Here is a 144,179-nt window from a genome sequence, read left to right on the forward strand (position 1 = left end):
GAGGAGACTAAGGCACAGAGAGAAGTTCACAAACTGGCCTCAGGTCCCAAAGACTATAAGTGGGAGACCTGGGCTTTGAACCCAGGAACCTGGCACCAGGGTCTGTGCTCTTGCCCACTACAGCATATATTGTACAAAGAACTTGACACAGAGCGACATCATGCTGCCTCTACCCTCTCACTTGTCCACGACACCATTCCAGAACTAGTTTTTCTAATAGGAGAGAAGAGGGTGAGGACTATGTCACCTGCCTGCTGCTGGGCAGGGTTTCATTCGTCTGTTTTTGAAGCTTGGAGGGAGAATCCATCACCCCTGTCTCCCTGGGGCCCAGACGCACCCCAGTAGGAACCACTCAGACGAGAAGTCTGAGGGCAGGCATGAGACGCTGAGAATGGCAGCTTCCTTGTAAAATTTCAGGTGTTCGCAAATGATTAAGTAGGGTTTTTTTTTTTTCCAACATGTGTTTATTTGCTTAAATTAACAAAATATAGGTTACATGCTATTTTCAGGTAAACTGCTTTTTCACTGAAGCAGAAAGCAATATTCACAACTTGGGTTGTTAATACTTCAAGTTTTAGTTTTAAATAGCAAGCCAGAATTCTGTACAAAATCAACATTTGGTGTAATATTGTCCAAATATGTGAAGGATTTTAAATGTTAGTTCTGTTACATTTTGTTCCAGCAAAGCAGACAAAGATCATAATTCAAAACACGATGTTAATATTTTATTAAATGCCTTCAGGGCTTAATAAATACAGTGTGCACATTGGGCTGCCTCACGCAACTACTCATATACAAATATACCGGATACCCTTGTGAGATCATGGAAGGTCAGCCTTAGTCTCACGGCCAGTGGGAAGGCAAATTTTTAAAAACAGAGAATGAATTGAAAGGCAACAAAAGGGGGCAATCATAGGCTAGAATAAAAAGATCAACAGAAAATATGCCACTTGGATGGGTCAGTTGGTTGGTTCAAAGACAGCAGTCAAAAGCCTGGAAAGCATCGGCAGTGGCCTACTTTCATAGCGTCACAATGTGATCGATGTCATGCTACCCTGGCCCGGGAAGTGCTGATGACCTTGGTTTCATCCCTTAGTTCTCTGAGAAAGGCCTTATGGCTTCTCTTCCAGGCTTGCGTTCTGGCTCATTATTAACAGCTCTAGGCAAGGCTGGCCATCCCTTCCCTTAGCTCTGTACTCTGTACTTATGCATAGGGTGCCCATATAATTCATCACCCAAACTGGAACATTTTTGAGAGTTAAGGTGACACTCTTAGTGACTATGTGGGAACAAGAGGTATAAACCTGGGTTGTTCCAGGCAAATCAGGATGTTGGTCACACACAAAACCAAGGTTTTAGACTTGGTTCTTGGAAGGTCAGGGCGTATTAATCAGCAGGTAATATCTAATTATATCTAAGTCTCTTATAGTCTCTCAGAGTCAAGAATGAAAAACAGGCTTGAGAATACATTCCATAACAATTTTTTTTTATTACTTTTCCTAGAGCCTTTTTTCTTCCTCCAAATGAAATTTTACTTGGAAGTCTAACAAATAAAACAGATGGAATTGGAGCTGCTCTGAGTGAAGTGGGGATGAAGGCTGAGAATTTCTCCTCCTCTAGCAGCTCTAGAAGGCCTAAGAGGACCTCTTGCTTCTCAACACACAATGTGGAAACCACCATTCTGGACCATGCTCTTTCCATCTCAACATTAACTTGTTCCTCAAACACTCCCACCTGACTCTTTTTGGGTGGAAAAGTCTATAACTTGCTATTCAAGATCTCCTAGTTCCTATTCTAGTTTGGCACACTCAGAACAAACTGAAATCTGCAGGCTTTATGGCAGGCGCTCAACACCTGGCTGCTGAAAGAATGAATATGTAACAGGCCCCTGAGAGCTGGAGGCTTCAGAGACCACTTTGCCAGCCTCCCAGTGATGTCACTGGAGGCACTGATGAGCTATATTAAAAATGATGAATGGAAAGCAAATAGCCCCTTGGAAGGATAGGTTTGGATCCTCTGGATGGGTTCTTGACTCGCAGTTGCTCTGGTGACGGCAGAAACCCACGCTCCTCCCTTTACCACCCCCTTGCAGGTGTCCTGACCCTGAGACGAGGACGGCTGCAGGGAACTCAAGCAGCTTGGGCAAGTTGTGGTGGTAATGCTGGAGGAAGGAGCCCTAAGCAAAGTGGCAGGAGGAACTGCCTCGGGGACTGACAAAGTGCATGCGTGACTGATGAGAACTAGATGAGGCTGATGGGGAAGCACCTTGACCAAGAGAAAAAAATGGCATCCCACAGTCAGAGATGGGTCAGACTGTCTAATGAAATGTACTGGGAATTTTGGGAGGAGAAGCAAATAATAAACAGTACCTAGCTCTACAAATAAGAGTTGAAACTACCAAGAAGCAGTTTTTACATAAACACAGACACAGTACCAGAGGGTCACTGCTTATGGGCAGTCACATGTATGTGACATCTTGTCAGCACTGCTTTATTTGTCAGAATCCAGTGCCTAAGGAAAGCCCACCTGCTGGGCGCAAACCACACTTCACAGTCACCACCACTCACTGGAATCATGATTCACGAATCTAGGAAGAAATAATTAGTCACTGTAGCCTGACTATGTATTTTTAAACATATTAAGTGATCATAAACATCACAGGCATCATCTCCTAGTAAAAAAAAAAAAAAGTGTGTTTATACAGCATGTGTGTGTGTCTCCTCTCGTGAGGCTCTGACAGAACAGGTAAGAAGGCCTAAGTCAGCAGAATGATTGCAAGGTCTCCTGCTTTCTATCTTAATGAGTAAAGCCAGAAGCAGAAATATTTATGGAATCCTTGCAAGGGGGTCTTGGAAGCCACTATTTTATCCTAGTTGATCTTTCTCAACTCTCGCTACACATAAGAGTCATCTGGGGCAATTTGGAAAATAACCAATGCCAGAGCTCCACTCTAGACCAATTAAATCAGGGTCTCAGAGGCTCAGGGCCCCAGCATTAGTATTTTTTAAAAAGTCTCCCTGAGATGATTCTGGGACTTCCCTATAGCTCAGATGGTAAAGAATATGCCTGCAATGCAGGAGACCTGGGTTTGATTCCTGGGTGGGGAAGATCCTCTGGAGAAGAAAATGGCAACCCACAACAGTATTCTTGCCTGGAGAATCCCAGGGACAGGGGAGCCTGGCTGGCTACAGTCTGTGGGGTCACAAAGAGTTGGACACGACTGAGCAGCTAACACTACTATACTGAGCTGGCTCTAATGGGCAGGCAGCACTGGGAACACAGCTCCGCAGCTGCTTTCCTAGTGATGGTTATTCCAATACTCTAGATAAGTTAGAGCTTCAATCTCAGGGAGAATTCCCCACCCCCCACCACCCTGCAGCTCCAGCACTAATGAGAAATCCACTGCTCACAGGGTGCCAACTCTTCCTGCAGCTGCTTTACAGGGCATGAGGACCTTGGAGCAAGGTCTCCAGGAGGGAGCCCTGCTCAGGACTCCGAGTTAGCCTGCAGACACTCAGCACTGCTGGACCATCTGCAAGCATGCTCCAATGCCACATCTGATGAAGGGAGCCGAAGCTGAACAAGGCAGACCCAGGCAGGAATCTAAGTCCTGCTGGATTTTCCTTAATCAAAATTAATCACTTTCTCTTGAAATTTTATATCTGCAGCAACTACTCAAGACCATCCTCTTTAAAAACTCACCCTCAAATAAATGGGGGAAAAAAAAGAAATGTAAAAAAAATAAAAATAAAAACTCACCCTCCTCTGTCATTTCGGCTATTTTTTGATTATTTAATAAAGTGATTTTAAAAATATATACCACTACTACTATTTTCATCTATCTGGAAAAACATAACTTTCACAAATTCAACTAAAGAGTCATTAATAAAGTAACATGTCAAGCACCATATTTTTGCAACTAGAAAGAAATCAACCATGTTAGTCAATGGAAAGTAGAATTTCTAAAAGCACCTCAGCATCAGCTTACAGTTAGATGTCCAGAAGAGTGAGTATGTACAGTTAATTGTACTGGAGATCCATGAAACAACATTGAAGAAGGCCCTCCATGTGTGTTAAACATCAAGGGCCCAAATGCGAGACCCGAGAAGCATTTGCTTCCCTGCTCATTTAGTCTGCGCCCTTTGTCAAGATTCGTGCCCTTCTCGTCTCCAGCAAATGAGAGTTCATGCGGAAAGCTGTATTTGCACTGCCTAGTTCTCATTTTCCAAGTGTCATTCCTAAACCTGTCCACTTAGATCCCCAAAAGCACTGCTTGTTTTTCCATTTTCCTCTCCAGTAATTCTTTTAAACTCTCATCTCTGTGCTTGAAGTACAAGTAATCAGAAAAGGCTGGGCCCCGCCGGGTGCTCGGCAGGACCCTGAGGCCGGGCCGCTCGTCTCTGCGGGAGAACTCTCGCTCGGGGCTGCCCTCGGGCCCCAGGCTGTCGCGGCTCTTCAGCGGGCGGGCCCCCGGAGGCGCGGCCTCCTCGGCGGGCGCCTCCTCCCCGGGGCCCGGCTCGGGCTTGGCAGGCAGGTCCTGGGGCGCGCAGAGCGCTGGGCCGCGGGGCCCGATGCCCGGGCTGTCCGGCTCCACCTCGTAGCAGTTGTCCTCGTCCTCCTCCTCGTGGCAGGAGCTGCCCCGGGCGCTCTCCCCGTCCGACTGGAAGGCTGGCCCCTTGGCCCGGCGCTTCTGGGACAGGTCGAAGGGCTCCTCCTGCTCCAGGCTCCGCAGGCCCCCCGCCGTCGGCGCCAGCGCAATTCTCCCCCTTCCAAAACCTGTCAGGAGCAAAGGCACGTTCAGGCCACCGAAGGGGTCGCTGGGTGGAACCCAGGGCTGGTTAGCATAGCTTGATTTTGCATTTTAAAACTAGATAAATCCCCAGAAGGCTGTAGAGAGCCCCGGGCTTTGTCACAGCTGGAATCAATATCCGTGTGACTCCTTTCAGGGGATTTTGGCAACATGCACGAAAAACTTTAAAAATAAGCACACCTTTGACTTAGCCAATCACATGACTGAGAACTATGAAAATAGCCTGGCAGATGCACAAACTGTATACGGATGGGGTGAAAACAACTTGTCAATTTAAGGACAGAGGTTTGTTTAAGTAAATAGTAGTACCTCCATGGGGCTTCCCTGGTGGGTCAGACCATAAAGAACATGCAAGGTATTATGTGTGTAGAAGGTATTTCTACGTGTATAATATGTCGATACCTCTTTGTGCTCATAAAAGGTATTCTCTATATACTTTAAGTAAAAATATATATATTTCTAGTGTAGACTCTATTTTATCTATCAAAAAATGTCTGGAAGGATATGTCAAAATCTTAAAAATAGGGTAACTATGAGGTGACTTTTACATTTTTCTTTTCACTTTGAATATATTTCTTTTTACTTTTAACAGTGAACACATATTTTACCATAACAAAAAAATAACAAAGATATTTTCATTGTGAAAAAAACCAAACATTGCATTTGGGCCCAAAGAGGCCACCCCATATCCAGACTCCCTAAGCACAGACAGAGCTGGAAGGGCAGAGGAAGGTCCGGTGAGGAGTTCGAAAGCCCCACATCCAACCACAAGTGTCCTTGCTGCTGGACACGGTAAGGGGAGCAGGCCTCACTTCCAGGGATGGACTTTCCAGCAGCTGACAGACACGTGGGAGGCTCGACCTGATCTGGTCTTGGAGGTGTCTGTCCACGGTGGGCCAGCGGCCAGGCCAGGAGGAGCAGGCGGGGATGACTGCGGAGGAGGAGAGCAGGGAGGGCCGGGGGGTGGCCAGACCCTGGTGCCCAGGGAGAAGCAGGCTGCTGGGGTGGGGACACGCCAAGGAAGCTGATGTCCAGTCTGCCTACTTTACGGTGTTGTCAGGCGATGAAGCCATCTGTAGCTTTAATCTTGTCAGGGACACAAGGAGGATCTTTTTAATCTGGGTCATGATTCTTGAGCTATTTCAAAAACTAGAGTGAAGAAATGCCAAAACCTTTTGTAGATGAAAGCATTAACATTGTCAGAAGTCTGTTACAAACTTTCAAAGCAACTCTCTGATATATAGTGATGCTCTTGATTTTTCCAGAAGAATGACAGTCTCTAGGTGCCTGTTAGGATGTGAGCATCCACATGGGGTAAGTTCTGGTGACCAAGTCAGACTGTCAGATGCAGCCCTGTCTCCTCATTGCCTTCTACGTCTCCAGCCATGGTGGCTGAGCAAACTTCACCTAATTCTGAAAAAATCCAGAATAGCTGGATGCAAAGGATAATTCAGGAAAAGAACATTCTCAAGGGGAAAAAATGCTTTTGTTTTTAACCAGCATTTTTCAGGGCTTTTATACAAACTCCAGGCCTTGTTTTAGGATGATCAATTTCCTGTCACCCAGGAGTCATCACAATCTCAGTGGGCATTTCAGAAATCTGAAAGCTACAATCATTTTGCTTCATGCTCGGTGTGCATGCATGTATCCTACTTATGAATATGGGTGCCTAGTTGACCACATCGTTTGTAAAGGGGTGGAAGAAGCAGCAAATATGAACAAACCACCATGTTTTTACCCAGTGCAGTGAGCACTGGCTCGAGCCAGAAATTCCTGAGTTAGAATCTCAATTCTGCGTTCACCTTGCTGCTTGACCTTGAGCAGCTCTGTAACACCTCCTGGCCACAGTTTTCTCGTACATAAAATGAGAGGAACACCGCCTACTTTGTGGAATATTGGGGACAAGCAGTAACATCTAAGTGCATTGCCCTGTGCTTGGATCATACAAGAATCGGCAAACATCAGCCAGTTAACATGGTACTGCAAGTTACATATATGTGTGTCTTCTCTCCCCACACACAGACCTCCCAGAGGGCAAACAAAGATGGTTTAGTTCCCCTTGTATCTGCCAGGGCATAGAGCACGCCACACTGGACAAAGAGCATTTACTGCCCATTTACTGAAGGACAACCTACTGAAGTCAGTACTTCTGGAAGTGACTCTTTCCTGCAAAGAAAGGGACTGAGAAGATACAGGAGGCAGGAACTTCCCATCAGTTCAGTTAGGACTCAGTGGGGGAGACAGAAGCCCCTGCTTGGCCTGTGGCCAACCAGCCCTCCCAGGCAGGAAAACTGTCCTCATGTTTCTGACTGTGAGCATGTGGATGAGACCTAGCCTGCTACAGACACACTTCAGCTATCAGCAGAACTTGCAGACCTGCCCCTTAACAGCAGTGCGATAAAGAGGATACAGCATGGCTTTAGAGTCAGAAAGGTCTGCATTCAAATTCTCAGTCAGCCACTTTTCAGTTGAGTCGGGTAATATTTCAAAGCCTCAGCGTCCCCATCTGTAATGTGGGGATAATAGGAGTTCCTGCAGCCTGGAGTTACTATACATATTCACAGAGACAGAGCACTTGCTGCAGGGTCTGGAACACAGAAGGGAGAGTGGAACCGACTGGCACCATTATGATACTCTAATCTACGTCACTTTTACCTACAATGTTTAGGTATTAACTCTGAATACAGTTTGTTAGAGCTTGTTGCCAACCTGTTCCTGCTACTCTGCTGTGGTCTTGAAGATGATGCTCCCTTTTCTGAATGTAAGAACCACCCCCCAGAGCAGAGCTCCCTGAAGACAAGCTCAGCTCCCCGTGTGTTCCTCGCTGGGCCCAGCCACCGTGGGCCTCCTGGAGGGCGATTACCTTGAGAGTGGAGGCCCCGCTCCATGACCCCATGCTTCACTTTCATGTGGCGCGTCAGGTTCCCCTTCAGGGTGAACTTGCTGGGGCAGTACAGGCACTTGAAGGGTTTGCTGTCAGAGTGCAGGTGCATGTGGCCCATGAGGTTGTGCATCCGGTTGAATTCCTTCCCACAAAGCTGTCGAGACAGTGACGAGGAGAACACAGCTTACTCGCGGTGGGACCCTTGCCCAGATAACCACACTCAGGCCTGGGCGACGATGGACGAGCTGCTACTTTGTTTGAATCTCGGCATTTTTTAAACTGCCTCCAAATAAAGTGTCCCCGAGGAAGTCAGGGAGTGGCTGCCTTGAGCCCAGGCTCAGAGGTGGAGCAGGGAGGGATGGATTCATGAGATTTTATTCCTGTTGTACAGGGAATTTTAAACTCAAGGTAAAAACTGCAAAGCTATCGAAGCTTCTTTGAACACAACCTTTTGAAAAGGAGAAAAACTTCTCTGAAAAGCAATTGCTCAAAGTATGCTTCACTGTAATGATAAAGATATGACTTGGTTACTATTTATGGAGTATTTACAATATGGAAAGCACTATCCCAAGTCTGCCACGGACTATTTCATTTAACTCACATGAGGCCTACAAGATAGGTGCTGTTCTCATCCCCATTTTACGGATGGACAAACTGAGGGGTTAAGACGAAAGGTTGGCCAAGGCACACACAGCTTATGGGTGCTGGAGCTGGGATAATGAACTCAGGTCCTTGTACACCAGAGACCACATCATCAGTCACCATGTATCACACAGTCTCCCCCAACATAACTCTTCTGTTGGACTGTATCAACAATGCTTCTCTAATTTTTTTAATTTGCCAACTATGGGGAGTTCAAAGGAACAGTGTATAAAGGAAGGACTGTGTCCTTTCTCTGGGTAGAGATTTGAAGTACTGAAAATATCACCCTAGGTATACAAAAGCGAACCTATTTTAGTCACTTCTTTTCTTCTCATTCCTACTTCCATCAAATTGCACATACATGATGGCACACACCAGCGGTCCTCGAGCTCCATGGAAACAGCAGAGCTGCCTGTTTGAAGGCAGGACGTGCAGATGCTGAGGGTGGGAGACAGGAGCAGCCGCTGTGTGTGCTCTCCTTGTCCCCAAGGCTTCACCAGAGTGGGGTTTGGAAGCTCCAGCCCCTGCTCGGCTGTGCTGGGAGGAATGCCGAGGACTCTGTGTCTGTGCTGGGACTCCAGGTCCACGGGAGGAACGCTCTCCTTCCCTCCTTCCTTCCCGCCCTCCGAGGCCCACGTCAGGAGGGCAGAGAAAGGAGCGAGTGGTGCCTGCAGAGAGGGCATGGGGTGCGGGGTCCTGTGAAGCAGGCGCCAGCTTTCCTTTCTCACTGAGACATGGTGTCAGCCCAGAGGAGACTCTGGGTGGGACTTTTATTAATACAGACCATACTGTCTTCAGGGGGCTATGGCAGGGAGAGCTGAGCTGGCCAACAGCTGTGACCTCGGGCACTTAGACTAACAGAACGCTGGGCAGTAAGAGGAAGCCATCCTGGCACTGCAGATTTTTCGCAGATAATCTATGCTTGGGTAATGAATGGCTGGCTCTATATTTTTAAATGATTCACATTTGGGGGTTTTAAGTGCTTTCCCCCTTTTCACTTCCTTACTAGCAAGAATGAATGCAGCATGCTGGTTGGTGCCCCACACCCAGTATTCACAGCATCCTCACCACATTCCTCTGGAAAAGGTGACCCAAGAGGGGAGATGCTGAGAGCAGGTCTAATTGAAGAAAAAGTATGGATACTTGCTTTCTTTTTATTCTCAACAGAGACAGTTCATAAAGATATATCCGTCTGTGGCTCAAGTTCGCTCACATGTGAAAGTTCTGATAGAGTTCTCCTTAAAAGCTTAGTTTATTCAGTTCTCTGCCCTGGCTAAGAATAAAAATGTATCTAGAGACTCTACACTAGGTATTTCCAGTCATGGGTCATTTTAGAGAAGATGCATCGCATTTGGTTCACGGGATAGCTCCTGACTATTTGGAACAACGCTGCTGTTGAAGTTGCTGAGCTGAACAGCCCTTCATTAGACAGAGGCATCTCTAAAGGCTCTGCCCGCCTTTTGTTATAATCCCTGCCTAGCACCAGGCTTGAGACACGGTAGGTCCTTAGCCTCTGCTGAGTGAAGGGGTGAGGCACATTAAGCAGATCTGAAAAGAGCAAAAGCCGTGGGGAGCGTAAGCACGACAGACGCAGGGAGAGAGGAGCAAGGGTCCGGAAGGTCAATGAGCTCCCGCACTTGTCCAAGCCTGGACGGGCCTGGGGGCATTACAGGCAAGGCAGAGAGAGAACTGAAGGAATAAACGGGCGCCTTCTTCCTTCAAGCAACTTCATGGAGGGTGATATTCCACTTTCAGTTATCATCTCTGGTTGCTGAGGTATTAGAAGCTGGATTGGTCTGAAAAGGCTTTATCAAGGAGACGAAATTTGAACCTAACCTTGAAGAAAATGTGGAAAGACTTTCGTGTTTGTTGTGACACAAGAAAAAAGTCTCTTCATTATCTTCAGACGCTTCATCAACCTTAAAACTATAGACAAGGGAACTATTACTATTGTGATAATGACCCACAGCTTATTGCTACTGCAACTGCTGTGACTTTGGGGTTAGAGCAATTCACCTGCTGGTGGCCACAGCCCCTTTCCCCCTCATATAATAGCCCACCTCCACCCAACACACACAGGTGTGCACACATCATGAGGGCTACTGCCAGGTATTTTCCAGAGTCCTCCTCAGTTTTGGACAAGCAGCCTTTTTGATCATCATAGCTGAGGGTGTATTTTCTATTCTAATGCTTTTCTGGATCAATTCATTCAGTTCTGAACTTTCTGGGTCATTTTAGTGGTACATGGGGACAACAGGACGTTTTATCATTTTAATAAATGACAGTGTCTCCTGGATCATCAAAAAGCAAGAGAATTACAGAGAAACATCTATTTCTGCTTTATTGACTATGCCAAAGCCTTTGACTGTGTGGATTACAATAAACTGTGGAAAATTCTGAAAGAGATGGGAATACCAGACCACCTGACCTGCCTCTTGAAAAACCTGTATGCAGGTCAGGAAGCAACAGTTAGAATTGGACACGGAACAACAGACTGGTTCCATAGAGGGAAAGGAGTACGTCGATGCTGTATACTGTCACCCTGCTTATTTAACTTACATGCAGAGTACATCATGAGAAATGCTGGGCTGGAAGAAGCACAAGCTGGAATCACGATTTCTGGGAGAAATATCAACAACCTCAGATATGCAGATGGCACCACCCTTATGGCAGAAAGTGGAGAAGAACTAAAGAGCCTCTTGATGAAAGTGAAAGAGGAGAGTGAAAAAGTTGGCTTAAAGCTCAACATTCAGAGCTCAACATTCAGAAAACTAAGATCATGGTATCTGGTCCCATCACTTCATGGGAAATAGACGGGGAAACAGTGGAAACAGTGGCTGACTTTATTTTTGGGGGCTCCAAAATCACTGCAGATGGTGATTGCAGCCATGAAATTAAAAGACGCTTACTCCTTGGAAGGAAAGTTATGACAAACCTAGACAGCATATTAAAAAGCAGAGACATTACTTTGCCAACAAAGGTCCATCTAGTCAAGGCTATGGTATTTCCAGTAGTCATGTATGGATGTGAGAGTTGAACTATAAAGAAAGCTGAGTGCCGAAGAATTGATGCTTTTGAACTGTGGTGTTGGAGAAGACTCTTGAGAATCCCTTGAACTGCAAGCAGATCCAACCAGTCTATCCTAATGGAGATCAGTCCTGGGTGTTCATTGGAAGGACTGATGTTGAAGCTCAAACTCCAATACTTTGGCCATTTGATGCAAAGAGCTGACTCATTTGAAAAGACGCTGATGCTGGGAGGGATTGGGGGCAGGAGGAGAAGGGGACGACAGAGGATGAGATGGTTGGATGGCATCACCGACTCAGTGGACATGAGTTTGGGTGAACTCCAGAAGTTGGTGATGGACAGGGAGGCCTGGCGTGCTGCGGTTCATGGGGTTGCAGAATGAACGACTAAGTGATTGAACTGAAATGATTTTCTCCTGAGGTCAAGGTTTATAGCCTCCTGAGGTCAAGGTTTATAGCCTCAGGGAAGAAGATCCACTGTGGGACATGACTGATCAGCTATATTATCTTACGGGTGATTGGTAAAGGGGACTAATTTTGTTGTTGTTGATAAAATTTAATTTTTATACACCATGGTTTATAAAAGTTTTATATTTTTAATATACCATGGTTTTATATACCATTTTTCATGGTTTATGATAGCCGAATGGTAACCAATGGAGAGCTTTCCCAGGGATAAGAAATAATGCATTAGCCCTGAAAATTCTGAGGACACTAAAAGTATCCCAGGCAGTATTCAGAAATGTAGCCACCTTCCTTCTCTGTGTGGGTTGCCCAGTATACAGCACAAGGCTACATATATAATAACATTTAATGAATGTCTAAGTATATGGTTAGGAAATACACAACCAAGTCAGGAAAAATATCACTTCCTCATGCAAAAGTTTCACAAAGCAACCATCACCAACTCTCTCTCTTGTTCCCACTAAAGCTATTCACACTAGTTTGCAAACCAAAGTCCTCAGTGGCAGAAAGAAACAATTAACTCAGGACCTGAAGTACTTGGACACCATTCACATCTCAGTGGTAGGTACTCTTAGCTTCTTCCTCTCAGCCTCTGGCTCTTCCACAGAGCCCTTGGGTTCTTATCCAGAACACCTGGCCTTGTTATCCTTCTTAGAGGATCATCCTCACATGACAACACGCAAATGTATGGCGATTTTCTGTGTCTGTGAAAGTTGGAGGGGCCTTTCAGTCACCATTAGTGAAGAGAGGCCAGAGAAAGAGGATTGGGTCAATTAAAGATGGTGCCTTCAGGTGGGGCTTGGTGTGAGCTCTAAGCAGAATCACTGCAGTGGAGGAGAGGAGCTAGGTGGAAAGGGAGAAGGGCTGCGAGGGAGCATCAAGACTAGCTTCTCCTGGGAAAGCAGTCATCGACACGGCCCCCTGAAATCATGAGCCGTGAGGTGCAGAGCCTGCCCAGGTCAAGAGTTGCTGAATCGCCTCCTGCCAAGGTCTGTGGAAATTGAAGCCAGGATAGGTGTTGATGCAGGAAGCTGCTGGAGTGATGAGGAGTCAGATTTCATCTTGCAAGTGGTCTTCTCAACCAGTCCAGCCCTCCTTAACTCTCAGTTTCTCTAATAAGCAGTATTAGTGTGCTTCTGACATTAAATATCAGCTTGTCCACCTATACCCACCTTTAAACCTACTTTTAAAAAGGGAAGTGGATCTCAAAGTGTAATAGACAGTTGGGACAAATGTTTTGAACTGTCCTTTAAAAATGGGTTGCATGGATCATTAGACTTTGAGATGGCAGAGCAGAAAGACAATGGTGAAACCCCAGAGCGATACAGAACTTGCTCCATCTTCTCTTCTGTAAAATGTCCACGATAATCACAGTTTCCCATGGAAATTTGTGACAGGTATAGGGCTTAGCAAATTGTAAGTGCTCAATAAATATTAGCTCATTACTACCATTATCATGTACATCTGACATTCCAGAAATAAAAGGTTAAGTTCTTTGAGGATGAGGGTGCTGTCTTTTTAAACCAAATTGTGTGGAAGGCACACTAAGGAAGAACAAGTGAAGAATCCTTTGAGTAAACACCCGCCAGGTTACTTGAGGTATCACAGAAATGGAAGCAGGTATGGCTCCCGCAGCCCTGGGAAGTGTGGATGGAGAGAGAAGGCTCACCCTAGATTGCAGGCTCTGGGGAGCCCATCATCTGGCTCTCTGACCCTCCATCAGCCCTTTAAACAGCGGGCAGGTGACCTGTCCCCTTCTCTTCATAGACGCTCCTGACTCTGCCTCCTGGCGCCCAGTCCCTCCTTGGTCCCGGCACCTTCCCGCGAGCCCCAGTGACAGCGCGGACAGCGGAGTCACAGAGAAGTCACTGTGCGCAGAGGCAGGGCGACGGCAGTGGGCAGCCGCTGGGCCGGTCCCAGAGGCCCACCAGACAAGAGGAGGCACGCAACTGGGACATGCACCAGGAAGCCTGTTTCCCTGTTCTGAGGGGAAAGGTCAAAGAGCTGCAGCCTGCAGCCCCAGAGAATGGCCTCTGTCAAGCTGCCCTTCCCTTACATCCTTCTCTCTCTTTCTCTTTTAATAAGAAGGGTGTTCCTTTCCTCAAAGGGAGAGAGAGGGAGGGAGGGAGAGAGAGACTGTAAACTGTCCAAAAGGACCGTGAGAAAACAGGAAGCTTTGAAAAGTACAAGAGAAAGCAAGATGAAATCTATTTGCAGGCGGGCCCCTGGGGACATGCGAGGCATTGTTAAGCAGGCAGTTCATACAGCTATATCCTTCCTTCTGCTGAGGAGGGCTTTGCTGCCAAAAGGCTGCTATCTGGTCACTGCCTTAACCCCCTCAATGCCAGCCTGAGAGCCCTGATCCAAGCACTGGGTGCCTACAAGTCCCCACTGGGTTGGAGCATCCGAGAGCTTGAGGGGGAGATGGAGCCAAGTTGGCAGAGGCAGTGGGGACCCTTTTCAGGGAGACCTCAACCTTTTCTATCTCTTCTTCCCTCGGCCTTCAGCCCTCTGCTTCAGGCAGGCTGCAGATGACCTGGTGATTCATAACATAGGCAGCTCCCGGCTTCACCCATCTCAAAGGAGAATTTGTCCCGGAAATTCTGGTTGACTGCTTTTCCTGGACAGGTTTCCCAAAGACGGCAGCTGGTTCTTTGCTATTATGGAGCGTGGCCGCTACAAGGAGAGCACCCAAATCAAGCCCTTCATGCTTACGCAGAATCTGGGAAGCATATTTCTGAAACATGGCTTAAGTCTACAGGCGCAGGTCTCTGGAGAAGCTCCAGCTGGCTCCAAGAAGCAAGGAGTCCAGAAGTCGAGCCAACAGCAAAAGAACCCAGAAGGGCAGTCACTTTTCATAAGAAAAAAAAAAGAAACTAAATGGAAACCTTTCCTCTCCTCCAATTTTCCATCCTATTGTTAATGCTTAATCCTGCACTAAATGAATGTTTCTGCTTGCTGCGGACAGCTGTTTCCACTGAGCCAGGGCCAGGGAGAATCAGTTCATGTGACCACAGTAGGAGGGATTGATGTTAGGAAGCATTTTTAGTGCAGAGAATCCCAGGAAATTAGAGTCTGTTACTTAAAGACTCTTCCCCCCACCTTTTTTTTTTTTGCAAGTTTTGAGGTAAAGGAGATGGAGTCGGGGCTTCCCCAGGTGGCTCAATGGTAAAGAATCCGCCTTCCAAAGCAGGAGATGTGAGCTCGATCCCTGGGTCGGGAAGATTCCCTGGAGGAGGGCATGGCAACCTACTGCAGTATTCTCGCCTGGGGAATCCCATGGACAGAGGAGCCTGGTGGGCTACAGTCTATGGGGTCACAAAGAGTCAGACATGACCGAACGACTGGACAACAACAGATAGGAGCCGATTCTTGGAGTGTGGCTGGGGCAAGGTCTGCCTGTTTTCTTGCAGCCATGTCAATCACGTAGAGGGGAAAACCCTCCCCATGATGAAGGTCAGGCTTAGTTGTCCAGGCCTGTTCTCCACCATCACCACGCAGCCAGCCAGCCAGCCAGCCACTCCTCCCTGCGGGGGTGACTTGCACGGCAATGAGCAAATGGCCTTCTGTTCCTCTCCCAACTCCCAGACCTGAACAAACCCCACCCAGGACCAGATTTCCAAGAATCCAGCGTGACATCCATAAGAAGCAAAGTCACAGGACACCATCTGGGGATGGCCCATCCCACAGTGGTGTCTGGAACCAGTTTATAAACACACAGACAGGCCCTCATTACATAACCTGTACATTCAGACATGCTCTGAAACTCCTTTGAAATGAAAAGAGGGAACGTGTGAAGAGGACACCGAGCAGGCGGCACTCAGCAGGCAGATGGGGCAAAGCGAGGGAGAGCCTGGCAGTGCATCTGGCGCTTGTCAGGAGATGCGTGCTCCTGATGAGGTGACTGACACCCGATCTTGTGTCAGAAACGTCTAAGAAAGGAGTGGGGCCACCTCAGTCGGACAAACGTACACTCTGACATCCAGGGCTTTCTGTTTAAATGACCAACACTCCCTTCCAGGCAGCCTCCGACCTCCTGTGGTCTCCTCGGTGGACCTGCTCACCAGGAAGAAGTGACCTTTGCAGATGGCCAGGCCCACCTCCCACTGGAAAGCTCTACTGCCTCATTTCGGAGCTGGCACTTCACGCTTCAAACCCTTCTCTTATGGGATTTTATCAGGTAGATATCTGGAGCCTTATCCACCCTCAAGGAGAGGTCCGATCAAGTTTCTGCAGTTGACCAGCTGATACCCTGTGAAGCATGTGTGGCGCTCTATTGTCAGGGTGAGTGGAGGCCTGGCTCACTGCATCACTGACCCCATCGAGTCCAGTCTTCTGTGCCCTGATACCAGGGAGAACCCTATGAATTCTCAGGCACCCTTGGTCCAAGATCCTCTGCGCCCCTCTGGGCCCTTGAGGTACAGAAACAGAACTGCCTCTGTGCCCTCAAATCACACACAGCCTGCAAGCCCTTTTCCTGAATTGGCTCTGCTTTATCAAATCCCTCCATTCCAGAGACGTTTGCTGCCTGGTTTAACCGCTGCAGCTGGCCCTGACTGGTGAAGTGGGAGGGGGCTGGGCTGGATGAATATGGATTTTTAGGGGACTGCAAACCATGCAACAGCACCCGCATATTTTAACAACTTCGTGTGCTCCGCCACCAGTAGATAAAAATACAGTTCGTCCTTGAAGCTCAAGAGTAAACCAAACACAAGGAATAAAGAGGGGCAATGAGCCCCCGGTGGTACCTCTACTGTAGCAGACAGTAAACCCCTGGAGGGTGGGAACAGCTCTGTGAAAAGTGAAGGGTTTGGGAGTTGCCTGGTGGGACAGTGGTTAAGACTTCACACGTCCAGTGCAGGGAGTAGGGGTTCTATCCCAGATCAGGGAACTAAGATCCCACACGCTGCATGGCATGACCAGAGAAAAAAAAATTTTTAATCTAAAAAAAAAAGTGAAGGGGTCAAGAGACTCAGTGAGGCGGGAAGGAAACCCAAGGCGTGTCTAAAGGGAGACAGGAGAGCTGGTCCGTGGCACCCGCAGGCTCTTGCAGCTGGGCCTGACTCCATGAGTGTGCGCCGTGTGATCACACGGGGCCCCAAATTCAGAGGGGTCCTGGGTCTGGTGGAATGCTCTGCTTTCATCATCTTGAAATTGTGAATAGCGTCTGAACGAGGGCCCCATCTTCACTTTGCACCAGGCCCTGCAAATTATGTACATCATCCTGCATACAGCTTCCTCCCTCTTTAGCTCAGATCACTCCAGATGGACATAAACTGACTTTCAAACCACTGGGAACTTGAAGGAGAGCAGGGGAAACACAAGTGGGTGGCAGGAAAAGGGCTGGAGGGAGAACCCTCCCTCCCCTATCTCCGGAGAATGCCCACCAGGTCTAGGGAAGCTCTGGCTCCTGACCCCTCTCACCCCATCCAGGAGGGGCCAGCACAGGAAAGAAGTCAGCTTCACAGGGGGTTCCTTCAAGTGGGGGGACATAGTGCGGAGGGATGAAGGCAGCGACAGCCCCTGGAAGCAGGGAACCCTACTCCAGAAACAGGGATCGACAGAGAATGTCACTGGGACTCTGTCAGACACGCAGCACAGACAGAAGGAACATCCACGTCAAACAGAAAAACACTAATGATATCTGAGCTCGATGATTTCCCTCTGCTCCCCTCTCAGCCCTCTCTTCGGGGCTGTGGGGTCACTTGGCGGTACCTTCCTTGAAGTAAACTATCCAACCCTAAGCGAGACTTCTCCTCACCTGAGGAGTGGAAACCACATGGGGAGAGGGGACAGCCAGGGCACCCTGAGCCCTTCTGAGCAGCGCCCGTCAGTGCCTTGGGCTTGACAAGTCTCCAGCCCAAGCTTTACCTCAGTGCATGAAAGAAAAACCCCACCAAGTTAATGAGACCCAGAGACTGGGACACAGATGCTCCACGGTACTCAGGAAGAAACAAGAAGCACTTCACGGCTGTTCCTCTGCCCCAGCAAGCATTTCTGAGGTCACAGCGGCGTTAGCCTTTAAATCTCTTTCATCCCCTCCAGAAGACCTGCCCTCAAATTACACTGCTCAGTCCACGTGTCAGGAGGTGGGAGCCGGGGTGGCGTGGGGGAAGGGAAGCAGATGGGCTGGAAGCTTCTCTGAGTCCTCTGTGTTCCCTCTGGCTTGTCAGGGGAAGAGGGCTGCACCTGGCTGCTGCCTTCTAGAACAGGAGCCCTCCACATCGCCTGCATCCTGTAAAGACCTCAGTCTCCAAATGGACCTGCCACCCTCAGCTCTCCTGGGACTGGCTGCTTCCAGGCCCTGCACACTGACCGACTCCACAGGCAGACAAGCAGGGCAGCTCCTGGGGCACAGCTGAGCACAGCAGATGCCCTGGGTCTGGCCGCAGGCGTTCGTTGCAGAAGCCCTTCTGAGGAGACTGAGGACAAGGTTCCCCGCAGACTGCTCCCCCCCCCCCCCCGCCCCCCGCATTTGCAGAGCCCTCTGAGCTCTCCTGGGATTTCCAGGTGGCTCAGGGGTAAAGAATCCGCCTGCCAATGCAGGAGACTCAGGAGATGTGGGTGTGATCCCTGGGCCAGGAAGATACCCTGGAGTAGGAAATGGCAACCGGCTCCAGTATTCTTGCCTGAAAAACTCCCCGGACAGAGAAGCCTGACAGGCTACAAGGCACAGGGTCGCAAAGAGTGGACCACCACCAACCACGCACATGTGCTGAGCCCTTCCTCTCCACACTCCCTCAGGCCCACTACTCACCTTGCACTTGAAGGGCTTCACGTCCGAGTGGACGATCATGTGCGCCTTGAGGGTCTGCTTCTGCACAAAGCTCTTGTAGCAGAGGTGACACTGGTAGGCGCGGATGTTGGTGTGGATCAGCACGTGTCTCTTCATGTTGGCCAGCAGCGTGAACTCCCGCCCGCAGATCCCACATTTGTGCTCCTTCACGCCCTGGAAGGAGGCAAGATTCAAAAGAACCATGGTGAGCAGGTACAGACGTTCATCAGGACAGTAGTCTTTGCTTTTCTCTCTGACACATAAATCCACCAAGAATTTGGTGACAGATGTTGAGTTCCAAACGGTATGGCTGTAGCCTTGTCAAATGACTATTTTCTTAAAAAGTGTTGATTACATAATCTTCTATTTTCTTCTAAAAACCATAAACTAGACAGATGTTTAGAGGAAAAGACAGCTATTGCTTCTGTTGTTCCTGCAGGTTGCTTGGGGTTAATTCTGCAGTAACAGTTCTTGGGGATTAATAGGATTCGGGTAAGAGCACTGCAGAATGTTATGTAAAATCAGTCTCTAATCCAGCTTTCACGATAATGAAAAAACAAAACCTCCTAAACTTATAATATCATTTCCCGTATGAAAACCAACATTCTCTTGAGTTCTCATTAATGGCTTTGAAAATTCAAAAACAATCAGATCCACACTTCAAAAACATTACAGCTTGATAATCACCTCTTGAGATGGTCCCCTGGGTTCCCACAGGCCATGGTGGCCTCAGTGTGACTTGACTATGAAGCTCCTCCAAGCCAGCTTCTGTCTGACAGAGAAATTTGGCAGAGGATAGCTATCTCAATTAGAAAACAGGAAAGAAGATTTTCTAGTTTCCCTGCTGTTTGTGGAGAAGTGTTTGAATACTTAAGCGTCGACGCCCTCAACTGAAAGCGTGTCTAAGGACTCACGGCGTGAGTAGAATATTACCTAATCCTGACCAGCCAGTGCTTCCCTGAAATGGCTGCTGCAAGAAATTTTGACCCAGAATGACTTTTGGGGAGGAAAACGTGGAGATCCATGGTAATAAAACTAGGGTTATTACAGGTTTAGACAAATCTTTAGCTAACAACTGTACCTTATAAAATCCATACGGCCTGGTATTCATTCACAGGGACTAGGGCGGGGGTTGTTCCAAGGTTCTTTCTGCCTGTATTTCCATTCCTTTAATTTGGGACATGGTACAAGAAAGTACCACTCCTCAATTTTGGTGAGCCCATGGCACTAAATGGTGGGAGTTCGGGTCCCGGCCTAGCCGTTTACTGACTGCATAATCTTAGTTGGGTCCCTCAGCCTTTCTAGGTGAAGCACTCAAATGGAGAGCCGGGCTCTTTCTAACTGGAATACTGTCTAGTCTAAGTGACTGCAGATGATTTATGCTAATGGAGAGATCTAAATTTTAATGTCCTCCTAAGAAGATGAATTTTTTAAATGTGTTGTATACTCAGTTTAATATTATTAACAAAACTATTTTCTTAATGAGTTTTCAAATTTACTTCAGTATCTTTATTCTCAAGATTGTTCCTATACTTGGTTGTGATCGAGATAACTAGATCATGTACCCAAGTATAGGAACAATCTTACAGAAGTTTCATACCTTCTACAATGTATTCCTTTTCCACACATACAGGAATCCCTGAAATCAGCACGCGGTCCCTCTGGCGGCTGCCTCTCAGTTCAGGCTCTTTGTTGACGGCTCCCGCACTAGGCAGGCACCTCCACTCTGGGTGTTTCTAAGGAGTCTTTTGCAGGGCAGCTGTTTGTGCAGAGCCAAGGCAGCTACACATTTTGTCTGTGTTTGGTCTTAACCTATCAGATGAAACCCACAAAGCCAGAGCAGAAATATTATCTTGGCTGGGCAAAGGCCTCCACTGACCTTTCAGAATGAAAAAATGTTTTAGCAACTCTGGCTCGCTAGAAGTCTCTCCTGCCAAGAAAACCACTTGAAGTCAAGGGTGATAGAGCAGAGGTCAGTGGGGCAAACTTCCCCTCTTGGAAGCTCAATTTAGACCTAAGTTAGCTTAGCTGGGTAATATCTCAGGGACACACCAGGGACTTGTTTTAGTTCATCCTGAGTGACTCTAGGGCTGTGGTCGCACACTAGGCTGAAGGTAGACATGTGGGCCTATATTTCTCCTTGAAGAACTGAGTCTTGGGGAAGAGAAAACCAAACCCAGAAGAGAAGAATACACTCATGCCTCCTGTAACACAAACCACAGAGCACTGCAACCAAGCGGCAGAAGCTCAGTGGGGGAAGCACGGACCCTGCTGCCCCAGGCCAAGGCTCTGCTCCCCTCAGAGCCACCTGCAAATGAAGCAGTTGAGAGGAGAAACTAAACCAAAAGGTAGCCACAGATTCAGCAGAAAAAGACCAAGAGAACTTTCCAGAGTTTTCTAGAAGGCTCTGACTAGTGTATCCCAGGTGCAAAGCTGGTCTTGGGTAGTTGGGACTGATGACACACTCACGCTAGTGCCCTGGATGAAGTTTCCAGAAATGAAACCTCAGGAAATCTGGGAGGCTAAGAAGCAACAGCACAAGGACCCGCTGTGATGCGTCCTTCATCTTTCCTCACCCTCCTCTCCAAACTGCATTATTTCTTTTGAGGCCCACCTGAGACTCGAGAAGTCTAGATTGGAAAGGGCCTGATGGTTGGGCTCCTCATTCTCTCCCATTTCAAGGTGAGGAAGAACACTGGGGGTCTACACGTGTAGGGGTGGGGAGCCACGCAGGGCTCCTGGGTCCTCTCCTCCAAGGACGGGCCAGCCCCGCCCCTGGCCGGGAGCCCTGCCCTGGGCCGGGAGCGCTGCCCTGGGCCGGGAGCGCCTCAGTACCTTGTGGGTGAGGGAGTGCTGCTTGAGGTGGTGGGGCTGCACGAACTCCATGCCACACTCGGAGCAGATGTAGGGCCGGATGTCCTTGTGCTTCATCATGTGGTTCTGCAGCTGGCTGGGGTACTGGAAGGTCTTGTCGCACTCGGAGCAGTTGTACTGGATGGGGCCCCGGTGCGTGGTGAGGTGCCGCTTCAGCTGGGCCAGGGTGGGGAAGTCGAGGCCGCACTCCACGCAGATGTTTTCCCGCCCGCTGGCGTGCTTGGCCTCGTGGGCCTTGAGCTCGCTGGGATAGGCGAAGCCGCGGCCGCACACGCGGCAGTTGTGCGGCTTCACCTCGCTGTGCTGCATCATGTGGCGCTTCAGGTGGCTGGTCTGCGTGAAGGCCTTGTGGCACACCTGGCACTTGTGGGGTCGGGTGCCCTGGTGCGTCAGCATGTGGGTATGCAGGTGGCTCAGCTGCTTGAAGAGCTTCCCGCAGCGGCTGCAGGCGTGCGGCTTGATGCCGCTGTGGCCCAGGATGTGGGTCACCAGGTTGTACTTGGAGGTGTAGGACTTCTCGCACGTGGGGCACTGCCAGCGCTTCTGCGCGCCGCCCACGTCCACGTAGTAGCTGTCGTCGATCTGCACGTTCACGTCCACCCGCTCCACCTTCTGCTTGGTCTCCTCGCTCTCCGGCGGCTCGGCTTTGCGGGGCAGCGGCGGCTCCGGCGGCCGCTTGGGCAGGAAAGTGTGCCGGCTGAAGGGGAAGGGCGAGGCCGAGGGCACGAAGAAGGGGAACACGAGGCCCGGGGCCACCTTGGGGTAGTAGGGGTAGGGCGCGGGCAGGAACGGCGGGGCCGCGGGCGCGGGCCACACGGCGCTGGGCTTCACGGGCTCCTGCTTGACGGCCTTGCCGCCCAGGTGCTCCAGGCTGCGGTAGAACTGGAAGCCCACGTTGCACAGGTCGATCATCCGCGACTCGTACTTGGGCCGCGGCGGCGGCGGCGGCGGGAAGAGTAGGGGGAGGTCCGGGGCCCCCGGGTTCTTGCTCTCCTCGGGGTGCAGGGCGAGAGCCGCTTCTTCCGCGGGGTGGTTATAGGGCATCTTGGTGGGCATGCTCTTGCGTTTGCGAGACCCTCCTCCTTCAAAGACCCCTGGGAAGCCGTCTAGCTCTCCTGGAGGAGGCTCGTACCGGAACTGGGAAAACGGCCCCCGGAGCGCTTCCGGGAAGGGGTGTCCTGGGGGAGCCTTCCCTCGGGAAACCATGGGCTGCAGGCCGTGGGGAAAGGAGGGGGCTCTCTTCACACCCAAACTGAAGTGCACATCTTCGTCTTTGACCATCTTCAGTTCCTTCTGCATCCTTGGCAATTTTCCTTTAAAGAGAAAGAAATTTATTGTTTGAAAAAAAAAATCCCTTTTATCCATTAAAATTTTTGGCTAGATGTCAGTACCAATTTATAGAGAGTAATGTTTGTTTAATACCCATCCCCATTTATCCTAAGGCTGTTTAAAATATCATTTTTTTCCCCCTTGCAAACTCGGTTACTCATGTAGAAAGCACTGGCCTCTTGGAGTGGGACCCTAGGGCTCCAGTGAAAATCCACAGTCACAAAACCATAGCTGGGGCTGGGGTGGGGGCAGGGTATGAGAACGGGCTGGACTGAGAAGAAACCTGAGAATTCATCCGGCATTTTCCCCATCTAAGATGGGAGTATCAAGGCCCAGAGAGATGAAGTGAAGTGCTGAATCCCACAGCTACTCAGTTCAGGAGTAAGAACTAGGGCACATTCTTCCAGCTTGAGATGCAATTGCATCTGCCAAATGGTGATTTAAATGTCTTTTAGGGTCATTTCTTCTCTAAGTGAATTGATCTCCCCTGCCTCTCCCTGTCTAAGGGCCTTTGCCGCTGTGTGGTAGGGATACTGAAGGCCACACAGGAGAGGAGACTTCACTGTTTATCTCAGATCTCAGACTATCTGAGTATACACCCCCAGCAAGGCCTGGTGCTGGGGTATATCAAGCAGACAAGATCAATGTGATTAAGAAAAGCATATACTTCAGTGTTAACAGAGTCATTCTGGCAGTCTGTGCATTCTACCCTTCCACCTGAAGCAACTTCAGGGGAAAAAATTCCAAGATCGTGAGTCTCTCAGCCTGCTCTTGTGTCTCTTTCTTCACACCAACTTGGTCTTTGGTGTTGGTGACTCCTGTGGTATCTGTGATTTCCCTGGCATGTCTGGGAGAGCCTCTGGGTCCAGAATCTCAGCCAGGGGCCATGCTTCATCACACATGTCTCCTTGCCAGTCTTGTAGCCTCCTTGCTTGGGTACAGGTGGAAAGAACCAGATGGCTGACTTCACATTTCCAGCAAAGACCCTTTTCTACCTAGATCTTCTGGGCCTGAATGGGATTGGCCCTCTTTGCTCAGCAGATGCTCTCACAGAACCAGTCAGCCTGGTCAGGAGTCAGGTCTGGCCTCGAGTCACTGAAGACAGGGCTGGGGTTCTGGATTCACACAGGGCTCTGGCCCCTGGGAATGACCACTTGCTGAGCAGTGCAGTGTGAGGGTTCCAGGGGTGGGAGGACCAATGATTTTCTGTAGTCCCTGGTGAGGCAAATGTAATTTTATTTTGTCACCACTGACCTACTAAAGTGAAGAAACATTATTGAACAGAGATGATGTGATTTTTAACATGAACGCAGAATTATGTCTCCAAATTCAGAGATTTTACATATGCACATTTTAATTTCCTCCCTATTTTAATATGGCAAACATTTTCCCCCAGTTTCTGACTTGTGCATATATATACCCCACCTCTAAAATAGTAGTCTGCCCTCTCTAGAATAAAATTGTAACTCAGGAGGTTTCAAAAAGCATTGAGATCCATCTATGGACATTTCCCCAGACTTGTAAAGCAGCAGCCCCTTCCTGCATAAACATCTTAAGGAGCACTGCCGATCCCTACAGAGGTCAAGGAGAACTAGAGCTGCTTCCTCCTGACCTTCTTGAGACAGAAGTCAGATGTAGCTGCTGCTAGTTATTATTATCCCCGTCTTTTTGATCTAAGGTGACAAAGAGGGCCCTGGGGGGGTAAAAGAATTACACCCCCAAACCAAGTCCATGTCGGGGATGGGGAGTATTGAAGGGGAGAGCAGAGAACAGATGTCTCCTCAGGAGGCCTTTTGTCAGTCGGTTTAAAACCCTGAATGGCCTCTGCAAAAATATTAACAGACTCCAAAGACCTGAATGTGTGCGACCTACACGTTCCCCTCTATCTCTGAAAATAGGTCCACTGGCATCCATGAAAGATGCGGCATTCCCATGCAGGAGGCAAGAGAGGCATGGGTCAGCACAGGGGGTGGGGAACTACAGGCCCTCCTCTGGCTGATAGTCTGTGGCTGCTCCCAGAAAAACAGCAGGTTAGAAGCCAGTTCTCTACCAGGATGTGCTGAAATAATGTGCAAAAATAAAGAACTGAAATTGTCAAAGTAGACAGCTATGGGAGAATGCAAAGAGCATTGGTTTGAAGCCTGAAGATCTGGGTTTGAATGCTGGCTTTGTGTTAGCAGCTGTGGGAAAATGAGGAAGTTAATTTGGAGGTTTGATTTTCTCATCCGTGAAATAGGGGTAGGAATATCCCCATGGGGTTGTTGGATACTTAAAATAGGGTATGTTTGTGAAAGCTGATTAACACTGGACAGTTTAGTACTCTACCCTCGCATGGTAAGAAAGGATAGACAGGAAAGGAGGCCTGAGATGGTAATCAGGGATTGAAGCCAACTGACCTCATCTCTGTTTTCCAAGCTGATGCTCTTGGTCAATAGTGATTGGCATTTGGGCCTCCTCAAACCAAGGCTATACCTAAGTTGGTCTTGTCCCAGAAGGCACTGTGAACCACACTCAAAAAAGCCAATGGGAAAGACCAGGATGAGTTTATTTACTTAGTATGGAGATCAACCTTCTACTGTAAGGATACTCTCTCATCCCTTCTCTATGGCTCTTTACTATTATGGACATATCTCAAGTCTTACATTCATAACAGATGACTTTGGTTACAAAAGGGTCTTGGGATTGGGTTGGGACAAAGGGGACGGTGTGGTCTCATGAGCTATTTTAGCCAGTCTATGGGAAGCTGAGGAATTCTCCCTGCCTTATATAAGAAGTCACTTTCCCAGAGACAGAGGACCTGTATATCAAACTCCAAGTCTCAGACATGGGGACAGTGCTGGGTCAACACTGGCAAACCAGCTCTTGCAGTTCCTGCTGGACTGTGAGGGCAGAGGCTGGGTCTGTTGGATTCACTGCTGGTTTCTAGCCCCCAAAATGGTGCCTGGGACAAGGCAGGTGCTCAATAAACTGCTGTGGATGGCAGAAGAAATGAATGGTTCTTACTTTTATTTTTAAAGTCTCCATATGGAAATTTTTATGTTGAATTTTATTATATCTTACATTTATATAGACTGCAGTTGACTTTGGGGGACATCCCTAATCAGATCATGAGGACACATAAATTCTCAGGCAGTCACTATGGGGAGAACCCAATGTATACACCTTGCGTGTGCTTTTGTTTGGCTCAGTTCCCAAGGATATCATTCTCTGAATTGACCCTCAGATTCAGGGTAAGCCCTAAATCCTGGCTGTACTAATGCTAGAGTACAAGGTTCTGCAACTTGGTCAGAAAAGAGGTGCCTGAAAAGTCCAAAAGGCAACAGTTAGAAAGACCCCTGGATTGAAACTGTGAAGCATAAGCCAGGAGTGGGTGATTACCCTCACTCGTCCACCCCAAGGAAATGTCTGGGAAGTTAGTAGCAGTCTATCCTTTGTACTAACGTGAGGGTGGAGAGGGAGCGGCCTTAGAATAATCATGTATTTTCATTGATGTAGTCAGAGAATGTTCTAAGGTCCCTGGCTTTCTTCCATGTATACTCAGCCACCAAACCCAATAGGCTGTAAATCACAAAGCAAATGGTTTGAGGAGGAGAATATTGGGTTGATCTATTTTAGAGGAAAATGGGGTTCAGGATGTCTTCCCTAACAGGTGTCACCTATTAGAGTTAGTTAATGAGGAAATGGGGAATGAGTGGATTTTAAAAACAAAAACAAAATCTCTTCTTTGAACCATAAAGACCAATTAGAAATACAAGGCTTAACTGAGAAGAAACTACATTTAGTTTTGGGGAAAAAAATTCTTCTAATAATGCCCTTTAATTGGGAATTCACCTACTGCACCAAAATATAAACATCCCCCAGATAAAATTACTGGTATTTTGTGGTTCTCATTGGAATGGAAGTTCAGTCCAGTAAATGCTATTAGAAGAGTCACTCTGAGTCAGCATCCCAGGGGCAGATCTGTTTATCCTCATTCCACAACACTGATTTCTATTCATTCTGAAATTGGTGAAAGAATATATTCTCTGATATTCTTTATTCCTTGAAGTTTTCCAGTGTTTCCTTGGAAAACATTACGTTTTACTATTGGAGACGCTGGCTTCCCTTTTAGTTTGAGAGAGTGGCACTGTATTTACATGGTCAGCCCTACAACTCTGACCTCAGCAAAGATGGAAGCAGGGAGGAGGTGCAAGTGGAGAAGCTGAAGCATAAGAAGCAGCAGTGAGAGCAGCGCAGGCTGGAGAGGCGTGGGAGGATAGCAGGAAGGCAGGAGGGGAAATACGTGGATTGACTGCCAACCTCTCTCTGTTCATACAGAAGGATATTATTATAAGGCTCCTCCAAAATGGGATTTTATTGGATCATCTGGTTCTTTCTGAATTTGTGATAACATAAAAATACTTTGAATCTTAGAATTAAACATTCTGATGATTCAGCATAACTGTCTTCCTATGTATGTGGTTGTACTGCTGAGTTCCTCATCTGCAGGTGTTTGGCAAGTAATGATTCAGTCTTGAGTTCCCGATATTGGCAGGAACAGAAGGATCTCTGTATGCATCTGGCAGGTAGAGCATTGTGTTCTAAAGAAATAAATGGTCTGCCTTGTCACTCCCTGGGTTAGACGTAGACTCCAGAAGAGGGAACCAGATGCCTGGTAGCCAGACCCCGGGGCCCTTCTGGATGCTCCTGTGTCCCCTGTTTAGTTTGTAAACCTGAATTCCTTTCATTTTATTATAAAAAGTAATCTATCAGCCCATAGCATGAGTTGAGTTTCCTAGGTTGGCGGGAAAATATTAATTGGTGATGAGACATATTCACATGTGCAATAGTTAATTGAACTCACATAATGTTTTTTTTTTAAGTTCCTAAATACCACCAAGACATGACATAAAGTCAAATTTAGTTTTCCATTGTTTAAATTGTCTGTAATGAGCATGCATACATACTATTTACATATAGATATAGATATGCTTTTAAAGAGTCCTTAAAACAACAAGAAATTCAGCTACTAACTTGCATAGGTTAAATGAATGTGGGTTTCATTTAGGAAAGTGCTTAATGCCTAGGTCTAGTTTCTGAAAAGCACTAGTTACTTGAACACTGGAACAGCTGCTAGCATGTAGGGTTATCACTGCCCTCGTGACCCATTTAAAGGAAGGAAATGAATTGGAGATAATGACTTAGCAGTTCTCTCTCCCAACTCTCAGAGCTAATATATCACTCAGGGATGGAGCTCCAACTGGAATGTTAGAATTTTTCTCCTAATTTCTTTGGAGTATCCTTAGAATACATCTCAATTTTATTGTTATTTCATGTTCATAAATTAAATAAACTTGATATACCCACTCCTAGCTAAGCCAATAAACACATGCATGTTTAAAAGCTGAATTTAGTCTGTCTCTGAAAATGACAGCATATTTGGTCTGTTGGACCTTAGAATTGGTAGATAATACCAGAAAATGTGACCCTCTGGCAAGCAAAAGTAGTAAGAATCAACACATAATAGATGAAGTTAGCCATGTGTGGAAGGAACCTATTTTAAAAGTGTCACTCAAGGCAATAGTTTTGTGGAAAGGGGAGCAAAAATCTGTTTTGTATCATAATTGTTGTATTTGTCAAAACTCAGGGTACTAAAGAAATGAATTTTACTGTGCATAAATTCAAAATAAGTTTAAAAATATAAAAGAAATGTACAAAATGCCCCTCTGTATATTATAAAAGACATAATTGAGGATATTTGAGAAATACACAGCAGTAGTTAAGATGACCAGACTCTATACTCTAATCAGTTCATATCTTTGGAAAGTATCCAATAACACGCATATGGTATATAAAGAGGGGTACTTGTGTTTAAGAATTTGATGATCTAAATTCCTGCTCTATCCAAAGGGGAGATGTTATATATGGCCAATACCAGGTTTTTTTGTTTTTGTATGTGTTCTATTCAGCAAGAACTTTGTGAGGCAGGGATTGTACATTAAACTGTCCTTCCAGGTCTTCTAATCTTTGGCCCCGCTTGCATGTTCAGCAAATAGTCTTCTCTAATTGCTCCAACATTCTTTGAAATATAAATTACTCTGCTATTAATGGGTAAGATCATTCTGGTGACTAGAAAATATGCTCCTACCCCTTGTCAAATAATAGGTTGATATTGACATTTAGGTCCATAGATCACTCTTGTGAATGAATCATTTCCCCCAAGACTGATTAATGGAGTCTCTTACAAAATGGAACTGGTGAATCTGCAGGCCTGCTGACCAAATCCTGTGTCATAGCAGTCCCACCAGAAGCCGATACTCTGTGAAGTTTACCTGTGTAGCCAGCTATCTTCTTTCTCTGATACCTTTCATTGAAGAAATTAACCAGAGTGTCCCAAGTTTCTACAGGGCAGGAGGTAGAAAGAACCTAAACTATTGGAGGCTTTATGGAGACTCAGAGGTGAAACTTGCCTTTCCACCAGAGTTGGAAGAACATACCTCACTTTTCTGAAGTCTATCATGTTTGTTCCACTCATTAACTGGGTCCTGTGCTGCTAGTCACCTTTCTGTGTGGGTGGGTAGCTTATATTTCTAACAGAATCTGGTAGAAAGTCAGAAACATGCCTGTTGCCTTATATATTGTTGGGATTCAATAATTGCTTCGGAATTTACTTGGCAGATGCCATGTTCTAGCTTGCTCTTGCTCTATGATCCGAAGCAGAATTTTGCCATTACATGAAAGAAGAAATAACTGGTATACTTGGCCTGTTCCAATTCATCCTGAGCCAACTTCACATCAATGAACTGCCAAGAACATCTCCAGTGAGGAAGGGGCTTTAGGGAAGGTGTGGCAATGACTAGGATTGTGCTTTTCAGAAAACATAGTCCCCTCTGCTTAATCCTGGCTCAGAATCTTTGGCCAATATGTGCCCTCTTCCTTTGATCTGGAAGATGGAATGTCCTGTTACACTGAAATGAATGAATGTGGGAGGGCTCTGGAAATGCCCAAGGCGACAGCGACCACATGACACTGAGCCTCTGAGGGAGTGTGTCACCATTCTAGCAAACAATATCCCAGTAGGGCAGCCCACCACCATTTCTCTTGCTTACTCAACAACGCCAAGTGCCCCGTGATCTCCAGGCAAATACTCATTAGCTTTGTGGAAATGCCCATCCTAGTGGGCACATGGATCTGTAACATCATCCTTTCTTTTTATTTCTACATGGGTAGGGTTCCTGCTCTTTTTCTGCCTTCTGATGAATAATCATTCCTTTTTCCCTTATGCTTTTTAGTTCAAGATTTTCTCATTGACCTGCTTCATTGCTGATTCTTGTATTCATTCTACTCACTAAAACCATTCTTGGAAAATATATATAGTTATAAAATATATAGACTCATCTCCTCATGTACTTGTACACATAGCCTATTTTTGGAAAGAAATACAGGAATCTTGTAGTATTAGTTGCCTCGCCAGAGAAAGACTGTATGGCTGGAGGAAGAAGGCTTGAAAGTTTAGCTGCTAGTCTGAGGGAACAGTTCCATTAGAGTCTGTAGGAAGATGCTGCTCAGTTGTACAACTCCCTGCACGGAGAGGCAACTTTTAATTACACACCCTTTCAACTTATACAATTGTATACTGTGAGTAACTTAGTTATTCAAATACTTGCATTTAAAATATAAAAATGCATATTGTCTTTCAAACAGTAAATATTCAGACAAAATTAGTATTGAAATCCCCTTCCTTTTGAAAGCTGAACAATTCTCTTTATACGTTTCTCTGGACTCTGTTTTTCTGCCCAACATCTTTTGATGCCCGGGCAGCAGAATAATTAGAGTTCTGGTGCCCAGATTTCTACCTCTGACCTTGGACACGTCACTGAACCTCTGAACCTTCCTCTGCTTACCTGTCGGCAGAGTTTACCCTGGTTTATACTTTGGGCATGCAGCTTTATGACCCAGGCTTACATCATCAAGGAAGTAAGTATAAGCAACCACAAAGACCGCATCAAGAAAGTCACAAATAAACTACATTCAATCACAGGTAAACTACGTTCAACCTTGAAAGTTCAGGTTTGGAAGAAAAGCTATGACTAACCTAGACAGCATATTGAAAAGCAGAGACATTACTTTGCCAACAAAGGTCCGTCTAGGCAAAGCTATGGTTTTTCCAGTGGTCGTGTATGGATGTGAGAGTTGGACCATAAAGAAGGCTGAGTGTCAAAGAATTGATACTTTTGAACTGTGGTGGAGAAGACTCTTGAGAGTCCCTTGGACTGCAAGAAGGTCCAACCAATCAATCCTAAAGGAAATCAGTCCTGAATATTCATTGGAAGGACTGATGCTGAAGCTGAAGATCCAATACTTTGGCCACCTGATTCAAAGAGCCGACTCAATGGAGAAGACTCTGATGCTGGGAAAGATTGAAGGTGGGAGGAGAAGAGGATGACAGAGAATGAGATGGTTGGATGGCATCACCGTCTTGATGGACATGTGTTTGAGCAAGCTCTGGGAGTTGATGATGGACAGGGAAGCCGGTTGTGCTACAGTCCATGGGGTCACAAAAAGTTGGACATGACTGAGCAACTGAACTGACTGTCTCATTTCCCCAAAAAGATAAGTCTGACTGCAGGATTCACAGTAATTACAGAATCACACTCAAATATGACTAATCCAGTTTCTCCATTCTACCCACTCCTGAGTTTTTCCTTGGCTCTTTCCCCAGGGCTGAGAAGGAACTCCGAGATGCTAAGGATGAGATTGTTGGATTTGGGGCAATGTCAAGTCCTCCCCCCTACCCCAGAACCTCGAGGTAGTTAACTTAAAAGTTTCTTTCAGACTAAAAGTATGATTCTATTTATGCCACTGCAAAATCATAAAATGTCAAAGCACAAAGTGTGCTCCAGCCCTCAGAGTTAGTCCCTCTTTCCTCTCAGTCCCCAAATCTGTACCCACACCCTTGATGTAGCTTCCTCCCAGAGTATTGCAACAATCTGCCTCCCCACCACACTGTGACCCCCTGAGGTCAGGACTAGTTCCCAAACTTTTCTGTGCCTTCTCTGACTTGTACAATAACTGGTACTTACTAACATTTTTAAGTGATTCAGATTCAAATTGCAATAATTTTCTAGTCTTAAAATGATTTTATTCTGTTTTTATATGTAATGTAATATAGTTTAGGATTTGTTATTGCTTCAGCATGTCTCTGATTCTGGGGTTTTTCTCTATCAATTTCTCCTTTCTAATAAGTTCTCTCTCATCCACCCCAAATGTTAACTTTCTGCATAGAAAAAAGGACCGAGAAGTCAATTTGCCAACACCTAACCACCTTGACCATTCATTCATTCTTGGGTGGTTTCTACAACATTTTGTTCACTGTTCCTTTGACATGACTATTAGCACCTCATTTTCTTTCCATTCCCATACCTAGGACTCTAGTTCAAGTGCCCACCACATTACTCCAGGATTACTTTCAACAATTTCCATCCACTTTTCCAGATCTTACTTCTTTCTTCCAAATCCCTTTAATACCAATGCCAATTCCATCTTCTGAAAATTCATCACCCTAGTTCTGCTTGTGGTGATAATGTGCCTGGCAGGAACACTAACCTTCCTAGACATCCTTTCAGTTAGAAGTTGCCTTGTGCCACAGTCCTGGCCAATGAGATGTAAGCAAAGGCTGCTAGGACTTCTGAGAAAGCTTTTGCACTCCTAATGCAGAAACCACCCGCTTTATCCTTCCCTGTCTCTTTTTTCTGCCTGAAACACGAATACGAGGCTGGAGATGGAGCAGTCATATTGGAACAGTGAAGTGATAAGGTTAATGACAATGCCTTCCACAAAGTATGGCTGAAGGCAAGAGGAAAAGTGTCTTGTGGAACTCCTGCACCCACTTGGTGCTGCATTTCTTGCTATTTGAGAAAAAAAAACCTTTACTTGCTTAAGAAAATATATTCAGAGTTCTTGGCTTGTAGCTAAATATATTCCCCATCTGATACACAGAGCAAATCAAGTGTAAATATCTCTCTGACCTTCAAAGCCCTTTATAAGCAGGTCCAATTCAATTCCCTTTGTCTAAAATCCCCTCAACCCAGTGGAGACCACTCTTTCACTATTTTCTACACGGGGCAAAGAAACTCTTACCTCTTTGCCCTTGCGTAGACTGGTTGGTCATCCAGGAATATTCTTTCTATTGATCCATCTCATCTTCCAGACTGAACTTATATTCAGCTTCTTCCTGTAACGTCTTCTGCTACACTTATACCCAATTATCTCTCCCAAGAAGATAAATTCTATTGCATGATCTTAAGGAGGCGTGAATTAAATACAGTGTTTTTACTTGTATTAAACTAATTATTTCATGGTTAGGTTTTGTTTTTCCAATCCATATGTAAGCTGCCTTCAGCCTGGGATTCATCCCCTTCGCTCTCCCATCGTGCCCTGCATGATTGCCACGGAGGTACCCAAGACAGAGTTGCAGCTGGGCTCGGATTCGCCTACTATCCACTGCTATATTTGCTTTTTAAAACAGATTTGTCTGTGGCTTTAAGAGCACGTGTGAATTTAGGTTGTGTTTTCTTCTGATAAAATTAATATTACCACTAGTTGCCAGTTCATAATCAGTATGAGTTAATTTGCCGTGTGGAAATATTTTGCAGCAGCAAACATCCCTGATTCTTTATTGTTGTGAGCATTACATTGGATTCATATGTTGTTGGTAGCACATCTATTGGTACTGGAGATCAACCTCCAATTTCTTAAATCTGAGTTTTTGGCATGAAGAGGATGTGAGATTAAACAAGGAGAAATGGCTCCCCTTTCTCCTTGTCTCAGAAGCAGCTACAGTGGCCAGTTAAAAGGCTTGGTTTGGGGGAGAAACACACATCTGCTCTCAGTCTCCTGCTCTCAGGCTCCTGTTCTGAGCTGGAGCCGAGTGGCTGCAGGGGACAGAATGGCCCAAAGGCCTCCTTGGAGGGCAGAGTTCCCCTGCTGAAGGCAAAGGAGGAAAAGAGAGAAGAGGGGAAAATGCCATGGTGGATTAGACCTCGAAGGGTTTAATTACTCGTCTAGGAAATTGAAATAATAACAAGACTCATATCATGGACAGTTTTGTGTCCTTCCTTAGGCATTTCAACTGTGAAAATCTAAAAGGAATTAGTGTAGGGAGGAGTTGTTCAAATTCAGAAATGAAGGTTATTGGAACTTCTCAGTTTTTCTCATTTTTTCTTCAATGAGATATTACCACATTTATATCCTCACTTTCTTCCTCTCTGTCTCAAAAACACACACATACATGTACACATACTCACAGGCATTGCTATCTTCTGTGTGTGTCTTGTATTAACAAAATAAAAGTACAGCCAGTATGGAGATTCCATAAGAAATTAAAAATAGAACTACTATACAATTCAGCGACTTCACTGCTGGGTACATATCCAAAGAAAACAAAGCTGTTATCTCAAAGAGATATCTGCACTCCCATGTTCATTGCAGCATTACTCACAATAGCCAAGGTATGAAAACAACTTAAGTCAATCTAAAGTTACACAATCTAAAGTTTGTAAATGTAAAGGCTTCCCTGGTGGCTCAGATGGTAAAGAATCCTCCTACAATGCAGGAGACCTGGGTATCAAACCTTGGGTCAGGAAGATCCTCTGGAGAAGGGAACACCAACCCATTCCAGCATTCTTGCTGGAGAATTCCATGGACAGAGAAACCTGAAGAGCTACAGTCCATGGGGCCACAAATAATCGGACACAACTGAGCAACTAAGCACACACAATCTAAAGTTAACAACCCCCCATCTGCCAGGTCTCTCTCTCTCAGCCCCAGCTTTATTTTGCTGGTAAGTACTACCTGGAAAATAGTGCATTAGAAAATATCTTGGCCATTCATCTATTTATTCTCCACCTTTCCCACTGGACCGTAAACTTCATGAGACCAGGTACCTTGCCTATGCTCGTCACTGTTCAACCCACCTAGAAGAGTGCCTGACACGTAGTAGGTCAACACATTTGGATTATTTGGGAGGTTTTGAATATGTAGCACTCCCCCCACACACACCTAAAAAATGGAATGCCTAGCACCCTCCCTAGACCTATATTATATCAAGATCTCTGGGGGTGGGGCCCCAGGTCAAGCATTGACGCTTTTGAAGAGCTCTGTAGGTGATTGTCATGTTCATTCAAGCTTAAGAACTACTTTAAGGAGTTGCCTGAATACCGAGCCTATACAGTGAGGGTAGCATGAATGGGCATGGGAGTGGGGTGGAGGAGGGATTCTGATGAAGGGACCCCTGTGACTCGCAGTCATCCCTGCCTCTCCACCACCCACTCAGGCTCCTAGATTTGGGCTGTGGGGGTGAGGAGAAGAATTCTTCTCCTTGCCAAGGCTGGGTTGATGAAATACAGCCCATAGCAGCGGCCATCCTGGGGTGCAGGTAATTCACAAAAGAAAGCATCCTGGATAGGTCATGCTGTACCTGGTGAGAGAGTGGGCAGAACCCTCCTAATCCCTCTTCCTCCCAGGCCTAGCCACCTTGCAAGAAGCTGGGCAGGAGAATTGCACCCATCTCCAACCCCCGCCCCCCCCCCCATAGGGATGGGTTCTCTTGGCTCTTTTAACCTGCAAAGGTTGACAATGAGGAAGAGGGTACGAGATTTTCTCCCTGCATGACTATGATACTTCTGAAAGGTTGAGCTGCGGGATTTTTTTTTTTTTTTTTCACTTCTCTCTTGGAAATCACCTCCATATGCTGATTAGACTGAGGACAAGACTTCTTCTTTACACTGAGAAAGCATTTTCCACTATATTTAGGAGACAAGTGGGACTACTATTTTCTCAGCTTCCTTAATGGATTTCAATGCCGTTTGTCAAGGTTGGTTTTCTTTAAAAATCTTTTTTTAATTTTCTAACAACAAACAACTAGATGGAAAATCTTCCAATGTACTTTGATTGATGGTTCACACCTTTTGGAATATCTAGCTCATAATTTTAGAAGGAAGCAGCTGGTACTCTTGACATTTAATTCCAACAAAATGCCTCACTCAATTCCCCCTCTCCCAGATAGGGTACACAGACTATTGGAAAATATTCAGTAATACTGATCCAAATGTCCACATTAAGTGCGGAGGAAAGGTAGCGTAAGCTTTTAACATCCTGGCAGCTGAGCTAATGGCATTGAAATGGCTGTTCTTAAGAAAACATGACTGCGGCAAGAAAAGGGGGCTATTTTAGTTGCTGTTGATATCTGCATGGGGGACCTTTGAAACAAGGGTAAACACATAGGATTTGTTCCTGGGGCAGGTGACAGTTTTACCCAAGGGACTTTGCTGTAAATCAATGGCATAAATATTAATAACAACAGCTATTGTTAACTGAGGACTCGTTATATGCAAGGCTTTTACATGGATTCTCTTGTTCATTCACTACTATTATTATCCCTATTTTATAGATAAGGTACTTGAGGTATAATGAGTATAAATAATTTGTCTAAGGTCACATCTTGAAAGTGGTAGTTCACAAACCACTTGTTGGCACACCTTTACTATAAAGGGTCAAAAAGTAAATGTTTTTGGCTCTGTGAAGCCTACAGAGTCCATTGCAACTAGTCAACCCTGCTGTTGGAGCAAAAGCAGCTATAGTTGCCATGTGAACAAATGGGAGTGTCTGTGTTCCAATAAAATTTTATTGGTGATATGTGCATAAATGGAAGAGAGAGAGAGAAAGGACTATATCTTAATAAAATTGGACAAAAATATTAATTAATTAAACATCACTAAATTACATTAACTTTTAAAGGCTACCATATGTATAGTTGAAAAAACCCTTTATTTACAAGAGCGGTGGGGGGCCGTACTTGGCCCTGGGGCAGTAATTTGCTAACTCTTGCTCTTCGCCATGATGCTAAGCTCTCTCCTGAGGCCTTTTGCTGGACTCTTACTTCAATAATCCTCTTTCAGGATCATTCACATTTTTGTATGAGCCATTGCGCCTACTTATACAATGACCTACTGGGCAAATAATTGTTTTTTTTTTTTTAGTGAGTCATATTCTCTTTAATGCCAGCAACATTCTAAATGTTATGATAGGAAAGGGCTTCTGGAGGGGTGGGATTATAAGCCAACAAGGACCCCTCAGAGGAAAGCCTCTGGGAGCATCTTAGCTCTCAGGAGCTTGTAAGCTGGCATAGCTGCTGCTGCTGCTAAGTCACTTCAGTCGTGTCCTACTCTGCTCCCCCGTCCCTGGGATTCTCCAGGCAAGAATACTGGAGTGGGTTGCCATTTTCTTCTCCGATGCATGCATGCATGCTAAGTCACCTCAGTCGTCTCCGACTCTGTGCAACCCCATGGACAGCAGCCCACCAGGCTCCCCTGTCCTGGGATTCACCAGGCAAGAACAATGGAGTGGGTTGCCATTTCCTTCTCCACATGATGGAAGAGGAGCTGGGTTTTCCAGCATCTGCTCTGTGCCAAGCCCTGTGCAGAGGCTGTTCGTGCTCTTTCTGTCTCCAGAATGTCTACAGACAGCTCCTTCCATATATCTTCAAGGAGGCCCTCAAAAACATACAAACCAGTAAGATAAAAGACCTGAAGAAGATGGAATCCTATATCACCTAAGCCCCACATCAATCCTGCAAGACAGTCACCATTACTCCATTTTATAGATAAGAAATAGAAGCTCAGAAGGTAAGTTACTTGCCTGAGGTCAGACAGTAAGTAAGTGGCTGGGCTGGCGTTTCATCGCAGACGTGCCCAATTTCTTTGCCTGTATACCTTCTAGTCGGCCACACTGCCCTTTGTAGTGGCCTGCACACCTCCCCTTACTTCATAACTCAATCACGGAGTGAGTTTGGAAAGTCAGTTCAATTTGAAATTCTATTTGCTTCTACTCTGTAAAAATGTGGGTAGGAAAACTTGGTGTATCCTACTCATTTGGTATAGTTGCTAAGATAGTCAAGCAAGATAGAACTTGTGAAAGATTCTAGCAAAGTGTGAAACTCTGCAAAGGTACCCTGGTGGCATGTGTCAGAGGACCAGTCAGAGCTGCGGGAAGGCGGCAACTTTCACCTCTTGCCACACTGCTAGCCACTGAAAGGGTTTCCTTGCTCCCAGGAAGCCCCGGGCCACATGAATCATTCAGGTTGCCCAAGTCTGGGCAGGAATTAGCCCCCCAAAATCCCCTGAAATCAGCCCAAAGCTCAGGAACTTTGAAAAAGTTATAGAATAGTCATCCAATTTCTGTTCACATAAATTACTCTTATAAAGGCACTTGTGTCATCACCACCCCTCCCCACATTGCTTTCCTCCTACTTCCATTCCTCTAGTTTCAAAAGGGGTTCTTTTTGAAAGAATACATGTAAATCCAACCCTTTCTCCCAGACCTAACCCCTACTCTGTTATTTCAATAATGTGATAGGGAATGTGGTATAAAATGACTTTCATGAGTCTTTGCCTCAAACTTGTGACCTTTCCAAACTCTTAGCTAAAAGTTAGACAGGATAAGATGGTTGGATGGCATCATTGACTCAATGGACATGAGTTTGAGCAAGCTCCAGGAGATGGTAAAGGACATGGAAGCCTGCTGTGCTGCAGTCCATGGGGTTGCAAAGAGTTGGGCATGACTGAATGTCTGAACAATAACAACAAAAAGTTAGGAACTAGAAAAGTGGAATAGCTTGATTATATTAGGAAAAAATTTCCATATGTCAAAAGTCACATAACATTCAAAAGGAAATGGCAAACTGGAAAAATATTTGCAACACGGGACACAGAACTAGTATTAGTATCTAAGATCTTCTACAACTCAATTACAAAAATGACTACTGAAAGTGGAAAACTGGGCAAAAACCATCAAAAAGCAATGCACAATTCAAAGACCAATTCAAGAGACAAATAAAAAAAGATTTTGGCAAGTAACTCTAGATATGCAATTCTCATGGAATCATCAAAGTGGAAATGTTTAGATAAAACATACAGGAATATATCTGTTATATCTGGCATATTTAAATTGTGTGTGTACATGTGCACACGCTCACATGGGTGTATGTAATCTCTCTATAAAAACCTACACCTGTCTGAGACAATTTGGTTGACTGGAAAGAATGCTATTGGAGACAAGGATTGGACTGAATGTCAGATTTAAAACTTATGAAAACCACATATACAAACGGAGCCAAGATTTCAACTCCGAGGATTTGGACAGAGGGAGAAAGAAGTAGATATATTTAAAGAGGAAGCAGTCTCCAAAACTCTTGTTTTGCAAAAATATCTGGAATGAAGTTTATAGGGCCTGAGGCTCCATCAAAGACAAAATCATACGGGAGAAAAATCCATTCATGAAACTAACTCATCCTAATGCAAATAACATTTTATGATTAGAGATAGAAACTGGCGTGAAGGACATTTTCTAAATCAATGTAAAAGTGTGCAGAAATAACTGGGTCTAAGTTGACTAAGAATTGTGTGACAAATTGATGAGGTTGTAAGGATAAGTCAATTAAGACACTGATGGGCCTGTTATGAGAATCTGAATGCTACAAGACTGAATCTAGAAGATTCTGGGTAAAGACTATTTCCTTGGAAGGGTTAGTAAAAGAAAGAGTTCTTTTAAGTGCTTTTCCATGGCCTGTTTTCTGTCCTTTGGAGATTTTTTACTTTGAGTGGTTGTGATAGGCTGACTCCCCCGGCCCCCTCCAATAACAGGTTGACTCTATTAGATTATTAACCTTCTCTGATTTTCTTATAAAAAGGGTATATTTGATAACATCATTTAATGGGGCACTTGAGAAGTGGCCCCTTTCAAGTGTTCATCTTCATTTGTCCTGATTGAAGAACTGGTGAGACTAACTTAAGATAGAACTAAACACCTTTCCAGTGAGGGTCTCACCTGGAGAGAGGTGACTCATTTGGGTCCATTTAATAATAACAAAAAATGTGAGCAAAGCCAATCTAGATTTTAGGCAACTGCCTATAATTTCAAAAACCTTTGAGTTTCAGCAACTCTGTAGGGATTGATGAAAAATTCAACAAAAGTGGAGAATGGTCCTGCCTTAGAACTTCTGAGGGAGAATTAAGCAAACCATAATATAAGTAACCCTTGGTATATCTTATTCTAGAAGAAATGTGTTCTGTGCCAATCCATGTTTTCTGGACTTCATGTGAAGAGTGTGTGGGATATTCAAAGGAGGAGAGAGCACCATGTGTAGATGTTAAAGCTGACAGGTGACTCAGGTCTCTCAGCACTATCTAGGCTGCTGGCAAATGATAATAATCCAAAGCCCACGCAGTGTGGTGGTTAGCAGAAAAACTGGAATAAAGTCATGAAATCTGTTTAAGTAAGCTGGCTATTGATCAAGATGGATTACAAGATAAAGTGAATTGGGACCAGAATTAGATTAAGGTGAGCAACTCTACACAATTTATTTTTAATGACCTTTAAATAATATAATTCATTACCATTTAAAAATTTAATACTGCAGTGTTCAAAGAAGAAAATGAAAATGATCAATAATACTACCACCCAGAGTAACTGTGTTAACATTTTTGGTCTGTTTCTTTCTAGTCTTTTACTATGCATGAATACATTTTCTTTTACAATACTGATTATTTACTATATATCTCTATGCAATATATAATTAACTCTGTGATAGACTATTTCATACATAAATCTTGGTTGAGTTTCTATTGTTTCCTTAAATTAAATTCTCTAGGAATAGAATTACCTAGTTAAAAGATATGAATTTTCAGGTCTCAACACATATCTCAAAATTGATTTCTGGGAAGGTCAACCTAATTTATTCTTAAATTATCCACTTCTTTAAATGTATCTTTTTACCTTCTATGGAACCATTCATTTTTCACTTGAAATTAAATAGGCTCCTAAACTTGGCTCAACATTGTAATAGGAATAAATAAATCTAGGTCTATTGAGAGAATTGTGAATTTGTGGTGACATACTGAGATAATTCTCAACTTTCTCAAAAACTTTCATATCCATTATTACATTTAGTCCCCACAAAAAAATCCCTGAGGTGAAAATTAATTTTAGAATGTTTTAAGCTTGAGAGAGTGTTTCAGGCATTGTCTTGTTCAGACTGTATTAATGCCTCCCTCTGACAGAGGCATAGGGAGGATATGAGAGTTTTAAAGTTCTAGAGTCTAAGTGTTTGGAGTCTCAGTCCATATATCACCTTCCCACTGGGTGAGGGAGCTCTGTGCTGATCCCTTTAAGGCTTCGTGTCCCTCCTCATTTCCTCCTCCCTCTCCATTGTCTTATCAGTGTTATTGGGAGCTACACCATTCAATCTCTCCTTATTACAGGGACATGGAAATCTGTACTGAGACTCATAAGCAGACAGGGCAATCTGTAAAGACGCACTTTATCAGTGATGTGGATGATGACCTAGAAAAGTACCCCCAAGAGTATGTAGATGACAATGAGCCAGCAGACCTGAGAAAGTAAGGTCTGAACTTGGGGTGAACTTGATAAACCAAAGTGGTTAAGGGAAATAGTGAAAACAAGTTTAGAACTCCAGGCTCAATACATTTTAGTACCAGACTGTTCTGACCATGAGGACTGCTGAATGCTGGAGTATAATAAGACTCAGGGGAAACTGTTTTCACTAGTAATTCTCACCTGCCCAATGAACTAGGTACAATAAGTGAGTTCTGTCAATAGACAGGATGAATCCTCGAAAACTGTCAAGGCTCCATCCACCCCAAAGACATTCTTTGCAGATTATCATCTCCTTGGTGCACTGTGGATTACAATATGTTGCATAAGTTAAAACAGCACTCTGCTGATGTTTGATGGTCTATCACAGCCTCTGGTCGGTTGCGCTTCATTTTCTCCCAGGGCTTCCCTGGTGGCTCAGCTGGTAAAGAATCCGCCTGCAATGCAGGAGACCTGGAGAAGGGAACTAGGGCTACCAGCTCCAGGATTCTGGCCAGAAGAATTCCATGGACTGTATAGTCCATGAGGTTGCAGAGTCAGACACGACTGAGCAAATTTCACTTTCTTTCACTTTTCTCCCAGGGGTCAAATTTATTTTATTCTAAAACATCTCCATAGCATTTCCATTTATTTTGTATGTGTATATAATTTTAAATTTTGAGAAACCACTTCTTAAAATGCCTGACATTTAAGAAAATCTGGCCCTATATTGCCAAGTATCACATGTGTAGAAAGTAGCACGGTTCAGCCTGTTGAATGTGCCAGATTTTCCTTAAAATTAACATTCATGCCATATGTTGGTACCCTAAAATCAATACTACTTTGACTGATGAAAATGCAAAAAGAAAACATTCTCAGACTGAGTTCTGTTCTCTTTCTTTGTAGACACTGTTTTATGTAGGCGTTAGCAATGGTATTCTTTGGGAGTGAAAATGAGTGCCTGCTCTGTAATTCCCAGTGAGAGGTCAAACACCCAAAGGTATGGAAGCCAGAAGAGCCAGCTTGTAAGGCAACAGAACCTAAAGTATTGGCCCTATAAGATGGTCCTGTGTTCTCAATCTACTACTCAGCTCCAGACAATGCCTTGGAGGAGACTTGGAGACAGTTTCCTCATTCTCCTTATCCACCATGGTCCTGGAACCTTATCCACCGTCATGACGTTCAGGAGGGCAAGGTGGAGAGGAGGGGTAGAAATCTCTCACTGAACTTAGAGAGGACATTACACCAGAAATTTAGACGGTGCCCTGGCAATCCAGGGTGACAAGTGACCTATACTCACACATTCCCTTGTGGATCCCAGCTGCCGGGCTTCATGACCTTTGAGTTCACCTTCCCTCTGAGTTCCTCCTCTGACCCTATCTACGCCTGCAGCAGATAATCTCCATGATGCCAGCCAGAAGTAAATCTTTATGCCTATGGTTTGAGCATCTGCACTATTGTGGGTTTGCAATGTACTTTGTCTATGTGTTTATATCACTGTGCTCCCTGGGCCCCTCTGTGGCTCGGGCAGAGTGTGGGGCTCTCCCTGACACATAGAGGGCACAAGCTTTGTTTTTAAATATTGGCCCTAAACCTGTCCCAAAGGGAAGGACAAGAGGGCAAGGTTCTATTACCACTAAAACCACCAGACATATTTAAACTATGATGGGAATTTTGTGCCTGGGGCTTTGTTCTGCTACAGTATTAAATAAGAATGGTGCATTCTTAAAGTTGAAGCAAGCATGTACATTTGTAGCATGAAGGATACACAGTATTTAAGGGGAACGTTTGAAAATCCTACCAGTAGGAGAATCTTAGAAAGTCTGGAAATCTCTCTTTTTAAAAAAATTTTATTATGGAAATACTCAAACTGTAAGAATAGTAAAATGAATCTCATACCAAGTTTCATTTATGACGAAGCTTATTTCATCTATACCCACCCACTCCCCTACCTCACAACTAGGATGATTTTGAAGTATATCCATGACAACTTATTGTTCCATCCATACCTATATTAGGACATATCTCAAACATAAGCACTTTTCTCTTTAAACTTAGTTATAATACTATATGTAATATCTTCAAAAATCAATAGTTTCCTTAATCATTAAATATCCAGTCAATATTCAAATTTCTCTAGAAAATCCAACTTTTTGGCTTTGGAGTGAAAGACAGGTTTTTGAAATTTTGTCAATTTACTAGTGAAGTAGCCAATTTTCTACCTCTCAGATGTCATAGAAGAGTTTGGAAGGTTGAAAGGAAAGATCTCTTTGGGAGCTCTGATAATTAATATAAACAGAAGAAAAAACTATTTGGACTTCCTTAACCTGGAGTCAATGATTGCTAAGACTGAAGGGGTTGTACACATTATCCAGCCCCACTACACTTCCTTATTGTAAACTGAGGCACAGAGGAGTAAACTGACTTCCTCAAATTCACACTGCTAATTAACGACCAAGTATTCAATTTTAAAATCTTAGAGGCTCTATTTAGGATACTACTTCTTTTGTTTTTTTAAATTGCTGTAGAAGGACCTCTATGTCTAGGTCTGTGTGTGTGGATTTAAGGTCTGTGTGGCTACTTTGATGGTTTAGAGCTGTGCTGTCCAATTAAGTGCTCATCAGCTACACGTGGCTTTTGAGCACATGAAATATGACAAATCTGATTTGGGACTTGCTGAACATATAAAATACACACTGGAGTTCAAAAATTCAATGAATAAAAGGTAAAATATCTCATTAATAATTATTCTGTTGATTAATGTTGAAATAACTATTTATTGGGTTATAAAAATATTATTCAAATTAAGTTCATCTGTTTCTTTTTACTTTTTTATCATGGCTACTAGAAAATATAAATTACTTCTTGGGTCATATTCTATTACATTTCTATTGGACAACACTAGTTCAGAGATTATCTTTTCAATGCAGGATTCCATCAGTTCATTATACAATCAGGCCCTGCAGCTGGTGAGACCTGGGAGAGGTCATCTATCCCACCAGTCTCTCAGTACTAAGGCTGGAAGCTAACCAAACCATCCAACAATAAATCTTATTTTTAAATATTTGTAGAACAATAAATCTCTTACCATCCCATGGCTTGGTCTAACATAAGTGAGTTCTACAAGTAAGAGAGTCTTACATCTACTTGTACAAGTATTGTAAACAAAGCTCTAGGAATTATTCTTGAACTTTCCATCAACCTTCATGACTGGTCTAATAAGTAAGTTCTACTTTCAAATACCTCTCAGATCTCTACATTTATCCTCATCGTGAGCTCCACAAGCAACTGCCTGGTCCAAGCAACCACAATCTCACCTGAGCCACTGCGTTTATCTCATATTTGGTTTTCCACACTGTTCTTACTCCACCTTCGAAATCCATTCTCCACGTAGCAGTGCAGTGAGGTTCTCAGTGAGCACATATGACCATGTCAATCCCCTCCTCAAAGGCCTCCAGTTCTTCCCATTTATAAAATTCAAAATCTGAACATGACCTTCAAGCTCAGCACGGTCTGATCCATTTCTTCAGCAGCACCTTGCCCATGTTCCCCAAGTGCTCTGCATTTTACTCATATTGGTCTTCTCTCAGTTCCTCATCCCTACCATACTCCCCTCCCTTCAGAACCTCTGTACATGCAGTTCCCATCGCCTGTAACACTCTTCCTCTCCCTCCACCCACTGTCGTCTGATTGATATCCATTTATTCAGATCCAGCTCAAAGCGTCCCTTCCTCTGCACCTGCTGACCAGGGCAGGTATACTAATGTCAACATGCAGTACAGATCAGAGTGGTCATTTTCATTTGTTTGTGTGATTATTCACTTAATGTCTAGCTCTCTTTGTAAACTCTTTGCTCCATAATGGTGGTGAGCCCATTAGCTCACACTCACTATTGTATCCCACTATAGTGCCTGGCACATAACAGGCCCTCAATTAATAGGAAGGATAAAGGAAGAAAGGTGAGGTGGTTGTACCAATAAGAACCAACCCTGTCTCTTCTTCCTTGCTAGAGCAGAACGGGAACACCCCTCATCACCATTCCTTCACAGTTCATTAACATGCTCCTGGACAGACCACCTGAGTACCCCAGCTACGGGTTAAGTCACTTCGGTCATGTCCACCTCTTTGTGACCCCATGGACTGTAGCCTGCCAGGCTCCTCTGTCTATGGGATTCTCCAGGCAAGAATACTGGAGTGTGTTGCCATTTCCTTCTCCAGGGGATCTTCCTGACCCAGGGATCGAATCCATATCTCTTATGTCTCCTGCTTTGGCAGGCAGGTTCTTCACCACTACCACCACTTGGGAATCCACCCCAGCTATGGATTAACAAATTCTATGAGCTCTATTTTCAGTGTCCATCCAGAACGTAACCACTCTTCATCACCTCCACTACCTGTACTATGGTCCAAGCCACAAGTTTCTTCTAAGATCTTTGACCTTTACTTTGAAACAGATGAAAATTACCTTCTAATAGAACCACTCTTAACTCTCCTTCTTCACCCTTGGCTCCTCAAAGCCTACTCAACACAATAGTCAAACTGATTATATTAAAATAGAAGTCAGATCTCTTCACTCCCCTGCCTAAAACTCTCCAACAATCTTCGGTTTTAAAGTCTGAGCTCATCCTGTGGCCTGCAAGTTTGTCCCTGATGTCGTTACCCCTCTGACCTCACACCCCCCCCACACTCCCCCTTTCTTACTCCACTCTAAACCTAATGACTTCCGGTTGTTTCTTGCACACACCAGGCATTCTCCCACCTTGAAGCCTTTGCACCTGCTGCCCTTTTTGCCTAGAAGCTCTTCCTCTGGATACCTACATGATTCTCTCTTTGCTTCCTTCCAGTTTTTCTTCAATATCACCTTTTCAATGAGGCCACCCTAATTGTGATCCATCCACCCCACATTCCCTATTCTCTCTCCTTCCCTGTTTTATTTTTCTCCATATCTTCTAACAAATTATATAACTTATGTTATTCATTGTCCAATCCTCTCTACTAGAATGCAGACTCCATGAGGGCAGGAATGTTTGTTTTTTGTTTCCTGTTATACCCCCAGTGCCTAAAACAGTGTTTGTCAGGAGGTTGTTGCCAAATAAATGTCTGTTGACTCAAAGACTAAGGTTCAGCCCATGTACCTGAAAAACAGGCGGACTTGCAACCAGCCATCCAGCATGACCACGCAGAACTGGCCTGTTGTGTTAGGAGGGCCAGCTTGGCTCCACCTTGGAGCTATTTCAGGAGATTTGGAGGTTCCCTAAGCCCAGGTCAGCTGCTCACTGTCCCAGCTCAGTTCTGGTAACTGTGAGGCCAAGGAAGCAATCCAGCTCCAAGGAACATCTAAATAGCTTCTCCCCATGTTCTCCCACCTCACCCTCCTCCATCCCCACCGCACACAGATTTATCACACAGCCCTCTCCCTTTCCAAGGACGCAACTCAGGCTATTTCTAAACCTGAGATTCTGATCCAAAACAGTAGCCAACACACAGTGTATCTCCATCTGCACAGGAAAAGACAGGAGACCTCTGAGCAATTTCCGGGCCCCCTATTTTTCCATGCCAGTAAACGAAGCCTTCTTTAGCCCAGGGAATCTCTATCTGAAGCACGCCAATGCCTTAATGGTGCCTTCCATCCCTTACTGCCTGGGCTTGCTCCTTTGTTCTTTTATTTTCCATTTTAAGTGATGGACGCCTGGATCCCTTCTGTCATCAAAACTTTGACAACCAGCTCTCCCGGGTGTTAACTACTAGTTAGGGTACACATAATGCTAATGGAGAGTTTCTTTCCTAAATAGGCATTTATTTAATAATACATAATACTTAAATTGCGCTCTCTGCCTTCAAAGAGTTTTGCAAACTTTACACTTCATTAAGCTGAGCAGCATTTGAGTTCCTGTTTTATGGCTGAGAACGGAGCAAAGTTAAACAATTTGCCTAAGGCTACAACTAGCTGTGCTTTGGACAAAGTATTTTGTCTTTTTTTAATGGATAAGGAAAATATACCAATTTAAAAATGTAGTTATTTAACAACTGTGGTGATCAGTAAATTAGTCTTGAGTTCTTTCTGTGTGTTTTTTAAGACCACATTTGGGGTTCTTCCTTGGCTATACTCACGCCTCCTTGTCTCCAGACACCACTTCACGTTCCTCTTCTCCTTCCTCCCCCACTTCTACCCTTCCTCCTCTTCCTCACTTTTATTCTCTCCTGGCTCTTGGATAATTTAGCTTTTAGGAGGAACCAGCTCTATCCCCAGTCCTTATCCCTGTTCCTCTGGGACCTACTCTCAGGTGATAAACATATTGTTGCTAATGGATTAAGAAGGGTTTAAGTCAAGTTTCTATGGATGGAGAAAACCAAAGAATAAATTGTATAATATCTTCTTGGCTTATCAGTTTTAGTGGTGTGTAATTTAAAACATTTTAAATGCAAACAAATATGGACGGGTTATGGAGCAGAATGCAAAACCTAGGACAGGTTGAAGTCTGAAATTCTACCTACGGCAGATCACTTAGGACTTCCTTTCCAGAGTTTTCTCTCCCATTAGCAGTATTTGGATTAGAAAACTCTGAGAAGAATTGATATAACATGGCACTTCCTCTGAGCTCTCTGGAGATGAAATATCAGGATTGATTTTCTAAGGGCTAGTAGAATCAGTCTTGTTATTTTATTGTTCCTTTGAGCAAGTGATGTTTTTTTAAGACTATCTTGAAGGTAATGAAGATAAGTTGGGGCATCTTTTCCTCTGAATCTTGAATATCCACCAGGCAGCAGCTTTATTAAGCTAAGGGCAGAGTGGCCTTTTTCTCATCATTCAACAAATAAAAGTGGTAAGCAAAGAAACCTATGATACTTGAGACTATGATTAAAAAGAAAAATCTGGGACATGTGTTCAAAGATAAATTTCTATTACATAATAATTTCACACTGAACATGCTGAAGACCCTTAGAGAGAATAGAAATATGTGAAATAAAGGCTAAGCCACAACGACTTGGGTTTGGCTTTAACATGTCCACACCAAGTTGTACGTGTCCTCAAGCCCCAAGGATACTTGAGCTCATGGCAGCATTTGGAGAAAATGTATATAACATGTATGTAAGCAGCATGTATGTAACAAGAGTAAAGAGCTGAGGGCACAGAGTCAGAACCCCAGCTCCCTCACCTACTAACTTTCCTAGGCCTCTCTTTTCTCAGCTATAACAACAGGATAGTCACACTTCATTTATCAAATATTTCTAGCTCTTCTCCTGAGCACATAGTCAGATGGCACTCCCCTACTCCCTTCACATGTAGGCATGGCCATGTGACTAGCTTTGGTCAACAAAATGTGAGCGCAAGTGACATGTGTCATTTCCTTGTGGAATCTTTGAGAATCAGTCCACAATTTCCATAGTTTTCTTTTCCTCTGCCATAGCAACCTGAAACATTTCCAGTATAGCTGTTCTGTCAGCCCAGGTCCTAAAGTTAACACGACCTAGGTCAATGCCCTTGTTGATTCACATAATGAATATGTAATGGAAGGGCAAGATAAATCCTTGTTTTCTTTCTTTCTTTCTTTTTTTAAGCCATAGCAATTTAGAGTTTGCTTGTCATTGAAGCATTACCTAGTCTATCCAGACTAGTACACTACTTCATTGATCTGGGGAAAGATTAAAACCAGACACCTAATAGTAATATTCATGGCACATAGCAAGTGCTAAATAAAAGCTAGTTCTTTCCTTTCTTATTAAATTTCTATGCTTTGTGATCCTTCTCAGCTGTTCCTTAGCAGCCCTGAGATGGTTGTTTCCAGCTTGAAAAGAATGAAAATAAACTTTAAGACTTCTTAAAGCATTCCCTCATGCCTTTTAAGAAAACAAGAGAGCCCTTGAGAGGTGCAGAGTTGGGAATTCCCATGATGAGAAGAGAAGCTCCTCTCTGAAGTTTATAAATGAGAAAGGAGCTGTGTGTCTTATCAAGGAAATCAGCCATAAAGTAAAACCAAAGAACTCTGAAGACTTCCCACCGCAGAGAATGCTCCACCTGACAGCAACATGCTGCTGCGAAGGAGTTGGCATCAGGGCACAGACCTTTTGTAGGGATCTGGTTCTGACTCCTGTGTAACAGGCTATCCGTACTAAAGCAAGGTAGGGCCTTGATCTACTTAGTACCTGCTTTTCTGACATTTCGGGGAGAATGACGAAGATGATCAGACCTCAAACTTCTAGCTTTTTCCTCACTGGCTTCTTAAGAGGTCTCTCCCTTCCTTTGCCTAATCCAGGCTGTGACTTCATGAGTCTGAGAGGAGAACCCAATGGGCCACTGCTGCTCCTTTAGTCAAATCAGTTCAGTTCAGTTGCTCAGTCCTGTCTGACTTTTTGCGACCCCATGGACTGCAGCACACCAGGCTTCCCTGTTCACCAACTCCCAGAGCTTGCTCAAACTCACTTAGACTTAATCATTAACAACTCGTCGAATTAGGTCATCAACCTTGTACTTTTTTTAGGGTGTTTGACTCCACATTGGAAGAGAAAAGTTCCTACTAAATTTACTCTGGTAAATTTAGTCTTTGAGACCTATTCAGAGGGCAAATCATAATTGACCCATTTAGAAGGCATTCATTAGGGCTGTGGTTCTCTAAACTGTTGAAATTCTTTAGAACAGAAGAAGGAAAGAGGAAGGGAGTATGTATGAGACAGAGCTGAATAAGACATCCACCTCTGCAGTCACTTCCAGAAATTAGAGGCAAGCAAGATACCTCTATTTCAGAATCTTCAGTGAGAGATCAGATATGCAGAAAAATAGGAAATGTGATGAAGGGGTACATTCATTCAGAAGATTTGTATTAAGCATCTGTGGAAGGAGAGGTACTGTGCTGGGTACAGTCATAGTCCTGAACTTGCTCAAGGGGAGCTGTTTTGTGAGGCTTCACTGCAGAACTCTAACATCCATGCCCTCCCCCAGCTACTAGATGCCAGTGGGGTACCAGGCACAAGGTCATTGTGATAACCAAAAGGCACCCTCCCTGCTTCCAGATGCCTGGGGGTAGGGGTGGTAATGGAATGTACTGCCCCTAGTTGAGAACTACTGAACCTGAGTAAGACAGTTGCTGACAATGCTACATTAGAAACCTCTCCAAGGAGCATAAAAGACCCCAGTGAAGGCAGAAGGAACCAAAGAGAAGCCCACCCTGACACCTCCTTCCTCCCCCTGGGATGACACTTTCTGTCTACATCTTACCCTGTTTTATAGACTCAAAGGTCCAAATGAGGCAGGACTAGGTTTGAGGTGCTGGTAGTTCTGAAGACTTTCAATTTAACTGGAGTTTGGGGAATGAATAGAATTATTAGAAGAAAGATGAAGAAGCTATAAAAGGTGCAAATTGGTTAGAAAGAACCCCTAGACATCCCTTGATACTAAACCAGTCGCTTATTAGATGTCAACGGGGCCCTTTAGAGCCAGCCCATAGCCCCATGGGAGAGCTTAGAGGGCTGAAGGCACTTCACATTGGAGTTCATGTTGCATGGCCACCTCAGGGGTCTGGCATATACTTTTGTCAGCTCACAACCCTCTTCCTCATTTTTAGGTTGCATTCATTGGAGGAAGGGGGAGGATGAAGAGAGAAAGGGAAACTAACATTTACTGAGTATGTAGTATGATCAGATAAAGTGCTAGGAATGTTCCAACCTTCCATGTCACAGAGAGGCTGAGTGAGGTGGAAGGAGCATAAAGGAGGAAGATAAGTAGCCGGGGTTTGAATTCTGTCTTTCATTTGCCAACTGTGAGCAGTTAATCTCTGAGCCTCAGGTTTCTCATATGGAAGCCAAACAAACAAGAAAGAAAACCACCTCACAAGGTTAATTCTGAGAGTTCATAAAATAAGACACATAAAACACCTGACCAAAAACAAAACAAAAAAAACCCACTCAATAAATAATAACTATACTAGTATGTTTTGGTTTCCTAACAACACTGGTAAGAAGAGATTCTCATGATCGTAAAGAGGAAGGAGAAAGACCTGAAACAAGATTAGGGCTAGAAGTTTAGAAAAATGATAACACAAGTCAATAATTCTCATTCCAAGTTCTCTGTTTTTTACTCCAGGCCTTTTCATCTGGACCTTCTGAGGGAAAATTTCAGCAATTGCTCCAGACCTGAAATGGGCCTCAGAGAGCCCTGGTTGTGCACTGGCGAAACCACTGGGATGGTGGGGAGGGGTTTCTGAGTCAAACGTTACAGACACACAATGGAGCGCATGCAGAGGAGTGCAGCCTGCCGGAGGGGAGATGTAAAACCTCACCTTACTGAGATGGCTGACCAACCCCGGTGTCTTAAGAAGGACGTGTGTTGGAGGTCTGGGGATTTGATGTCTTCTACTTGAATACTTTGAAGAACCAACACATGGAAGGACTGGATTTGTTTTGTGTGGTCACAGTAAGTAGAAATAGGGTCAATGCATGGAGGTGAAAGGGAAGCAGATTCACCTCCATTCAGTATAACCACCAATTAACTGCAAATATCTGGGAAGCTCAAACTGGGTTTTATTCATGTAGTGTCCATAGGACCAGCATAGAGCCTTGCCCACGTGGGACAGCCAAGGGTGAGTAGCTGCTAGGATTATTATTGCCTGGCCCTGGGACAAGCATCCAATTCAGAAAAGCCAATTGTCTCTGCACTGGCCCATATACCTGACACCTTTGTTAGAAACAACTATGTCAGCCAGCAGTGACACTTGGGGTGGCCCATTTTTAAAATCTAGTGAGGGCTTCTTTTCTCCTGCCATCAACACCTCGTTTTGCAAACACTGAAAAAAAGAAAAACAAAAAAACTTTCTATCTGGCTCAAAGGTTGTTTATGGAATAAAGCTAAATAACTATCCATGGGATGATCTGGAACTGAAATTTTAAGCTAGATAAACATTGAGCCTGCTATGAAAGGTCATTCTAACTTCCTTTGACCCTCTCATAACTGTGATCCTCAGCATTTTGGTTTGTGGCAAGAAAGCAATGCTTTTCTCCTCCCATCTAGACGGTCTACTGGTCTTGTTTCCTCTTATAGTTTTTGATGAGGAATAAAGCCTGTACTTGACATGAGCTCCAAGCCCAGACTTTTCCTGCCTGATCCATTAAATGCATATTTTGATGAATCTAATGCATAAAATTGATAGATTTGTAAAGGCTACTGGACCAGAAGATATAGAAACCTCATCATCTCTCTATCTCAAGCTCACTGAAGCAAATACTTCCAAATGCAGCATCTGCATAAAAATCCTGCCTGTAACTAAAGAGATGTAGAGAAGTTATACAAATCTAGATTGCCCTTGCTGCCTGTGCCACATTTTCACTTATTCATTAATTCATCCCCAACAAAGTCTATCAAGTTCCAGCTATGAGACAAAAACAGTGCCAAGTGGTGCCACAACAACAACCACACTTGCTGAATGTTTCTTATGGAGCAGGAATGTGTAAGTCATCACGTGTATTAACTCATGCGACCTCACAGCATCCTGTGAGGTAGGCTCTATGCTTTCCCCCACTCTGCCAGTAAGGAAACTGGTACACAAATAGGTTAAGCAGATTGCTCAAGGTCACACAGGTTAGAAAGGAAGGAACCAGGAGTCTTTGGGGAGATAGTTGTTAGACAAAGGAAGAGATTAAACAATAATGACTACTTTCAGACACTCTCTATCTAGACTTCTATCAAATGTACAAACTTGCTATAGGTAGCAGTTTTAGAGTGGAAAATTTCATTTCTACCAGAAGACCTAGATTATTCAAAATACCTCCATGTAATTTATTGGAAAACCCCAGCTTTGGTCTACAGACAGTGGTTTCCAGGTTTCTCATCATGATTCCCTTTGTAAATTTCATAAATTCCATAATTAACTAACTAAACTCATTTTGCAAATCCCCAGTAAAAATACAAAATAACCAAAAGCTATCTTTAATTCAGTAACATTTTACATTAATTTAATTTTATTAATTACCATGATATAAAGAACCATATTTGAAAGCAGAGGTACATATACTTTTAAAACATGAGTCAGCACACAAAACAGTAGGCACTTGACATCCAAGTAGAGACCCCTTGACTCCTTGCAATAACTCCACAGACCCTGGAGATTCGCAGAGCTGCATGACTTCTGCTGAATCGTCCATCATCTCTCAGCTTTAGTTTACTCATCTTTAAAGTGGGGATAATAAGAGTTTTTACAAAGAATCTCAGAGAGGATTAAGATGAGACCAACAAGAAGTTGGAGGGGTCTTGTCTGAGGGAGTACAAAAATGGTTAAAAAACAGTCTCTGACAAATACGGTTCCAATGTAGTTAGGGAGAACAGACACATGAAAGAATTAGTAGGCAGGGCAACCCATTAAGCTAAACCATGTCTCCTGGAATCTAGTTCTAGAATGTGATCTAATAACATATAAGGCATACAAAGGAAGATACTTTGAATAACCTAGGTCTTCTGGTGGCAATGAGTTTTCCCCTCTTAAACTGCTACCTATAGCAAGTTTGTACATCTGATAGAAGTCTAGATAGAAAGTGTCTGGAAGTAGTCATTAATGTTTAATCTCTTCCTGTGTCTCTTTCCTTATATATATGTAAGATGTATGCAAAGAGGGTTCACTATCACCTTACACACAGAAGGGAAATTCAGTTCATGTAAAAGCCATCAAATATGTTTTACTGTTTTTGCCAGAGGTCTGCTATCTATGGCTGGGACCCTTGCAGTTACAGGGATGCACAGATTGGCTGGGTTTAGATTCATCCCTTGCTGTGCTGCGCTGAGACTAAAGCTGGGAAACAGGGGCATATGCACATCATAGTGATGGAAGATTTTGGTCTGGTTTGGTTTGAAACTGCAACTCATATTTATTAAATGACTACCATGGAGAGGAAATTATACTATGGCCCTAATATTAATATTTAATGATAGTTTGATCCAAATGTAATTTAAGGCATATTTTTCATGCAAATTGAAACTTGCTGCTTAACTGGCTCAATTCCCAGCATAATGTTACAGTTACATTGTTACATACAATCTTGCAGTTTTACAGCCTGCATTCACCATATTTTCAGGATATAATTGACTCCAGGACATAGAATTTTGGAAGAAGTTTCCCTCAATGATACTAACTTGGGGGCAGCAGAAATTACTCCAGTCTCTCCCTTTATTCTTGTTGGATTGAAAAAAAAAAAAAAAAAACCCTTCAATCATTCCAGCATTCCAAGTTCATGATGCTAATGAGTACATAATTTGATAACTTAGATGCCTCTCTTCCCTCCTCCCCCAAGAGAGTTTCAGGTTCCGTGGGCAGGAGGGAAAGTTCAGATTAATAATTAAAAGAGCTAACATTTATTGAATATTACTATGAGGCAGGCACTGTGAGTAAGCAGTTGCATGAATTATCACTCTTAATCCTCAGAACAAGCCCAAGGGGGTTGTGCTATTTTATACCTGTCGTGCAGATGAAAAAATTAAACTATGCATGATCACACCACTGGCAAGCGAGAGGGTGGGGACTTGATCTCAAGCAGCTGCCCCCAGAGCAGGGATTGTAATCACTCCTCTATACTGCCCTGCCACTCCCTCTCATACCTGGCGTCCAGGAGTGTTTTCTCACCCTGGTTGACACTCATATTTCACATGTTGCCAAGGGAATAGGGACCCTATAAATTGAGAGGCAACTGAAGGAGAAGGAACATGGCCTTTGGCTGTGGCTTTATATATGGCATTCGGTGACATGCTGGCCAGGAAAGTACAAGAGGATGTAGATGGATGTGAAGTGATCATCCTTAAGGAAATCATCAGAACATGGAACTTAAAATCAGAAGCATTTTCATTGTATATGGATATGCATTTAATGATCCAATACCTTTTTGGGTGAACAATTATGCTACTCTAATCTATTTTTTAATCTTGCATTGTAGGTATATCTTTTTACATTATCTAAGCATATTTGTGAGAGACTTCCCTGGTGGCTCAGATGGTAAAGCGCCTGCCTACAATGCGGGAGATGTGGGTTCAATCCCTGGGTCGGGAAGATCTCTTGGAGAAAGAAATGGCAACCCACTGCAGTATTCTTGCCTGGAAAATCCCATGGATGGAGGAGCCTGGTAGGCTACAGTCCATGAAGTCGCAAAGAGTTGGACACGACTGAGTGACTTCACTTCACTTTAAGTATATTTGTAAGATAATTTCTAAGAGGAGTCACTTTTACATTTTTATAGACACTCACAAATTGCTCTCTACAGTGAAGTTTTACTAATTCTCCATTCCACCATCTATGTAAGACAGTACTCTCCAGATCCACAGAAATAAATATGCCAACAAGTACCTCAACTTTTGTTCCATCAAGTAGGTAAAAAATGGTATCTCATAGTTTTAATTTGCATTTAATTATTATGAAGTAAAAGATTCTTGAGAGTCCCTTGGTCAGCAAGGAGATCAAACCAGCCAATCCTAAAGAAAATAAACCCTGAATATTCATTGGAAGAACTGATGCTGAAGCTGAAGCTCCAAGACCTTGGTCACCTGATGCAATAACTGACTCATTGGAAAAGACCCTGATGCTGGGAAAGATTGAAGGCAGGAGGAGAAGGGGACGACAGAGGACAAATGTTTGGATGGCATCACTGACTCAGTAGACATGAATTTGAGCAAACTGTGGGAGATAGTGAAGGACAGGGAAGCCTGGCGCGCTGCAGTCATGGGGTACAAAGAGTCGGACATGACTGAGCAACTGAGCAACAATGTATTATCTTTATTTTTTACATGTTTAAGAACTAACTATATTTCATTTAATATGAAATGTGTTTCATGTCATTTGCCCATTTTCTGGTCATATTAAGTTCTTTGTGACATACATGTTTAAAATGTTTCCCCTAGTTTTGTATTTGCTATTTTGATCTTGCTTATTGAAATTGGGCCCTATAGAAGCTTTTTTAATTTTAATGTATAACAAATGTTAAGGCTTTTAGATAAAACTAGAAGGACTGTCCCTACTTTGAGATTTTTTTTAAAATCTGACATTTTCCTATTATTTTTATGTTTTTATTTTTAACATTTTAAATCTTTGATCTATCTCAAATTTTACGAAATAAAAAATGGATATAAGTTTGTTTTCTCCCAACAACTAGTGTGTCCCAACAACTAGTTACATAATCTAACTTTCCTCCCTGATATGCAATGCTATTTTTGTCATATATTAAATTTCTATATGCTTTTAGGTTCACTCACTTGCCTTCTGTCCATGTGTCAGTGAGCACACTCAAGCCTCTATCACTAACTCAGAGTTTAGCTTTCTCTCCTGCATTAATAACATTCTCAAATCAACACACAATAAGTTAATGGAGCACTTTATGAATTTCTTGCAATAACACAAGTCCTCTCTTACCTTCTCCTCCACTGCCACTAGCTAACAAAGTTCAGGGATTTTTTTTTTTATCATCACTAGGAAAAATTTAACCTCAATAGTAAAGCTATATGAAAGTACAGGGGACTGAGAGTCAGATACTACATTCTTGGTCAAATAAACGATTTGGGGTTAATCCACAGTTTCCTTTTATAAGAGCCAGTGACTTCGGAGAGTCTCTGTGTATGTGTGTTTACACACACGTGTGTAAAGCACATGTGCCATGAACAGAAGAGATAACACTTTATTAAGTAAACCAACACCGTCTCCCCCAAAATCCACATTGGTTGAAGGCAAATACACTTGGCACTTTCTATCCTAATTCTTCTGGGGTAGGATCTGCTCACCGCTGAATGTTCTTCCTAACTGCAGGCAGAGAGTGAGTGATACCACAATTCCTTTCCTAGGAGGCTCAGAAAGAGCGAGAGGAGCTAGTGTAAAGTGTGAGACATGTGAGGACTTAAAGCTTGTACAGACACACCAAAACGATGCAACACTGAGCTGCACCTTCTTTTCCAAAACCTAGGCTCTGCTCTCCTTCTCCAACATCCTCATTAAGACTCATGGCCTAGGCTACAGCCAGCAGATGAGAATTCTCCATCCCTGGGGGGTTGTGTAGACAACACTGGGTACAGAGGAGCTGTGGGCAGTGGGAGGAGACACCAGCTTGTTTGCTGCATTGTGTACTAAGCATCTCCTAAGCGTTGAGAAAGACCACGATTGCCCTACTCTCTTAAAAAATCCACTAGGGGCTAGGATTCTGGACATACCTAGGAGTAACCTTGTAGAGCTTTTTGCTTGTTCTTCACCCTAAGAGTTCAAGTTCTAATAGTTCAGGAGCCCCACCTTGATGGATTAAGCATGGTGCTCCTTAGCACCTTCAAAGTTTTCAATACATACACTTCTCAGGATAAGAAAGACCTCTCTTTGTACATTTTTTTAAACGGAAAAAGCTACTAGGTGTGGAGGGAAGGAGAGGAAGCTCCACTATGCTATGGGGAAGAAAACCACCTGAATTAGAAAAACAGCAAGAGACAAGTAGTGGCTTTTGTGGTGGGTGTTCCATAAAACAGCATCGAAAACTCCAAAGTTCTTTCTCTCCCTACACTTCCTGTGGAAGAAGGCCAGAGGGGCTCGATTAAGGGGGAGAAGCCACTGCCTCCATCCAGGCAGAGGCGTTTTGTCCAGGCCCAAGCCAACCAGAGGCTATTCCGGTCCTCTCCCTCGCTCTCATCCGGCCCAGCTTCCTTTCCCCACCCCTTCAACAATAGCCCCCTCTTGATTTCTGTTCTAAGCCAGAACGGTGAGTCCCCAGTGCAGAGGAAGCTCTAAGGATTCTTTCGAACTGGAAAGAGTGAGGGGTGTGTGCTGGCATCTGCTCTTGCGCGGTGATGCTGGGGACCCGCCCCTCTTTTCCCAGAGGCGGATAGCAGGGGGTTTCTTGTCCCTGTTCTCCAGCTTTCAAAGGAAGAAGCTGGTAGAATACCTCTTCTTCTTTGAAGAAGATAATCTGAGATATTCTATTTCGTACTATTGCATTTAAATATTTTTTCAAACTGCTGAAAAAGCTGGACACCTTTTTGGAATGATGTTCCCCAAACTTGTCACTGCCCCTGCTAGGTCTTCCTTAGGCCACAAGATGATACCACAAGGAAGATGTTCCCCTCTGAGGCCCCTCCCCAGATTCATCAGAGCTGGAGAAGCGTCTAGGAATCTATCCCAGTGACTCTGATGTTCGGCTCTCAGAACACACTTGAAAAATAATACCCCAGACCTTTACTCTCTGAGATTATCAGGGTCCCTTTGTATGGTGTCACATTGCTAGTTGAGACCATAAAAGTCATGCCTAATGTTGCTCAGAGCTGAATAGACTTGAGGTTTGTCCAGTAACACCATTATCCGAGAGGGAGTAATGCTGTCTTGGGCAAGTTCAGAGTTTATGAAAGGGCTTTGTAACTCCATAGGACAGGGACCTATGTCAATCTGTGTATACAACAGATCAAAACCCTAAGGCAATGCTGCTCAAACATGAATGTGCACCTGAATCATGTGGAGATCATGTTAAAATGCTGATTCTGATTCAGGGGGTCTGGGATACAGCCTGAGATTCTGCTTTTCTCACAAATTCCCAGGTGATACCATACTATTGGTTATTTAACTCCATTTGAGGAACATTGCCATAATGGATGGGCATCCCTGATGGATCAGCAGTAAAGAATCTGCCTGCAATGCAGGAGACGTGGGTTCGACCCCTAGGTCAGGAAAATTCCCTGGAGGAGGAAGTGGCAACCCACTCCAGTATTCTTGCCTGGAGAATCCCATGGACAGAGGAGCCTGGCGGGCCACAGTCTGTGTGGAGCAGGGTGGGGGGGGGAGGTCACCAAGCAACATGCTGAGGATGCACGCACACCTTAAGGGATGCGTAATTTTTTTTTAAGTTATTAGCTGCTTCCTCCTTAATGAGAAACCTGAAAATAAGCAACATCAACTCAGTGACCTTGAGTAATTTATCTACTTTTTCTAGCTTATCTGTTAAACAAGGTAGCTGCCTTTCCTCATCTCTAAAGTGGGGGAGAATAAAGCACCTACTTCATAGAATGGGAGGGTTAAGTGAAATAATATACGTAAAGTTCTTGGCCGGCCCCAGACTTGCTAAAAACTCTTCCATAAATTCTGCGGGTGGTGGTGGTACTCTTGTATAATACCAGTGGCCATCACAGAATGAGGTCATAGTGGGGCCGTAACAGATCAGAGCAAAATTGAAGGGGGAAGAATTCCTTTGTGTGGTCCTGGTATTTAGCACCAAAGAGATAGACTTTATCAATGAGAGGTCTTAACAACTAAGACAGCAAAGTTGTTATTATATTTATGCTTATATTTACCACTTTTACATTTGCCATGTAAGTGCAAAACTGCCAAGGTCCAGTATTTGTTCATTTTGGCTGTCTCCAGTGCCTAATTATATAAAGGAAAGGGTATTGTGCACCACAAGGATATCACGTTTCCCTCCCTGAATTCACTCCTTCATGTTTGTGTAAACTCAACCCCAGTGGCATCCCTTTAACTTGGATTTACAGCCCTGCCTGTAAAAACCAGAGAACACTGAGCATTTCCTACAAGGCTAAATCCTGGCTCACGAATGCCTCAGTCAAGGAAAAACAAATGACCACTCTCTCTCTCGCCAAAAACAATGTGCTAACCCATCATCTGCCCAGAAAAGAAATGGAAAATAAAATGCAACCAACAGTCTTTTCTGTGTAGCTGATAAATGTTTATCACCCACGAACAAGTGGGTAGGGCCCTTACCGAGGTGACACATTAATATACATGTAGCAGCCCCAGGCGTGTGATGGAGGAGTGAGCCATCCGGTCAGTTCAGGTGGGAAACAAACATGCCACGCTGGAAGTTTGACATTGTCCAGAATCCCGGAGAGATTGATTTTTAACTTACTAACTGCTGTGTTTAGTATTAACTAAAGATGGCATGTTTCACTCTACAGCCCACTTATTTATCATCCATTCAACAGATATTTTGTGCATCTATTATATGTTCTAGGCTGTATGCTTACAGCAGTGAACAAAAGAAGGCCCTGTCTTCATGGTGCTTACTTTCTAGTGAATTTATGTATTCTAGATAACTTCTGACAAAGACAAGCTCTTATTATTTTATCTAAATGTCATAGTTTCATCTAAATGAATTTGATATTTGAATAGTTAAAAAGAATATCCGTCATTAGGCTAGCTGTTTCTGACAGTATCTGCTGTCTCTCTGTCATGTGGAGAACTATATCCATTGCTGCTCTACTTATTAGCCACACAGTTTTCTTTTGATTAGCAGATTTAACATGACTTGTGGGTGCTGGTTTTTCAAACACCATTATCAATCTTTCGCCTTTCCATGTCAGTATTAATTTAGGGACAAGGATCTAACTACTAATAAAGGCTCAGCACAACACACATTGTAAAAAGGTGAAAATAAAACCAAAAAACGTATGATATTAAATCTATATTCTTTAAAGTAAATATAAAAACAGTATCTGTGTTTTCTTTGATTAAAGAAAGAATGCATGCTCACTATAAGAGACAAATAATATATAAATGCATAAATCAAAAAGCGCTATTCTTATAGAATTCCAATATTTGTAATTGTAAGTAATTGCTCTTTATAATATATGCCATTATAGAATATTGATCAGATTGGTTGCATATTCCTTATTCCATAAAACTAACAGCTTCTAGAATAATGATATATTTGAAACTAATTTCTAAAGAGAACATCCAATGCCGAATAGGAATTATGCTTAAAAGTAAAGTACGGTTCTTAGAAAAAAAATGTAAAAACACATTTTAATTTAATGTCAATACAATCCTGAAGAAGACAGAACAAAACAGTGAGAAAATCACAGGATGTCAGCATGAGTCTTATAGATCGTTTAGTGCAGTGGGCAGGAGAGAAGCAGAGTGTAAACAAGTCCCCAGTGGATTCTAATACACACTCACACACAGAGACCCCCTTGAGAGTCACTGGTTTCATCCAGCTTCATCATTTTAGAGAGAAAACTGAGGTCCCAGCAAGTGAAGACATCTGTCAGGTCGTACGTGGAGAGGGCAGCCGAGGTTGGCAGAAGTGCACTGACTCCCAGCCTGGCCTTTGCTCTCCTATCCTAAGCCCCCTGAGAAGACGCTTGTTTTGCACTTTAGGGTAGAACAGCGCAGCTTCAATCTTCTCTCCAAAGGTTCAGTTGTCCAAGCAAGTCTCTATTGCATCAGGGCCTCTGACTCTAACAAAGGCACCTCAGCGGTTTGGGATATTGGTGGTCGATTTCTGGTTGTTGCTGTGGTGGTTGTGTTTTGCTCTGGTAAAGTGGAGAGGGAAGTTTAACTAAGCTAAAGTATCGTTATTACTTGACAGACTAACTAGCATGTAGGTTTTAGAGTGAGAAAACTAGCAGTTGGATCTCCCTTTCACACACACACACACACACACACACAGACACACAGTAGTAATACCAGTGTTCTGTTTATCGGTGACAGGCAGTTTGCCGCTAAAATGTTTGAGGAGAGGGGTTACTGAGCATGCTTAGTCTGTACTGTGAGGAGAACATGTCACTTCAGATCTTCTTGTCTCTGACTGAGTCATGAACTGCCACAATGGTCTCCAAAAAAAAAAAGTCTCTAGCCCTCCACTGCCAGGGAAAAGGTCATCAACAACGCCGAGCTCACGATCTTGGGGAAGTGGGTGAAAGGGAGAATGAAACGTCCACAACAGCATGTAGTCTCTTCATGATGAAAATTGAAGACTTTCATCCCAAGACAAACTCTCCCCTACTCTCTCCTCTGCTGAACACAGCTGGCATTTTAATGAGGCTAAATCTGGCTGTTTCTGCCATCAGCAGGGATAAACACCAAAACAGTAAACTCTGCTTTCCTTTGTTTTGCAAGATTTGGGGATTCAGGACAGCTTTACTCAATGTGTGCCCAACTCCAAAGCTATGAGGGATGATTTTTGTTTTGACAGACCCTTGGTATAGTATAGACCAAGGATCATGATACAAATCATAGTGTATATATTCTACTCTCTGCGTTCAAAAGACAGTACCTTATAAGGCTTAAAAATTACATCTGACATGGATGTCCTTCAACTACTTACCACACTTTGTGTTAATTGTGTTACATAAACAAGCTTGTTTAATCCTCGCTACAACTTGATTACATAGATGCAATTTTACGTTAGGGGAAACTGCAGCTTAGAGGAGTTAACTACCTGGCCAAAGTAAGTGTCACATAGTAAGCGACAAAGCTGGAATTCAAACCCAGATTTGGATAACAACAAAGACTGGGCTTTGATGTTCTGCTTGCTCGAATTTAATTCACATATCAGCCCACAGGACACATCCTAACATGATTTAACATTTATACAGCAAATTTATGGTTTAGTTATATGTACAACTTTGGCACAAATTAATTAATGCAACCTTCTGTGCGTCAAATTGTGGCTCATTTCAAGCTGGAGTTTCCTTTATGATATCACAGAAGAGCCTGTGATGACTCCGAGTAAGAATCACACACTGGAAGTTTCCACAAATGCCAACTCACTCTTTGGAATTGAGTGAAGACAGATTGGTAGCAACTAGGTTAAGCTTGTCAATGACGTTCTTCTTTAGGGAGCTGCATTTTTTTCCTCAGTATCCAACAAACATTCTCATGGCAATGAGTTAACAACTCAAATGGAAATACTGAATGTTTGCTTTTTTTCTTTTACAGAAAAGAACCTATCCTGAGCTCCTTAATCTTGGGCCACATTGGAGACACAGCCTCAGGAGGGGCTGTCTTCTGTGCCATAGGCAGACCCAACTTTCGCCTTACTTGTCAGTGTCACTCTGCTGTCATTTTTTTCATATTGTGTTGCATCTGATGCTTTTATTCAATAACCCAAATGAGATAGTATTCTCTGATGTTGTTCTAATTGGGCACAAAATTAAATATATTATCAAGGAAAAATGAAACTGAAAGAAGCACGAAAAACTGCAGCCCTGAGTTTTCTACTGAGTCACATTTGCTGATAAAAGATGAAAAAAAAAAAACAAAAACGCCCAAGCTGATCAGTCCTGGCTACCCTTTGACCTGAAGATCTATGAAATGGGGTGAATAAGGGTAGGTGGTAGGGGAGTTAGAAACCACTTTCAATTATTATTAGCATAATTTTGTCTCCACAAGCAGGAAAACGCTATCATATCTCTTTCCCATTGCTCATTTTATAGTGCTCCTAAGGAAAGTCTCTTGAAGAAAAAGGAGAAGAAAAAAGAAGTCTGACTAATGGAACAAAACCCACATAATAGTCCAGTTTTATCATATTTTCTTACTCTTATTAAGATGATGGCTCAGTTTTAAATAAAGATTAATTACTTGAGCATGGTTAATGCATAGTCTGGCCAAATTAATTTATAAATGAGAGAACAGCTAATTTTATTACACTCTTCACATCCCAGATGACTTCAATCAGTAAATTTCATAGAAACGAATATAAGAAAAAACCTCTGCCCATCCTTTGTCTTTCACCCATTCAACACCTCTCTGAGTTGAATGATTAATATTAGTAAATATACACAGTCTTTCAGAGCAACCTTGCTGGTCTGTTTTTGACAATGTGATCTTGGCTCCCTTGTGGCTTGCCATGATAAGTTCTCTGTAACATTATACTTTCTGATGAATCTAAATGAAGCAAGATAGACTTTTAAAAAATTAATTGTGTGTAGAATCTTGATTAGTTTGCTATATTCTATTTGATGCTTAAAAAACCAGGTACTGGATAAATATTCTTCAATGTTTAGCTTGGTTGTTCACTCCTACTGATGCAAGTGATCAATCTCAATCTTCCTATCCTAGTGGCATGTTGTTTTCCAAAATTAAAGCTACTTGCCCCTACATCTTTGCCCTCTTTTGTATGGCAGATGACATCTTCAATGGACAGTGGGTAATAAATTTACACTCAACCCACATATGGAGCCTGAACAGATAAGCACCACCCCCCCCCCATACAGTACAATTCAAAGTGACATTCTCTTCTTTTTTTCCCCTCCTGCCTCAGTGAGGCAGAATAACAGTCACAAATTAACAGTCTTCTTTGAGGCGGGGGATGTCGAATGAAAAGGAAAGAACAAGAGCAGGCACCTCCATCGAGACAATGGGTAACAAAATCCCCAGAGCAAACCACAGTTCTTAACAGACACCCTGAGAAGGCTCCCAGGACACAGCACTGAGGAAGAGCGAATTCTCGGTGAGACACAGCGCTCCAGTGGCTCTTGGTTAATCCACCACCTAATCTGTGCCAAAATTCAGATTTAACACAATGTCCGTCTTAGCCCAGTGCAATTCTATGTCCAGTTCTGCCAGGCTCAACTCTGCAGAACATCAGTATTCTCTCTCAAAAAAAAAAAAGACATACAAGTTTCAATTCTGGGCCATCCTTCAGTCACACCCTTTGATTAAGGATTATACCCAGTAAGGCATTTTCTGTGGAAGATGCCCACAGTAACATCCATCGCAGGGACATTGAAATGGAAGTAGAAAGGATTGTGTGGGTAACTTACCAGCTCCTGAGTCTGAGAGGCTGCTGCCGCCCCCGAAGTTTACCTGATCCCTTGTCTCTCTGTCTTTCTCCCTCTCTTTCTGCCTCCTTGTGTACAGATTGCAGGGAACTTAAAGAACTCGCAGGGACAGTGTTTCGAATGACTTAAGAAAGAGAACAGGAACAATACTTCGTTCTCTTTTTCTCAGATGAGTACCTTCGGGAAGAAGGAAGGAAGGGAGGGGAGAGGGAGGAAGTCAACAACCCTTTGCTTTCCTGAAAAAAAATAAGGAAACAGAAGATAGACATCTCATTTTCTCTTAAACAAAATGTTGGAAGGGGCAAAAAAAAAAAAAAAAAAAACTTTGAAAAAAGGAATTCCTCAAATATGCTCTCTGCCCTGGGAGCTTTAAAGAGATGAAAAGCCTTACTGGCCTGTCCTGTCCAAACAAATGGTGTTCAAGAAAGGCAGACTCTCTTGAGCTTGCAGCCTGACATCTAGTTTGCAGAAAAGACACAACTAACGGGGAACAAATCTGCCTCGTCCACTCTGATGGAGGGAAAGTTCGGTCTGTCATGCTAACCAAGGCAAACCTGCAGCCTGTGAGGCCAGGAGCGCACAGGTCAGCCCGAATGCATGGCTCTCCCTGGGCTCTGTGAAACACCAGCGTGGCTGAAAGTCTTCAGCCTGACTCTAGAGCTTTCCATTCTTCCAGGATCAAATAACAGATGTGTGCATTGATCACTGAGCCTCATGCCAAGGACCAAAATTTCATCTTTGTTGATGGATGAAAAACAACAGCAGCAACTCACCACACTGCTGCTGAACACAGTTATCTCAGAGCTGCTGTCCACACTGTTATGTCCTTTACCTTCCCAGTGCTTTTTGGATTTAGTCACCTCTGTAAAAACCGGAAGGTGGTGTCTAATTTGTTTTCAGAATATTGCCCAGGTCTTAGGTAAGTCATCCACAAAGTTTGAAAAGGAATAGGAGGTTGACTATAAGGAGCCAGATAATGGTGGGACTATTCTTTACCAAGTTAGGGGGTCCTAGGAGTGCAATGGGCAAGCACAAGCTCTGTTTAGGGCATGTTTCACTCAGGAATAAGCCTGTTTTACAGTTCTCTGATTTGCATTGTGTGTCCCATGCCCTTCATTCATCTGGTTAAGATCGTTTTTTTGCCACAAGCAGAAACCAGCCGCAGATCGTTGTGGCAGCCAAAAAAAAAAAAAAAATCAGCTTTAAGTGCTTCCTTATTTCAACCAGTGGTGAAAAACTGGGGTGGAGCGTCACACCTGAAGATGAGGAACAAGTCAGTGAATTCATGGAAAGGATAAATCTGGTTCATTCTCTCTGCAAGATTTTATTGGATTTGGACCATAAGATCCTTCATTTATCCAGTTTTCTTCCCCCAGTAATTATCTATCAATTTATCTCTCTATCTGAATATGTGTGCGTGTGTGTGTGAGCGCTTGTCAGAAAGAATGTAATGTTATTCAGTAAGTTTGTAAAAGCCAGGACAGACTTATTCTTTGCATCCTCATGGCACCAATTCTGACACAACATGTGGCATTGGGTTTCTGCCATGGGGGGACCCGACTCCGTCTACAGATGACAACACTGGTGCCCAGACAAGAATCTGTACTGTCTGCCCAAAGTCACACACATCAGCGACCAAAACCAAGCAGCTCATCTGCCTCCTGACGCAGCTCTGGCGCTCTTTGCCCTCTGCTGACCTCCCTCTCTCTCCTGCCTTTGTAGAAATGGGAAGGAACACAAGCGAGAGAAGAGCAGGAGAGAATGGAAGGGGTAGGACTTGATTCCTGTGGAGCAGTAACAATAGTAACAACACTGGAGGCCAAAGGCTGGGCAACTGTGAGGTTTAAGAAGCGGGAGGGAGTGCGGAGCGGGTGAGTGAGGAGAAAGAGGGAAAGGCTGGGCTGGGTTTCTGAGGCCCCAGTCAGCGGAGGAGGCCATGGGGGGATGAGAAGAACAAAGACGTTCAGGCTGCAGCTCTCTCTGTCCCCTGGAGAAGCAATGGCAGCACCGCGCAGCCTCTCCAGGCTCTCCTCCCACTGCGGCCTCAGGGCTGGGCCAGGGCTGAGCCCCAGGAGCCCTGTCAGAGTCCAGAGGATTCCCTCTCAAGTCTGCAGCGTGTGGGGACTGTCACGTGCAGGAGCGTTGCTTTCTCTGAGCCAGATGACCTGCCACAGACAGCGTGGACGGGGCCTGTGCAGTCATGGTTTTTCAAGAGGATTCTCAGCCCTGCTGTGCCACACTGTTCCCTTCAGATAGCTCGTTGCCACCCTCCATGAGGTTCATAGAATGGGCCTCTCTCTTTCCCTGTTCTGCCAGTCATATGAAGATGATCCTCTAATACTTGTAACGCCACCCGCTGGGTGTCTAGAAGCTGAAACTCCTAAGTCCCTCCCATCAGGCTTCATGGGAGAAATTTTTCATCAGGTCACTCAGGCTGGTGAGGCTTTCTGTCTAGCCATCTCATGGCTTTTTTCCGGCTCTGAAGGGGAATGAAGGGAATGGATGTTTACACTGCAGACAACTGAGGAAAGCCATGTGTAGAAGCAGACCATGGGCCAGCCTCTGACCCCCAGGTGAGCTCACACTGCATTAGCTATTACAGAGATCATTCAATTAGAGAGACGGGACTATAATATCAGAGGAAAGGATAAACACCAAGGTTAAAATTCAGTGAGACAAAAGCAGTGACCCAAGACTCAGAACCAGCGCTGCAGAAACACAAGCTCTACTCAAAATGGCTTCCCACTTCTGAAGCATCCTAACTGGTACTTTCCCAGCTGCTGATTATCGAGGGCTCTAGGGCTATCTATTTACCCCAAGACTCATTCAACCCCTGGCCATAGAGGGTGGGAAAATGGAGAATTATTTGAAATATAAGTTCAGAATGGGCTTTCCCAATGACTCATTAGGTAAAGAATCTGCCTGCAACACTGGAGGAGCAGGAGACATGGGTTCGATCCTTGGGTCGGGAAGATCCCTTGGAGGAGTGCATGGCAACCCACTCTAGTGTTCTTGCCTGGGAAATTCCATGGACAGCGGGAAGCCTGGCAAAGATTCACAAAGAGTCCACGGGGTCACAAAGGGTAGGACGCAACTCAAGGGACTGAGCCCACACACATATATTCAAAACAGTATGCAAAAAAGTAAGCGCACACATCAGTGAAATTTTATAAAACAAACACATCTGATTAAGAGAAACCTAACGAGAGATCCCTGTGATCCTCCATACCTCTACTTCTCCTCAAAGGTCACACAGTCTTCAGTTCTCAAACCTGACATAGATACGCATTACTTGGTTTACATGTCAAATGGCACTGAATTGTGTTTTCTACTTTGCGTTACATTTGTGAGATTCGCCCCTGTTGAGTATAGTTGTGGCTCAGTCACTGTCTTGCTGGAGAGTATTTTCACTCTGCGACTGTGACCACACTTTATATGTCCACTCTACTGAAGATGACATTTGGGTTGTTTCTATTTCGGGGCCATTACCAACAGGCTGCCAGGAATATTTCTGTCCCTGCCAGATGTCTTTTTAAAGCCTGGTGCAGGACTCCCCTCTCTGCAGGAAGAGTGTCCACTCCAATGATTCACAGCCCTTTGTTTGGTTTCTTTATACCCACTTCCTCTCACATGGGACGCATGGCATAGATTTTTCTCTTGGATCCAAGTGGACTCAGCTTGAGGACACGGTGATGTCTTTGGAGATACTGGCAGAGTTCCTGAGGAGCTCTGGAACAGGTTGGGAGTCACGGTTCTCGCTTCCTGCTACAACCTGGAGATGCTAGTTCCTGTTACTCTGAGTCATGCTCCATGTTCTCGCCATCCCCCTTCCAGATTCTGTGGCAACTGAGTCCGCCCTCCCTGGTGCAGGCTTCTCACGTGTTAGACTAACGTGCAGAAGAGGGAGCCAAGTCCCGCGCCTGAAACTGCTTTGAAACTTCCTTTGTTCCTTTGATTTATTTTCTTGGTCTTGCCAAGCCCTGATATCCTCCAAGCCCCAACTCCCCAAACTTGAAAACATTCATTTCTTTCTTTCTTTTTAGTTTTTTTGTAGCATGAAATTATGATATGAAGGATTATAAAAAAGTTGCTAAAAAAAAGTCTGTTTTATGGATCTAGTGTCCTCATTTGAGAAGCGAGGACACTAACATAACATCTATTTTTCATAGTCTTAGGAGTGAAGAAGAGGAGCTAAAAATCTTTCCAATACATACCATGTGCCAAGTCTTTTCTAAGGACTCTACATGTCACAACTTATTTACTCATCACAACAGCCCACTGAAGTAGGTGCTATTTTGCCCTTTATCGCCTCCTCTTTTTTAACAGATGAGGAAACTGAAGCATGGACACATTACACTACTTTCCAGTATCACATAATTAGTGAGATTTCAAACCCAGGGAATTCTGGCTCAGAGCCCTATTTCAACAAAAGGTAACTTACCCTGCCCTCTAAACAAACACTGCCTGTCACATAGTAAAACTTGGTCTCTAGACTGCAGAACATGTTGTATAATAGAAAAGGCAAAATTGTATGGCACAAAGGCGCATTCTCCAACTATTTAGTCAGCATGTCTTATGGACCAGAAGGCCCCCGCCAGGTATGGGCAATGTACATGTGAATTTTACTTCCTAGCAGAGGAGAGACACTTTCAATTTAGCAAAGCACGCTTGGATATCTAAACAATTAAAACTGCAGTCCGTGCTCTGAAGAGGAAATCTAAGAGCTAGGAGAGCGTATAAAAGTGAAGTGAAGTGAAGTCGCTCAGTCGTGTCCGACTCTTTGCGCCCCCATGGACTGTAGCCTACCAGGATCCTTAGTCCATGGGATTTTCCAGGCAAGAACACTGGAATGGGTTGCCATTTCCTTATAGTCAGGTACAAATGGTCAGGGAAAGTCTCCCTAAGAAAATGAAATATACATGGAGGCCTGAAGAAGGAGTAGGCGTGTGTCAGGCAAAGTGGCGGAAGCAGCAATCCTGCAAGGGGCAGCCAGTGGGGGTCTGAGTTCAGATTCTGGACTTGATCCTCAGTTGGATCAGAAGCCACGAAATATTCCACACGGGAGAAGGACATACTTCCTGCATTTCAGAAAGCCTATGTGGGTCACTATGCAAAGAATGGTTGGTGGAGGGCAAGAGTGGAAGCAGCTGGAGAGGTGTAAAGTCTAGTCTAAATGTGGTTGGGACAGAAGGACTGTCAGGAGCTGCAGGCGGCCATGTGGGTGCCTAGACAGGTTTGAGAGCCACACTGACATGCCGTGTGGTGAGTTTACTGGGGAGTGAATATAGGCACTGCCTGGCACACAGACAGCTGGCTTTTGAAAGAGTCACACTTTTGAAGAGCAGCACCTTCTCCCGTGCCCCGACTCCACCCCTTATCTCCAGAGCCTCCATCGCTGAGTACCTACCTGCCTTTGTTCCACCCCAGCCTCCTGTCTGCCTGCCTTGGCATCACTGTCCTCATGCGCAGCCCCATGCCTACATTTCTTAACACTCACCCAACAGAGCTTCCTTTCCTCTAGCACGGAGGTCTCTAACCTGGGCTGTGGATCAGTAGAGGATGACTGCCTATTAGGAACCGGGCCCCCCAGCAGGAGGCGAGCAGAGGGCAAGCAAGCAAAGCTCCACCCGCTACTCCCAAGATCACTCCCCATCACTTGCATTATCGCCTGAACCACCGCCCCCCCCCCCCCACCCTGCCATCCACAGAAAAATCATTTTCTACGAAACTGGTCCCCGGTGCCAAAAAGGTTGCCGACAGGTGCTCTGGCACACACCCAGTGCTGCTACTGAAAAGCTGGGGGCATTCTCAAAGCTGGCCCAGGAGGGGTGACTCTGAGAGATGGAGCAGAACTCAGCGTTTGAGCTACTAGGGCTGGGGAAAAGGCACTCTAGGTATTCCACATTAGGACCCAGGGGTTCCATCCCTGGTTCAGGAAGATCCCCTGGCCTAGAAAATGGTAGCCCACTCCATACTCTTGCCTGGAAAATCCCATGGTCAGAGGAGCCTGGTGGGCTACAGTCCATGGGGTCTCAAGAGTCGGACACAATTGAGCATGTATGCACACAGTCATTTTGAAGTTGGGGAGTGGCAGTAGTTGTGTTAAAAAGCACCTGTGGTTTCTTGTCAGACTGGAGGTAAGCAAGCACCCTCCTCCAATACTCACTTCAGTTGTTCAGTAGAGCTCATTTTTCCATAATCTTTCTCCAGAGTGGTCATATAGGTCTATTCTTCTACTGACAGGTCCTCTCCAAGCGCCTTGAGATCCTATGTTTTAGTAGCACACAAGAGACAAGAAACAACTTTATTTTTATACATTACATTAAGCATGATTAGAATTCCCCTTCCTTGATAAAGTTGGCTAAAGTTCTCTGTCATTATTTTCCATGGTCCTCACACCCTTCCTTTAGTTGTAGCAGACCCAGGACTTTCACAGCCATAAGAAAATAGCATTAAGCCTTGGTGCACGTTGGCTGATCCATGGTCCCCTCAGAGGTGCCTCATTCTGCTTGTGCTTCTACACTCTCGGTGCCAGATGCTGTCAAAGGAACATCTACCCGGTCTTTTAAGGCCACACTGACCAGATCTCTATGGCTACCCTTGTCATCTCTACAGCACTACATAGGTGAGACCCAAGGTTTCTGTAGCCTGTCTTCTTTCTTAATCTTCAGGGATCCAACTCACACCAGGGGTCAGGCTTCTCCCTTCTTCAACCCCATTGCCACACCTTTCAGCCTCCTTGGACCAGACCATGGATAAACTCAAATATTAAATGAACCAAGCAAGTTCATTTAACCAGTACCCCACATGTAACATAATAGGGTATGTTGGGAATCATGGAAAAATAGCCCATGACACATTTAAAGTGGCTTGTGACCATGTAAGAACACAAGCCTAGTGTGACCAGATCATCTAATTTTTTTTAAAAATAATAAGCTGAAAATATGAACTTTAAATGTGAAATTTCTTGATTTAAACATTTTAGAATTGAAAACAGACTATTTTAAAAAGATATTAAAGAATTATCAATCTTTGGGGTGTGACAATGGTGCAATGGTTTGCTTTTAAAATATATAGTACAGTATCACAAATGAAATGTGATTTATTTAAGAGCCTACATGAAAAAGTAAAATTTAAATGGGAAGGGAGCCTAAATTTGATGGTTTTTAAATATGCACACAAATTCTTCACTATTTGTCTATTTGAAAGAAGGAGTCTAATTCTGATCCCTGAGACTTGGTGACTTGTTCCTAAAATAGAATTAGGCAGAAGTGATAGGGAGCAACTGAGGAGAGCAGGTCACAGGAGACACTGAGGTTTTTCTCTGCCTTTGCTCTCAGATTGCTTGCTCTGGAGGAGCTCAGCTGCCGTGCTGTGAGAACCCTTAAGTACCCTGTGGAAAGGGCCACATGGACCGAGACCGAGGCCTCCTGCCAAAACCGCGTGAATACACGGCCCTGGCAAAGGGTCATCCAGCCCAATCAAGCCTTCAGAAGACTGAAGCCTCTGCCGTGGCAACCTCGTGAGAGATCCTGAGCCAGACCACCCAGTTAAGCTGTCCCTAAACCCCTGACACCATACAAACTGTGAGGTAATAAACATTTGATTTTTTAAGCCACTAAGTTTTGGGGTCGCTGCCCTGGTGGAACTGCAGGAGATGCAGGTTTGATCCCTGGGTCAAGAAGATCCCCTGGAGAAGGAAAGGACAACTCACTCCCAATATTCTTGTCTGGGAAATCCCATGGACAGAGGAGCCTGCTGGGCTACAGTCCAAGGGGTTGCAAAAGAGTCAGACATGACTTAGCAATTAAACAGCAATAGGCTTTGGGGTAATTTTTTATACTTCAAAAGATAATTATTAATAATGCACTAGGAGGTAAGGCTGCTGTTTACAACTTTAAGCCTTAACTTTTCAAACCAAAATTCCCACATGGGAATATTTGCTGCTGGCTATCCCAGTTTGAAACTCATCAAAGCTGTTAACTGACTGCTACACTCACCTCCACCCACCACCAAACAAAGGGGGCAGTGTTAAAAGATCACATGCATATCGTATGCTACATGGAATTCCTGAGAAGTGAATATACCCATGACCCATGGTAGTCATATAATGGACTATTAGTGTTCGGCTCACCATCTATACCATCAATTTGTATCTTTATTTCTCTCCCACTTTCATCAGTGAGTGATACTCTCTGGGCAAGTTCTCTTTTTAGGAGTGTTTTCTTGGTAGATTTTAAATTGTTAGAGGCTGGAAGATCAGCAGCTAATTTGTTTTATGAAGTGGCACAATCTCTACTTAATGTTGTGAGTGTCAGATGAGTCCAGTTAATGCTCCAAAAGCTAGATATTGGAAAGATTTCATTCTCTTTGAAAGAAAAAAATGGATAGAATCCTTTGACCAAAAAGTAATCTTACTTAGAAACTAACACAGAAAACAAAACGTAAGTTTCGTGGGAACCTAGACTTTGCCGGTTTCTTGTGTCTCCAGTGTCTGGAAGTCACTGGTACAAGGAAGCTGCTCAACAGACATTAGCTGAATGAATGAGTGAGTGAATGAATGAATGAGAGCAACGAGAAGAGACTCCATTGAGGAGGAGGGTGGGGTTCCATCCATTAAGCATTCTTCTCCCTTCCTCCATCCCAGCTCACATATCACCATCACTGAGGCATTTTGGAGGCAGGCTGACTCCTTGAGAAACACAGTTTTAAGCGTGAGGACTGGGAAGAGTCCCCACAGGTCTAAACACGAGCAGACCCGCCCCTCGTCCTTCCACTTAACTGGCCACAAGGCCTGGCAGTGGTTCCCCCGCTCTCCTCTTTGGTTATGATTTTTTCTGCAAGATGAGATAGATTAACGCTCCCAGCCTTAATTCCACCAGCGTCATGAGTCTGTCCAGGCTTCCCCTTCTTTTAACATGCAGCCCAAAGGAGGCAAATCACCATGTGTGAGGCACTTTGAAGCTGTCAAACTGCAGGACTCAGAGCCGTGTGACCAGAGGCTCACAGTTTGGCAGTTGACCTGATGTGACTGATGTTCAAAGCAACTGCCGGGGAATAGAAGGCGCCCTGCACCAAAGAGCCAGCCAAAAATAATGAGGGAGGTGAAGAGAGAAATAATGAAAGAAAGAAAAAACATGCAGGGCAGGGTTTGGGGTCACTTGGGCTTCCTCTGGTCCCATGTCTCCTCTCTCCTCCTCCACCCAGTCCTCAAACAACCCTCTTCTGTCTCCTCCAAAAGAAAAGTTAAAAGCTTTCTTTTGGGAAAAGAGCCGTTTGCTTAGACCGCTGCTGTTTACCTTTGGTAGGACTGCCATTGGTGGTGAGTTTAAACACAGGAAAAGGCCACTTGGTTACAGGAAGAGCTGCAGACAGGTCTGGAAGACTTGCCGCGATGCAGCGGGGATGCACCTTCCCCTCCATGAGCAGCCCTGGGACCAACACTGGGTCCTTGACTCCACGTCAGGCAACCAACCTTCAACTATTTCTTGGATTTCATCAACTCTTCCCTTCCTCAAGGATGTTGTTTCCTAAAACACGAAGATGATGAGGGATGGCTGGTAGGACTGAGAAAGCGAAACAAGAGGAGAAAAAGAGGCTTACATCACAAACGAAAAGTCATGACTTTGTTTCCAGTCTAGTATGGAAAATACTAGCAGCAAATAATAAGCAGCAAGCCTTGGGTTAACCTTTGGTGGTCTTATTTATTTTCAGTCATTAAAATCATCCTTCAGTAACTAAAGAGGCCACATTTGCTAAAATGGGGCTACAATTTTGCCCTGAAAGTGGAATTCTCTATAACTTACCTCCAGAACTGTGTGATTTATTTGTGAAAGGGAAAAGAAAGAATCTGCCTTCATATTTTTCCAAGCACTTGCTCATGAGACCTAACCACCCCAAGAAAGGTTTGACTAAATTGTGAGAGAAAGGAAGAAAATAATGCTAAGGAAATAAATGTTGTCAAATAATCAAAATCTTCTGGGTCTTTCCCATTTCCCCCAAATTTCTTTCCTCTAATTCCACTTCAAAAATTCCCCTGGCTTCAAGAAGCACTAGACTTTTTGGTCATACCATTCTCAAGTTTACCATGAGGATCTCACTTCTCTTTCCCTGATTTCAGAGTCATTTGGGTCAAAATATTTATGTCTTCCAGAGAGCCTGTAGCATACTTCTCCCTACAGAAGACTTTACCCAACCATGATTGAAATGAAGGGCTGCTAATCTTTCCATCCACCAGCCTCCATCCTATCTAACCCTCATGATCAATGAGCTTCTCACATAAAGGATGTGCTATAAAGAAAAGCAGCAATTTCTCCTCCACTGAAAATTTTCCCCCAATACTCCAAGTCCACTAAAATTTAACTGATGTATTTTACTTGGTGTGGAATGAGTGAGTCTATAACAAAACCATTTGGGTTCTTTCAAGAATTTTCTCCTTAACTGGTTTTTAGCCATTTGACTCATATGTCTGGGCGTGTGTGTGTGTGTGCTTTAAAATCTGTTCTGTAAGGGGTTTGCTCTCCTTCCTGTCTGTAGGTTCATCTCTTTTTCCATACTTGTAAATTTTTCACTCTATTGTTTTTTTTCAAATATTCTTTGCTGCACCATTTTTTCCTCTTCTCCCTTAGTAACTCCAATTGCACATATATTAGACCTTTTGATTATGTCCACAGGTCCCTACAGATCTGCTCTTTTTCTTTCTTTCTTTTTTTTTTTCAGTCTCTCTTCTCTCTGTTCTTCATATTGGATCATTTCTATTGAACTATTTTAAGGTTCACTAATTTCTTTTTTTCCCTATTCTTTCTACTTTACTGTAAAGCCCAACCAGTATTTTTTTTTTTTTTTTTGATATGGCAATTTTCAGTTCTAGAATTCTCTCATTTTTTGTTATTAAAATAGTTTTTTTTTTTTCTTAGAATAACTTTCTAATCTATCACTACGCTTATCTGTGAAACATACATATGACAAATGGTGGGATAATTCTCTTGGTCTGAGTTTTACACCTAGAAGAATAAAAGCTTGAGAGGTGAAGCAGATTTATCAAGATTGGAGGGGCAGTGATGAATATAGCCAGGATATATAATATATAGTGTGTAAGATAGTGGACAGTGATGAACAGAAGAGGAGGACAGCAGGAGATGAAGGAGTATGGGAATAAGGGGGAGTGTGCAATTTCAAAGAGGAACTTTAGGGAAGACCTCATTGAGATGGTGAAGATAGAGGAAACATCTGAAAGAGACAAGAAAAGAGGGAAAGGCTTTCAGTCAGTGGGAAAAGAAATTGCCCTGAGTAAGTTTATGATATTTTGTATGTATGTTATACATAGATCACTGGATCTTCCATTATTTTCTTATGAGTTTGTGGGGCAAGTTTATCAGACTGAATTTCAAAGACCAGAAGAAGTCATGACTTTAAATTGTCTTATGAACCATTTCATATATCATATCATACTGGGTTCTTTGAAAGGATGAGTACTACAAAGTAGTTTTGGTTCTACAGGATATAGTACATCTTTGACATGTATAAAGTGCTTTATAGGAATTAACAAACTGATAAGTGTGAATTAGAAATAGAAGACTGAAAATTTTTCTTTCTTCTGATGAATAAAAAAAATATATAACTTTTACTCCCTATAATTGATGACAGGGAATTTGGGTCAACCCTCCCACTAAGGAAACCTTACAAACTGTATGAAATATAAAAACATTCTCTTAAAAGCATCAAAATGTTGACAAAATAGTGAGGAGTTTAAAGCCAACATCAAGAAGAAAAGAACCCGGAGAACAAGACTGATATTCAAATCTGATTTTTCTCTCAGAGCATTTGCAATCCTAAAGAAATAGCTGCAAAACTGAGCTGCACTTTTGACAAATTTATGGGGCCAGGGAGCAAAACGTGAGACTTGCAACATACCAAGGGTAGAAATTCTAATAAACTGCCTCCACTTTAAACTGGGGTCCCAAAGAGTTGCAGCTTCAGGTAAGGTGAATCATGAGTAAACCAATCTCTGCACTGAATTTCCTTCTGCCTGTATGTTATCTGGGTGGGCCCTGGAACCTCAACCTAGAACTTGGTTTTATTTGGATCCAGACTTGTAGGACATCAGGCGTCTGGCAGAGGCAAATGAAAATCCTCTTTGGAAGAAGAATGCTATCATGCTAAGCCTCAAATTATTTGTACAAATAGTTTTTGAAATATAATGTCCAACACACTGTCAAAAATCACCAGTCATACAGGGAAACAAAACACATTGAGCATGAGCCAGCAAAAACAACAGAAATTTTAAAACAGGCTCATAAGCACTGGAGTTAATATCTGTTGAGATCATTAGCCATGAACTACAAAACTACCTTGCTATGTTGGAAGAAGAAAGCAAGAGAGAGGCTCTTATTTGAGTAAGATTTTATGTTTGAGGAGAGAGAGAGCCAAAGGTAATAGTTTTTTAAGATATAATAGCTGAGAATATTCAGAACTAATGAAAGACATCAGTCCATAGATTCAAGAAGCCTAATTGTTTATATACAGTATATGTACTCAGCACTCCCAGATACATAAAATCGTAGTAAGTCAAAGAAACAGAACTGTATATATACTGTATATTAAGAGCAACCATAGGGAAAAGGGCATAGTACCGACGATATAAAGTTAAATTGATAGTTGACTTCTAAAAATCAATAGTGGAAATCACAAGACAGTAAAATGGTATTATCAACATGCAGAAAGAAAGCATCTGCCTGCTTAGAATTCTATTTCTAGTATGTGTTTGAATACACACACACACACACACACACACACACACACACAGAGTGTGCTCAATAATAAAGATGAATGAATACTTTTTTACTCAGACTTTGGGAGATGCTAAAAGATGTATGTCAAAATAAAGTAAAATAATTCAGATGGAAAGTCTGGGATACAGGAAAGTATGAAAAGCAAAAAACCAAAGTATCCATGGAATTTTAAAATTATATAGAATTTAAAATTTTGACACTGATAGCAAATGAATTGAGATATGGTTAAATGGGATTAAAGTGTTCTTATATTTCTGAATTGCATAGGCCAATGGTAAAGATCAGTATTTACAAAAAAATTTTATACTAGACTTAGAGCAGTTAATCCAAAGTTAAAAACAAAGTAATAAATATTAAGAAAATAGTTTTTAATCTAACACTGAAAGAAGTGACAGGAGAAAAAATAATAATAAACAAATCTTAATCCAAAGGAAGTCAGAAAACAAAGAATCACAGAAGATGGACTTCCCTCGTGGTCCACTGATTAGGAATCTGCCTGCCAACGCAGGAGACGTGGGTTTGATGCCTGGTCCAGGAAAATCCCACGTGCTTCGGGGCAACTGGGCCCATATGCCACAGCTACGGAACCTGTGCTCTGCAGAAAGAGAAGCTACTGCAAGGAGAAGCCTGCGCACCCCAATGAACAGTAGCCCCAAGTCAAAGCAACTAGAGAAAGCTGGCTCACAACTAGAAGACCAAGTGCAGCCAAAAAATTTAAAAATTAAAAAAGAAGAATCACAGAAGAGGTTGGACATACTGAAATCATGAAATAAGATGATAGATTAAAACTCAGCTGTATCAATAATCACATTAAGTAAAAATGGGCTAGTGTTACTATTGCTTAACAAGCACGCATCAGAGGGCTGTGAGGAATATTCGAGAGTGTACTAGACAGAGGGTGGCAGGCCTGAATTCAGGTGTGGTTTAGTCACCACCAGTCATGTAGTTCTGAGCAGTTCTCTGGACTTCAGTCCCCGCAGAAAATGAATAATGAGTGGACTTCATTCAGCCCGTACAGATACAGAGATTGCCCTCACGACCTCTTTTCATAGGTCCCAGGTCTTAAGACAGCCTCTTGTTGCTAAGGGCTTGCTACATTCCTAGAAGGAAGGGACGCCCTCTACTGAGACAAAATTGAATTCTCTTAAGCCTTTGTCAGCTACTGGGCAAGAAGATACCTGAGATAGCATATAGAAATGGTATATTTATAGGTGGAGAGGACTTAGTTAAATGTCGCATAAATACCAACTCAAAGGACGTGAGTTTGAGCAAACTCTGGGAGATAGTGAAGGACCGGAAAGCCTGATGTGCTGCAGTTCATGGGGTTGCCAAGAGTCGGACATGACTTAGCGACTGAACAATGACAAACATCCTTTAAACAACCATTCATACTCTCACCAGAATCTCCAACTTGAGTTAACAAATGAAAAAGTGCAACCCATTAGTCTCTAAAGACGGCTGGGTAGAACTTCCAAAGATATTTGTATTCATCCTCTTCCATAAGAAATTTGTGTTTATCAACATTTAATATACCTAATGACACTGGTGCTTTTACTTGGTCCATATGTAAGATGGTCATAGATCACAGAACTGGAATTATCCTGAGGGAAAATTGGGAGTTCCACGATGGGAAGGGGTTCACCCTTACACCATCCTGCCTTCATTTTCTTTCAGTGTATTGTAACATTGTACAGCTTGTATGCTGCCAACTAACAATCTGAACAATTGGCTTAAAATATTCCTGCCAAAAAACTACAAATTGAATAGAATATTAATAATGCAAACTTAAGCAAAGAACAAGAAGATGGAAGAGCTGACATTTCCCCCACACTTTCATCCATACTACAATGCAAAAACAAAATAATCAAATCTGCAAAGAAATCTGCCAAAAATATTTAAAGACTGAATCTGTATTTTTGAAATACAGATTTATATGCACTGTCATCAATGAAAGTGAAGTCAAGTGGGCCTTAGGAAGCATCACTACAAACAAAGCTAGTGGAGGTGATGGAATTCCAGTTGAGCTATTTCAAATCCTAAAAGATGATGCTGTGAAAGTGCTACACTCAATATGCCAGCAAATTTGGAAAACTCAGCAGTGGCCACAGGACTGGAAAAGGTCAGTTTTCATTCCAATCCCTAAGAAAAGCAGTGCCAAAGAATGCTCAAACTACCGCACAATTGCACTCACCTCACATGCTAGTAAAACAATGCTCAAAATTCTCCAAGTCAGGCTTCAACAATACGTGAACCGTGAATTTCCAGATGTTCAAGCTGGATTTAGAAAAGGCAGAGGAACCAGAGATCAAATTGCCAACATCCGCTGGATCATCAAAAAAACAAGAGAGTTCCAGAAAAAACATCTATTTCTGCTTTATTGACCATGCCAAGCCTTTGACTGTGTGGATCACAATAAGCTGTGGAAAATTCTGAAAGAGATGGGAATACCAGACCACCTGACCTGCCTCTTGAGAAATCTGTATACATGTCAGGAAGCAACAGCTAGAACTGGACATGGAACAACAGACTGGTTCCATAGAGGGAAAGGAGTACATCAAGGCTGTATATTGTCACCCTGATTATTTAACTTATATGCAGAGAACATCATGAGAAACACTGGGCTGGATGAAGCACAAGCTGGAATCAAGACTGCTGGGAGAAATAACAATAATCTCAGATATGCAGATGACACCACCCTTATGGCAGAAAGTGGAGAACTAAAGGGCCTCCTGATGAAAGTGTAAAGGAAAGTGTAAAAGTTGGCTTAAAGCTCAACACTCAGAAAACAAAGATTATGGCATCTGGTCCCATCAATTCATGGCAAATAGATGGGTAAACAGTGGAAAAAGTGGCGGACTTTATTTTTTTGGGCTCCAAAATTACTGCAGGTGGTGACTGCAGCCATGAAATTGAAAGACACTCACTCCTTGGAAGGAAAGTTACAACCAATCTAGACAGCATCTTCAAAAGCAGAGATGTTACTTTACCAACAAAGGTCCATCTAGTCAAGCCTATGGTCTCTCCAGTAGTCATGTATGGATGTGAGAGTTGGACTATAAGGAAAGCTGAGTGCCAAAGAATTGATGCTTTTGAACCGTGGTGTTGGAGAAGACTCTTGAGAGTCCCTTGGACAGCAAGGAGATCCAACCAGTCCATCCCAAAGGAAATCAGTCCTGAATATTCATTGGAAGGACTGATGTTGAAGCTGAAACTCCAATACTTTGGCCACCTGATGCGAAGAACTGACTCATTGGAAAAGACATTGATGCTGGGAAAGATGGAAGGCAGGAGGAGAAGGGGATGACAGGGTTGCAAAGAGTCGGAGCAACTGAACTGAGCGTCAATGAAAACCTCAAATGATATCAGCTGATATCCACTCATGATCAAATAGGGTCATTATATTAGCAGGAAACCTTAAAGCATCATTTATTACATTTTTCCCAGCCTTAAAAAATTTCTTTTGCATATGTTTTAGAGTGAACTGATATGATTGCTTGCTTGTATAATTAGACAGACATTTTGGAGATATATGCTCAAATGGTGGAGTGGGTGTAGGGAGTGGGCACTACAGAAAAAAATCTGGAGACACTAGGCCTACTTAAAGCCCCAAATCCCTGGGGCTGACTTTGAGAATGACATGAATCCTAGGACTACCTGGGAACTGAATAGCCACAGGTCTTGTAATCAGAAGGGTTGAGCATTACTGTGTAGTGGCTCTTACCTTAGACAGACTCCAGCTCCAGTCTGTGCCCCTCTGGGCAAGTGGAACCTGTCTAGCCATTGCTGAATGGTCAGCTGAGTTATTTCAGTCCCAGTTCCCTTGTGGAGGTGTTGCCCCAGCCCCATGCTTAACTCAGAAAACCTGGTCCACCATGATGCACAGTTCACTTAGCCCCATTTACAAAGGAACTTTGACAGAATCTACTTTCCGCATGCCCCATGACTTCAACTTTCCAAACATTTGCTATTTTTAATTTTAGAAAGATTTTTCCTTTAGTTTCTGAGTATCAGTGATACTGTGATTTGTAATAAGAAATATGTATATTTGATCTTCCTCCACTGTTTTTGACACAGAGCTCCTAAAACCACTGGAATTTCAGAAGTGATATGAGTGAAAAGGAGTTTTTTGTTATGTTAAAGATGTGACTTCAGAGGCACCTAAGGCTGAGGGCTGGTTGCCAGTGAAGCCAGTGAAGCCAGCCATGTGATTAGAGGGCTTGAAATTTAAGTGCCGCTCCCTAACCCACCCTCATCCCCCAGAGGAGGGGAGATGACGGAGGTCGAATCAAGAGACTAGCATTGACATATATACACTACTGTGTGTAAAACAGATAATGGTAACCTGCTATATAACACAGGGAGCTCAACTTGGTGCTCTGTGGTGACCTAGAGGGGGATGTGGGGTGGTGGGATGGAGGTCCAAGGGCAGGGGGTACGTAGGTATGCTTATAGCTGATTCACGTTGTTGTACAACAGAAACTAATACAGCATTGTAAAGTAATTGCATGCGTGCTAAGTCACGTCAGTCGTGTCTGACTTCGCAACCCCATGGACTGTAGCCCTCCAGGCTCTTCTGTCCAAGGGATTCTCCAGGCAAGAATTCTGGAGTGGGTTGCCATTTCCTTCTCCACTGTAAAGCAATTATCTTCCAATTAAAAAAAAAATTATTTGTTTTTTCCTCCAAAAAAAAAAAAAAAAGCCAATGGCCAATGACTTAAACAATTCTACCTAAGTAATAAAATCTCCATAAAAGCCCAGAAGGCTGGGGTTCAGAGAACTCCTAGATTGAGGAACACATGGAGATTCAGGAAAGGTCCTCAGCATTTCCCCATATCTTTGCCCTATGTATCTCTTCAATCTGGCTGTTTCTGAGATTTATTTTATTTTTGCCATGTCAAGCAGCATGTGGGATCTTAGTTCCCCAACCAGGGATGGACCCCATCCCCCCTGCAATGGGAGTTCACAGTCTTAACCACTGGGCAACCAGGGAAGTCCCAGATCCTTTTATAATAAACCAGTAACCCAGTAAGTAAACTGGTTTCCTGAATTCTGTGAGTCACTCTAGCAAATCAATTGAACCTGAATAGAGGGTCATGGGAACCTCTGAGCCTTAAGCAGCAGCTTCTGAGCCAGAAGCACAGGTGACAACTTGGACTTTCAGTTGTTATCTGACACCAGTGGAGGGGGGGGTCTTGTGGGACTGAGCCTGAGCCCGTAACTGGTGGGATCTGACACTCTCTTCTAGTTCACAGTGTCAGAATTAAGTTGCAGGACACTAAGCTGGTGCTCCCAAAATTGCTGCGTGGTGTGTGGGAACCACACTCCACCCCGTTTCCCCCTCCATATTAAAATGTCCTGAACCCTTTGGTGTGACATATTTTTTTTAATGTTTTGTATCCCATTTATAGGGCATCCCAGATAGCTCAGTTGGTAAAGAATCCACTTGCAATGCAGGGGACCCTGGTTCAATTCCTGGGCCGGGAAGACTCACTGGAGAAGAGATAGGCTCGGCTACCCACTCTAGTATTCTTGGGATTCCCTTGTGGCTCAGCTGGTAAAAGAATCCGACTGCCACGCAGGAGACCTAGGTTTGATCCCTGGGTTGGGAAGATTCCCCTGGAGAAGGGAAAGGCTACCCACTTCAGTATTCTGGCCTGGGTTGCAAAGAGTCGGACATGACTGAGTGACTTGCACTTTCTTCCATTTATATCACCATTCCTATGTATTAAAGTAGGGAGAAATATTCATGTGATTATTTTGCTATCTCGACTCAAAATCTTTGAACACTGATTTGGAAGGTTAACAAGCCCAGACAAGGGGAGCTGAGCTTCACAGGTGCCACAGCAAGGTGTCATTAAGATCAAGGCTTCCCTGCTGGCTTAGCTGGTAAAGAATCCACCTGCAATGCTGGAGACCTGGGTTTGATCCCTGGGTTGAGAAGCTCCCCTGGAGAAGGGGAAAGCAACCCACTCCCGTATTCTGGCCTGGAGAATTCCATGGACTGTATCGTCCACGGGGTTGCAAACAGTTGGACACAACTGAGCGACTTTCACTCGATGAAGATACAGTGCTCCCTCCATGTCACCACATTGAGCTATGTGATTTTATTTGCTTTGTTGGTCTATTTATGTAAACATATTTATTAAATTTCAGTAGCCTGAGGATACAAATAAAACAGCAGCTCTATCATGTTTAAAACTAAATCAGCTCAGCTGGAATAGCAGAATATATAAAGATCCTTGTGAGAAATGTGCCCTCTCTCTGCATTGTCCAAGAATGTCAGGGGTTATTATTTAGTCCAAAATAGCCATTCTTCCTGTCATGGTCCTGGTTTTCTTTCCAACAGATGTCTCACCCCACATTACTTCAAGCCATGAAGTATCCGGTTACTTAGCTGGTGGGTGGCTCAGCATGAACTATGTTACCCAATTCTGGTCCATCAGACATGAGAGCATGGCAGAGGTGGGAAGGGAGGGCACGTCTGGAGAGGACTTCCTCACGCCTAAGAAGAGAGATAAGACAAGTAACCACTCCCTCCCCTTTATTTCCTCTGGACATTAAAAATGTGTGCATGTGACTTTGGGGACCTCCACAGATACATATTCTCCTTGAGCTGAGCCAGATCAAAGTAAAGTGGAAAAGTGAGAAGCCCCCCATCCTAATGATGCCACTGAACCACTGTGTAAACAACCCAGCACTTCCTAGCCTCAGGCTGTTCTCTCATTATTATTTACACCACCTGAGGTTTCTATCATACGAACACTGAAGCATCCTAGCTGATAGTCCCTGCTTCCAAATGACTCCAGACTTGAGAATGGGAATAGAAATACAACAAAGCCACATCAAATGAACCCTGTATTTTCTAGGGGCCCACGAGCCATAAGCCCTGAGCCCACATGCTGCCACTACTGAAGTCCACGCGCCTAGAGCCTGTGCTCTGCGACAAGAGAAGCCAGCGCGGTGAGAAGCCCGCTCACCGCAACTAGAGAAAGCCTACACGCAATAAACACCCAACGCAGCCGAAAACTATTAGTGAACCAAATTTAAAAATTAAGAAAAAAGAAACACAATGCAAGCTAAAAATATGGGCCATGTATGTCACTGAACAGTTTTTTAGTGGCCGCATTAGGATGAAATTAATTTCAATAATGTATTTGTAGGCTTCCCCTAGCGGCTCAGTGGTAAAGAATACATCTGCCAATGTGGGAGACATAGGTTTGATCCCTGATCCAGGAAGATCCCACATGACTCAGAGCAACTAAGTCCATGCACCACAACTGCTGCGCCTGTGCTCGAGAGTCTGGGAACCACAACGACTGAGCCCACGTGCCGCAGCTGCTGAAGCCCGAGTGCCCTCGAGCCTGCGCTCCACGAGAGAAGCCATCACAGTGAAAAGTCCATGCACTGCAGCTAGAGAGTGACCCCCTACTCAATGCAACTGGGGAAAAGCCCGCGCAGCAGTGAAGACCCAGCACAGCCACAAATAAAACATAAATAAGTAGATAAAATTGTCACAATGATGTGTTTTTAACCTGGTGCATGTAAAAGGTTCTCATTTCTACATGTAGTCAACATAAAAATTATTGAGCTATCTTACAATCTTTTTTCTATTGTCTTCAAAGTCCAGTTTACATTTTACACTTACGGCACATATCTTGACTCAGAGCTCAAAAGCCATCTTAACGGAAAAGGATGTGAGAAAAGAATGTGTATAAGTGTGTAACTGCATCACTCTGGGCAGCTGTAATGAACACAACATTGTAAATCAACTATACTTCAGTAGAAAGCATTTTTTTATTCTGTGTGTGACGACTGGCTGCTGATCTAAGTTCTCCATCAGGCTGCCTTGGGCACTGGGTTGCCCCCCTCACTGGGACATGCAGGGCTGGAAATGGGCCGACTAGGGCCCCCTGCTGGGGCTCCTAAGGTAAGCATTTTGGTTGAGCCTTACACCTGGGAAGCTGGGGATGTGTTCTAGCTTCAACCATGGGCTGACCTGAACCAGCTCTCTTCACAGGACATCCAGGCCTGTTACTCAGCCCAGGTCACCAGCCAGACCCTCCTCCTTCCCCGTGGGTTTTCCTGAGAGAGCCCTCCACGTCTTTTCCTGTTGGCGCATACTTCAGTCAGAATCAAACTGGACTTTAAAACATAAGAGAACTTCTATCTCTCATTTCAGAAAGTTTCTTCATCTCCCTCCCTACAACTTTTTTTTAACTCTTTATGGACCACCTCTTCATAACAAAGGGGCTTCCCTGGTGGCTCAGATGGTAAAGAATCTGCCTATAATGTAGGAGACCTGGGTTCAATCCCTGGGTCGGGAAGATCACCTGGAGAAGGGAATGGCAACCCACTTCAGTATTCTTGCTTGGAGAATTCCATGAACAGAGGAGCCTCGTGGGCTACAGTCCATGGGGTTGCAAAGAGTCAGACATGACTGAGCGACACTACTTCATAACATGGACCACTGCAATGGGCAAAAAACTTCTTTTTTTAGGTCATAAATATCATTCTACCTTCCAAGGCGTTAAGTGTCAATTCATCTTATGCTTGGATAATTGAGAGGGGACACTTAAGTCCCAGGCAGGCAAAGATATCAGTAGCTACTTTTAAAAAGGAACCATTTCTGGCTCAAGTTCCATCTAACCAGCTAACAAAACAAAACTGAAAAAACAAACCAAAGAAAAAAGCCTTTCATGTTTTCTTTCAGTTAGAGATTTGGAAGTGTGGGTAAACAGACATGGCAGGTGCCTGCTGAAGTACAACTTTAGTATTTTTCTAATAACTGAAGAGCTATTGCTGGCTGCTTCCAGCAAAACCATCCCTGTGGCCACAGACCACCTTCAATGAGGGGTGTCATGTGTTCATGTGGCAGGAAAAGATGGAGGCCCTGCTGGAGGAGGGAGCAAATCCTACACCTCTTTCTCTGTGAGATGCTTAGAATCAGAACTGGCCCTTAGTACTGAGTAAACTGCAAGGAATTGACCTTGGACAACTCCAAGGTCAGAATGAGGGGGAGGTCTGGAGAAGGATGCAGGGTTTTCTGTGAATTAGTGCTAGTTAGGTTGGGGGATGGGGTGGGAGGACTCACATGATGATTCTGAACACTAAAATTGAGTTTTAACCTTATTGGTACCCATGACAGGCCATATAATTATCATGGAAAAAAAAAACACCAGATATTGACCATCCTGTACTTATTGACATTAGCTTTTAACAGCAACTATATATCTAGTTTTGTTTTCTTGTGGAATGTGTAAAAGAATGTACTATGATGATGTTCCTCAAAGTTTCCTATTTTTAGAGTCACCTGGAGAGCTTTTAAAAGTCCCCATGTCTAAGCTGTGCCCCGGACCAATTAACCCAGAATCTCTGGAAGAAGGACCCCAACATCGGCATTTTCATAATTTCCCTTATACAATTGCTACGTGCAGCCCAAATACATGGAGTTTTCTGCTAGTGGGAATGTACAATAGTATAACTACTTTGGAAAGTAGTTTAGCATTTTCTCACAAAGCTAGTGAAAGTGGGAGTCCCTCAGTTGTGTCCCACTCTTTTCGACCCCATGGACTGTAGCCTGCCAGGCTCCTCAGTCCATGGGATTTTCCAAGCAAGAATACTGGAGTGGGTTGCCATTCTCTTCTCCAGGGGATCTTCCCAACCCAGGGATCTAACCTGGGTCTCCTGAGTTACAGGCAGACAAAGGTAAACGTACACCCGTAAACATGAGCCAGCCATTCTAATCCTTGGTATTTACCAAAGAGAAATGAAAGCCCATGTATACACTAAGAACTGTAAACAAATGTTCTTGGAGCTTTGTTTGTAATACCTCAAAACTTAAAATAACCCCAAATATCAACTACTAGGTAAATAAATGAAAAAAGTTGGGGTTATCCAAAAGTAAAGTAAGACTTGACAATAAAAGGAACAGATTACACAATCCACAGGCAAATACACACAGTAACAATAAATGATTGGAAAGGAAGAAGTAAACCTATCTTTACATTCAGAAAACATAGCTATAAACATAGAAAATGCTAAGAAATCATCAAATTAATAAGTGAATTTAACAAGGCCATGTGGTATAAGGTTTAAAAAATCATCTTATATATTACATGAAAAATATATACATATATATTACAATGAAAAAATAATTAAAATTTTAAAATTCAATATATAAGTGCATTTAAAGACATGAAATACATTGGGATACATTTAGCAAAGTTTTTGCAATTCTTCTACACTGAAATCTAGAAAATATTGCTGAGAAAAATTAAAGACCTAAATAAATGCAGCAATAAGCTATGCTCAATATTGGGAAACTAGATAATGTAAGATGTGAAGTCTCCTCAAATTGATATATATATTCAATGCAATTCTTACTATTCAGCAAGAGAAGCAGACACACCCAAGTAAATAAACAAATAATAATATAATTACAAATAGTGCCACAAAGAAAAGAAGCAATAGAGATGAATGGTGTGGAATGGGAGGCTAACTAGAGCAGTTAACCTTTTTTTTTTTAAGATAGAAATCAACAAGCTGATTCTGTAATTTATATGAGAATAAAAAGAACCTAGATAAGCCAAAACAATTTTGAAAATGAAGAACACAGCTGGAGGATTTACATTGCATATTTCAAGACTTATAATAACACTACAGTAATCAAGACTGTCTGGTGTCATTGGAACAATAGGCATATAGATCAAAGGAGAGTCCAGACATAGGCCCACATGAAGATAGTAAATAAAATTTGTTTTTTCCCCCACAGCAATTTGATGGGGAAAGGATAATCTTTTCAACAAACATTGAATAAACAATTAGATATTCCCAGGCAAAAGATACACTTTAACCCTTCCCTCACATGACACAAAAATTAACTCAAAATGGAACATAGACTTAAATATAAGAGCTAAACCCATAAAACTTGAATAAAATACAGGAGAAAGCCTTTGCAATCTTGGAGTGAATAAAGACTCCTCAGGACACAAAAAATACAAGCCATAAGGGAAAATTTATCAAATTGGACTTCATCAAAATTAAAAGTTTATGTTCCTTGGAAAATACCACTAAAAAAATGAAAAGAACACAGACTGGGAGAAAATATTTATAATATATATTTCTGATGAAGTATCAGAATATATAGAGAACTCTTACAACTCAATAATGAGTAATCAATGAAAAATGGGCAAATTTGGGCATTCACTTTACAAAAGACATACAAATGGCGAAAAAAAAAAAAAAAAAACCATGAAAAGATGCTCAAAAGATGACCACCGATCATCAGAAATGCCACAATGAGATACAAGTACAAAACCTCTGTGCTATGTACTTAGTCACTCAGTCGTGTCTGACTCTTGGTGATCCCATGGACTGTAGCCCAACAGGCTCCTCTGTCCATGGCGATTCTCCAGGCAAGAATACTGGAGTGGATTGCCATGCTCTTCTCCAGGGGATCTTCCCGACCCAGGGATCAAACTCAGGTCTCCCGCATTGCAGACAGATGCTTTATCGTCTGAATCACCAGGGAAGCTAGAGTTTGTTAACTAGTATTTGTTTATTCTGACTGTGTGACCAGTGCTGAACTATGGTAATTATCAGAAGATGCCTCATATATGGAATTTAGAAAGATGGTAATGATGACCCTATATGCAAGACAGCAAAAGAGACACAGATGTAAAGAACAGTCTCTTGGACTCTGTGGAGAAGGCAAGGGTGGGATGATTTGAGAGAATAGCATTGAAACATGTATATTATCATATGTGAAACAGGTCACCAGTCCAGGTTGGATGCATGAGACAGGGTGCTCAGGGCTGGTGCACTGGGATGACCCAGAGGGATGGGATGGGGAGGGAGGTGGGAGGGAGGGTCAGGATGGGGAACACATGTACACCCATGACTGATTCATGTGAATGTATGGCAAAAACCACCACAATATTGTAAAGTAATTAGCTTCCAATTAAAATAAATTTAAAAAGCAAAAACAAACAAAAAAAAGAAGATGCCTCAATTCTCGCCTTCAATTGCTGACAGTATAGCTAAAGGAAAAAAGGAACTAGACAACACTGCAGAGACTGAATTTCTTAACCCAAACCAGTGAGACCACACTTCCTTGCTCATCTCGCCGACTTTACCTTTCAGTGCCTAGCGCCACCTCTCGCGTGAAGCCTTCTGCATCTGTTCCAGGATGGATCCCTAATAGGCCTTTGTTTAATACCCAGCTATTTTCACTCAGTTGAATTTCATTTACTTGTTAACTCAACATTTTCCTACATGTTGAGTTTAATACACGAAATATACTCACTTTCTTTCTGTGGCTCTAATTTCTCTCAAATTAGTAACCCCTCCAAAAGCAGTTCATCCTGTTCTTTGGTATTTGTCACACCACTAGCACACAACCAGAAACAAAATGAATTAAAACTAAATTAAGGGCTTGACTGCAGCCATGAAATTAAAAGACACTTTCTCCTTGGAAGAAAAGCTATGACTAACCTAGACAGCATATTAAAAAGCAGAGACATTACTTTGCCAACAAAGGTCCGTCTAGTCAAAGCTATGATTTTTCCAGTAGTCATGTATGGATGTGAGACTTGGACCATAAAGAAAGCTGAGCAGGGAATAATTGATGCTTTTGAACTGTGGTGTTGGAGAAGACTCTTGAGAGTCCCTTGGACTGCAAGGAGATCAAACCAGTCCATCCTAGAGGAAATCAGTCCTGGATATTCTTTGGAAGGACTAATGCTGAAGATGAAACTCCAATTCTTTGGCCACCTGATGTGAAGAACTAACTCATTGAAAAAGACCTTGACTGATGTTGGGAAAGATTGAAGATGGGAGGAGAAGGGGACAAAGAGAATGAGATGGTTGGATGGCATCATCAACTAGATGGACATGAGTCTGAGTAAACTCCGGGAGTTGGTGATGAACAGGGAGGCCTGGCGTGCTGCAGTCCATGGGATTGCAAAGAGTCAGACACAACTGACCAAGTGAACTAAGGACTTCCCTGGGATTCTCTTGTGGCTCAGCTGGTAAAGAATTCACCTGCAATGCGGGTGACCTAGATTCAATCCCCGGGTTGGGAAGATCCCCTGGAGAAGGGAAAGGCTACCCCTCCAGTATTGTGGCCTGGAGAATTCCATGGACTGTATAGTCCGTGGGGTCGCAAAGAGTCGGACAAGCCTGAGCAACTTTCACTTTCACTCAGGGCTTCCCTGGTGGCTCAATGGTAAAGAATCCACCTGCAAAGGCAGGAAAATCCCTGGTCAGGGAGGATCCCACATGTCACGAAACCAAGCCTGCGCAGCACAGCTGTTGAGCCTGCGCTCCACAGGCTGCGAACCACAGCTGCGGAAGCCCGTGTGCCCTAGAGCCGGGGCTCCACAGCAAGGGAAGCTGCCGCGATGAGAAGCCCGCAGAGCGCAACGAGAGAAACGCCCTCACAGCAACGAAGACCCAGCACAGCCACAAACAAATAAACTAATTAATACATCACTTTTTAAAAGCCAAATTAAATGTGGTGGGAAAAGATGGCAGAGATGTGGCCTGACAAGACCATATGGAAGAGTGGCTTCGGAGTGTGGGTTATAATTCTGGCTTTGGGTCTATAGCCACTGAGTATCCTCTTCACGTTTCTTCATTTGTTAAGAGAATAAAATATCTCCTTAGAGATTTATGGTCAGGATCAAATAAATTAACATATATAAAGTGCCTAGTACACAGCAGGCACTGAGATATATTTATTTTCTTCTCCTTCCTAATGCAAAGCAACATAGTTCATATTCTGATAGAAATTTTTAATCCTTAGGTCATACTGAAGTATTGAGTCCAGCATAAACTTCAGAGTCTTTGGCTTGTATTTTGTATATTCATACAGAAATCCTCATTTATATTCCTCCCCTCTTATCAAACCAAACCCCATCTCCATGTAAATTGTTCAGAAAGTGAGAAACATTTATTCTCACTTATCCTTGATGCCTGAAGTTAATCAAAACATGCTCACATCATTACCAGGGTGTAGGCACAAATATAAGAAGAATCTGGGTTTGCTTAATCAAAAGAAGATTGTCCCTTTGAACATAAGGGTTAGTGGGAGCTATAAGATACAAAGTAAGAAGTGGGTTAAGTGGATTCTGCAAAAACTCAAACATAATCCAATGCTCTTCCCTAGTACAGTTCTATTTCCAGCTCTGCTAGACTCAGCTCTATAAACTTCTGGTTTGCTTTATCTATTTCTTCTCTCCGGATTTGGCTCTCATGTTCTTGTCTACCCTGAGGTAAGGACAAAGACCTTTTTCCCCACTGCGAGGATCCAGCAATTATGTGGACATCTGTGGCAGCAAAAGAAAAGCTTTGAATTGTCTCCATTTCACCAAATTTTCAAAAATAAAATGAGGTGTTAAATTATACCTGACAACAAGAAGCTACTATGATCCAGTCCCTAGGGGTGTGTGTGCGTGTGTGTGAGCTCTTGTCAGAAAGAATGTAATGTTATTCAGTAAGTTTGTAAAAGCCAGGACAGACTTATTCTTTGCATCCTCACGGCACCAATTCTGACACAACATGTGGCATTGGGTTTCTGCCATGGGGGGACCCGACTCCGTCTACAGATGACAACACTGGTGCCCAGACAAGAATCTGTACTGTCTGCCCAAAGTCACACACATCAGCGACCAAAACCAAGCAGCTCATCTGCCTCCTGATGCAGCTCTGGCGCTCTTTGCCCTCTGCTGACCTCCCTCTCTCGCCTGCCTTTGTAGAAATGGGAAGGAACACGAACAGGAGAATCTGAGAAAGCGAGAGAAGAGCTTGAGAGAATGGAAGGGGTAGGAATTGATTCCTGTGGAGCAGTAACAATAGTAACAATACTGGAGGCCAAAGGCTGGGCAACTGTGAGGTTTAAGAAGCGGGAGCGAGTGAGGAGCGGGTGACTGAGGAGAAAGAGGGAAAGGCTGGGCTGGGTTTCTGAGGCCCCAGTCAGTGGAGGAGGCCGTGGGGGGATAAGAAGAACAAAGACGTTCAGGCTGCAGCTCTCTCTGGCCCCTGGAGAAGCAATGGCAGCACCGCGCAGCCTCTCCAGGCTCTCTTCCCACTGCGGCCTCAGGGCTGGGCCAGGGCTGAGCCCCAGGAGCCCTGTCAGAGTCCAGAGGATTCCCTCTCAAGTCTGCAGCATGTGGGGACTGTCACGTGCAGGAGCGTTGCTTTCTCTGAGCCAGCTGACCTGCCACAGACAGCGTGGACTGGGCCGTGTGCCATCCGAGCTGGATGGCTTTGATGTCATGGAGCCACGTTCAGTCGGGAGGGGGCCATGTCATCTCTGGAAAAACTTGAAAGTGATTTCTAGTGTTTCCAAAGTACTGTGAAGCAGTGTCGGTCTTAGGTAAGTCAGCCTTGGTTTTCCGAGAGGGATTCTCAGCCCTGCTGTGCCACACTGTTCCCTTCAGATAGCTGGTTGCCACCCTCCCTCGAGGTTCATAGAATGGGCCTCTCTCTTTCCCCGCTCTGCCAATCAGATGAAGATGATCCTCCAACACTTGTAACGTCACCCACTGGGTGTCTAGAAGCTGAAATTCCTAAGTCCCTCCCATCGGGTTTCACAGGAGAGATTTCTCATCAGGTCACTCAGGCTGGTGAAGTTTCCTCTCCAGCCACCTCAGGATTTATTCAGACTCAGAAGGGGAGTGAAGGGAATGGATGTTTGCATTGCAGAAAACCGAGGAAAGGCATGTGTAGAAAGTGGGCTATGGGCCAGCCTCTGACCCAGCAGGTGAGCTCCACATTGTGTAAGATTTACAGTTTAAAGAAGAGCCAGAGGTCTGAGAGCCCTTGAGGTGGGGTGTGACAAGGAGAAGAACTATGGTTTACAACTGATGGGGTAGAAACAATACCACAGAACTCTGAATATCCATCCCCAAATCCTCAACTCATTCAAATCGCTTCCCACCATCTGAGACATCTTTATTTATATTTCCTACTTCAGGTCCAATTAGAGTAGCAAATCTGTTCATTTGATCCCAAACTGATTTAACACCAGACTACAGTTGTTTTTGTTTGTTTATTTCATTGTTTAAGCGTAATATTTATACATAAAAATAAACAAATCATAGGTGGTCAGCTTTATAGCCAGGCAGGTCCAGAAACGGAATCCCACCCGCACCCAGAAGCCTCCTCAAGTCCCTTTCAGCAACTGCCTCCTCAGGGATAACTCTGATCCTGGCTAACTTCTGACCATGAGGATTTGTTTTTCCTGTTTCTGAACCTAGAGTCATACACTGCATCCTCTTCTATGTCATTTTTGTTACTCAACTTTATGTTTGTGAGATTTGACCATATTGTGTGTAGTTGTAGTTTGTTGATTCTTGCGATGCTTGTACAAGTATTTGGCTGCTTAAATGTACAGGATGTGTCTGTCCAAGGACACTTGGCTTTGTCCGGTTTGCCATGACGTGCAGGGTCATGAACCTCCTGCAAACGCCAGATGTTCTTCTAATAGGTTGATGCAGTGCTGGCTGTTGTTGTTCTGACCTGCTCTACCAGGAAGACAGTTCATGTGCAAGACTCACAACATTTTTGGAGTTATGATACCCTATTTTTATTTCATTAGGGCACCTACTACCTCCCTCGTCCAAAGGTGTACTGCATAGACTTCCGGTTGGTTTTTTTTTTTGCATAGACTTTTTAAAAATAAAAATTAACCTAGTTTAAGGACATGGAAATACCATCAGCATTCACTCACTTCTGTGGGCCCATTGCACCTTGTCCTGCGCAGAGCAAGTGATTTTAACATTTGTTCGATTGCACTGAATTGTTTGAGCACAATCTCCACACACACCAGCAGGAAGTCTCACCTCTCTTCACCTTCTCTAAATAAAATATCATTGCTCGCTTAACAATTTCTTCAGCAATTGTACTCTGCTCTTTGGCTCTGATATCCCCAGGGTAAAATATTTTTGGAAAACCCTATATGCAATAACACATGTTTAAGCTAGCAACAAAAATTTTATCATCAGTGTAAGTAAATGCCAAGAGTGGAATTTCCACTGTGTTTTAAATCAATACAGTACTTTAATTTTTTTAAACTTGAAAACTACAAATTTACCTCTTACAATTTATAGAAATGGTCCACCATGTTCCATAATTGTCAAAACAGTCTTCACTGAAAATTTATTAGCAAAGTCAGACTTACTGTCATTCAGATATGGCTTTCTGTTTTTTTATTTTTATCACTTCAAATAAATATGTTAATACACATCCCTTGCAAAAATTACATCTAAACTTTCATTCCAAGCTACATATATGGATGGACGGTAGAAGAGATGGAGGGAGGGTTGGAGGAAGGGATGGAGGCATGGGTGGAGGCTTGGAAATGCACCATGACCTTTTCCCCTGAAGGAAACGAAGTGCCACACCTTCAATATTTCCTCCCAACGCTTCCTTTGCTTTGCTTTCATGTGACTCTCTCAGAAGGGATGCATTCCTGGATTGTTTATTTGTTTGGTGCTCAGAAGTCTTTTACACTCCAGGGTAATAAGGCTCCACAGGAAGACTGGGGTGGGGGGGTGGCAGGGATGAGAAGTCTATTTTTCTACATTTTAAAGTGTTACAAGGGAAAAGGGGGAAAGCTGTACTCTGAACCAATTTACTTCATATTTTCTCTCTATAACCATACAGAAGAGAAAGTGTTGTTTATTGGGGGTTTTTTTCTTTCTTTTTTTAATTAGTTGGAGGCTAATTACTTTACAATATTGTAGTGGTTTTTGCCATACATTGACATGAATCAGCCATGGATTTACATGTGTTCCCCATCCCGGTCTCCCCTCCCACCTCCCTCCCCATCCCATCCCTCTGGGTCATCCCAGTGCCCAGCCCTGAGCACTTGTCTCATGCATCCAAACTGGACTGGCGATCTGTTTCACACTTGATAATATACATGTTTCGATGCTCTTCTCTCAGATCATCCCACCTTCGCCTTCTCCCATAGAGTCTAAAATTCTGTTCTATACATCTGTGTCTCTTTTTCTGTCTTGCATATAGGGTTATTGTTACCATCTTTCTAAATTCCATATATATGTGTTAGTATACTGTATTGGTGTTTATCTTTCTGGCTTACTTCACTCTGTATAATGGGCTCCAGTTTTATCCATCTCATTAGAACTGATTCAAATGTGTATATGTACCATAGCTTTCTTATCCATTTGTCTGCTGATGGGCACCTAGGTTGCTTCCATGTCCTGGCTATGATAAACAGTGCTGCGATGAACATTGGGGTACACATGTCTCTTTCAGTTCTGGTTTCCTTGGTGTGTATGCCCAGGAGTGGGATTGCTGGGTCATATGGCAGTTCTATTTTCAGTTTTTTAAGGAATCTCCACACTGTTCTCCATAGTGGCTGTACTAGGTTGCATTCCCACCAACAGTGTAAGAGGGTTCCCTTTTCTCCACACCCTCTCCAGCATTTATTGCTTGTAGACTTTTGGATAGCAGCCATTCTGACTGGCGTGTAGTGGTACCTCATTGTGGTTTTGATTTGCATTTCTCTGATAATAAGTGATGTTGAGCATCTTTTCATGTGTTTGTTAGCCATCTGTATGTCTTCTGTTTAGATCTTTGGCCCATTTTTTGATTGGGTCACTTATTTTTCTGGAATTGAGCTTCAGGAGTTGCTTGTATATTTTTGAGCTTAATCCTGGTGTTTTATTTTTTTTCATTTTTTTTTTTTATTTTTTATTTTTTTTAAATTTTATTTATTTTTTTTTTCCATTTATTTTTATTAGTTGGAGGCTAATTACTTTACATCATTACAGTAGTTTTTGTCATACATTGAAATGAATCAGCCATGGATCTACATGTATTCCCCATCCCGGTCCCCCCTCCCACCTCCCTCTCTACCCGATCCCTCTGGGTCCTCCCAGTGCACCAGGCCCGAGCACTTGTCTCATGCACCCAACCTGGGCTGGTGATCTGTTTCACCCTAGATAATATACATGTTTCAATGCTGTTCTCTTGAAACATCCCACCCTCGCCTTCTCCCAGAGTCCACAAGACTGTCCTATACATCTGAGTCTCTTTTTCTGTTTTGCATATAGGGTTATCGTTACCATCTTTCTAAATTCCATATATATGTGTTAATATACTGTAATGGTCTTTATCTTTCTGGCTTACTTCGCTCTGTATAATGGGCTACAGTTTCATCCATCTCATTAGAACTGATTCAAATGAATTCTTTTTAATGGCTGAGTAGTATTCCATGGTGTATATGTACCACAGCTTCCTCATCCATTCGTCTGCTGATGGGCATCTGGGTTGCTTCCATGTCCTGGCTATTATAAACAGTGCTGCGATGAACATTGGGGTGCACGTGTCTCTTTCAGATCTGGTTTCCTTGGAAGAAATAGAAGATCTTAACAGAACGATCACAAGCAAGGAAATCAAAACTGTAATCAGAAATCTTCCAGCAAACAAAAGTCCAGGACCAGATGGCTTCACAGCTGAATTCGACCAAAAATTTAGAGAAGAGCTAACACCTATCTTACTCAAACTCTTCCAGAAAATTGCAGAAGAAGGTAAACTTCCAAACTCATTCTATGAGGCCACCATCACCCTAATTCCAAAACCAGACAAAGATGCCACAAAAAAAGAAAATTACAGGCCAATATCACTGATGAACATAGATGCAAAAATCCTTAACAAAATTCTAGCAAACAGAATCCAACAACATATTAAAAAAATCATACACCATGACCAAGTGGGCTTTATCCCAGGAATGCAAGGATTCTTTAATATCCGCAAGTCAATCAATGTAATACACCACATTAACAAATTGAAAGATAAAAACCATATGATTATCTCAATAGATGCAGAAAAAGCCTTTGACAAAATTCAACATCCATTTATGATTAAAACTCTCCAGAAAGCAGGAATAGAAGGAACATACCTCAACATAATAAAAGCTATATATGACAAAGCCACAGCAAGCATCACCCTCAAAGGTGAAAAATTGAAAGCATTTCCCCTGAAATCAGGAACAAGACAAGGGTGCCCACTCTCACCACTACTATTCAACATAGTTTTGGAAGTTTTGGCCACAGCAATCAGGGCAGAAAAAGAAGTAAAAGGAATCCAGATAGGAAAAGAAGAAGTGAAACTCTCTCTGTTTGCAGATGACATGATCCTCTACATAGAAAACCCTAAAGACTCTACCAGAAAATTACTAGAGCTAATCAATGAATACAGTAAAGTTGCAGGATATAAAATTAACACACAGAAATCTCTTGCATTCCTATACACTAACAATGAGAAAACAGAAAGAGAAATTAAGGAAACAATACCATTCACCATTGCAACAAAAAGAATAAAATACTTAGGAGTATATCTACCTAAAGAAACAAAAGACCTATACATAGAAAACTATAAAACACTGATGAAAGAAATCAAAGAGGACACAAACAGATGGAGAAATATACCGTGTTCATGGATTGGAAGAATCAATATTGTCAAAATGGCTATACTACCCAAAGCAATCTATAGATTCAATGCAATCCCTATCAAGTTACCAACGGTATTTTTCACAGAACTAGAACAAATAATTTCACAATTTGTATGGAAATACAAAAAACCTCGAATAGCCAAAGAAATCCTGAGAAAGAAGAATGGAACTGGAGGAATCAATCTGCCTGACTTCAGACTCTGCTACAAAGCCACAGTCATCAAGACAGTATGGTACTGGCACAAAGACAGAAATATAGATCAATGGAACAGAATAGAAAGCCCAGAGATAAATCCACAAACCTATGGTCACCTTATCTTCGACAAAGGAGGCAAGGATATACAATGGAAAAAAGATAACCTCTTTAAAAAGTGGTGCTGGGAAAACTGGTCAACCACCTGTAAAAGAATGAAACTAGAACACTTTCTAACACCATACACAAAAATAAACTCAAAATGGATTAAAGATCTAAATGTAAGACCAGAAACTATAAAACTCCTAGAGGAGAACATAGGCAAAACACTCTCCGACATAAATCACAGCAGGATCCTCTATGACCCACATCCCAGAATTTCAGAAATAAAAGCAAAAATAAATAAATGGGACCTAATGAAACTTAAAAGCTTTTGCACAACAAAGGAAACTATAAGCAAGGTGAAAAGACAGCCCTCAGATTGGGAGAAAATAATAGCAAACGAAGCAACAGACAAAGGATTAATCTCAAAAATATACAAGCAACTCCTCCAGCTCAACTCCAGAAAAATAAATGACCCAATCAAAAAATGGGCCAAAGAACTCAACAGACATTTCTCCAAGGAAGACATACAGATGGCTAACAAACACATGAAAAGATGCTCAACATCACTCATTATCAGAGAAATGCAAATCAAAACCACAATGAGGTACCATTATACGCCAGTCAGGATGGCTGCTATCCAAAAGTCTACAAGCAATAAATGCTGGAGAGGGTGTGGAGAAAAGGGAACCCTCTTACACTGTTGGTGGGAATGCAAACTAGTACAGCCGCTATGGAGAACAGTGTGGAGATTTCTTAAAAAGCTGGAAATAGAACTGCCATATGACCCAGCAATCCCACTTCTGGGCATACACACCAAGGAAATCCTGGTGTTTTAAACATGTTGGGTCACTTTACTTTCTCCTGTTATTAGGCCAATGTGATCTCTATTTCCAGCTTTACCTAAGAGGTAAAACACTCATGGGACTCCAGAAACTAGACAAAGCTTAGGTTTCCCAATCTCTTAAGAAAATGGACTGTAAGAGATTTCCTGATTGGACATTTGCTTACTATGTTCAGGCATTTTCTAGATAGCATTAAAATCAGCACTATCATCAGTTTTTAATTATATAACAACATTTATTTTGTTCATTACCCCCTGAGGTCAATTTTTAATTCAGGTTGACTTTTTCCTGAAATTTAGCACAACAAACACCTTGGCTCATTTGCCCCCCACAGCTCAGCTAGTTTGAGCTGGTGGAATGCAAACTAATTTTAAAATAAGCAAAAGACTCCAAAGGCAAGACTTTGCTGCTAATAATAATAATAATAACGCATTAAAAGTCAAGTGATATTACTCAGATATCTGACACCCCTTATCCTCCACAACAACTGCAAACCTGAAAATATTCCCCAAGGCCTCTGGGAGTGAGGACTCTGGGCAGATTCAAACCCTGAAGTTTACAGAAGACATAAGGCAATCAGTTCTTCCCTCAGATAAAAGAGCACATCTGGGAGAGCAGGACCTCTGAAAGTTATAGAAGTCACCATGGAGATGTCAAAAACTCAGAAGCCCAAGAGAATTAAGTGGGAGAAAAACAGAAGCAGCAAAAAAAAGTGATGAAAAATGAGAAGCAAGTGGCAAGAGAAGCCAGAGCAAAGCTAGAAATGTTGACGATTTGGGAAGAGAGTCCTCAAGAGTGAAGAGAAGGGACTTAGGGAAATCCAGAAGACAACCTAGGAAAAACGCAGCAGCCCAAAGCGCTGAGCAGACGGGAAGTCTTCAGTGTTGGCCCCCATGCCCTGGACACCTTAGACTTCCAATGGTCTGTTTGTGGTCTTCAGGTAATGGGTCCTTGTTCCCTTTCTGTCCTTTGAGCATTAAGGAGCAGAGATCTACTCATGATCCCAGAAAAAAGGGGAAGTTACTAAAAGGATCCTTGTATATACCACAACAGAATTTAGAACTGGAAAACTATCAGGATAAAATGGCTCAAGGAATCAGCTATTTCCTCTTCTCCATGCATCACAGAGTCCGCGGAGACCCTGCTTCTCTCCGCATACAGGCCCCTCCACCTTCCCTCAGTTAACGTTTCATCTGCTCCCTCAGAACTGAGCTTACTTACAGCCCTTCATGGGGTCTTCAGCCCCAACTTTTATGTCACTCAGTTTGCCAAACATATGTCTGTTCCCACATCTGCCTATACCAGGAGTGTTATTACTATAATCACATAATTTAATCAATTCATAGGTAAACTCAAAGCGTGTAAATAGAAAAAAAGAGAACTGTTTCTACAAAAACTCATTTGAATGCTTTGAAAAGACTTTAAAGTTGAATCTCATACACACAGAAACCTTGCTATCAAATTAGATATGATAAAAACAACTCTAAAACATTAGGGAGAAATAGCCCCCAAATCTAGAAGTATTCTGTACTCAGTTTACTTGAAAATTGTTTTTAGGTTGTTGATTCACTTGAAAGAAACCCGAATTGGAAATAGTTGGTGACTCACCATGGGTGTGATTTATTCCAGAAAGGCAATACAGAACTCCCACCAGCCAACCCATAATCAAAGCAAAGCAAAAGGGTAGCCTTACATGAAAAGACAGCAAGTGAATTTACAGGTATTTGATGAATTAATGTGTGTAACCTACTAATTTACATGTATATATACAATTAATATAAAAATTCAGGTAGTATCACTTTTCAGTTATTCTCCACAGTAACTGCCAACATCACTGTAGTCAGATGGAGTAGGAGGTTTTCTGCTGCAGTGTTCGACTCTCCTGATGCTCCCCACTCAGGGATTTGCTTCGCATCAAGTACAAGACAGGCATTAATGATTTCTGGTCCCTTGACAACGTCAGAGGCAGTAAACATGCCAGACAGTGATAACAGTAACCTGCTCCCAAATTATCTTGTGGAGACACAATACTCCTCAAGCACTGAGCCAATGATAAGTCATAGTGAACTCAACCCAGTTCATTGTTTGTTCCAAGAAATAAAATAACATGGTCTCTTGCTTTGAATTCATTGTTAAAGGACGTGCATGCTTTTCTTAGAGAGGCCCCTAGAGAGCAAGGAAACTGCCCTAAATATTGCCCCACACCTGGAGGTGGGGCAAGCAGGACAGTGGAGGTGATGCAACATAATGACATATGCTTTCTCTCCTCCCAGCTACTGTGACAGGTAAGGGCACAGCTCTGGAGTCCAGAGCTCCTTGGCATTAACTTGCCATAAGGTCCCGGCAACTTTTCTCAGTCTCAGCTTCCTCTTCTGTAAAACAGATTGTTGTAAGCACAAAATGAGGTAATGGATAAATGGTAAGATATGTTTTTTTCCTCCCCCCCATCCTTTCCTTTTAAGACCAGGTGTGTTTGCCAGATGCGCAGCTTGCCAAACACCGAGAAGCTGAGGTTTGCAGCCAAGAAAGTGTTTACTCACAATGCAGCCAAGTGAGAAAATACGGGAACAGTTCTCAGATCTGCCTTCCTAAGGTTGAGAGGGTTGGGGTACTTATGGGATAAGTTGGGGGGGACGTTCTTGGGCACTGAGAAAGGGAGGAGGTTGCTAAAGTGTGACAGTTGGTGAACTCTGTAAGCACATCCAAGTTATACGCTCATAAGGATCCAAGGGTGGAGTTTTCCAGCCCTCTGACGTCAAAAGGCCATTCACTGAACACCTGCACAGGCCTCGTTGTAGGCTGGGTGGTCCCAACCAGCCTTAACCAGCTCACACTGGGCAGGAGCTGACTCCAAATTCTTGTAAAACAACTGGGCTATTTGAAGCTGGGAGGGGATGCAGTTAGACAAAGAAAAACAAAATAACTTGGGCAAGCTTAATCAGTGAAGCCAGTTACAAGCAGAAGGGTTTTAGCAAACTACTCTCTTCTTCGTTGCTCTGTAAGACAAGCTCGAGAATTCCTGTGAGCCGTCATTTTCTGTTTCTCTGGGGGCCTGGTTTCAGTTTCATCTTTTCTCCCTCCACCCACCCAGCCACCATCGGGCAGGGGAAAGCGGTAACACTGTAAGAAGAAAGAGCACTCTAAGAAGGCCTGGAGTCATTGGCAGAACAGTTAATTGTAAGAATAAAGAGGCATATCATTATGTTTGCCACACTCTGAAGAATATAAAGGGCCTAAAACCTCCTCCACCTCTCACTGTAAGGCCCACAGCAGGCACATCAAGCAATCGTTCATTCACGGGTGGAGAGCACCAGTCGTGTGTGAGGCGCTGTTCCAGGCACAGCGGTGAACAGAGCAAGTCCTCTCCCTCACGGAGCTCACGTGAAGCGCGAGCAGAAGAAAATCCAGAGTCTAAGAGGCTGATTGGCGGTGAAACCTGTGCACAATGCCCTAGTAAGCGCACAATGAACCCCAGCTAGGGGTTGTTATTAGCCCTAATTTAGGGTTATTAAAGTCTACCCTTTGACTTTATGCCATATATAGCTGTTTTCTGCACTAAAGCTGAACCCACCTCGCACCTAGTTTCTCAGAAGCAACCTCCGCACCCTTATGCTCCTCAGAACACAAAATGCCTTGTATTTTACCATCTTTCCCCTCTCCTAGCTTCCTACCTGTTTTCGAGAATCATAACCCTTTCCCTAGTTCTCCAGAGGTTAGGAATGGAAGTCAGAGCTATAATGCTCTATTTGCTCTATTAAAATATGAATTATTAATGCTTCACTTCCCATCCTACTCTAGAAGTGAAAGAAAGCCACCCTCTTCCAGAGTCTCTCTCTATGCAAATATATGAACACAAAGAAGCATTCCTAAGGGACTGCTGTAGGGCAGGGGTAACTAATCTGCAGATGGTCTCATTCCTGCCTGGCACTTTCCATTGTGTGGTCCTACCAGGGTTTACCTAGGCCAGTGGACTTTAAATAGGAACCCACCACACTCTGATCCCCCCTTACTGTGATTTATGGTTTTAAAATACCTTGTAATTCACTTATTTATTAGGTATGTCCTTTATTTTCCTTTTCTTCCCTGAGAACGTAAATTCTTTGGCTGGCAAAGATGTTAGGTTTTTTCATTGGAAGGCTGCCTGGCCCATATTAGGCACTCAGTAAATATTTGTGGAATGAATGAATGAAAAAAGCTTTCTATCTATCCTGGAAGGACCACGCGGCCCTTAGCTAGTGCTTCAAAAGGCAAAATCAACCAAAACTTGGGTAACTGACTTAGACCCTATTTTTCTTGCAAACTATAAAGTAAAGGGTGGGGCGGAGAAAGAGTGGTTTCCCCCAGCTCCTCTCCCCTTCTCCCTTGCAGAGAAGGTGGAGGCGCCAGTGAAGGAAGGGCAGGGTCCCTGCCACCTTCTGGAACAGTGGCTGTGTGACCTGCTTGTCTTGCTCCCATTCTTCGGACAGTTCTATTCCTGGATTTTACAGTGTGTGCCTGTTCTTTCCACGTCACGGTTACTGTGAATAAATACACTGAAGAAGCATACAGGTACATTTTTCTTTCCCCCCTGCATCATGACTAGCAGTTAGTTTGATTCAGCAGACAGGAAACACAAATACACTGAAACTGAGATCTGAAAGCTGCATCTGGAGTTGCAGGATCTCATTTGTAAGAGGAGGGATCTCGGGGCGGAGGCGGTTGGGATGCGCGCAGCGCCGCGGGGCCAGGAGCGTCGGGGAGAAGAGGGGAGCGCCGGCTCCGCCCGTGTCCCCACCCCCAGCTAGCTGGAAAAAAGCTGGGTGTGCTGCGTCTTCCGCAGTGTCGTCATGGTTGAAGCGGCTGCAGGCGAGCAAGGAAACGAGTGGAGAGGCCGCGAGGAGCCAGCCTCCCACAGCCCCGGGGACAGGGGATGGCGAAACCGCTCCCTAAGCTAGGGCTCACTCTGCAGAGCCGTCTCGATGGCTTTTCCCGGTGTTGCTCCGGGACCCAGAGTTTCAGGGCGAGCTGCAGAGGGGAGGCGGGCTCCCCTTCCTGGGCTCTGCCGCAGAGGGCCCGCCGCGCTCCGGCCGGCTGCCCGGCCCCTCGGCGGCCTGTCCACTCGGCCAGAAGCCTGTCTGCCCACCCCGCTCTTCGTGGCTCTCCCGCCCCTGAGTCCCTGCAGCGCTTTCACAGTTCATAAGGTCACTCTTTTCGGTGTGTTCTGTGGCTCCCCGGCTATAAAATACATAAAGATCATATGCTCTTTTTCCTTAAGCGTGCCCCGCCCCCCCTTTTCTGATTATAAACTGCTTCTGTAGTTCCTGTTGTGTTCAACTCAAAGCAATGAGCCTTACAGGCCACTAATTACACGACTTCAGGAAAATCCTTCTGGAATGGCTTTCTCACATGCAAAATGAGATTTTTTAGGTCCCTTCCAGCTTTAAATTCAGGGCCTTCCCAAGGAGAACTAGAGTTGGTTTGCTGGATAAAGCTGCTCTGGCTGCAGTGGTTCGTGGAATAAATGTTTTGTTTCTATAGGTATGGGTGGGTGGTCTTTGTGAGCTGCCACCCGGAAGGGGAGCCCACAGTGACCCCTGGTTTCTTCTCTTGTGGACATTACTACCTACCCAGCTCTTCTAAAACCAGGTCTCCACGCCACAGACATGTGACCACTTTGATACTGACTGGGGGGCAGGGGAAAATCCCTACTCCTGCAAGTTCTGTGTTGAAAAGGAAGAAATTTTTCAGAAAGACTTTATTGCTAGGAAATTATGAAGTACAAAAACACAAAAACCATGGAAACATCCAGTCAGAGCCCACATTCTTTGAATAACTTGAAAAGAAAGCAAACGTTTGTTAGCAAATTTTAGGCAAACTTGAGCCCCAAGTTATTGCCCTCAGCCGAACCATGAAGGAGAAGGATGCCAAATCAAAAGATATTCAAACTTCCCCTACACAGCCTCAGCGGCCAGTTTCCAGGCTCTGTACAGAGAAATAGGCATGAGCTCTGTGATCATTCACATGGGACTTGACTTCAGTTTTGTCCCTTTTTTGGCTATCTGGCTTTGGTGAAACTTCTTAACTTTTCTAATTCTCACTTTTTTGTTTTTTTTCTATTCAGTAGGAATAATGTCTGTCTTGTTGACTTGAATGAATCTTAAATAAGACTATTTGTGTATCATTCAGAGTTCATCTTTGAAACTGGACTTATTCCAATTGGCTTAGTCACAGCAGCAGTTTATTTGGTGGCTCAGACAGTAAAGAGTCTGCCTGCAATGACGGAGACCTGGGCTTGATCCCTGAGTCCGGAAGAGTCCCTGGAGAAGGAAATGGCAACCCACTCCAATATTCTTGCCTGGAAAATTGCATGGACAGAGAAACCTGGAGGGCTACAGTCCATGGGGTCACAAAGATTTGGACACGACTGAGCGACTAACACTTTCAAGAGGTGCAGAGGGGCCACAATCCCTAAGAAGGCCAGGGAAATCAGACCTGGAGGCAGTGAAACCAGGAAGTCTTCCCAAATAACACTACCAGTGCTCCAGGAGATTCCCTAACCGCCCCCCCCCCCCCACCCCCACCGCCCTGCAAGCAGCTGCACAGGCCCCAGTGGCTTACTTGACTAGTCCTAAGCCTACAGGACCTCAATAGGGCTTCTGCCATTGCTGCTTCTGAGAGCTGCACTTCTCAGGATACTGCCTTCGCTTGCAGCCTTGCCTTCCAAACCAAAGTCTCTGGTTCCCTCTTATCATCCTGAGGATCTCTCTCTCTAGCCCTGACAAGACACACCCTTTCCAACCCATCTTCCTACATATGGTTTGATTTGCTTGAGACAGTCATCTGCCCATTTTTAAGGCTGATTCTACCCTTGGGTGCTTCCCTGGTGGCTCAGAAGGTAAAGCGTCTGCCCGCAATGCGGGAGACCCAGGTTCTATCCCTGGGTTGGGAAGATCCCCTGGAGAAGGAAATGACAACCCACTCCAGTTCTCTTGCCTGGAAAATCCCAGGATGGAGGAGCCTGGTAGGCTACAGTCCATGGGGTCGCAAAGAGTCGGACATGACTAAGCAACCTCACATCATCATCTACCCTTGGGTGGAATTCAGCTTTTTAACTCTTCTTCAAGAATAGAACAGTGTGACCTCGGCAGGAGGCACCAGTTTTCCCTACAGCCTTACCTCTTTACCTCCTCACTGCTGCTGCTGCTAAGTCACATCAGTCGTGTCCGACTCTGTGCGACCCCATAGACGGCAGTCCACTAGGCTCCCGTCCCTGGGATTCTCCAGGCAAGAACACTGGAGTGGGTTGCTGTTTCCTCCTCCAGTGCATGAAAGTGAAAAGTGAAAGTGAAGTCACTCAGTTGTGTCTGACTCTTCGGGACCCCATAGACTGTAGCCCACCAGGCTCCTCTGTCCATGGGATTTTCCAGGCAAGAGTACTGGAGTGGGGTGCCATTGCCTTCTCCTTACCTCCTCACAGCCGTGTTAATATTTACCTCTTCCTGCTGTAAAGTCTATGCTATCTTTAGACTACCTGATACTTTGCCTTATCTCATCTAAGTCAAGTTCAGCTACCAGCTGAGCCACCACCTGGATGTTCTTTGATTCAATATCCAAATGCTTCCAAGGCCTAGACCAGTGGTTTTTTGGCCCCTGGTTGCACAATGAAGGAGGATGGGGGACTGAGCCTTGGAGAGTCTGACTTAATTGGTTGTGGGTGAGCCCAGATGTAGGCATTTTTAACAGCTCCCCAGTTTATTTTAGCAGGGGAACTGTCTTCTAAAATCTCATCAAGGTTTTGCTTAACAACACTGAAAGGTTTAAGCAGGAAGTAAAAATTGAAAACATAAGATCAAACAAGAGTGAAGCGGGTAATATACTTACAATCCCTAATAAGTATCTGCAAATATTAACTTTTGAGTTAACAATTTTGCAAGTAGGGTCAATGAATTAGCCTTTTTAGGCCATTTCAGCATATAGGTCTGAAAGTCATGTGAATTCCTCTTGGTCATTGTGTACCTATTAATATTGAATTTAAATAGAAAGTGGGTGGGTGGGGAGAAGAAGTCTACAGGATATAACATGATGGCTGGTTGTCTAGTCTCTCTAAGATAAGTCAGGAATGGCAGATGGTAAATTCTGTTTATCTTGGATGTTTGGTTCATTCAATAATGAGTCATCTTTTGGCAAAGTGCTTGAGGTAAATATATTGACAGCTAGGAGGATACCAGGGTGTTCGTTATTCATCCCTAACTTCAATGTCAGTTTTCAATGTATTTCCCTGTATATTCTCCATTCTGAACTGTCAATTATAGTGATAAGAAAGGAGCAGGAGGAGGGAATCAATATGCCTTCAATGATGGGATAGGTAAAATGCCATAGAACAATGGAAATAACATCTCAACATGGCTCACATTATGTACCTGAATCACCAGGGTTGTGAAGGTGAGGTGTAGATAACTAGTGTGGATAATTACAAGAACAGTTGTATTCTACTGCTGCTGCCATTGTGGAAAAACCATGAGAAGACTTACCTCAAACTGCTATTTGGTACACAATGAGGCAGAAGTGCAAGGGCTAAGGAACAGGAGAAACCCACCAGCTGTGGACATCTGTCATTCTTTTACAGCCAATTAGCATTTTAAATTCATGTCCTATGGTTGGGAGGTCACCCATCTCCCACTAGAAATTGAGTATATCAGGCACTTACTTTGCTTGTTTCCATTGTAACTAGAAGAGGTGTCAGGAATACACAGAAAAACCATACAAAAAAAAAGGTCTTAATGATCTCGATAACCATGATGGTGTGATCACTCACCTTGAGCTAGACTTCCTAAAATGTGAAGTCAAGTGGGCTTTAGGAAGCATTACTACCAATGAAGCTAGTGGAGGTGATGGAATTCCAGCTGAGCTATCTAAAATCTTAAAAGATGATGCTGTGAAAATGCTGCACTCAATATGCCAGCAAATTTGGAAAACTCAGCAGTGGTCACAGGACTGGAAAAGGTCAGTTTTTATTACAATCCCAAAGAATGGCAATGCCAAAGAATGTTGAAACTACTGCAAATTGCACTCATTTCACATGCTATTAAGGTAATGCTCAAAATCCTTCAAGATAGGCTTTAACAGTACATGAACTGAGAACTTCTAGATGTGCAAGTTGGTTTAGAAAAGGCAGGGAACCAGAGATCAAGTTGCCAACATCCGTTGGATCACAGAAAAAGCAAGGGAAATCCAGAAAACCATCTACTTCTGCTTCATTGACTATGCTAAAGTCTTTGACTGTGTGGATAACAACAAACTGTGGAAAATTCTTCAAGACATGAAAATAACAGACCACCTTTCATGCCTCTTGAGAAGCCTGTATGCAGGTCAAGAAGCAACACTTAGAACCAGACATCGAAAAATGGACTAGTTCAAAATTTGGAAAGGGGTATGACAAGGCTGTATAAGTCTCACCCTGCTTATTTAACTTATATGCAGAGTGTATCATGTGAAATGCCAGGCTGGATGAAGCATAAACTGGAAATCAAGATTGCCAGGAGAAACATCAATAATCTCAGATATGCAGATGACACCACCCTAATGGCAGAATGCTGGGCTTCCCTTGTGGCTCAGCTGGTAAAGAATCCGCCTGCAATGCAGGAGACCTGGGTTCAAGCCCTGGGTTGGGAAGATCCCCTGGAGAAGGGAAAGGCTATCCACTCCAGTATTAACATGGAAAAAAAGTGTTCCAAACATGACCTGGGACAAAACTGTTTGGGGCTTCCCCTTGTAGCTCAATTGGTAAAGAATCTGCTTGCAATGCAGGAGACTCTGGTTTGATACCTGGATTGGGAAGATTCCCTTGGAGAAGGAAATGGCAACCCACTCTAGTGTTCTTGCCTGGAGAATCCCAGGGACAGAGGAACCTGGCAGGCTATAGTCCATGGGGTCATAAGAGTCGGACACGACTTAGCGACTAAACTACCACCACCAATGGCAGAAAGCAAAGAGGAACTAAAGAGCCTCCTGATGAAGATGAAAGAGGAGAGTGAAAAGGCTGGCTTACAACTCAACATTCAAAATACTAAGATCGTTGGCATTTGGCACCATACTTCATAGCAAATAGATGGTGCAAAAATGGAGACAGTACAGACTTTATTTTCTTGGGCTCCAAAATCATTGCAGACAGTGACTGTAGCCATGAAATTAAAAGGCACTTGCTCCTTGGAAGAAAACCTATGACAAACCTAGAGAGCATATTAAAAAGCAGAGACATTACTTTACCAACAAAGGTCCATCTGGTGAAAACTATGGTTTTTCCAGTAGTCATGTATGGATGGGAGAATTGGAACATAAATAAAGCTGAGTGCCAAAGAATTGATGCTTTCAAATTGTGGTGTTGGAGAAGACCCTTGAGAGTCCCTTGAACAGCAAGGAGATCAAACCAGTCAACGCTCAGGAAATCAACCCTGAATATTCATTGGAAGGACTGATGCTGAAGCTGAAGCTCCAATACTTTGGCCACTTGATGGGAAGAGTCGACTCATTGGAAAAGACCCTGATGCTGGGACAGATTGAAAGCGGGAGGAGAAGGGGACAACAGAGGATGAGATGGTCGAATGGCATCTTGGACTTCATGGACATGAGTTTGAGCAACTCCAGGAGATAGTGAAGGACAGCGAGGCTGGCGTGCTGCAGTCCATGAGGTCACAATGAGTTGGACACAACTGAGTGACTGAACAACAAATTGTAGCTAGAGGATGGGCATAGCTACCTGATCCAAGAGTAATATCTCCAGACCTAGAATCAGAAGCCCAATGATCAGAAGTGACATAGGATGACATTAGGCAGTGGTTTTAGCAGATGGGTCTGGCATCAGTGGCATTTGGAGTGCAGGCTACAACATTGAGAGTGGAGGGACATCACAGGGCCAGTTCTACAGTGTGACAGAGCTGGCTTTCAGACCTCTCATATTTGATGAGCTACCCAATATTATTTTAATAAAATTTTTCTTTTCTCCTTCATGACCTTGCATTATTGCAGTCATGTAACTGCCACTCTACTTCAGTCTTTGCCCCTTCATAATCTATTCTCAATGGAGGAACTAGAGTGTTGCCATGAAAACGTCACTCATAACGTAACATTTCTCAGCTCAGAACCCTCCGATGGCATCCCTTGTCACTCAGAGTAAAAGCCAAAGACTTAGAGTGACCTAAAAGGGTCTACATGGTTCCTCTGACTCTGCTACCAATACCGTCTCTCCCGCTCAAATATGCTTGCCTCAAGACTGTTTACTTGCTAAAATCTTCCCTGCAAATTTCTTCCCCCAGAAATCCACATGACTTACTCCCTCACCTCTTTTAAGCCTTAGTTGAAATATTACTTTCTTGATGAAGGTTTCCTCGAAAACACTCTTCAAAATTGCCATTGCACTCCCTGGCATTCTTAATACCCTTTCTCTACTGTAGGGTCCTCCATAGAACTTATCATCATCTAATAGATTTTATACTTGCCTTATTTATTTATGTTAATCTCTCAGCCTCCACTACAGTGTAAGCTCCAAGAGGGGAGGGGTCTTTTTTTTTTTTTTCACTGCTGCATCCACGGTGCCTGGAAGAGTGTATGGCACTGAATAGGTCCTCAACAACTATTTTATAGATGGGTGGATGGATAGATGGGGAGGATGTTAATGATTAGTGAAAAGTGTAAGTTTACTTAACAAAGGAAAAACAGCAGAAATGAGAATATGAACTTACAAATGCACAAGTAGAGCTCGAGTTGCCCCTGGAGGGTTCTGAGATGAGAAATGTTATGCCATGATTGTTATCTTGTGAGGGCTGGTCAAAGATATCTGAGGACTCTTTGCTTCTGCTTTTTACAGAGTAGGCTGATTTTTGCCAGTTCAAGAGGATCAAGAGGAAACCAGCATTATTCTTGGTTGTCAGAAATTCTGATCATGGGACAATGTCCAAATTCATCTGAGGGAGAATTGGACAGCATAATGGCAGTAATAGTAATAACAACTTTCATTCATTGAGTGTTTACCGAATGTGGGATACTTCTTTAAATACTTTATGTAGACTATCTCACTTAATCCTTAAAAAAGTTTATGAGGTAGGCACTACTTTTTTCCAATCTTGCAAAGAAGATAATAAAAGGCTAAACAATTTGCCAAAGGCCAGATGTCTAAAAAGCTTTCATTTAAATATCTGGCTATGCTTTGAGATGAGACAAGAAAAAAAAATCAAGGTTGATCTGGCTACCCAGCATTGAAAACTGACCCTGCAGAATGACAGATACCAAGTATGATATTGTGGAACATGAACAGACAGGTGGAGTTAGAATGTCAGTTCTGCAACTCACTGTCTGCATGGCTTTTGACAAGTTACTTTTCTCTCTGTGTTGATTTCCTCATTTGTAAAATATAAAATCATATGTTCCTTACAGAATTATCAAGATTAAATAAAATCACACATCAAAACATCTAATAAAATGTCAAAAACGACAGAAAGAACTCTGTTCATTTCCAAGGAAAACCATTCAATATCACAGTAACCCAAGTCTATACCCCAGCCATTAATGCTGAAGAAGTTGAAGTTGAATGGTTCCATGAAGACCTACAAAACCTAAAACTAACCCCCCAAAAGATGTCCTTTTCATCATAGGGGACTGGAATGAAAAAGTAGGAAGTCAAGAGATACCTGGAGTAACAGGCAAGTTTGGCCTTGGAGTACAAAATGAAGCAGAGCAAAGGCTAACAGAGTTTTGTCAAAAGAACACACTGGTCATAGCAAACACCCTCGTCCAACAACACAAGAGAAGACTCTACACATGGACATCACCAGATGGTCAACACCGAAATCAGACTGATTATGTTCTTTGCAGCCAAAACGGAGAAGCTCTATACAGTCAGCAAAAACAAGACCAGGAGTTGACTGTGGCTCAGATCATGAGCTCCTTATTGCCAAATTCAGACTTAAATTGAAGAAAGTATGGATTTAGGTCAGATATGACCTAAATCAAATCCCATACAATTATACAGTGGAAGTGACAATACAAATAGATTCAAGGGATTAGATCTGATAGAGGCTTTAATAACTATGGATGGAGGTTCATAACTTTGTACAGGAGACAGTGATCAAGACTTTCCCCAAGAAAAAGAAATGCAAAATGTCAAAATGGTTGTCTGAGGAGGCCTTACACATAGCTGAGAAAAGAAGAGAAGCTAAAGGCAAAGGAGAAAAGGAAAGATATACCAACTTGAATGCAGAGTTCCCAAGAATAGCAAGGAGAGATACGAAAGACTTCTTCAGTGATCAATGCAAAGAAATAGAGGAAAAAAATAGAATGGGAAAGACTAGAGATCTCTTCAAGAAAATTAGAGATACCAAGGGAACATTTCATGCAAAGATGGGCACAATAAAGGACAGAAATGGTATGGACCTAATAGAAGCAGAAGATATTAAGAAAAGGTACAAGAATACACAGAAGAAATATACAAAAAAGATCTTAATGTCCCAGATAACCACAATGGTGTGATTACTCACCTAGAGCCAGACATCCTGGAGTATGAAGTCAAGTGGGCCTTAGGAAGCATCACTATGAACAAAGCTAGTGGAGGTGATGGAATTCCAGTTGAGCTATTTCAAATCCTCAAAGATGATGCTATGAAAGTGCTGCACTCAATGTGCCAGTAAATCTGGAAAACTCAGCAGTGGCCACAGGACTGGAAAAGGTCAGTTTTCATTCTAATTCCAAAGAAAGGCAATGCCAAAGAATATTCAAACTGCTGCACAATTGCACTGTCTCATGGTTTTTCCAGTAGTCATGCATGCATGTGAGAGTTACACCATAAAGAAAGCTGAGCACTGAAGAATTGACGCTTTTGAACTGTGGTGTTGGAGAAGACTTTTGAGAGTCCCTTGGACAGCAAGGAGATCCAACCAGTCCATCCTAAAGGAAATCAGTCCTGAATATTCATTGCAAGGACTGATGCTGAAGCTGAAGCTCCAATACTTTGGCCACCTGATGGGAAGAGCCAACTCATTGGAAGACACTCTGATGCTGGGAAAGATTGAAGGCAGGAGGAGAGGGGGACAACAGAGGATGAGATGGTTGGATGGCATCACTGACTCGATGGACATGAGTTTGAGCAAGCTCCAGGAGTTGGTGAAGGACAAGGAAGCCTGTTGTGCTGCAGTCCATGGGGTTGCAAAAAGTCAGACAAAACTGACCAACTGAACTGAACAGAATATAATGTCTGACCCAGGAAAGGCACTCAAGAAATGATATTGCTACTATTATTACTACTACTATGGTTATTATTGAAGGAATTCAGAGTCCATCCAGCCTCTTTGCTCCATACTTGTGAGTGCCCTGTGTGTGCTTTTCAAACATTAGCCAATAGCATTTAGAATCAACTAGAAAACAATCTAAAAATGCAAATTCCTGAGTTCCACAAATCTCACTCATGGATGGAATACTGACATTCTCTTAAAAAAGTCTAGAAACAGAGAAAGTTCACATGTCCTTACTAATGTATAAGCTGAATTCCTTATGGGAAACTGATGCCTCAAGCAGTGTGCCCTAACGGTTACGTGAACAGGGTCTGGGGTCCTACGGCCTTGGGGTCTTCAGTTAGCAGATGGACTTCTTTGTAGTTGCTTTTATGTGTAAAACTGGCATAATGATAACTGTTACTTCATAAAGATGAAGCTTAAAATAAACATGTAAAACAATTTCTAAGAGCTTGGCAAAGATTAGGTTCAATAAGAGTTAACTTATCATTCGAATTCATTTTCCATTATTTGGGCTTCCACTAATGGAATGATTTTTTTTTAAGTGGAGACTTTTCCAGTCCCAAACTTTGCAAACAAGTACCCTTGTTGGTCTTCACGTGGAAAGTGACAACACAACAAGCTCATTTCTGACAGGTCCTGTACTGAAGAAGGGCAGGCCTGTGAGTGGTTCCAGCCCGTCTTAAGAGCCTTTGCCAATGTTTCATACTAATATTGTAGACTTAGGAAGGTTTTCTTGATAGCTAAGCTAAATCTTACAAATTAAAATCCCACATATGATAGTGTGTAGAAAAGAACATATGCATTCATCTTTCCAGTTCTCTGAGGATCCATCAGCTCCTTTCACTGGTCACTCTTACCTGTCAGACGCCACAGTAGTTTTGCTTTACCTAGAGTCAGGGCTGCTCTCTTAACATAGCTGCTTTCCCTTACAAGTTTTAGAGGAAATGTGACCGCTGCAAAGACACCTCTGCCCCCTCACCTCTGCCCAACACCGAGAAGGCTTTACCTTCACCCAGTCATTTCCCCCTCTCGGCTCTTTGTCCATGTCACAGCTCTCATCACAGTACATAATTTCATACCTTATTTTCTGCTTTCTTGTTTCCAGGCTGTGCCCCTCCGTGCACACATCTGTCTGTTGCTACCAAGAAGACAGAGATCTCATCTGTCTTGTTTCCCTCTTTGTCACCAGCGTCTGTCTCAGTGCTAGATCTCAACACACAGTAGCTCTTAACAAATATTGGACAAATAGTGAGTGACTCTAAAGAGGCATTTCCTTGGGACTCTTTTATCTGGAAGAAAAGGTGAGGGTTGGATCTGAATAAATAGTAAAAGAACAAAAACATTAGACACAACCTCTGTAGTTTCCCAGAGTGTCGCCATGGGCCAGCTTCATACCACCACTTTTAAGATCATTAAATGAAGATCTTCTACCTTAAATGTGAAAACCAGCAGCTACACTGAGGCAGGTGAAGTATTAAAGTCATTGGAAGTGATTATGAGTAAAATACAGTATAATCTTTTTTTGAGAGAGAAAAAAGAAAAAACCTTTGATGAAATCAGATCTAAAATCTTCTGATATTTCTGAGAGGAGAGAAACTGGGTCCTTTCTTCTCTTTACCATTTTTGCCATTTTGATGTTTAAAGTGAAATTGTCCCCTTAGCATCCAGTTGAGCCGATCTCCACGCCCTGGGTGCCCCCATCCCTCTACCCAACCTGTATGAATCAGTATTAGACTTGGAGGGACTTTGAAAATAATCTTGTCCTCCTTTTTTCTTGAAGAGGAAAGAAAAGAGCAAGCCACACTGTGAGAGGGTCTCAGGGCCCAGGAAAGGTCTCGGGTCCTACCCTCCCCTCCTCCATGTCAGCTTCACCTCACTTTGGACTTCTCCCCCTCTGACTCTCCAGGGCCTGATCCACTTTTCAGCCCCAGTGCAATCATTCAAGAGGCAGCTAGTCAATATCCTATCTGTTCTGAGGACAAGAACAACCCTGCAGATGTCATCCAGGCCTTTCTTTTCTGGCAGCATTAAATGAGCCTTCCTTTCTCCAATCAGCAAGTCCAGCCACAACATTTCCAACCAGAAAGAATCCTGTCGCTGAAGACAGTTCTTTCACTCCTTAATCAATCTGGGCTCACTCTGTAAGTCTGAAAGGTAGTAGAAAGCCCCACTTTCCACTACATCCTAATTCTCAGGAAGCTTTGATTTTTCTCTCCCTCAAATGTGAAGGCCAGAACATTCTCAGTCCTCCTTTGCCCTATCCCCAACCCAGAGGGTGAGAGGACTCTCCCAAATGCTTTGGTGAAGAAAACACCAAAAAATGCTTAGGTGTAAGTCCTGACAGACCACTGAGAGACTGAGGAAAGACAGACCTCATCCACCGCCAGTCTGGGGAGGTGCTCAGGACTCAAACAGACCCTGGAGTCTGGGGGACGGAGTTGAGTTGCTTTGTTCTGCCTTCCCCTCCTTTCCGTCGACCTCTGTGGCAGAAACGGAGATGGGCTGAGAAATCCTCTGCCATGATCCTTTACTTCCTAGAAACTCTGTTCACTCAACAGTTAACCCCGTGGGCAGTTCACTTTTTCACATGGTTTCATATATTGCCTAGTCCCAGTCTATTTATGATTTTTTATTGGTTGGCTTGGCATTTTTGGCCAGTGTGTTGGGAGGAGGCAAGGAGGATTTGATGATTTTTAAGACAAAGCGTCTTACTCTTATTTCAATCTCCACAACTGTCTTTGAGCTCATGTTCCCTTCATCACTTGAGTCATCCATTCACCAATATTGGTATTTTGGTTGTTTTTTTATTTTATTGTTATTGTTGTTTATGGGCTTTGTTTTTGCTTTGTTAACATAAGAGAGTTATTGATTTTAACATAAGGGGAACTTGATCACCAAAACAGTTTATGCCTGAAGAGACAGTCTTCACAATACTCTTTGTATACCTTTTCTGGTATCAGCATCATGTTCCTTCAACGTGTGAGTTAAGGTTACCTTTATCTCTTTCTTCTTTTCTCCATTTGGTCACCTGTTATTCTTAAAAGAGTTTCTCATATGAACTTAATTTTGATAACTTCCAACTTTGTATTAGATATAAATTTAGAAATTAGTGGCACGAACTCTAGTTGAGATGGTGCAGTAAATTAAAATTTGAGGCTCTGCTTTATTCTAAAAGCACTACTGTGATATACAAAAAAGAAAATTAAAATAAAAAGATCATGTTCAAACAAGATAAATATCCATAAGTACTGTAATCAGAAAAGAAAAAGTGGAAAGAGGGACCATAGAGGTCTGAACCATAAGTGAGCAGAAGTGGCCAGGAGTTCTAGCTCCTGTGGAATAATGGGAACCAAAACACCCTTGAGAGCACAAGAACACGGGGACAGAAGTGAGACCCCTGCTGGTTACCCAGTCACAGCCCTTCTAGAGGATCAGCGCTGGGAAGTCATGCATGCGTACAGGCTAAGTTGCTTCAGTCGTGTCCAACTTTTTGCAACCCTATTGACTGTAGCCTGCCAGGCTTCTCTGTTTATGGGATTCTCCAGGCAAGAAGACTGGAGTGGTTTGCCATGCCCTACTCCAGGGGATCTTCCTGACCCAAGGATCGAATCTGTGTCTCTTACAACTCCTGCATTAGAGATATTCTTTACCACTGACCCACCAGCGAAGCCCCTAGGAAGCCATATTTTGGACCATATCATCCTGCCCTACTCCTTTCAAAACTGCTGACTGGACCAAGAGTGAGCTCCTTACTCAAAAAGCATCCAAACCATAGGGCTCCTATGAGGGGCCCTGGAATAGAGAGTTTCACCAAACGAAAAAGAACTGATCTCTTAAGATTCTTGTTCCAATGAAGTTAGATTGGGAAATATGTGAAGAAGTAAACAATTTTCAGTGTGAACTAAAGCTGAAAGATCCTGAGATGGAGAGGAGGCAAAAGGGATGGATCGCAATGTCTCCTGTTCAGCTTTTCATCTTTCTTTCCACTTGTAATTAGTTTTCTTTATTAAGTTTCATCTAGTAACTGACATGGCTCTGTTTTCCTGAAGGGAACCTGACTGATACAGCAAATCACTGAGTGGCTGAGTGAAGATTCAAGGTTTAATCCATTTGATTTCTAACGTGCACTCTGACGAACACATTATATTGAAAGTTAAATGACAGATTTCTCAGAACTTCAACTATAAACTAGTGAGGTTTCCTCCAGAGCAATCTCTCATAGAGAGGGCTTCTCACTTTGTGTTTTCACTACTCACAGTCATGTGCTAACTTTACAATGCCACCAACCCAAAGGTCAAAATGTGGCCAGACGAGTTTACTTCTAAGGGCTGCCTCTGGCACCGCAACTCTTGACCCTGTTCTGTTCCAACTCTGTTCCCTAAACCCTCAGGGCCAATCTAATAGCACTGATTTGCTGCCAGAACAGGAGTTCTCACAACACCAAGTGTACATCATTGGGGCAGGCTGAAATCTCATGATGTTCAATAGGTCTACGCTGCTTCAGAGCAATACAGTCTCTTTCTAACACTCTTGGTTCTTGCCCCTCCCCTAAGCTTCAACCCTTGGAGACGCTATCCTTTCTTGATAATCCATCCTACTTGTACTCCTAGGACTAAATATTTTGTTTCTTCTCATTCTCTCTTTCTTTCTCTCTATTGCTCTCTGCTAGATTCCTGGATTTCTGACCATCTAATCTCCCAGGCCAGAACATGCCTGTTAAGGTAAATGATGTATCAACAGTCCTCTGTTGGTCTGTCATGAAGAGCCATGTTACTCCAGACAAGTCACCATCATCTGTTTAATGTTGCAATAAAGTCTGCCTTACTGTACTGTGCTGCATTTAGGGGAGCCTTGAAGGAGGTGAATATCAAATTTCTCAAAACTAGATGCTCTGCCAGAGGGAGCAGAATGTTCAGATCATTTTCTCTGAAAATTGCAAAAAAAAAAAAGATCAAAGAAAGAATCCTCAACATTATGGTCTTCAAATAAACTCACAATTGCTTCCCTAATTGTGAATGCCTCCTGCATCTGGTTTCAAACCTTTAAACACTAAATTTAGTCCATTCATTGGTGAAGGTGAATAATTTCAGCATTCAAGTAACAAGTGTATGATGGAAAATATGCTAAACTCCTGAGGTTTGTACTACACAATATCCTCTGACTACTGATGAGTGATGATAAGTGACAGTCTATGTTTCACGGACCACAGTTGAACAGTCTGTACGATCATTTGTAAAAATAACTAAGTCTTATAAAAATGGGTGTTATCTTTGGCATCTCCCTCTTTTCTCTTCACAGCTACCACCTCCCACATCCCAGCTGTCTCCTAATCCTATGAGGCTTTTTGTTTCCCCAAAAAGCTTCAGTGGCGCTTCTCTGTTCTTTCTTTTTCCCTCTCTAAGGAAATCACAGTATTACCAGGGACAAAAATGGATGGCCATATGTCACAGAGAATGAAATGTATTTTCCTAGTGCATGTCTTCTAAGCTGACCTAGAAGCCTGGGAGCCATTTCACTGAGACAGAAGAATGGACCACATGACCTAAGGAAGGCTCCTTATGCTACCCCACTCCCAACAGCAGGTAGCTAACTCCTACTCACCAATCAGGTCTTGAGCAAAAGAGTGACATCCTTGAAAAAAATATTCTCCAACTTCCAGCCCAAGTCAGGGTCTTAAGAGTAATTATCTCAGTTTGTAAATACATCTTCATCTATATCATGTGGATAATGACTGTCTACCCTAGTGATCTATGAGAACCATGAATATTTATGCCCTGAATTATCTTTCATGAAATTGGTATTAGTGGGACAGTCTGTGGCAAGTAAAATTGGAAAAAGTCAAACTAAACAAATTTCTTTACTGAAGGACTTCTTGGAGTCTTTAAAATGTTAATGTGTGTAATAATGACCAGTGTTTCACAAACCATTATTAACCATGGAACCTTTGTTTATAACACATGTTAACACCTGGATGAACTAGTGTTTTGTGGAATATAGCTTGAGAAAAGCCAATATAAAATGAATTATAATTTCTGCCTTTGCTCTAACATTACGGCAGATGCTGATTGTTACAAGCACACAGGTTTCAAATGACCTTGGAAGCTCAAAGCTTCAGAGTGAAATAATCGCAGAGAAAAAGATTGTTGGGCTAAAGATAAATTTGAGGAAGATACCCACAAAAGGAAATAATGAAATTTCAGTTGAAGAAAAAATCATGCTCACTAGCTGAGTGAAAAGAGAACTGACGAGATTCTCCTCATCCTTGATGCTGATGAGTGAGAACTAGCAGGGCAGCTGCTGCTGGCCCACAGCAGTAGGGAAAGGTCTAGGGGTCTTGGGTTTTCTGGCCGGTCTTCATATGACAACTGAACTGTGTGGTCAACTTGTTCATGATAAGGTAAATTTCAGGTTCCATGGGGTTACATTATTCAGGAACACAGAAATGTATAAAATTGAAGTTGATTGTTTTGTGTGCATGCTTGCATGCTAAGTTGCTTCAATCATGTCTAACTCTGTGACCCTATGGACTGTAGCCTGCCAGGCTCCTCTGTCCATGTGATTCTCCAGACAAGAATCCTGGAGATTTCTTCCATTTCCTTCTCGACCCAGGGGTTGACCCTACATCTCTTGCATTGGCAGGCGGATTCTTTACCACTAGATAATATAAAATATATAAAAATATATCATGTTCTAGTTCTGTGAAAAATACCGTTGGTAGTTTGATAGGGATTGCATTGAATCTATAGATTGCTTTGGGTAGTATAGCCATTTTGACAATATTGATTCTTCCAATCCATGAACACGGTATATTTCTCCATCTGTTTGTGTCCTCTTTGATTTCTTTCATCAGTGTTTTATAGTTTTCTATGTATAGGTCTTTTGTTTCTTTAGGTAGATATACTCCTAAGTATTTTATTCTTTTTGTTGCAATGGTGAATGGTATTGTTTCCTTAATTTCTCTTTCTGTTTTCTCATTGTTAGTGTATAGGAATGCAAGAGATTTCTGTGTGTTAATTTTATATCCTGCAACTTTACTGTATTCATTGATTAGCTCTAGTAATTTTCTGGTAGAATCTTTAGGGTTTTCTATGTAGAGGATCATGTCATCTGCAAACAGAGAGAGTTTCACTTCTTCTTTTCCTATCTGGATTCCTTTTACTTCTTTTTCTGCCCTGATTGCTGTGGCCAACACTTAGCTGTGGTACATATACACCATGGAATATTACTCAGCCATTAAAAAGAATTCATTTGAATCAGTTCTAATGAGATGGATGAAACTGGAGCCCATTATACAGAGCTAAGTAAGCCAGAAAGATAAAGACCATTACAGTATACTAACACATATATATGGAATTTAGAAAGATGGTAACGATAACCCTTATATGCAAAACAGAAAAAGAGACTCAGATGTATAGAACAGACTTGTGGACTCTGGGAGAAGGCGAGGGTGGGATGTTTCAAGAGAACAGCATCGAAACATGTATATTATCTAGGGTGAAACAGATAACCAGCCCAGGTTGGGTGCATGAGACAAGTGCTCGGGCCTGGTGCACTGGGAAGACCCAGAGGGATCGGGTGGAGAGGGAGGTGGGAGGGGGGACGGGGATGGGGAATACATGTAAATCCACGGCTAATTCATTTCAGTGTATGACAAAAACCACTGCAATGATGTAAAGTAATTAGCCTCCAACTAATAAAAATAAATGGAAAAAAAAAAAAGAAAAAAAAAAAAAGAGCCAACTAATACCATAGATTAGCATTAAGGACTGTTCCTATGAAGAGCCTGATGGTAAAACTTAAAGCTTTGTGGGCCATACAGTCTGTCACAACTACAGAGTGTCCTCATTTGGCACAATAGGTAGAAAAAGACCAGAAAAAATGACCATGCAAGCTGAAATGATGGAAAGAAATCTTAATAATTAATGGGTGTAATTGTGATTGTTTTGTAGCCTCTAAATATTTTTTGTCAAAACAATAAATAGTAAAATTTAAGTGTATAGGAAAATGAAAAAATAGTAAAACTAATATTCATTCTAGTACACTGATATTTCAAGCATTGAAAATTAAAATGTTCTGCTGCTACTGCTAAAATATATATATATCATGTTTAAGCTTTTGACAAAATCATTTAAACACTTTAAAAAGGAAACTATATAAGTACTACTGTGAACTATTGTATGTGTGAGCTGGAGATAGATGTTTATTGATATTCCAAAGGGCTACTTCAGATCCTTTATGGAAAGAGTGGTGTAGACCTAATAAATAAATGCAGAAACAATTATTCCAAGTTTTGTGGCTAATAAAGTGATTTCTAGGAGGCTACTATGACTCCATGTTATCTTTTAGAGTTAATTCAGTCAGTAGTGATTTTCTTTTTGAATACAAGTTTATAGCAATGCACATGAACACATGTGAACCAAGGGGACTCAAAATCTTATTTTGAAAATCAACTAACATTTACTTTTACACTTCAACCAATCAACTGAGATGACAGTTCTTATGATGAGGACTCAAAACAGCATCAAGTTAAATTTACTTTTTTATGTATAGATAGCACAAAGAAAGTAGAAGTTAGTTGTTGGAGAGTCTGAAGACTTTCAGACATTTGCCTTATTGCTGAAAACAAACTTAATCCATAATTTAACATACACTATTTCTGTATATGTAAACACACATATAGTGCAAAGGCAAAGGGAAGTGGACTTTGGAAAATGATAAACAATGGGGATTAAGCTTTTCTTTGGCTGTCTTTTATGTTGACCCTGGAATCTATCTTCAGTTTAAAAGATTACTATTAAGAGATGTCTAATTCCAAAGGATGGCTACATTTTAAAAGGGTTCTTATGTCTTGACACTGGGAAGCAAAAGCAGAATTCGCATAGTCAGGACAAAACAATGGTTAAAAAAGATTTTTTTAAAGCTCCTGTGTTCCTGAGATCATGGCCATTTCATTAAGTTCTGAAATAAGGAGACAGAATGCTGGGTGAGAGGTCAGAGAAAGGCTGTTGATGATGTGGCCAAGTCTGTATGGGGAGGAGGGATGGTTGGCTGGTAACCAAGTGCAAATTCACTCCACTTTCTCATGCTGCAGTCCCCTGGCTGCTTATTCTCCATCTTCTCAGGCTCAGGGAGCTCCCTCAGCAAGCCCTTTTGGGTCCAGCCACTTTTTGGGGTTGGCCAAAATGTTCACTTGGGTTTTTCCATAATATCTTATGGGAAAACCCGAGCAAACATTTTGCTTACTGACTCAAGACCTATCCTCCATCAACCCTAACCCATCCAGAATGTTTGGAAATTTCCTCAAGGGGCTTGAAAACATGAAAGCTCTTTACTTCCTATTCCAGAGGTGCATGTATATGTGCCTGTGTATATTGGATGGGGTGGAGCCGGGGGGATCTTTCAGCACAGTTACGTGAGGGCTTTTCAGACTTTTGAGACATGGTACTGGCCTCTATTTCCTGAGGGCTGGGTAAAGAAATATGAAACTGGTAAGGCTTCTTCTCAACACCTCATTTTACTGTATGAGGAATAAGAGCTTGCTGTTTGTTCGGTCCCTAGTTTTTAACCAGACTGCCTGTCCACTTAGCTGGACGCTTGGGAACTTGCCAAGCCAGCCTGTGGTCCCAGTGCCTGCTCCAGTGCAGACGGCTCACACCTTTTCCTCTTGCCGCCTCCATCGTTTGGACATTGCCAGTCTGCTCCCTGTATACCTTAGGCCTGCTTGCTCTGAATTTGTCCACATGTACTTCTCTGACCCTGGCACCAGAATTCCAACTCTAACACAGTGCCAGAAGGTCTTTCAAGCACCAGGAACAAACAGCCACCTTGGCAGATTCTGCTTCTTTTTACTGAGGTATCTTTTCCCTGTGTCTTCAGGGAAAAGAAATCTCTCCATGAGGGTGACAGATGCATGAATAATTTGATTTGTAGCCCTAGTATCAGTTCCAGAGCATCCTGAGGACTTACTGTGGTCACCAAACTTAAGCCTCTTAACCACTGCAGCCTGCTTTGGAGAAAGGTAAGCTTCTCTCTTCCCTGTTAGGCTCAGCCTGACTCAGTTCAGTTCAGTTCAGTTCATTTCAGTTGCTCAGTCGTGTCTGACTCTTTGTGACCCCATGGACTGCAGCAGACCAGGCCTCTCTGTCCATCACCAACTCCTGGAGTTTACTCAAACTCATGTCCGTTGAGTCGGTGATGCCATCCAACCATCTCATCCTCTGTTGTCCTCTTCTCCTCCTGCCTTCAGTCTTTCACAGCATCAGGGTCTTTTCCAATGAGTCAGTTCTTTGCATCAGGTGGCCAAAGTATTGGAGTTTCAGCTTCAACATCAGTCTTTCCAAAGAATATTCAGGACTGATCTCCTTTATGATGGACTGGTTGGATCTCCTTGCTGTCCAAGGGGCTCTCAAGAGTCTTCTCCAACACCACAGTGCAAAATCATCAATTCTATGCTCAGCTTTCTTTATAGTCAACTCTCGCATCTATACATGACTACTGGAAAAACCATAGCCTTGACTAGATGGACCTTTGTTGGCAAAGTAATGTCTCTGCTTTTTAATATGCTGTCTAGGTTGGTTATAACTTTCCTTCCAAGGAGTAAGGGTCTTTTAATTTCATGACTGCAATCACCATCTGCAGTGATTTTGGAGCCCCCAAAAATAAAATCTCTCACTGTTTCCCCATCTATTTGCCATGAAGTGATGGGACCAGATGCCATGCCCTTAGTTTTCTCAATGTTGAGCTTTAAGCCAACTTTTTCACTCTCTTCTTTCACTTTCATCAAGAGGCTCTTTAGTTCCTCTTCACTTTCTACGACAAGGGTAGTGTCATCTGCATATCTGAGGTTATTGATATTTCTCCCTGCAATCTTGATTCCAGCTTGTGCTTCATCCAGTCCAGCATTTCTCATGATGTACTCTGCATATAAGTTAAATAAGGAGGGTAACAATATACAGCCTTGATGTATTCCTTTCCCGATTTAGAACTAGTCTATTGTTCCATGTCTGGTTCTAACTGTTGCTTCTTGACCTGCATACAGGTTTCTCAGGAGGCAGGTGGTCTGGTATTCCCATCTCTTTGAGAATTTTCCACAGTTTGCTGTGATCCACACATCAAAAGCTATTCACCCCGAAAGGGGAAGCAGGGATTGAGGCCAGAGGGCTTGAATGCAGCTAGTTTTCCCTCTTATTTTCTGTTTCCCACCCAAACCAGAAGGCACCCCCCAGTTGTGGTAAACACTGCCCCGGCGGTCTCCAACATGCCTTTCATAGTCACAGCTTAGCTTCAGCATTCCTTTGCGTAGGACACGTCGCCATAGCAGAGTCCCTTCAGCTCAGCTGACAGTCACTTTACACACACTGGACACAAGCTGTCACTGAGGATGAAACTGGCATCTCCATCAGCCCTCCATCTAGGTCAGAGATGGGCCTGAGCGCCTTCCCTGCCACGGACAGATGCCCAAGACAGGCAGGTAACCTTATGCCCCACGTCAGCCCCAGGGCATTGTGAATTTCCTTACTCATCTTCTGGGCCTTTTTTTTCCTCCCAGGCAGATCAGTAGTTTTATTTGTTTGAAGTTCAGTTCAGGAAAGTTATATTAACACTATATATTTACAACCTACATTCTATTTCATTCAAAGTGAGCATGCCTTCGTGGATTCCTGTGGGAGTGTGCACTCATTCAACTTGGTTTATATGAATAGGATAAAGTCAAAGAAAAATTGGCATGGGCTTTTAGACACCAAAGGTTACTATTCACAAGCTTGGGAAGCAGTGGTATGGAGGTAACCTTCAGATCTCTCAATGGGGCACTCCCTGCCTGTGTGCTGCCCAATTCTGGCCTGGCCCAGGGACAATAAAGCTAGATCTAACCTGGTTTCCAACTCCCTGTTCTGGCCATGTTTTCCTTCTCTAAATCTCCAAACTCTGAGGCATATTGAGGGTGATGCTGAGAGTCAGATACAGGCTCCCCAGGACACCTGGATTTGGGGCCAGGCTTGGTTCCTTCCATTCTTTATAGGCCTGGAGCAGAAGCAGCACAGTGCTGTTGAAGACCAGGAAGCAACATGTTGCCAGGGAGAGCTTTATCCTCCCTCTGTCCCTGGAGGACCTACTGTGCACAGAAGGAGGCGGCCGAGTGAGCAGAAGGAATGAGTCCTCCAAAGTGAGATTGCTGGAGGTAATCTGACTTTTCCACTTAGTGCTAAGTGCAAAGTCACTTAAGCCGCGTCCAACTCTGTTTGACCCTATGGACTGTAGCCCACTAGGCTCCACTGTCCGTGGGATTCTCCAGGCAAGAGTATTGGAGTGGGTTGCCATTTCCTACACAATCCTCAAACTATCTTAATAAGTTTTCCAATGTTTCAATTCATTTCATTTATCTTCTTAAGATAAGATGGAAAAAAGTTTTAAAATTACCTCAAGGCTGTATGCATCAACTAGATAAATGGTGGGGTCTGCAGGAGGTTAATACCTTGTAGCATAATCTCACTCTGGAATCCCATCAGGGCAATTTCGACCTGTTTAACATCAACAGGATGACTACAGGTCTCCTGGAAGGAGTTATCAACTAATTTCAGAATAGAGATAAAAGCCTGTGAAATATGCAAAGGCTCCTTTCTAATTAAATGATTCACTGAACAAATTTTGTTAAAATTTAGTTTCCCCATTTAGAACAAGTGCCATTCAACACCCCAAGGAGATGGGAAAGGGGGGTGATGATGGAGGATTTGGTGACCAAATTTGATGATTATCTGCTCACAGATGGTGTGGCAATCATCTGCAGGATTATTGAAAGAGGACTTAATCATTTTTGATCAGTGTTTTGGTCTCTGCCCTATCCATTCCATAAGCCCTTTAAAAAGAATTGACCCTCACCCATACCAGGGTAGTGAGAGGCTCTGGCTGCTTCCACTGTGATCCAAGCTACCAGATAACCTTCCCAGATTACTGGAATAACCTTTCAAAGAGATTCCCTTCTTCTTTCCTTCTCTCCCTACAGTCTGTTCTCAACACAACAGTCAAGGTAATCTTGTTAAAATAGAGGAGTCAGAACAGAGAATTCTTTTGCTCAAAATTCTGCATTTCACCCAAAGTAAAAGCCAAAACCTTCATGGCCCTTGGGGCCCTTCCTAACCTGCATTCTATGTGGACTCTCCATTCTCCTTCTGATGTCTATGTCAGAAGCTTTCTCTGACCTTTTTCACTGTAACAAAACTTCTGCCACACAAAAGCTCTGAGCGATCAAGCCTGGTCCCTGATCCTGAAGCTAAATCTTCTTCAGAGATCACGAATCTAACATCTTGGGGGCTAGTCTGGGATATTCAAGACAAGTAGGTCATCCAGAGGACCCAAGACATGGTGGCTACTAATGGACTCTCCCCACAGTGCTTCTTCACACCACGTGGACTCCTGCAAGGGCAATGAGCATCGCAACTTCCCTTGAACTTGATCTGGATGGGCCTGATACTATGTGAGCCCGCTTCTGCTGACTCCAAAAATCCTGAGTCTGCCGTTCGATCCTCAAGACAATGCCTTCCTATCCTGGGCTCACTCCTACGCAGCATTCCACAATCGGTCTAACTGCTGGGTCTGCAAAGTGCTCCTCTCTTCATTGTGGAAGGCTTTCCACGGTGGGCATCTCCACTTCAAGGAAAGGACTTTCTCCAAGTCTGTGAATACCTTCGACAACAATCCTATATGATGCCTCTTCTTAGTCTGATGACATCTAACAATCCTAAAATGGACTGGTGAAACACTTGGTACCTTAACTGAGGACATAATGTGACTTTTAACTTTGCCAGTTGTTCCGTTTTTGCTGTTTGCTCCCTGCATCTGTAACTGTGTGACTGGATTTGTTTCTAGTCACATAAAAGCTTTTAAGTTACAAATGGTTGCTCAAACTCTTGCTACTGCTGCAGCTTCTTCCAACTACTACTTGGGGCCCCTAGATCAGAAATCCTCAGTATGAGGGTTAGGAAAATATGTTGCCTCACCAATTAAGGGATGATGCCCCTTATCAGCTTAGAAGCAGTTACGGAATGAAAATGATGCCCCTTTCCCTAGGCAACATAATTCTCCTAAAAGAAAAGGGGGGAATGAGAGGGTAACAGGCAGGAAGGCTAGGGGTCTCCAAATGGAGGAAATAGGTTGCAAGTGTCAGACATTTTTTAATCTTTTCTTAATTAAGTGGCAGGAGGAAACAAACTACATGGCTTCCCTGATAGCTCAGTTGGTTAAGAATCCCCCTGTAATACAGGAGACCCTGGTTTGATTCCTGGGTCAGGAAGATCCCCTGGAGAAGGGATAGGCTAACCACCCCAGTATTCTTGGGCTTCTTTTATGGCTCACCTGGTAAAGAATACGCCTGCAATGCGGGAGACCTGGGTTCGATCCCTGGGTTGGGAAGATCCCCTGGAGAAGAGAAAGGCTACCCACTCCAGTATTCTGGACTGGAGAATTCCATGGACTGTATAGTCCATGGGGTCACAAAGAGTCAGACATGACTGAGTTACTTTAAATGTAAAAAAATGAATGTGTGGGTTAAGTGGCTTTAGTCAGGTCGATTCTGTGTGACCCTATGGACTGTAGCCCACCAGGCTCCTCTGACCATGGGATTCTTCAGGCAAGAATACTGGAGTGGGTTACCACACCCTCCTCCAGGGGATCTTCCAAACCCATGGATCAAACCCACATCTCAGATCTCCTTCATTGGGAGGCACATTCTTTACCAGTAGTGCCACCTAGGAAGCCCAATCTGCATCCTACCCCACAGCGATCTGACCTCAGTCCTACTCTTCCCCAGCCACTTTTCTCTCTTTGCCCAGTTCCCTCCTTTGTTCTGATTTTTCTAATTGTCATCTCAATGAGCCCTTCCTTTACCCCCTGTTTAGTATCATATCTCTCCATTCTTCTTCCCTGTTGTGGTTCTTCTGAAACACTTTTAGCCCTGTGATGTAATATATACTTTGTATATAAATCTTATTTTATATTTTTCCTCTATTCCCTACCCCACACCCCCACTAGAACATAAGCTCTAGAAAGACAGTTACTTTTGTTGGTTTCTTTACTGCTTTATCCAAAGGGCCTAGATCCGTGCCTGCCAACATGTTAGGCCCTGAGAGTTACTGAATGACTGGATGACTTGAAACATCTAGACTGGTATTTGATGAAATGCCTAGGCACCATAGCCTAGTCAAGTGGACAAATAAGATTATCACAGAGGCCACAGGCCCTGCACAAGGAGGGAAACTGAATTGACTCCCTGGATAAAGCTGGAAGGTGAGAAAATCTTTTGTCTGCAGTTCAAGGATTTGGCTTGGAAGCAAGTTCCCATCCCTGTTACGGGCAGAAGGGTCAGCCCCAGACTGCTGTGCATCCAGCTTTACAGCCAGACCCTTGCCCTGTGTACACACAAGACAGACACAGACACGGGGGGATGCGCTGAGCTGGGACACTGGCAAAGGTCCGAGGACCCTGCCTGAGGCGATGACAGACTGCAGCCGGAAGGCTGTCTCTGTGACCCAGGCATGCACGCACACACACGTGCATGCATAGGACACAGAAGAAGACAATTTCCACTGTACACGAGCTGAAGCAAATAAAGGAATGCAGTTTGCTCAGAGATAATCAATAGTGCAAAAATAGAAGAAATTAGACCCAGAGAACTACAAATATTAGATAACTCTGAAAGTGATCTTAAAACAAATATGTTTAAAATATTCATCAAGAGGAGAAAAAAAATAGAATTCATGAAGCAAAATGGGGCATTTTGAAGAAAAGCACACAGAGATTTGAAAGGGAACCAAACAGAAAGGCAAATAATGAAAAAGTATTTTCTAAAAGAGCATCTCCCCAGCCTGGCACTCTGCGATGACCTGGAAGGGGAGGAGGGAGTAGGAAAGGGGGAAGGAAAATATTATACAATTATGACTGATTCATGATGTTGTACAGCAGAAACCAACATGAAATTGTAAAGCAGTTTTCCACCAGTTTAAAAATAAATTTAAACATTTTTTAGGAAGTAACAACAAAAAGAGAATCTCTCTGATGGAGAAAGCGACAGCAGCTAGAAAGGCTCTAAGAGCTACCAAAACAATAACCTACCAATTATTGATATAACTGGACTACTGAGGAGGAAACTCAGCTCACTGAGGTATAAACATTAATTTTATTTTAGTTTTCCTAATTACTCCTAAATAGGCTCTCTCGATGCCCTCCTTTCCTGTTTATAGTAACTAGTCTATAAACGCTCCTTTGCCAGCTTCTTTCTGTGAATACTCTTAACCACCTAAGGTGTCTGGAACCATCTCAGTTTGATATTTAAGTCTCAATCTCATTTTAAAACTTGATTCCACTTTCAACTCTTCCCCTTCCCTTAGCTCTGGGATGAGAGTAAATGAAATCTGTTCTTCACACTGTTTTCCCTTTTCTCTGCCTTTGAACCTTCTCCTTCTCCACACATCCGACTCCGAGCCAAACTCGTGCCTACTGCTGGTGGCTTTCTACTAATGGTATTCTACGCATGGATGGCACTCCAAGTTTTCCTAGGGTGGGGTTCAGCTTCACACCAGCCCCTCCACTACTGAACCCCAAAGAGGCATCTGTATCTCCCTTGGGGCCCACACACTGTATTTTTCTGCTGGGTTGGGCATCCCATCCTGTAACTCTGAGGCCACTGGGCAGCCCCACACCGCCCACCTCCACTGCCCTCTGAGCTCCTTATGGGCACCAGGATCCACTTCCACATCCTCTGAGGCCCATAGATGGGGTGGAGGCGCCATTTCTTTTCTTCCCAAGCATACTAGCTGTTCATGGAACTTCAAATGCAGAGTGCTTATGCTGACTCTGCCCTCTTTGGCTTTCTCCACAATCCTGGGACAGCCGGAGAAGTCCCATGCAGCCTCCCGAGCTCCCACATGGTGCCACATTCTGCACTGGCAGAAAACCAGAGCTCAGGGAGGTCAAATAACCTGCCAGACTAGTCACTGGGGAACGTGGATCTTTCTGACTCTAACGCCAACCCTTTCCAGTCTGTTTTGCTGTAAACGAGAATATTCAAAGTCTAGGGGAAAAGGTGGGGGAAATTAAACAACTTCCTACCCTGGGAGAGTTGCCACAAGGCTGCAGGAGGAGCAAAGTATTACTGGAAAGAGCAGAGGGCATTCAAGCCTTGGTCCACTGTGGTACCCACGCTTCACACCGGAAGTCCTCTGTTCTGAGGGGCTTGGAGCAGGGAGATGATGTTAAGGTAGAGGCACCGGGGCTCCTGGGAGAACAGGAACAGGAGGAAAGAGGAGAGGACTGTCTTTTGTGCTTTTGAGGAGAGGAGGCATGGAACCCTGTCCTCCTGCTGTCTCTAAGCCTGAAGGAAGGAAATCAAGGTTCTTTTGATTTTCTTCCAGGTTTTCTGCATAGCCCAGAGTACCAAGATTGGGAGAAGGGCAGTCACTCTGCCCAGGAGTAAATACTGGACCTCTGACTGGCATTTCCTTTAAACGTTCATTAGAAAGCTGAGCCTGGCAAACCTGTTGCAGGAAGGCAAGGAATGACAGAGCCCTTAGCCCATGGGTAGAGTGGGTGTTCATATCCACAATTTCCAGTGAGGGAGTCCAGGCTCAGAGAGTGAGTGTGGCCTGCCCAAAGCCACACGGAGTGAGGACTGAATCCCGGTCTCCAGGACAAGAGTTTCACTTGCCTTTCCAGGTCGGCTGCTGTCACTGCTTTACCTTCCTTCCTGGGTCCCTCTTAGGTTTTATTTCTTAGCAAAGGAGATGGGGGGATAAGGAAATAAGTGACACTCAATGGAAATAAAATACACAAAAATATCCTGAAAACTGTGATGCAAGGAAGCAACATAGATGCAAGGAAGAAGCATTGCTATTAAGTGTGGGAATGGTTTATAACATTTTTCCTTCCCCATGTTGACTAATAATTTTAATTCCCTATCTTCCCTGAGAATGGAACATTAAGGTAGCAACAAATGTGACTTGGGCTGGACAGAGGAATGTTGAAATTGGAACATGATAAAGAAAGATTACAGAGACCTTCTGGCAAAGAAACTGGGGAAGGAGCCCATCCTTCTAGGTGACTTCTCCTAAAAGCAAAATAGATCACAAAAACAGGTTGGGGAAGAAATTTGGATCATTCAACAGCCATGCAATGGAGCTCTCAAAAACAATTTTCCATGAAGGCACCTCTGATTTTTTAAAAGAGACCTATTTGGGGGTGCCACTCACCAAGCCAAGAAAGAGTAAAGATAAGGAGAAATATGAAAGCTTCAGGAAGAATTTATCTGCCCCATGAATGAACAATAGCCCTGATTTGGGATCTTGTGTGAAAGAGAGAAAATAGCATGAACCCAAAGGGAAAGGCCTGAATCAGGAAAAGTTCCTCACTTTCCCCCAGAATCCTCAGCCCACCAGAAAGGGAAACAGCACAATCCCAACTGAGAACACTTTAAGTGATAAACAAGACCAATCACCACCTAGCTGTGGAGAGCCACCTATTGAGGGAAACGGGCATGTTTATCAGACCAGACAGATGTGTCTGAGTGGTTATCTAAATGTGACCCCTAGTGTCCAACTTTCATGGCACTCACAGAGGAAAATAGAGGGGATGTGATAGGCTGGAAGTCTTACATAAAATGAAACATTAGAGCTAGAAGCTTTAGAGAGCATCCAATCCAGTTTCCTATTTTAAAACTGAGTGATTAAGGCCCAGCAGTGATTAAGTGACTTTCCCAGAGTCAGACAGATTGTGGCAGAGTTGGACTGGAACCCAGGTCTTCTAAGTCCTGGTCCAATACTATTTCCTGTACCTTTGAGAATATTTTCCAAAAAATGCTACTGGCTTTAAGTATTTCATTATAGGATCTATGGAAGATTATAAAAAAAAACCTTAGTGTTTATTTCCTATGGGCTGAATTATAAAAAGGATATTGACATTATTTACTTGATCTGAAGCAGTGCTAATCAGTGACTGAATCTTAACTTGTTCATGTTAAGGATTGTTAAAAAGATTTAAACCCTTTTCCAATTTTTTTCCCATTGTACACTACACATTTAAATGACTGATTATGCCATTTCTTCTCAGCCTAAAGGTTTATAGTGATTTTCAAAGGAAAGAAAACAACACACCATGTAAAAGGAACAATCAGTCAGGGTGGAAATCAGATGGACCTGTTCTCCCAAGTTTCCCCATCACGGCCATTTGTATCAACAGCTGTTATTTTCTATCCACGTTCTGCCCTTCTGTTCACAGCCTGCTGAGTGAAGCCAGAGGGCATCATGCCACTGTGCACACTGGTTCTCCTAGAGACCCAAACGACCCAACCTCAGCTGGCTACTTACTGCCATCCAGGAGTACTGGGGTCACTCCCTCTCCAACTCCTTCCAACAGCTCTTCCCCTTTCCAAAGTTCTTCTGCTTCTATCCCCTCTCCATCCCCTCAGTTTATAGAATGATCCCGTCTCAACTTCCCTGAGAAACACTCAAGGCCATTCAACATGACCTAACAAAACTTCCCTTTCTGTCAGTTTATAATGCCTGTTTATCTTCCATCCTTTCTCAAAGGAAGAAATATCCCTTTTCTTTTCCAAGTCTAGTCCTCTGTTTGTGCTTATGAATCCTCCCTAGGACAATGTTCCATTAATTATCAAAGTTCCTATCTTTATCCATTTTCCCTTCTCTACTTTCTGACTCCTCTCCTGCCTAGAAAATTGCCCAAATTTCCTTTAAACATAGAATGCAACATTTTGGCCAACTCTTCTTAAACTCAACCCCATCTCTACCCCTTTTTTATTGCTAAATTCGACCTACTCTCATCACCTCCTTAACCCCTTGTAATCTCAGTTTTATTCCAGTAGCCTCCTGAAATCACCTTTCTAAATAATTAAAACAATAGAGATTTAATCATTAGAACCCAATGGCCTCTTCTTAGTTTTTAGTTTTCCTTGACCTTAGTACAGGGTTTTGGTCACTCAAGAAATATTTACTAAACATCTATTTGGCAAGGCCCTGAGCTGAGCCCTCTGGGGAATCAAGATGAGCGAGGCACTGCCAGGAACTTAAAAGCTAAGAGAAGAAATAAATACAGAAATGCATTAAGTAAATAATTTTTTTCTTACAGACCCAGCAATTTGATTACAAAAGTGAATGATATTTTTTTTTCACATTATTTTGTGTATATGTCTATTCAACCAAGTTAGAATGAAAATTCCTTGAGGAAAGAGACCTTTTTCTGCTGTCCCCAGTTGGGTCCTTCATAGAACTGTGGTCCTGAAAAGTGTTTGTGGTGGTCAGCTTCTTGGATGGCCCCAAAGAGCCTCACCTTCTGGAAGCCACGCCAACGTGTAGTCTCTTCCCGTATTGAAGAGAGCTGACTGACGCAGCCAAAAGGATACTGAAGAAATTACGATTTGTGACTTTTGAGACTTGGTCATGAAAGGCAATATGGCTTTGCCTTGCTTTCTCGAAAGATCATTCATTCCAGGAGGAGCCTGCTGCCGTACGTATCATAAGAATACTCAAGCGGCCCTATGACTGAGGCCTCCTGTCAATAGCCAAGTGACCTGTCTTGGAAATGGATCCTCCAGCTCCAGTCACGGCCTTGATGACTGCAGCCCTAGCAGACCTCCTGACTGCAATATTATGAGAGAACCTGAGTCATAACCTCTCAGCTGTGACCAAATCCCTACCCACAGAAACTGTGTGCAATAATCCATGTTTTTTGTTTTAAGATGTTAAGTTTTTGAGTAATTGTTATACAACAATAGATAGTTAATTCAGATTTTTAGTACCCATAAGTGCAATAGTGCTGCTATAATAAAAGTCTGAAACATGAGAATGGCTTTGAAACTGGGAAGCAGGCAGAAGTTGAACAGATTTAGAAGAAACTATTTGAAAATTTTATAGGTGCTGACAGTAGACGCTTGATAGCCTTTGAGGGGGCTGCAGGTAAGGCTTAAAAGAAAGGAAGGAAAAAGCTATTGGAAATTAAGAAGCAAGTGATCCTTCTTATGAAGTAGCAAAATGTTTGGCAACATAGTATTTATTAGAAAATATACCTGATGAACTGACTGATGGAAGGAGATTTCCAGTCCCTGTTGAAGAAGCCACTTGGTTCCTTCTTGTTGCTTATGGTAAGATTTAAGAGGAGAGACAGAAGCTACAGGAAGGACTGATAAGCACAGAGAGCCCAGGAAGTGTTATATTTTAAGTTCCCCAGTTTGCCTTTCTAGCAGATGTTTTTGAGGGTACTCTCAGAAAAATATGGTCTAAAGATGAAGCCAAGGAATTGACTATTAAACCCTTTAGGATCTCAGAAAGATCCCAGGTTGTGCTTAGAGAACTAGTAAATCAACAGGGCAGCTAAGAAGTTTAAAGATGCTGGCCCTTTGCAGTCTAAGAGAAACTCGAAGAGAAGGGCTTATCTTAAAGCAATTTGTGGATGTTGCTAATGGAGTGAACCCCAACAGAACTGCAAACCTACAAAGTTTTATCAGACCCACAGACTATATTTTCAAAATTATAGCCAGCTAGTATTAAAAGGAACAGAGGTATTACAAAAAAGCAAAAGCAGCCTCTTGACTCAAACTCCTACAGGAAGAAACAAGCTGAGCAAACAATACAGCTACCTTTGTTGAGCTACCCTTGATGGAAAAGGAAAGATGACTCAGAGAGTGAAGCTAAGAGTCACTGAGAATCATTCTGGAGAAGAACAGCACTACTTGGTGAGGTCTCCTGCAAGCCATCTGTGATGAACTGAGGTCTCCTGCCAGCAGTTGTGTGGAGCGAGCAATCTTGGAAGTGGACCCTTCAGCCTCTGTCAAGCCCTGGATGACTGCAGTCATCCCACTGATGTCTTGACACTCAAACGCTGTGCGAGATAGTAAATACTTATTTTTTTCTCAAGTTTTAAGTTTGAGGGTATTGTGCTACGGAGTGATAGGTAACAAATTTATGTTCAATAAATATTTGTTGAGGAAATTAAATAAATAATATCTCAAGAAGGAATATAATCAAATCACCAGTATGTTCCATAATTAATTATTTTAAAAATTTCCTAAAATGTATATGACTAGGCCATTGGCAGGGAAAAAGATGGACTCTTAACCCTGTTTCTTCTGTGTAGACGCCTAGTACAAGCAGAAGCACACAGAGGTATGATGATTCACTTTATCCTGTTACTTGAATGCTCAAGGACGGTCCCCTGTGTCCGTGGAGGGGCACGACAAGGAGATTGTGACCTAGGAGATCATATCATATAGGAGTTAATGTTCACCACCCTCTCATTCTTCCTCTGTGTCCTCCCTTTGTGGTCTGAATTCGTGTTTGTCCTCATTGCTCTGTTTTCTGAGATTACACGAAAGAATCCAAGTGTGGCAGGTGAAAGTGATAGAACCAGGAAACCCCATCTTATCTTTGTACATTTAGATGTATTCCTTAGAGCAGGAAGGGTTTAAATACTTGATCCCAAGATAGCAAACATAGATGCATCATTACAAGAAGTCAGTAAAGAAGAAATAGTCCCCCTTCTCAAATCAGTTCACTGGAATCGATGGAACATTATCTCAGAAGAAAATTATCATCAGATTAAGAGTTGAAGGACTCAATGAGAACAGTGCCTTCACTGGGCCTATATTCATGTGTCTAGCCCGGAGTTCTCCAGAATTCATGTCACTGTCTGAAAATTCCTAATGTAAATTGGTACCTTGAAGAATATGATATTGCTGTTGTCTTTTACTTCTACTAAACCCAACAGTACTGATGTGGAATTATCCTCTGAGCTGAAAAATCCTAAAATTAGGCTTGTATTTTGACTGAAAACAACAAAAACCCTGCAGAAAATGGCTTAAACAGGTAGGAGTTCTCTCAAGTGAGAAAGCACCCAGGAGGGAACAGCCCGGGCTCCTTTGGGCCTCCTGTTCTGCCATTCTTCAAACACGGCTGCTCCGGGTGGTGTCCTGGTCACCTTCCAAGCAGGAAGAAGGGCGTAAAAGACAGAATGGGCAAGTTAGTCACACCAGGCCCTTCTGAAAAGCTTCCCCAGAACCCATACCCACAATTCCCATCCACTTTTCAGTGGCCAAACTGGTCACATGATCATTCCTACCTGTGCTAAGCTGCTAAGTCACTTCAGTCATGTCCAACTCTGTGCGACCCCATAGACGGCAGCCCACCAGGCTCCCTCGTCCCTGGGATTCTCCAGGCAAGAACACTGGAGTGGGTTGCCATTTCCTTCTCCAATGCATGAAAGTGAAAAGTGAAAGTGAAGTCGCTCAGTCGTGTCCGATGTTTAGTGACCCCATGGATGGTAGCCTCCCAGGCTCCTCTATCCATGGGATTTTCCAGGCAAGAGTACTGGAGTGGGTGCCACTGCCTTCTCCGATTCCTACCTGTAAAGGAGTCTGAAAGGTAAAGTTTTCGTTTTCTTGCCTCTTCAATAGAGAACAGGAAGAAGGGAGTTGTGAGTCTGCCACACCTCAGGTTAAAAGAGATCTTGGGTAATTCGGTGACTCTGTCCTTCTGCCTCACACGAGATTATTCCCTAAACCCAGTTCTCTCTATTAGACTATGTAGTGAATATTGAAATACAGAAAAGTGTCTCTTGCCCTTCACAGCAGAACAAAGCAGCAAGAGTTGCCTTTTAGAAAACAGATGCCTTGGGAGTTACTTCACTGGGGGTCAAACCTGTCCTCTCAGCAGCAAAGGTGATTATTTTTCTTAATTACCATTGCTTCACATCTTGTTATGTGAGCTGTCGGCATCTTAATTTAGCTGATGACTTTCCACAATCATTTTAGATTTATTTGGGACCTAATTTACTTAACATAGCTTTTGCTGTGAAAGTTAATCAGGGGCCCCAAAACTCTTAATGAGCTCAATATTTTACAGTGAACACAACCCTGAGGAATGCTTTACAAAAATGATGACAAGGCACAGGATCTGTAGCTTTCAGAATCAATAAGTTCCCAACTAATGAATTAAGAAGGTCTTGAACTTATTCTTTACTACCGGGTTCATGCAGCAAACGCAGAAATGAGCATTTGTAAAGGAAGCTGGTTCTTCATAGAAATTTTCCATTAACCCAGCAGCTGGATATAGGAGAACCTCTGTAGTCTTATAAATAATGATTAAAGAATGTGCACCACTCAATAATTAAATTGATCTTGTTTTTGCCACCATTTCTTTAACTATTTCTTTTGAGACAAACTGTTTTGCTTTGTTTTCATGTTTCAACCAGCTTGATATTAGTAGAAATCATTGAAGTAGACAAAAATTCTCTGTTGAAGTATCCCTCTATATACATCAACTAGAGATAAGTTCAGAATGGATCAATGGAACAGAATAGAGAGCCTAGAAATAAACCCACACACCTATGGTCAATTAATCTTCAACAAAGCAGGCAAGAATATACAATGGGGAAAAGAAAATCTCTTCAGCAAGTGGTGTGGGGAAAGTTGAATAACTGCATACAAATCAATGAGGTTAGAACACTCCCTCATACCATACACAAAAATAAATTTTAAATGGCTTAAAGACTTACATATAAGACATAATACATAAAACTCCAGGAAGGGAACATAGGCAAAACATTCTCTGAGATAAATTGTACCAATGTCTTCTTAGATCAGTCTTTCAAGGAAATAGAAATAAAAGCAAAAATAAACAAATGGGACCTAATCAAACCGATAAGCTTTTGCATAGGGAAAGAAACAATAAACACAATGAAAAGACAACCTGCAGACTGGAAGAAAATATTTGCAAATGTTGAGACAGACAAGGGCTTAATTTTCAAAATATACAAGCAATTCTGACAATTCAATATAACAACAAAAAACCCAATTGAAAAATGGATAGAAGACCTAAATAGACTGTTCTCCAAAGAAGACATACAGATAGCCAATAGGCCTATGAAAAGATGCTCATCATCACTAATTATTGAGAAGTGCAAATCAAGACTGCAATGAGGTACCATCTGACATTAGTCAGAATGGCCATGATTAAAAAGTCTACAAATAATAACTACTGGAGAAGGTGTGAAGAAAAGGGAACTCTTTTACACTGTTAGTAGGAATGTAATTGGTGCAGCCACTATGGAATTCAGTGTGGAAATTCCTCAAAAACTAAAAATAGAACCACCATAAGACCCAGCAGTCCCACTCCTGGTCATATACCCCGAGAAAACCATGATTCAAAAAGATACATGCACCCCAAAGTTCACTGCAGCACTGTTTACAACAGCCAGAGCATGAAAGCAACCTAAATGTCCATCAACAGAGCTATGGATAAAGAAGATGTAGTACATATACACAATGGAATATTACTCAGTCATAAAATAGGATGAAATAACACCATCTGCAGCAAAATGAATGGACCTAGAGACTGTCATACCGAGTGAAGTAAGTCAGACAGAAAAACAAATATCATATGATATCACTTATATGTGGTATCTTAAAAGGGGGTGTACAATGAATTTACAAAACAGAAGGAGAGTCACAGATGTAGAAAACAACTTTATTACCAGGTGATGGGAGAGGGGAGGATAAACTCGGAGATTGGGATTGACGTATACACACTGCTATATACAAAATAGATAACTAATAAGAACCTGCCATATAGCACAGGGAACTCTATTGGGATGATATCACTGATACCTGGAACCTAAAACACAACACAAATGAACATATATACCAAACAGACTCACAGACATAGAGAACAGACTTCTGGTTACCATGGGGAAAGGGGGGGTCAGGGAGAAAAGGATTGGGAGTTTGGGATTAGCAAAGACAAACTATTATATATAGGATAGATAAACAGCAAAGCCCTATTGGATAGCTCAGAGAACTATATTCAATATACTGTGATAAACCATAATGGAAAAGAACATGAAGAGTTTATATATATGTATATAACTGAGTCACTTTGCTGTCCAGCAGAAACTGACACAACACTGTAAATCAACTATACTTCAATAAAATTTTTTAAAAATGCAAGGACCCATCCTCATGTAATTTATAATCTAAGACTGAAAATACAAATGTAGAGGAACAAGGAGAAGTCACAAAATAGATATAATACTTAAAAATGCAAATATAGTTACCCCACCAACTATGAGCATCTTGCATGTACCTGCTACCTTCACTACTAAATATTTAAATAGTGCCCTGAAAAAAGTAGAAACTCAAGGAATACTTGCTGACTAAACGATTTTCATAGTGATACAGAGACTGAAATTTTTCCTTTCCTCCCAGATAAAGAATTGCAGAAAACCTGAGACTTAAAGGAGCAAGACAGAACATATGTCCTGGGGAGGGGGCGGTGTTTGAGAGATGAGGGAGACCAATCCAGGCTCCTAGGTTTTAACCCGGAAGGCGCAGAGGATGACAGGACTTCAGGAGAAGCAGAGAGAGAAATTAGGGAGTTGGGAGAGGTCAAAAGAAGAGAAACATTCTTGGACTCTGATCCCAGTTCCCATACCCCGAAAATGAGGATCATATTTTTCTGCCTGTTTCAAAGTGGTATTATGAGGATTAAATGAAATGGTGTGTGAAAAGTGTTTTCAAAACTTAAAAACACTGTATCACTATAACGAGTCCTTTTAAAGCTATTTTTGGCACTGGAACAAGTAAGCAGGTGCCAACACAGTGGGAAATGCAGCAGAGTGGATTGTGGCCCTCGGGAATAAATGAAATGGCTCAAGGCCACTTTAAAGGGTCACAGTAGGAATCTCAGATAGCCTATATTTTTAGGGCCCCAAACTTCCTCAAATGTTTTCACATAAACGTTTATCGCTGGTGAGACCTTACGGGGAATAAGGAGCCTAAGACTCCAGAAGTTAATGGGCTTATCGAGTACACACAACTGGTTAACAGCAAGGTCAGGACTAAGCTCAAGCTTCCTGGATCATCATTTAAAGCTCAGGCCACATCAGGAAAACCCTCCAATATGATTTAAACCATCAGCATCAGTTTCCTTTGTTTCAAGGTAAATTTAATGAGCAAGAACAAGGAGAGATGATATTACTTCCCTGGACTTCTGATATCTCATCTAAGAACAATTTTCACAGGGAAAGTAATGGACACCATGATTTATCTAAATTAGTCTCCATTTTGCAAAGCCAAATCTATTTTCTGGGGAGGAAACTAGCTGCTTATGGCCTCCCTATGAAGTTCTGCACATGGATTTGACAAGATGACAGCATCATAATGGACAGCCTGTCCAGGCTTCATAATGAAACAGCTAGACCTGCATTAGACTATAGAGGGGTCCCATCTGTCCAAGAGGTTCTCTGCTTTGAGCTCGATTTCTTTATCTTGCAACTGGGCAAAACAATGACTTAGGTTGTCAGGCTAAACAGTTTGTCTTAATCAGTTCAGCCAGCTATAAGAAAAATATCACAGACTGGGTGGCTTAAACAACAAACATTTATTTCTCTCAGTTCTGGAGGCTGGGAAGTCCAAGATCAAGACACCAACTGGCCTGATATATTTTGAGGGTCTGCTTCCTGGCTCCTAGGTAACTTCTCCTGCATCCTCCTGTGGCTGAGAGAGGTCTTCTCTCTCCCATCTCTTCCTACAAGAACACTAATCTCTTTCACTAGAGCTTCACTCTTATGACCTATTAATAATTACCTCCCTAAGGTCCAACTTTCAAATACCAACACACTGGAGACAAGTCTTCAAGATAAGACTCGGGGAGCGGCGGGAGGGGGGGGGTTGTAGCACTAGCATGAAGTTCATAACACGGTTATGAGTGGTTTTTCTTCCTTACCTTGCCTATTTGACCTGACACTGACTTGTCTGATTTATATCCCTCCAAGAAGTATAGGCAATGGCCCATTTTTTATTTCTATTACAGAGATCATTTTCCTTCCTACTGAGATAAGAGTAGGATGAATATGCAATAAAATAAGTAGTTTTGTGAAGTAAGCACTCAAACTAATGAAGGCTTGTTGCCTGATAGAGGTGACCTTCTTCCTGCTTCACTGTATAAATAACTAATTTTACCCCGGCAAAACCATATTATAAACTTTTTATCAAGGAATTACACATGCATAATTAAATGTGCACACATATTTGTGGATTTTTGTGAACCTTAGAAAACCAACTTGGAAAGATATTTCATATTGTTTTTATGGTCTGCATCACATAATTAAGGCCTTAATTATGCACTAATTCTTTTCATGTCTAAGGGTTTTGAAAACCCTTAGAAGTTGATGACCATAAATAGCTGATGAGGTAAGGAGAGCCCAGTTGATGAAGAGCTATAAATGTCAGGTCAAAGTAGATGATACCTGCAGCTTAGGAAGATGACTCTGAAGGTCACGTGGAGGCTAGAACTAAAAGGAGAAAAGAGATGGAGAGTTGATGATAGCAGGGAGATATTCTGGAAGCTGCTGAAATGGTCCAGGTGGGGAAATGTCTGAATAATGGCAATGACAAGGATCAAGGGCAAGACAAGAATCAAGAGATATGTTAAAAAAAAATTACCATCAGTGGGAATCTCACTGGAATGGAGAAGGGAAAATGCAGTGACTCCTAGGTTTCAGGCATGGATAGTTGTGTCATTATACAAAATGAGAAATGCAGCATGATACAGAGGTTTGATGTGGGAAGAAGTAAAGAATTTCATGTTGGATATTTTGAGTTTGGGGGAATCTAGATAAAGTATCTAGTTAGAAGTTACAAATGTATGGGCCAGTCTACAAGAGAAGAGGGAAGTTTGGAGTAGGGGTTTAGACTTTGGGGTTGTAACAGCACGGATGGTAGTTGAAGGCACAGATGTCATTGCTAATACCCAAGAAAAGCTATAGAGGAAGATGCTAAGATCTAAGGCAGGCCCATGAAAGAACTTGAGAAAAAGCTACTATACGCTTAACAGGTAAACAGGGTGATACTCTGAGGACTGTGGAGGTTGGAACACAAGATGGTGACTGTAGTCTGTAAAACCAATAGCCCAAGGCCTGAAAGAGATCAAAAAGTTAGGGGAGAAAAGGACGTCAAAAGGATGACTGGTGATTCAGACTCAAGGAAAGCTAATGTCGGATGGGTGACTGTGTCCAGGATGCAGCCATAGGAGATGTTTGTCCAAGTTGAATCCTGAAACCTCATTTCTGTAACATGACCTTTCACCTGAGTCTCAACTTACTCTTTTTTTAAATTCATACCTTCTTCCGCTCCCATAATCTCATAAGTCAACTATAGTTTAACTCACTGTTACATACTCTCTGTTTATCAGCTCCTAACACAGGTTCTGTTTGTATTGATTGGGCTGATAAAGCAGTATTTGTTATACCAAAGAAAAAAAATGAGGTTATCTGATCAAAATAATAAAGCTGGTTTTCTCAAGACCAAGCAGAAACTGTAGGGTATAGCCTTATTTTCCAGTCTTTTTGTGTTTTAATTTGATGCCATTTACAGATGATAATTGCTGTGTGAGTGATTACAAAGAAAGTTAAAAGGATACACTTCACAGAACAACAACAATCATGCTGCACGTCAATGTAGGGAGGACAGGATGCTGGTCACGCCACATTTGCGCAGATCAGATGATAGATGGGGATGGAAACTTTACCATGTATGCTGAGAGGAACAGATATTTAGCTGGAAAACAAAGGAAGCCAGAGGCACAAATAATTGACAAAGTACTTTAATATTGCTGCAGTTAAAAAATAGCAATAATGACTGATATTGATAGACCCTGCATCAGGCACTGAACTCTACATAAGTTTTACATGTGTTATCTTGTTTAATACCTAAACACATTTAAGAGATAAACCCTTCAAGCTAGGCTTCCATAGCATATGAACTGAGAACTTCCAGAAGTTCAAGCTAGGTTTAGAAAAGGCAGAGGAACCAAAGATCAAATTGCCAACATCAGATGGATCATCGAAAAAGCAAGAGAATTCCAGAAAAAAACTACTTCTGCATCATTAACTATCTAAAACCTTTGCCTCTGTGGATCACAGCAAACTGTGGAAAATTCTTAAAGAGATGGAAATACCAGACCATTTTACTTGTCTCCTGAGAAACCTGCATGCAGATCAAGAAGCAATAGTTGGACCTGGCATGGAACAACAGACTGGTTCAAAATTGAGAAAGGAGTACATCAAAGCTGTATATTGTCACCCTACTTATTTAACTTATATTATGTGAAATGCTGGACTAGATGAATCACAAGCTGGAATCAAGATTGTGGGGAGAAATATCAACAACCTCAGATATGCAGATGATTCTACTCAAATGTCAGAAAGCAAAGAGGAACTAAAGAGCTTGTTGATAAGAGTGAAAGAGGAAAGTGAAAAAGCTGGCTTAAAACTCAACATTCAAAAAACTAAGATCATGGCATCTGGTCCCATCACTTCATAGCAAATAGACAAGAAAAAAAGTGGAAATGGTGACAGATTTTCTTTTCTTGGGCTCTAAACTCACTGTGAACACTGTGAAAAAAATCACAGCAGCCATGAAATTAAAAGACACTTGCTCCTTGGAAGAAAAGCTAGACAGCATATTAAAAAGCAGCGACATTACTTGCTGACAAAGGTCCATATAGTCAAAGCTTGGTTTGACTGTAGTCAATGGTTTCTCCAGCAGTCAAGTACTGGATGTGAGAGTTGGACTATAAAGAAGGCTGAGCACCGAAGAACCAATGCTTTCACATTGTGGTGCTGGAGAAGACTCTTGAGAGTCCTCTGGACAGCAAGGAGATAAAAACAGTTAATCCTAAAAGAAATCAGTCCTGAATATTCATTGGAAGGACTGATGCTAAAGCTGAAGCTCCAATACTTCGG

At 43.1% G+C, this 144,179-nt stretch overlaps 1 protein-coding gene across 3 annotated transcripts; it reads right to left on the minus strand.

Moving 5' to 3' along the window:
- Positions 1 to 703: 703 nt before the first annotated feature.
- ZNF366 (zinc finger protein 366) lies at positions 704 to 74,260 on the minus strand. Of its 3 annotated transcripts, XM_020915699.2 has the most exons (6): positions 74,013 to 74,260; positions 70,880 to 70,980; positions 21,438 to 22,789; positions 18,585 to 18,776; positions 7,674 to 7,848; positions 704 to 4,776 (listed from the first exon to the last, which is right to left on the minus strand). In XM_020915699.2, exons 3-6 carry the CDS (start codon positions 22,773 to 22,775, stop codon positions 4,253 to 4,255), a joined length of 2,229 nt encoding a protein of 742 aa, XP_020771358.2. In that variant the 5' UTR covers positions 22,776 to 22,789; positions 70,880 to 70,980; positions 74,013 to 74,260; the 3' UTR covers positions 704 to 4,252. The 3 variants fall into 3 exon arrangements, with proteins under 3 accessions (XP_020771358.2, XP_070332902.1, XP_070332903.1); XM_070476801.1 differs by lacking the exons at positions 70,880 to 70,980; positions 74,013 to 74,260 and adding an exon at positions 64,696 to 64,888; XM_070476802.1 differs by lacking the exons at positions 70,880 to 70,980; positions 74,013 to 74,260 and adding an exon at positions 44,531 to 44,753.
- Between the last annotated feature and the right edge of the window lie 69,919 nt (positions 74,261 to 144,179).

Source organism: Odocoileus virginianus, chromosome 14 (genome assembly GCF_023699985.2).
Source record: "Odocoileus virginianus isolate 20LAN1187 ecotype Illinois chromosome 14, Ovbor_1.2, whole genome shotgun sequence".
Classification (NCBI taxonomy): domain Eukaryota; kingdom Metazoa; phylum Chordata; class Mammalia; order Artiodactyla; family Cervidae; genus Odocoileus; species Odocoileus virginianus.

Excerpts from the sequence above, each read along its gene's own strand:
- ZNF366 (XM_020915699.2), bottom strand. The coding sequence starts at position 22,775 with ATGCAGAAGGAACTGAAGATGGTCAAAGACGAAGATGTGCACTTCAGT. Across the intron at positions 18,777-21,437 it reads AGCACTCCCTCACCCACAAG|GGCGTGAAGGAGCACAAATG; the intron begins GTACTGAGGCGC and ends GCCTCCTTCCAG. Across the intron at positions 7,849-18,584 it reads TGAAGCCCTTCAAGTGCAAG|CTTTGTGGGAAGGAATTCAA; the intron begins GTGAGTAGTGGG and ends CTGTCTCGACAG.